Consider the following 144179-nt stretch of genomic DNA (forward strand, 5'->3'; position numbering starts at 1 on the left):
CGCAGACAGGAGGCTATAGAAAAGAAGCATAAGGAAGAGGAGGCATGTTGCTGCGTACAGGGCGGAGAGGGAGAAGAAGCTTGAGCGTGTGCGCCGAGCGAAGGCAGCGATGAAGGAGAATCCCGATGCCCAGAGGAAGGGAAAGTGGCCTCGTTGCACTCAGTAGGTATTTGGTTTATTCATGAGCGATGTCGTGTAGCCCTGGACTTTTTTTACTATGTTGTAATACACTCTGCTTTTATTTCAGATGAACTTATTCCCTAGACTTTTTTTATTATGTTGTAATGCACTATGCTTTTATTTCAGATAGTCTTATGCCCTGTACTTCGTTAACTATCATAGGACTGTAGTGCTACTGTTCGTATCACTGAAAAGGCTACTTGTGCTGTTGCAGTCACTGAAAGGGCTACAAGTACTGTTGCAGTCAATGAAAAGTCTATTTGAAAACTCATTGAAAAGCCTAGATTCATTTACTGTTGTATCCGTACACGCAATGAATTAATATCAGAGTGATGTACTGCATTTAGATGAAGTGACAAAATACAGATGTAGCCTTTTTAGATGAAATGACTAGTCATGGTTGTAGGCTTTTCAAATGAAGCATCTAGCCTTTGCAGATTCAATAAATGAGTACGCACACAAGTTTTTTGTCAAGTAGCATTCATGGTGAACCTGTCTTCATCTCTATATATAGTGCTCTATGTCTTGCTCCACATCCACACAACTTGTTTTCTGGTTTAGTTCTAGCAAATATCACACAAACATCATGTCCCAGACCAATTACCACTTGTCTTACTAGCCTGAGAAACCAACACCAACTATCCGTGTCCTCCTTCCGAACAATCGCAAAGGCCAATGGCACAAGCTGATCTTCTGCATCTGTCCCAATACAAACAAGCATTGTGCCTTCAAATTTCCCTGTAAGAAAGGTCCCGTCAATTGAGACGACGGGCCTGCAATGCTTGAATGCTTCGATGCTCTACCCGAACGCCCAATAGGCCCTTCCAAATACCTGGCTACCATTCTTTATTTCACCCTCCTTAGGTAAATACTCGAAGTGCATCTCATGATTTACAGCCCTCATTGCGTTCAACATTACAGGGAGGCACTCATAAGCTTCTTCCCAATTTCCAAATATTATTTTCAATGCACGCTGCTTTGTCCTCCATGCTTTTCCATACTTGACATAGTAATTGTACCGTTGAAAGATGATCTCAACCAACACGGACACCGTAATGGTTGGCATATGCTTCACCATGGGGCATAACTGCCTTGCAATGAACCTAGAATTGAGCTACAGATGGTTCTCTTCTGCCTCAGCAGTGGCACAAACATGTGGTTGCTTCATTGAGGTAATCTTCCATTTGTCTGCCTTCGTCTTCCTAGCACATACTCTCCAACCACACTGTTGTTCTTCACAAGCAACAGTGTATCTCTTCTCCTTGAATGAATTGATGACCCTAAAAGGTCGGTTGTGTACAATGGAGTACTCTTGCAACCATGTTTTCAACTCATCCATGGTAGCAAACAATATGCCCTTCCGTATGATGAGGCAACCGCTAACATCAGGCACTGTTGTATCACTTGGCCCACCATCAGCTACTACCCTGTGACCATGGCTAAGGTCCTCGAAATCACCAACTAGTGGATCTCTCCAAGGCAAGACCCTAGACAATATCTCTATTTCCCTAAAATTGAGACGACCAACAGGGCGATCGTCATCAGAGTCTTCGGCTATCTCCTCTATGAAGGATTCATCATCTCCAGCTATCTCCATGTCAAAACGGTTCGTAGCCCTAGCATCACCAAAGTCTTCTTCACTACTAAGATCATCTTCGTCGCTAAGCTCATCCTCAATAGAAAAGTCTTCGCTAGCGTCGTCCAAACCTTCTTCTGCATCACCAATTACATAATCATCATCCTCTTCATCACTATCATGATTGCCCTCACCATCGGCAACCGCATTCTCCTCCTCATCTCCACCGCCCTCAAACCAACCTCCATCACGCTCGAGCCATCCGAACACTTCACCACCACCGTAGCCTAGTTGTGTGACAAGTATTTCTTCTTCAGACAAAGGACCATAACCTATGTGAGCGGGGGAAGATGGGCATGCTTCAAAGTTATCGTTTCCTAAGCCGGACTCCTTACTTACTACTAAATCCAAAGATCGCACTTCTGAGGCCAATACAACTGCCTTGTAATCATTCCATTCAGACTCGCTTGTAATTTTGAGCAACCGCTTGATCCGAGGACCCTTCGACGACCCAACATCTATGACACCTTCAAACTGAACATGCACGTCTCCTTCATTCTAGCCTAACTTAACCTTCACTCGCTCCACTAACTAGGTCAAAGATGGTGTTTCAGAAAAAATCAACAACTCCTCACACATGTCCAGAAATTCCAAACTATCATCTCTTGTCCTAACAATACGGCCTCCATGATGCAACCTCACTAATTTATCCATCTACAGCCATCACACAACAAGTAGTGTCACATATCAATATATCATGCGAGTTTCAATCCAATAAGTAGAAACTAAAATATATCATTTCATCTTTTTCAACCCCAACAACATAATCATTTCTAGTCATAAAAAATTGAAATCTAATGACCAACAAATAACTAAAATACATACTAACCCTAATGACCAACAAATAACTAACCCTAATGACACCTACAATAAACAAAGAACCCTAATGACCAAAATAACTAGAAACCAAACTAACCTAACATGTTCAGCACATAAAACAGTTAAACAACAATGCACTCAATCAATCTAAGCCATATATTTTGCAAATATAAATACACATATACCAAAACACCATACACCCATGATTCCACATGATTAGAGACAATGCAAGCACATCTACGCGGATAGATTGGAGTAGGGGAGGGACCCATTACCTCGAGGAAGCTTCGGGAGACGAGATCCGGGTATCTAGGGTCGCATTTGGGGGTTAGGGTTTCGTGGGGGCCGTGGGGGAGACGAACAGAGAGAGAGAGAGCCGGCGCTTTCAAAATGGAGGGAGGAAGAAGAAGGGGGCCGCGGCGCGGCTTCAAGAGTCCAGACCTCGGCGTTGAGTCGGGCCGCGCCGAGTCTGGTGGCTCGACGTTAAGTGACCCCGCGCCGAGCTATTGGGTCACGAAGCGTTGTTGAGCCGCCTGGGCCGCGCGCCGGATGGTGCCAATAGCTCGGTGTGTAGTCCCACCACGCCGAGGTCGGGCCTGTGGCGTTGGCTAACACAACGCCGACGTGTCGGACCCCACGCGCCACCGTGTCGCCGTCGACCGGGGTCGTCCGTGACGTGGCAAGACCTCGGCGTCGTGTCAGTCGACGCCGACCCTCATACATTGGCGTCATGTTCTAAGACGCCTAAAAATGGTCTATTTTCAGCAAATGTTTTGACATAGGTCTTTTTGTAAAAAATATTTTCAAAAAGGACCAAAATGTGTTTTTAAAAGGGACCCAAATGCAAAAATTTCACTGGCTAGGGAGGCGAGCCGCGGAAGGAGGCGTGGAGAAGCGGACCGTGTCCTGCTGGCTGCTGCCGCCTGCTCGCTGCGCGCACCCAACTCCGTACGGTCCCGAGGACGGACCGGACCGCAACGCGACAAGTCCCGCTACTCACATCACATCGACATCGATCGCCCACCTCCACCTCCCGGCGCTAATCAGCTAGTACTACTACTCGTACTACTCATCATAATCTAATCTAATCCCAGCCGATCCTGTTGGTTTGTTTAATGCGAGTGATGAATCTACCTAGGGCTTTGTCCGCATGCTCACATGCTCCTCCTCGTTCTTTGGTCGCATTACTGCCGCCCACTGGCCACACATACACTGATACACAGTGTCAGTGGCAGCCAAGGCTGGCATGGCAAATCTGCAATGCATGGCAGCACCAGGAGTCCCGTGCGAAATTCCTACTCCACGTTGCAACGCCAACGACTCTTTTCCGCTGCTGGGGTGCCGGGTGCCTGGCACGGCGGCACGCACCCGCCCGCTGTTGCCGGCCGGTGTTGCCATGCCGAACCGACGCATGGTCCTCAATTGTCCGCGTCGGAGGCCACCACGCTGACCCGTCTTGTCTCGCCACGTCGTCTAGCTCAGCTCGCTCCTCCGTCCTCCCACCGCCGCCCACCAGGCAGAGGCAGGCCACCATGCACGTCCACTAGTACCTTGCATGGTGCGGTGCCGGTCCAACTGACGCGCACGGAGCGAGGGAGATCGAGGTGGTCGTGCCATGCCCTGATCCTGATGCCCGTGCGTCCCCTCTCTTCCGTCCTTCTTTTGGCGACCAAACGATGGTGTCCCCGTTTGGCCTTTTTTCTCGATCCACTGCCGGGCCGCGCGTTTTGTTTCGCACGCACGCGGCGTGCGGCGTGCATCATGCGTGCCCGTTTTTGGGCGTACGTGCACGGCGTTTCCTTTTGCTTGGACGACGGTTGGACCTCCCCTCCCCGGCTCCCCGTCCTCGGGCCGTCTCCTGCTCCTGTCGCCTCCGGTTTCAGCAAAAAAAAGGGCAGGTGGCTACCACAGTGCAGTACAGTACACGGGGCGGGGGAGCAAAAGGACGGCGCAACAGCAAAACCTTTTCACTGTTTGGCGATACTCTCTCGGGCTGTCCATTACGTTTTTTTCTCGACGGAGGGAGTACGTGGCTGCGTGCTACCGTTCCCTGTCCCGTTCTTGCTAACCTTTATCCATTCAAAATAAAAGTTTTTCTTCTTCTTTTGGCCCTACAAATACCTTTTTGCTTCTTTTCAATTTATTCCTTCACCTTTGTTGTTGACAGAGAAAAAAATATACGAGTTCCTTGTACTAGTACTACATACCGTTTTATGAAAAATTACTCAATGGTTCTTTATAATCCATTTGACAATTAGGTGAGGGGATGGTACAATGAATATTAGAACGTACTAATTAGTACATGCTGGTTCATATAATATGCTAGAGACGCCCTACCCCTAGAGACGCCCTTGCACGTGCTTACTTGTAATGTCGATGCCATGCTGGTTCAAAGTATAGGTCGTGTCATATGTTGCCCAACGTGTTGAGATCCAAGACAAGACACAGCACGCCCCCCGTGTTGGGCTCCGGAGCAGGTGTGTGAGCGTACGTTGTCGTGTTGGGCTAGCTGCCAATACACTGACGGTCGCTGTTGCCGCGACCTAACAAAAAAGACGGATCGGAGGGGAAGGGAATAGCTCGCACGGAGCTCTCCCTCAGCTACCAACTCTAAGGAGCGACCAAACACACACACTCTCTCTCTATTGTGTTCAAATATATAGTCGTTCCCGTTTTACCTTTTTTTTCCCAAAAAAAAAACTCATCATGTGGATCACCTAATTTCACTAGTGGAGAAACGGGCTGTACTCCCGGTTCTCAACCGCCTTCAGTCACGGTTTTGGAACTGGGAGTACCAAATCAGGACTAAAGGTCCCCTCCTTTAGTCCCGGTTTCGTGCCCGGGACTAAAGGTGCAATTAGGTGACTAAAGGGCAATTAGGTGACTAAAGACCAACCGGGACTAAAGGGCCTCCCGGCCTGGCCATGTGGGGCGGCCCTTTAGTCCCGGTTGGTATTACCAACCGGGACTAAAGGTTTTCTTTTTTTTGTTTCTATTTTCAATTGATGATTCGTTTTGGTTTTCGAATACGCATTCTACGCTGCTAATAATATACGTATTCCACACGTTTATAATGTTCGAACATTTTGTACAAACTAAAGTATGAAACTAACGTATATATTACATGCATATACATATATTGTACGTTATTTTATGTACATATAATATGTATGTGTGTGTGTGTGTATATATATATATATATATATATATATATATATATATAAGGTTGCATTGTATATTCTATCATATCCTTGGGATAACAAAATCACTCCATCTAGTTTGGCTTCCATGTTTCGTTGACGTCATTGTAGAACTCGTCGGCGGGGTTGAGGACCTGGTCATTAAGAAATCCTGCTATGGTCTCTTGAATTGCTTTCAGTTGGTCACGTCGTATGACTTTTTCCTTCAACCATAGAGTCTTCAATAAAAGTTAAAGGAAAAGTATTAATATATATATATATATATATATATATATATATATATATATATGTGTGTGTGTGTGTGTTGGTCACTTGATTACTTATATATATGAGCAACAAAAGAAATTGTGAATATATGAATATATTTATATAACATACTTTAAGGATCTCTTCAGGAGTTCTTTTTGTGTACGCCCCGATAAACTCGCAAACATAGTATCCGCAGTAGTTGTTCCCCTGTTCTTGCCTCAGAACCCACTTTTACGAGAAAAAAGATCCGGTGAATTGAAAGCATGCATGGTGTTAATTGAATTATATATATAAATATAGATAGTACTTACTTTGTGTGCGATTACATCCAGTGGCGCTTTGCAATGTTTCATGTGGTGATTCTCAATGAAACTTTTCCAAACACTGCGCCCAATAAAATAAAACATTAATTTGGTCTTTAATAATTGTTGCAGTTAAGAGATCGGGGTATATATAGTTGCTAGAGAGACCATATTACCCTTGGATAATATCTATCATGTCTTGGTACTCTGTTTGCTCTTTTCTTAATGAGTCTAAGATTCTCAACCGACTATTGGCCATATCGATGACCATCAATATCCAGTGATTGCTGCATATATTTTTATACACAAATATGATCGACATTAACTAGAGTCAACATATATGTATATATATAGGAGATAGCTTAGCTAGTAAGCAAATAATTGAACAAATGTCCATATGATCGACATTAATTATTTAACACTCACTTGAAGTTGTAGGGGAAGAGTATGTCCTTGTTTTGTTGGTTCACTAAGAACCTCATGAGATTTTTCTCGAGTTCAGCTTTCCATTGAGGCGGGGATTAGGGTGTTTGAATATGATATTTGGATCAATGAAACCAACATCATTATCCTTTCTCTTTCTGAGTTCTGTCATCTCATATCTGCATATATAAAAATATAGTGTGAGGATATATAATGTATATATACATGTAGCTTTATATATACACACTTTAATAGTAGAAAATAATCACACTTACAGACAATAGCAGCTAATGAGACTTTTGTCGAGAGAGTCCAGGTGGCATAGTTGGTGTAATTCTTCAAACTCGACATATATAACGTCATCGCCACGGAAGTCATGTTGGTTTCTAACTCTGATAGTAACAAAGGCCTCTCCCCGTTCACACGCCGCCATGTACCACTTGTTTAGCAGGTACATTTGCGTACCCAGTTCACCTAAGGCCTCAGGGTTGTATAGACTCTTTCCACGTTCAAATTTCTTCCAAGGATCCACTTTCGGAGTAGATGGTCCTTCAGCGAGCACTTGGGCAAGGTCCAAACCAGTTTCCTCGTAAAACCGAGCCAGCTCCTCAAAATCGACGTCTAAGTCTAAGTTCGAACCATATTGATTACGAACGACAAGAGGGGGAACTGATTGTTGCGATTGTTGTCCGAGTTGTGCAACACCTTTCCCTGGTCTAGTCTTTTTCTACGCCGCCTTAAATGACTTGGTGAGAGAGCGGTCGTAGTCCGATTTTGGCCGGGTCTTTTGAGATTCCCGCTTTTTCTGGTCCACCTTCTTTCTTAGAAGATCTGGAGGTAGGTAGAAGTATGATTTCTCCGGGTTCTCCCTCTCTTCTCATTGCTCTTTTACTTTTTCAAAGAAACTGTCCACATCTTTTTTTACTGCAGCTTTTAATTCCTTTTCACTTTTCTCGAAAGACAGTTTTTGGGGAATAACTGGATTAGATGAGGCTTTCTTCTTTGCCGGCTGGTGGGACAACGACTTTGTTTGCGGGGCGGACCTCTTAGGAGCTGGCTTCCTCTTAGTCATCAAGGGAGGCGGGGCAGCCGTTGGAGGCATTGGAGACCTTCTTGGAGGCGTTGGAGACCTCCTTGGAGGTGGCGGCGGTGGCGGCGTTGCCACCTGATTGTCCGGAGCACTATGATGATCTAGAGATTGAATAATTGGACTTAGGTTGGCGGAGGCCCTGCTGTGTGATTGCAAAAAAGAATAATTAGGTATAAGAAATTGTTATTATTAATCATGCATGTCAATAGAAAGTTTGTAAAAAAATTGTTTCGTTCACTTTTGTCCGCACCTATTGTCTGGCAGTTGAGGAAGCGGCGGTGGACTAGAGACCCCGGGAATAATGATGTAGCGCTTGTGCCATAGTATGAATGTTTTCTCTGCTTCTCCTGGAGTCTTCTCCCCATCACCTCCTGGAATGTCAAGAGGCAGGTCACTAAAACCTTTGTTAACTATCAACTGAGACGCTAACATATCCAGGTGGTTTTATTGCCCCATGGATTCTTGGTGTCTTGGTAGGATCTAGAGTAGAAAAAACACCGAGAGCCACCATGATTGTGGCATTCTCTTTTGGAATATGTAGCTCACATGATGTAAACGGTACAGTGATGTCATCCACGGGGAAACGTAGCATTGCGTCATCTTGATTTGGCAACTCCGTGGAAGCGCAACTGCTTTTCAACTGATCAGGGGGGCTAATATTAATGTTCATTCCTGGATCTGATGCCTGCCTCTGGGCACTCATTGCTATTTGCACTTGCTTTATGATTTCATCCTGCATTCTAGCTTGCATGTCTTTTTTGCGCTCCTGTGCTTGAAGCAACGCCTCCCGTGACTCACGAACCAATTCCTCCAACCTGCTGATCCACGCTGCATCCTCATCCTTCCTTCTCTGCCGGCTTCTGTAGGTATCTCTGTCGTCAGGGAAACCATGCTCCCAAGAAAAATTCCATCCTAAACCTCTCATTCGACCATTGTGTTCAGCGGTCCCGAGGGCATATGTCAGTTCATCCTTCTCTCTATTGGGCCTGAACGCACCAATAGTTTTAGCTTGTAGAGCATAAGATAATCTTTGTGTTGCTCTTTCGAGTTTTGAGCCATGAGCTAGCTTCCCGGTCTCTAGGTCCAGTCTTCCCCCATGAGCGAAAAACCAATTCTTCGCGCGTTTAGGCCAATTGAGTGATTCTGGTGTGATACCCTTGGCAAGAATGTCCACTTCCATTTTTTCCCACTTGGGAATGGCAGTCGCGTAGCCACCAGATCCCATGCCATGGTGGTATACCTTCTGTCGGGCATTCTCTTGGTTCCTTCTCACCCGTTCCTCACACTCTTCCGATGTCTTGTACTATACAAAATCATTCCAGTAGGGCCTCCACTTCGCGAGCGGGCCACTAGTATTGAAATTGGGCGTTACGTTCTTCTTGACGTATTTCGTGTATAGGGATTTCTTCTAAGTCTGAAATTATGTGGCCATCTTCTTCATAGCCCAATTTCGAACTAGTTCCTTCAATTCATCATAATTGATAGCATCATAATCATCCGCTTGCAACGTGAAATGTTGAAGAATATCATCTCAAATTAAATTCTTATCAAGATCAGAGACAAAACTAACATGAGGCTCGTTGATCTTTTGCTTCCATTCACGGGCACTGATCGGAAGTTTGTCCCTTACAAGGCACCCACAGTGTTGCACGAATTTCCTTGCGTGTGGACCAAGTGGTTCGCCTGTCTCGATATTGAATTCCGATATTATGTAGCGCCCCTCCAATGGCTTTTTCGGGCCTCAAATTTTTTTGCTTTTTGCCGTTGTTGTCGTCGATCCAGAGGGCTACGTATAATAGATGATAGATATTCAAATATATATATATAATATTCATATATATATATAAATATAAATATATATACCTCGCCTGTATTTTATTGCACAATATTTTCTTGGTTATCTTCAAGAGCCAGGTATTGACTCCCGTCATCTACATCCTGCTGGTCACCATCGGCAAATTGAGTGCCGGTGTTGATAATATTCATCATTTCTTCATCCATGTTGTCTCTCAGGGCAGCCATCTAGCTTTTACACCACCAGATATATCTATAAAAAATAAAAACTATATCTATAAAATGAACTCCTGCAAGACATGCCACCTCAAGGATAGTAACATTTGTAAAAATCATTTCTGTATCTGTACTAGTGATAGAATCTAGCATAAGCCTTATTTAAGTGCCAAGCTTGTTTGAAGGGGAAATCTTAACTGACAAAGTTTAAAGGTTTCCAGAGCGTTTAACACTACTCTGCTTGCCGAGAAAGTTGCTAGTGTTATGTCGTTGGCATTTTTCATGGCCGTGGCCATGGTCAATGTGTTCTCGTCTTTTACTGTGGCAGGTAAGTAATTCACATAATATTTCCGCAAATTAACAGAAGAATAGGAGTGTACACACATAACAATCGATTATCATTTATATTTATATATATACTACATTTGGGTACGGTGATTGATAGACTACTGCGACGATATCGGGACGTGTGAATAAATAACCATCCGTACTAGTTGACCTTGCTTACGTGATCATCTCGGCGAGCATTTCTCCACCGGACGGCACCGTACTTGGCCACGAAAGAGCTCTGATTCTACGAGAAAGGGAACACGGTCTTCCACGACCGTTGCCGCTCTCCCTCATAGAATCAAAGCTCCTCCTTGACGTCTGTTACCGCTCGGTAGAGAACATGCTCGCCGAGCTGAACACGGTCCGCAAGTTCAACTAGTACGGAGTTTCTACAATTTTCTAACTAGTCGTCATAAGCTACCGCGCAAAAAGGAGGAAACGACGAGACACCGGGCGCGCCCGTGCTCCACTGAGCTCGATGGCTCAGCGCAAAATCGCATTACAAGATTGCCGGCACGAGGGCTCGGCACACGCATCCATCCGATTACAAAAGGTTGGAGCAATTAATCCATCATAAACGGATTATATATGGTGGCGGCGGTGGCTCACATCCAAGGTGTCAAACGCGAGGTTCAGCTCCTGCAGCCAAAAAAACATGTATAAAATCATAATTCTAATAAACATGATCATCTAGTAGAGCTTTTAATTAAAGGATTTGTCATGCCGAAGCTCCATGGCCACAGCGGCGGCCTCCTTCTTCCCCTCCCGCTCCCGCCGCCGCCAAGGCCAGTATACACATATATCGTGAGAAAGACTTCAAGCCAGCAAAGCAGGTTCACAAACACACTGCTAACCGTCGTCCTCCCTCTTGTGATGACATAACAAGCCCCTTGGCCCTTGCCCCTTCTACACTTGAGCATGCTACCTCCTAGCAATAGCAACACACACAACTGTCATGCACAGCACTGATCATCTCGCCGCTGATCACTAATACCGATTCTATTGATCTACACACATCATGAGAAAGACAGTCAGACAATAGACCGGGGCCACAGCTACGGCACATCACGCCACAGCTACGGCACATCACGCCAACCTAGCCCGGCAATCTCCATCGTCGTCGGAACACCAACTACGGCATCATCAAGGGAAGTGCAGAGGAAGAGGGAGACCGGGGCCAAACCTGCAGGAGACGTGCCGTAGCTGTGGCCTGCTGCGGATCTTGGAGAAGACTGCTTGGGGGCGAGGTGGGCCAGGGACGAGGACGACGCGAGGCGTGCGCTGGCCGGTCGGTGACAGCGTGCGCGCGTGAGGCGAGGCTAGGGTGGCCTAGGGGCGGCGGCGCTGCTGGATCGATCTGGTGGAGAAGATAAGGCTTGTGGAGACAGAGAGGTTTTTATAAAGGGAGACCTTTAGTCCCGGTTGCCTCTACGAACCGGGACTAAAGACCCTTTAGTCCCGGGTGTAGCCATGGCCCGGGAGTAAAGGTCATTTTGGCGGACTGCGAAAACGCAGCCCACCTTTAGTCCCGGGTGATGATTAGAACCGGGACTAAAGGTCTGATCTTTAGTCCCGGGTGTAGCCACGGCCCGGGAGTAAAGGTCATTTTGGCGGGCTGCGAAAACGCAGCCCACCTTTAGTCTCGGGTGTAGCCACGGCCCGGGAGTAAAGGGCATTTTAGGCCTGGAAGTAAAGGTGGTCTCAGTTGACTTTCTCCGGTTTCCATAAGTTTTTTCCTTTTTATATATTTCTTTTATATAAAAATGCATAGAGTTATTAATTGCCTAATAAATAAAATATTACCAAAAAAATTATAAAAAAATCCTAGACTTGGTTTTGCATTATTATACACAATAAAAAATTGTAACCTAAACTCTTTTGTTTTACTGTATGAATATTTGACATAGTGTAAATAATAATTACAATTTGCACCATGCAAAAATATACTACTTAATTAAAATCATTAAAACTATTGCTTTTCGACAGGAAATTAGTTTTCACATCTTATTAACGTTGATCATTTGGTTTTTCATCACACATTCTCCACGGGAAATCCACCGTCTAGCAAAAAATTCATTTAAACCGTAGAAAATATGAAAACACGACAAAAAATCTGAAGTCACAATTATTACATAATAGGTCTAATACATCACTAAATATATCAAGCGGGCACAGTAGTGAACTTCTTCTTAACGTATATCCCTTGGTTATGATCGTGTCGTAACCATGGAGTGTCCTCATCATTTAGCTGGATGCTTGGGTCTTTGTTCACTGTGAAGGGTGGAATTCGGTCATCCTTTTCATAATCTTCTGATATGTCTGACTTGTCTTCAATTCCGACGATGTTTCTTTTTCCTGAAAGAACTATGTAGCGCTTTGGCTCATAGATTGGGTCGTTGTTGTTTTTCCCTCTCTTCGGTTTTGTAGACACGTCCTTGACATAAAACACCTGATTCACATCCTTGGCACGGACGAATGGTTCGTCTTTGTACCCAATATTGTTGAGGTCCACGGTAGTCATTCCATACTGGTTGTCGACTGCTACCCGCCTCCAGTCGCCTTTACCCATTGGCACTTGAACAAAGGTACCTTAAAAGTAGGTGCATAGTTTAGTTCCCATATCTCCTCTATGCGACCATAATATGTTTGCTTATTTCCATTAGGGTCGGTGGCATCTATGCGGACACCACTGTTTTGGCTGGTGCTCCTTTTATCTTGGGCTACTGTATAAAATATATTCCCATTTATCTCATACCCTTTGTATGTGAGGATATGCCACGATGGCTGCCTAGCCAACAAATACAGTTGCTCATCAATACTCTCATCACCCTGACATTTTTTTTGCAACCAGTCGCTGAAAGTTTCCATGTGCTGACGCGTAATCCAAGCTTCAGACTTCTCTGGAAACTCGGATCGGAGCAACTCTTTATGTGTCTCGATATACGGATCCACCAAGGAGGAGTTTTGCAGAACTGTGTAGTGTGCTTTATTAAAATAATTGTCCTGTGTACCAATATATGTTTTCTTCCCTAGTGTCCCCTTTCCACTTAGTCTCCCCTCGTGTCGCGATTCAGGAACACCAACCGGGTCAAGGTCGGGAATAAAGTCAACACAAAACTCAATGACCTCCTCTGTTCCATAGCCCTTGGCGATGCTTCCTTCTGGCCAAGCATGGTTGTGAGCATATTTCTTTAGGACTCCCATAAACCTCTCAAAGGGGAACATGTTGTGTGGGAACATAGGACCGAGAATGCTAATCTCCTTGACCAGGTGAACTAGGAGGTGTGTCATGATATTAAAGAAGGAAGGAGGGAACACCAACTCAAAGCTGACAAGACATTGAACCACATCATTCTGTAGTTTAGCTAGATCCATTGGATCGATTGCCTTCTGAGAAATTGCATTGAGGAATGCACATAGCTTCACGGTGGCTAGACGTACATTTGGAGGTAGAATTCCTCTTAATGCAACTGGAAGTAATTGTGTCATGAGCACATGGCAGTCATGGGACTTTAAGTTTAGGAATTTCTTCTCTGGCATATTTATTATACCCTTTATATTCGAGGAGAATCCAGATGGTACCTTGATGCTTGCTAGGCATTCAAACATGCTTTCCTTCTCTTCTTTGCTAAGAGTGTAGCTGGCAGGACTTAAGTAATGGCGTCCATCATCTGTCTTCTCTGGATATAGGTTGTCTCATTCTTTCAAACATCGCAGGTCCTATCGTGCTTCAAGTGTGTCCTTAGGCTTCCCATACACACCCATGAAGCCTAGCAGGTTCACACAAAGATTCTTCGTCAGGTGCATCACGTTGATCGCGCTACGGACCTCTAGGACTTGCCAATAGGGTAGCTCCCAAAATATGGACTTCTTCCATATGGGTGCGTGACTGTCGGCGTCGTTCGGAACAGGTTCGCTGCCATGTGCCTTTCCAAATACTACTTTCACATCCTTGACCATATTGAGTACATCCTCACCAGTTCGGTTGCCCGACTTGGACTGGTGGTCTGCCTTACCTTTAAAATGCTTGCCTTTCTTTCTTAGGGGGTGATTCGCAGGAAGAAATCGACGATGGCCAAGGTACATGACCTTTCGACATTTTTTCAAGAATATACCTTTAATGTCATCGAAACAGTGCGTGCATGCATTATATACCTTGTTTGATTGTCCTAAAAGATTACTTAGAGCAGGCCAATCATTGATTGTTACGAACAACAATGCTCGCAGGTCAAAGTGCTCCTATTTGTGCTCATCCCACACACATACACCTGGTCTGTTCCACAAAAGTAGAAGTTCTTCAACTAGTGGCCTCAGGTACACATCGATGTCGTTGCCAGGTTGCCTTAGACCTTGGATGAGCACTGGTATCATAATAAACTTACGCTTCATGCATAACCAGGGAGGTAGGTTGTAGATACATAGAGTAACAGGCCAAGTGCTATGACTACTGCTCTGCTCCCCGAAAGGATTCATACCATCCGTACTTAAAGCAAACCTTAAGTTTCTTACGTTATTTGCAAACTCTGGGAATTCTCTATCGATTGCTCTCCACTGGGACCCATCAGCAGGGTGTCTCAACATATTGTCTACCTTACGGTCTTCTTTGTGCCATCGCAATAACTTTGCATGGTCTTTGTTTCTGAATAGACGTTTTAAGCGTGGTATTATAGGAGCATACCACATAATCTTGGCAGGGATTTTCTTCGTGGGACGTTCGCCCTCAACATCACCAAGGTCATCTCGCCTGATCTTATACCGCGATGCATGACATACCGGGCATGCATCTAACTTCTCGTACTCCTCGCCACGGTAGAGGATGCAGTCATTAGGACATGCATGTATCTTCTGGATTTCTAATCCTAAAGGGCAGACTACCTGTTTTGCTTCGTACGTAGTGACGGGCAATTCATTATCCTTTGGAAACATCTTCTTTTGGATTTTCAGTAACTCCCTAAATCCCTTGTTAGATACACCATTCTTTGCCTTCCATTGCAGCAATTACAATGTGGTACCCAACTTTTTCTGTTCCGCATCACAAGTTGGGTATAACAATTTCTTGTGATCCTCTAGCATGCGCTCGAACTTGATCTTCTCCTTTTCACTTTCGCATTCTCTTTGTACGTCACGAATGGCCTGACCAAGATCATCAGCGGGCTCATCTTCTGCCACTACCTCTTCTTCAGCTTCCCCCATTGCAGTATCATTGAAGGCACCATATTCAGCAATAATGTCATCATCGTCCCATTGTTCTTCTTCACCTTCTTCCATTACAACCCCGGTTTCTCCGTGCTTCGTCCAACAAATATAGTTTGGCATGAAACCAGACTTCAACAAGTGTGAATGAAGACTCCTTGAGTTAGCATATTCCTTCAAATTCTTACATATGACACATGGGCAGCACATGAAACCATCGCGTTTGTTTGCCTCGGCCACACGTAAGAAAGAATACACGCCCTCAATTAACTCTTGGGAGCGGCGATCAGCATTGTACATCCAATGCCGGCTCATCTGCATTACATGACATACATACCATATTAAAACCTAGAACATAATTAGTTAATTATACGACATGCATGCCACCACACAAGGTATTAATTTATGAAAGTCTCGCTACAATGTAGACAATCCCAACTACCACTAAAAAACTAAGCTAAAATGCACTTCAGCAGCATAAGGATTTCGCGACCAATCCCAACTAAAACAGACAGATCATGCGTTTGTTCAACATCTATGGGCTTTTTCCGTAGGATCACTGCCTCATCAGCCGCCGTAGCCGCCTGTGCAAGAGAGTTTTGCACCTATTCAACATACTCTTCCTCCCAGTACCAGCCTGAACATCCAGTGCCATCCCACTGAAATTAAAATAAAAATTAGAACTTTAATTACAATCATCATGAAAATAAGTATAAATTAACCATAATCATCAAATGCGACAAAATAACTCACATTGCGATCCAGACACTTGTAGAAGATACGGCCCTTATTGGGACACTGCTTCCTCACCCGGTACTCCATCACAATCTTCTCCTCACACTTGCCGCATGCAATGAGAGGAATGTCCGGTCTCAGTCGCTTTGTAACCCGATGAGAGGCCGAGGACCTAAAAGCAGTTGTCATCTACTCTCTATACTCATTTTTAATATAATATAAATTTCTCATTTTATAAACAAATAAAATTAAAAAAACTCTAAAATTCTCTATATCTCTAAAGCATGAAGTGTGCTATGCATGCTAGAAATGAAAGCTCAATACTAGTTTTGAATAACTACTTTAACCTTCCTTCATCCAAATACGCAAACTTTAAAGTGATTTTGAGCTTAAATGGCTTACATAAATAAAAAAAATCTACCATAAAAAACCACATATATCTAGTCCATAAAATGAAATAAGCTACAGATGAAACACGAGAGTATAAAGTTGGTAACCTTTAGAACCGATGGAGGAATGGAAGAAATCTTGTGACCGGTGATGAGGAAGAAGAGAGGCCAGCGATAGCAAAAGAACACTGAGCTCGAAGTGGCTCGGACTCGAGGAGGAACAGGGGCTATATAGAAGGGTACCTTTAGTCCCGGTTGGAGACAGAAACCGGGACTAAAGGTCCCTTCCTAGTCCCGGACGGAGCCTCCAGCCGGGAGTAGACTTTTACTCCCGATTAGAGACACCAACCGGGAGTAAAAGTTAACCTTTAGTCCCGGTTGGTAACTCCAACCGGGACTAAAGGTCCCCTGCAGCAAAAGTCTGGCGCAGTAGCCGTTGGGCAGGGACCTTTAGTCCCGGTTAGAGCTACAAACCGGGACTAAAGGTATCTCTAGTTTCGGGCGCGAAAAATACCGGGACTAAAGCCAAATTTTGAGGTAGGATCAAAGGTCGTTTCTCTACTAGTGTTTGTTAAAAACGTTTTTTCATAATTACTAGTCTATCTAAATTGTAATAAGTCTGGCTTTATAAGTATATACTTTTTTGCTACGCATCTAAATATATACATTGTGTCTGGACATACAATATGAAAACTATATATCTAAACCATTTTTTTTTGGCGAACATGCCTTAACGACTAGTTTTTTATTAAGAGGAGATCAGAGCTTGTTACACAACGCATACGGTTCGAACTTCCTTGAGGACAGCGATTGTTGTCCCACAGTGAAGCTGAAGGTATGCACTTCCACATTTTTACGTATATACAATTATATATATGCACAAGCTTTTTGCGACAAAAGACATAAAAAAGAGCTAAAACTAATTTAGCCCAACTGCAAGCGCGTCCAGAATTTTTTGTTTTTTAGCCTTTTTTTTGAAAGTTTTCACAAATATGTCCTTGGAGATATGATTTCAAAATCTAGACCCTTAGCTCAGCGCCATCGTTGGTGGCGCCGAGCTTACACGTCTCGGCGCCATAGATTTTGACGCCTAGGTCTTGGGCTCGACATAGACGTAGCGGTGACTTTACAGGCAGCTTGGCGTCGTAGATCTTGGCGCCAAGCTTGGCGCCGTAGATCTTGGCGCTGAGCTTGGTGCCGTGGTTATTGATGCCAAGCCCTGTCTTACGTATGGGCTCTTACTTCCTTTCTCTCTTCCTCTCTCTCTATACCGCTCCCGAGCTAGCGCTGCCGCCGCCGCGCGTTGCCCCGGCCGCCCGCGCCCGTGGCGGCCACCGCGCCAGCGCCCGCGCCGGCCACCGCCGTGCCGGCCACCCATGGCCCCAGCCCGCTCGTGCCGCCTCGCCGCGTGGAGCACCGGCCGTCCCGCGCCGCCTCGTCCGTCGCGGCTCACCGCGTCCGCCGCGCGCATAGGCGCTCCCTCCGGCGACCCCGGCCACAACACGGCCCTGCTCCCTGCGTACCGCGTCCGCGTCACATCGTTGCATTGACTTGGACAGGTAAAATTTTTGAATATGCAATGTAGGTACTTAGTTAGCTTGAATTGTAGTGTTACTTTGATTATTTGGTAGTTTCTAGTAAATTTGATGATGTAGGTAGTTGATTTAGTTAGTGAGATAGATACAGTTAGATAAATATAGTTAGATAGCTAGTGACATAGGTACATAGATATAGTTATTAGATAGCTAGTTGATTTAGTTAGTGAGATAAATATAGTTAGATAAATATAGTTAGATAGCTAGTGACATAGTTATTTAGGGTGTAGTTGGTTAGTATATATTAGAGAGGTACTATATAGCAGCTACTTTGGACTAAACGAACTGTATTTTAATTTTTGTTTGAACTACTAAATGGACAATCTAGTGAGCATATATCATGGAGGCACCGTGGAAAGAGATCGCTATGGATATGTTGAGTTTGTTGAGATGAAAAGCGTGCCTGTGTTATTCAATGAGAAGCCATCGTTTAGTGAGTTGGTTGCAAGGGCTAGGGAGGAGCTACATTGCCATGGAGTTGATGATGATGATGGCATCGCAGTGGAGGGTGTACTTCACCTAGGTCCCCCTCCCAACATCCTTAGAAAGATTATCCCAATTGGGTGTGCAGACCAGTGGGAGAACTATGTGAAATCGGCTATAAAGTGCCAGTTCCAAAGTTTGGACGTTGTTGTGCGTCAGGTGTTAGTTGATCCCATTCCTCATGGGTTTTCCCCACCAATGGGTCAGCAGGCACACTTCGACCCTCCCGTCCTGGAACCTGATATGGATATGGAGATTGCACCTACGGTTCCCGATGCCCAATCTACCCTCAATATGCTAGTTGGAGATGCTTGTCAGACTCATGATGTTGTGACAGATCCTCCTCATGAGATCCCTTTGACACAAAATCATCCGAGTAAGTGTCTTATTCGCATGGTTATTGGGAGCTTACCACATTCCTTACATCCAATTTTTTATTCTTTCCTCATTTTTCTACTTATGTTGCAGTAGACATTCCTGACAATGTGGATGTGCCCACTGTTGCTGCGCAAGTGCTCCGTGGAGATGGATTCCGTGGCTTCAATAGTGTTGAAATTATGAATGATTCGGAGCCATATGAGATGGCAAGGGCTCTTGATTCTGATGTTGATCGTCCTGTTGGAGAGCTGACAGAGAGTGATGTTGAGATGCTAACGCGTATCTTTCCCGACCGCCGTGATCCAAGAGTTCACGAGTTCAGTGATCTTGCTCATTTCGATCAGGCATGTGCAGAAGGACGTGATGATGAGCTTATAGAAGCTCCTGAGACCGGCCCTAACATGGTAATTGAGAATGGGATGGTATTCAAGGTCCTCTCTGCATTGAAGAGGTGGTTGTAGACGTTTGCAGTGATACGAAAGAGACCTTACAAGGTCTTGCATTCATATGCAGAGCGCCGTTACACAGTTGTGTGTGACAAGGAACACTGCCCATGGAGGGTTTGTGCAAGGAAGCAAAAGGTCACCGAAAAGTGGAAGATCACAAAAGTTGTCGGGCCACACAATTGTGCTGACCATGTGCTTACACTGAAGCATCGGCAGTTAACATCTACCCTCATTGCCAAGTGGTTGATGGGAATATTACAGGGAGAACCCAACATGAAGGTTAGGACAATTATTAGGATCGTTGAGGCATTGTATGGAGGTTATGTGATAACTTATGGTAAAGCTTGGAGGGCTAAGTAGCAAGCGTGGAAGATGATATATGGGGACTGGGAGGATGGATATGAGCAGCTGCCAGTACTTTTCAATGCAATCAAAGCGGTGAATCTAGGCATGCATTATGAGTACATTCCAAAACCAAATGCATGGAAGGATGGGAGGCAGATATTCTTCTATACTTTCTAGTGCTTCACTCAGTGTGTCGAGGCCTTTAGGCACTGTCGTCCCGTCTTCTCCATTGATGTCACATTATTGATTGGCAAATACCAGAGCACACTTCTTATAGTCATATCCTGTGACACGAACAACAAGTTGGTTCCTTTGGCATTTGCTTTGGTTGAGAAGGAGAACAATGATAGTTGGGGATGGTTCTTGAGGCTAGTCCGAATACATGTGGTTGGGCCTGGTAGGGAGGTTGGCGTCATATCTGATAGGCACTAGGGCATACTTAATGCCATGCGAGAGCAGATAGAGGGGTATGCACCTTTGCACCATCGTTGGTGTACTCGGCACCTTATCGAGAATCTACTCTGGAAGGATAGTGTGAAGGATAACTTTGATCTGTTTCAGGAGGTTGCTCGACAGCTTGAGGACAAGTACTTTTAGAAAAAGTTGGAGCAGGTCAGAAATGCATCAAATATAGAAGGTAGACAATGGCTCACAGGTTTGATGAGGGATTTGGAGAAATAAACAAGAGCTCATGACGCCGGTGGATGGAGGTACGAGTTTTAGTGCAGCAACATGACGGAGTCATTCAACAAGTCGCTATTGGGGATACGTGGTATGCCCATGAATGCAATCGTTCAATTCACTTTCTACAAGCTTGTTGCCTGGTTCAACGATAGACACGCCCATGCATTGAAGTTGCGGAGTGATGGAGAGATATGGGCTCTGAAACCAAAGGCACACCTAGAGAAGGCAAATGAAAGGGCTGGCACACATGAGGTTACATGTTTTGACCATGCCACATGGACTTATCAGGTCGAGCATAGGGGCGGTACAACGTCCGACGGCAAGGTCTGAGAGTCGAGGATGCATGTGGTAATCCTCCAAGATTTCACATGCACTTGTGGTTAACCAAAGTAGTACCACTTTCTATGTTCTTATTTGGTGGCAGCAGCTATACATCGTAACTATAATATCGAGAGCAGGATACCTCACGAGTTTAGTGTCGACACGCTTGTGCACACATGGAGCCCCCGCTTCGTGCCTTTCTAGGACCCTAGAGAGTGGCCTCCATATGATGGGCCAAAGTACATTGCGGATCCAGCTTATCATTGGAACAAGCGTGGATCAAGGAAGAGGACGAGGCACATGATGGTTATAGATCAGATACCCGAAAGAACGAGGCGTGGGAGAGGAACCCCATTTCTTACTAACCCCGAGCAGTATGAGTGCGGCAAAGTGTGGTAGACTGGGCCACGATTCACGCACTTGCCATTGGCAGATTAGTGAGGTGCGACTATTGGTTGTTTTCATTATTTCATATTTGTCGTATTCATTCAATTAATTATGCACGTCTCAATTTATGCTTGTAATTATGTCAATTACTTGTACATTTCTAAGTTTATGTTATATTGTATATTGAATTTCTATTTCATTGACTTTTTTGTAGGATGGCGCAATTTGACCTGCTCAACCCAACGTACGAAGAGACCCACCGAGGACGTCTCATAGCGGAGGGGCATGTAATAATATATATGTTTTGTTCAAATTTTTGTGAGCGTACATGTGTTTGTGAAGTAATGGGAGACTATGTTTTATTCCATGCAGGACCTTCCGCTCTTTCATCCTAGAACCCACAATGGGTTCTTGGACATGCAGTACGACAACAGGTACACTCCTTTCCTGCAAAGAGCTGGCCTGGATGCCATCTCTTTTTAGGTTCATCGTGGGTTGCCCAAGTTCAACTCAGCGGCCATAACTGCGTTGGTTGACAGGTATTATCTTCAATCATTGCCTCCATTCATGGCCATTTGTTCATGTGCTTGCCTTTTTCATATATAATCTTGCTTTGTCTAAAATGTAGGTGGTGGTCGGAGACTCATAGCTTTCACTTGCCTTTCAAAGAGATGACAGTCACGCTCCAGGACTGTCAGAAGATGCTAGATCTGAGGATTCACGGCAACGCAGTGACTGGGCTTTTTAGTCATGGAATCTAGGCTCTCCAGTGTCCTTACGATGTAGGCTTTTCTGTGATTCTGAGTAGACTTTCTAGGAGCATTTATAGCACAATTCAACGGCTAGCAAACCTGCCTCCGCTTATATATATGTGTTCTAGGATGTATTGCTAACTAAAAGGAAAACCAAACTAGTATTCGGTTTCGTTGGGGTAGGAATGTCTGGAGGGTCATCTAGAGAAAAGGGTTTTGGGAGTGAGAGAGGAAAGGGGGGGAGGACGAAGGAAACTCCCATTGTGTGGGAGGGGTCTCTTGGGCCTGATTTCTTTGAGGAACCAGTGTATCAATTTCCCCCCGAGAGCAAGAGTGATTTCACTAAAGAGTGCCCTCTCAGAGGATACGATAATAGGAAGGAAGATTGGCCAAAATGCATGCATGGTGAGGACTGCTTAGTGCAGATGTTCACTGAGAGGATCAACGTAGGTCATCGCTTCTTCAAATGCCCACGAGCATGGGTAATTGCTATTATATTTTATTTGTTGAATATGTTTCTCGAATACCCTTACAACTCACAGGACATACTTATTGTAGTCTTTCGAGTCCAAAAAAACTATGGGTTCACTAGGTGGATCGATCCTCGACCAATTTATCCGCATCAGCAGTACATCTACTACCTGCAGGACCAAATCTTCGATCTACAAAGGGAAGTTAGCAGCAGGTACAAGGAAGACAAAGATAACGACAACAACAATGGTGCAAGTTTACAGGAGGCACTCTACAATGATCCATATTGCACCTGCCCTAACCACAAGAACAAGGGGCCTCCGTTGTCACCCCGCCACCACCACCACCAACAATGGGAGGCTACTATGGAGAAGGTGCAACACAATTTGCTATGTGGCCACACTACTAGGACGACCCTATCTTATTCACATGGCACATCTATATGTTTGTTGTTTGGTTTAATTACCTAAGGCATGTTAGGTTTAGTCGAAGGAACTCTGTACCCTAGTTCCGTACATGTTCTCGCATGCCATTTCATGTATTTTATGTGTTGAATTATATAATGCCCTACTTCGTTAGGTTTCGTTTGCAGCACGTGATCATATTTCACTACGTCCACAATATTATACTGAATAATATGACCAAAAATAATGAAAACAATTATATAATGAAAAGTCCAATACTATGCCCCATTAAACAACACAATAATACTAGAAGTACGTGCCGACAAACTAAATAACGCAGTACATGGCCTAAGCATGCCCATACTTAAAGTGCATTACATGACAACATAATGAAAAGTCCAACAGTAGACAATATTGTTCATGAATAAACCATAGAACTAGCAAGTCATGGAGACTACTGAGTGCAACGAGGCCACTTTCCCTTCCTCAGGTCATCGGGATTCTCCTCCATCGCTACTTTCGCTCGGTGTGCACGCTCAAGCATCTTCTCCCTCTCCTCCCTGTACGTAGCAACACGCCTCCTTTCCTCCTCTTCCTTGTGCTCCTTTTTTGCAGCCTCCTCTCCGCGTCTCTTCTCCATAATCTCCTTGTCCTCTGCCTCCTACTGCAATAGTTTATGCATCCATTCCTTGTCTTCAGGCTTGATCTTAGTGTCAATCCACTGCTCAAAATCACAGAGCGGTGGAGGGGTCTATAAAAAATGCAATTGTTATAAAACAAAAAAATCATGCAAGATGTCATATGACACAAACATCAATTCCTCACCATCTTGTTAATGCGGCGCTGACGAAGTGTAGGCTCAAACACAAAATTGGAATACATCCAATACCTCTGCCTATACGTGTCTTCTTCATCGGACTTGGCTACCTTGCAAGGATCGCCGCAAAAGCACATGGGCACTGGAACACCACTAGGCAGAGGCAATGGGTCAAAGATATTTCCGGTCATCCGGCCATAACTATAATTTAGCCATTTTCGTTCTAAGAACCGAAATCAATTGACATTAAACCCTACACCTAGGGTTTCCCATTTGATCAGACAACAATGAATCCATAACATAACAACATGCGATGAGGTTACCTTGGTTTGCTAGCTTTTCCATGCCTTGGCATCCTATATTTGTATAATATAAATATTAAAATTGCATGAAATCCTAAGTAATGACAATTCTTAAGTTGAAAAATCCGACTAATATATACCGAATTGATGTGAAAAAAACTAGGAGGGAGCGATGATACCTTGCTCTCAAAGATTTATGAATCAAATCAAAGTTTTCAAGGTCCAATATGCTGATTCATGAGGTAGGGCGAAGTGGGGAGAGAAAAAACCTGAGAGGGAGGAGAAAGAAGAGGAAAAAGGCCCGGACAGGAAGGTTGGGGCCCGGGTTAAAACACTACCTCGACGCCATAGATCTTGGCGCTGTTCTCGACGCCAATAACCACGACGCCAAGCTCGGCGTCAAGATCTACGGCGCCAAGCTCGGCGCCAGGATCTACGGCGCCAAGCTACCTGCCAAGTTATCGCCACGTTTACATCGAGCCCAAGACTTAGACGCCAAAATCTATGGCGCCGAGACGTGTAAGCTCGGCGCCACCAACTATGGCGCCAAGCTAAGGGTCTAGATTTTGAAATCATACCTTCAGAAACATATTTTGTGAATTTTTTTTTTCAAAAAAAGGACTAAAAACAAAAAAAAATCGGCAAGCGCGTCTCCTCGTGGCGCCGTCGATGACACCCTGCAAAGCCTCCGCTTGGCCAGCAAAAGTGGCAATGCAAAGGCTTGCTCGTATTCAGTGAATGTCGTGGTGTCAAGCTCATAACTTTCGATTGGCGTGTCCCACATCTTCAGCAGTAAATCGTTACACGTTACAAGTTTGGATTTCCGGCTTCACAACCCTCTTCTTGTTTTAGCCGCCAGCCAACTACTCCTAGGAGGGACCAGGGATGCATCATCTTTTATGGAGACATGGAGTCTGGGCGGCGAGGCAAGCAACGGGAGCTGGAGTGGCAACACAATGGAGCTAAGGAAGTTGTACAATCATGCTTCATTAGGCACGCAAGGGTCCACCTGAGGCTGCGGCAACGACTGAGTTGTGGTCCGAGATACGTCCAGCGGAGCGACCAATGCTCCTTCCATGCTTAAAGTATCAACATCGCAAGGAGCTTTAGAGTCAGGCACCCGAGGAGATTGGCACAACAGCTCTCCATGCTGGGGGTAGCACCACCGTAGTCCCCCTCCCGCTTCCCACGCGCATCGCATGTACAACACACGATCTATTTTTGAAACATCCAGATGCAACACTTGCAACATACGTCTAAAGAGATGAGACACTTGAAACATCCTTCTGAAACACTTATAAAAAACGTCCGAAAAACACTTGAAAACCATTGCAAACATACACACGTTCGAATAAAACACTTGCAACATGTATGTGAAAACATATGCAACATCCAGATAAACACAATTGCAATATACGTCTAAAAACACAGATGAAACATTGAGAACGAACGCTTGCAACATACGTGTACAACCATTACAACATATGAAATATCCTGATCTACTTTGCAACATCCATCTGAGACACTTGCAATATACCTCTAAAACATCCGAAACACTTGAAACATACGCTTGCAACATACATGTTTCAATCGTCTTCTTCCGTACGATGCAGAGCAGAGCGGCGAACGGCCGGTTCCGGCCAGCGGGGCGACTGAGGATGGTGGTACGGCCAGACCAACAACGACCCCTTCTCCTGGTTGCATGGCCACACGCGGCGTCTGGGTGCCTGCACGGTCGCTGCTGGGTTGGCCTGGCCAGCCAGCGGCACCGCGCACGCGGCCAGACTCCCGCGTCGGCGAGGAGGCTCGCCGGCTCGTTGGAGGCGGCTGTGACGAGCGGGTAGCGCGGGTGCGGTGGTGGAGAACACGGCGAGAAGAAATGGGGAAGTCGTCGAAGCGTCCAGGTTTTTAGAAAACCATAGAAGTCGTCCAGCAGGTTTATTGGTCCGGTCTTCATGCCCAGGAAGCAAGCCCCCGACGGATGGACGCCCATATAACTTCTATTCATTCAAGATAATTTACTCTGTCTTAAGGTACAAAAACGCTGGATGATCGGAGAGGTCCGTGCATGCATGCTGCATGCACATGGCGCGTACGCATCGGCTATCATCCTATCATGTCACTGTTGTCTACCCGTTAAGTCTGTGCCTTTGTACGTGGGACGGTGATTATATTAGCACGGCCCGGCTGCCACAACTGATCGAGCTGTAGCACCATAATAATCATAGTGTGTCTGCATCAACTTTGCGGCACGGCGCATCAAAGTGGCACCGCCGCCGATGGCTACGTCTAACGCGGTAATGTTCACCTAAATCTTCATGTGCTCAGCAGCTTAAAGAACCTTCTGGATACATATTATATATATATATATATATTATATATAATATCTCTCGATATAAAGCGCTAAAGTTCCTAGCTACATTTTTCCTTTCCTTCTTTGATTGGCCTTCTCTCTTAAGGAAGAGTTTTGGATGCACTTCTTTGTAATTTATTACATAACAAAGCATATTTCATTTGGATCCATTCATGGCACGATGGCTTGAGTACTGCATGCCAATATGATAAACACATTGACGTACCAATGAACCATGCAAGACCTTGGCTTCTCCAAGGCTCCCATCTATTTTCTTTGACTGATGGTTTTGTAGTATAACAAAAACATCATCGTAACAATGCGATGAGCAGAGTCCAACCCCCCCCCCCCCCCCCCCCCCCCCCCACACACACACACCCACAAACTTACCTTAGTACGAGTTTCATTAAGAGAAAGATAGAGCCTCCGATAGTACAGGGTTTCAATTTTTGAGATAGTTTAAACTAAAATGGCAAGTGTTTAAATATGACACAGTACATTGCTTATGCTCTTCTACATTGTTGTTCATTTTATTGTTTTAAAAACAAACTAGATAGCAAAGTTGCCGATTATACTCCCTCCATTCTATAAAGAATGGTAGCCTCACTTATGGAGGGCCAAACAATTTCAACCATGATTAACCTAGTGATACTTATTAAATATAAAAAATTGTAGCATTTTCTAAAAATAGATATTTAATAAATTTAGGATTGTTTGACTCATCTGTAAACAGTTATACATTATTTTTGGAACAAAGGGAGTATTAAAAAAGTTAAACCCATATAGGATCTTAAAATTATGTGACCTCCTAATCCTATCTCCTACCTATCTAAAACGGACTAGGAGAAGTAAAGATTTTGCGTACCTTTGGCAACCATAACTAGCATAAAGCACTCTTGGAACGCGCTGGACAATAAAAGCCCGATTTACTGCCAATTTAAACCCAATAGGAGGTTATCAGTTTCCGGCATAAACTCCCCACAGGAATTCCAGGAACCATTCAAATGCTTTAATTGCAGGCTTCAGCTGAGTACGCACAAGATTTTCGCATGAATTTCGATGGAATTAAACACTCACAGGTAGAGAAATGGGCTGTAGTTCCGGTTGGGAACTGGCTTTAGTCCCGGTTTTCCAACTGAGACTACGAATCCAGGACTAAAGGTCCTGGCCTTTAGTCCCGGTCACATAACCGGGACTAAAGGTCCATCCTCAGAAGAAAAATAAACGAAATTATAGGGAGACCTCTCTTGCGATATGTGATATTCGAACCCAGGACCTCTTTCCTCGTGCATAAACTTCTTACCAATTCAGCTGGATACGACATATGACAGGGTCCTGGACACTCTCCTTTTCAATTCACCTGTGGGGTACCTTTAGTCCCGGGTGGGAGATCTTTAATCCGGTTGATGACATCAACCGGGACTAAAAGGTCATCCTTTAGTCCCGGTTGGTGTTACCAACCGGGACTAAAGGTTGAAGGACCTTTAATCCGGGTTGGTAACACCAATCGGGACTAAAGGTTGTCCTTTTAGTCTCGGTTGGTGTCACCAACCCGGATTAAAGGTGGCCTGCTGCGAAAACGTGCCAGGACAGGGGCTTTTAGTCCCTGTTGGTAGCTTCAACCGGGACTAATTCTTCCTTTACTCTTGGACGTAAAAAATACCGAGACTGAAGTCCAAAATCGAAGCGGATGAAAGATCAATTCTCTACTGGTGACGCCGAAACGGGGATCTATCCATCCATCCTCCCCCGATCCCAAAAGGGCGGGGAGAGAGATCTCTGAGGAAGAAACAACGAACAAATACAGGTCCACCTCATCCGCCAGAAAGCGAACTCGCCACATTTTCAGGCGACTGAAAAAAAAATCATTCCTTTGGCTGGCCCATCGTCCATCACGGAGTCTCATCTTTCTGCAACAAAAGCACAGCGTACTGTACGCGTATACTCCTCGTCTACGGGTATCTACATACAGTGAACTGTGCAGTGTGTCTCCGGATAAAATACGGTTATAAAGCAGCCGAGGCAGTGCCCACCTCCCCTCCAGTTACCATCGCCAGAAGGAGCAAACTGAGAGGAGACAGGGGGCACAGTTGGAGAGAGAGAGAGGCAGAAGGAGCACGGGAGCAGGGAAGGGAGAGAGAGAAAGCTCCAAGCCTCCAATCTCTCCTCTCGCCTCCGCCCTAGCTGCCAAGGTTCTTGATTGATTCCAATCCACCCAAAACAAAAATGTGAGTTCTCATCCTCTCCTCTCCTGTCCCGCGAGAGATTTTTACTGGTTTTTGTTTCGTTGATGGGATCTGTTTTGCGCGATGATCTGTTTCGCTGTTCGCGTGTTTTTGTTTGCGGGGGTGCGCGGCGACGGATTGGAGCTGTCATGTCAGGCTTCATCTTTCGTTTTTATTCTGCCCAGAAGAAGTTCCTCCTGGGTTGGGAGGAGTAAATGACCGGCGCCTTCCCTCCCCTGTGGATACGTACATGCTGTTCCTCTGGGTGGAATTTATGGCGACTCGGACGCCACGCTGCTTTTAGTAGTAACCAATACAGGTTCCTCCTCAGGTCCTGGAAGCTGCAATCCTTTTTTTGGCAACGAGATTTGGTCCTCGCCTCCCCTCCGTTCCTTCCTGCTCAGATCTGTCCGCGGCGCATGGCTCGCACTCATGCCCGCCCGCCCGCGCTACCAAATGCGCTTCTTTTTTTTTTAATGGTTGATGCAGCGAACTGATCGTTGGTGGTATTTCTTTTTCTCTCCCGCAGACAGTGTCGATTCAAGATTGGGTGCGAGAGCGCGACGTCTCAGCTGGGATATCGAGGAATCCAGAATTGACGGCGGCGAAGATGTCTGGTAAGGGGACAAGCGATTCCTGTTCTTTGTCTTGGAAAAAAATAATTTTTTTTGTTGTAATGATTAGCGCGGTGCCGTGCCCAATCTCTGTCTGCAGTGAGCCATGCGGAGGACATTGAGATATCGCTGTGCGACGGCAACTCGGAGGACGAGCGGCGGCGGCGCAAGATCGGCTCGCTGCGGCGGAAGGCCATCCACGCGCTCAAGAAGCGAGGGAGGCGTCGCGTCGACTTCCGCTTCCCGCCGGCGGCCATCTCCATCGAGGACGTCCGCGACGCCGAGGAGGAGCGCGCCGTCGCCTCGTTCCGGGACCGCCTCGCCGCGCACGGCCTCCTCCCCGAGAAGCATGATGACTACCACATGATGCTAAGGTCACATTTTAAATCCCGTCCCTTTATTTCGTTGCCTGCGTTTGGACGTGGTTTGTTGAATTCCAGTATCCAGTATTTGAAACTCGCGTCGCCTTGTTAATGTTTGGTTCAGGTTCCTGAAGGCCAGGAAGTTCGAAGCCGAGAAGGCATGCAGATGTGGTCAGAGATGCTGAAATGGAGGAAGGAGTTCGGAACTGACACGATCCTCGAGGTGATCACTGTGAAGTCTGGACTGCAAGCAGTACTTGGGAAATACTAGTCTTTGTTTGATATACTAATACTCTGCTGTGACTTCATGCGTTCAGGATTTTGTTTTTGAGGAACTGGATGATGTGCTGCGCTAGTACCCTCAGGGCTACCATGGTGTTGACCGCGAGGGCCGGCCGGTGTACATCGAGAGGCTAGGGAAGGTGGATCCGAACAAGCTCATGCAGATCACGTCGGTGGATCGCTACATCAAGTACCATGTCCAGGAGTTTGAGAGGGCCTTCAGGGAGAGGTTCCCTGCCTGCACATTGGCTGCTAAGAGGCACATTGACTCCACCACTACCATCTTGGACGTCCAGGGTGTGGTATGTGAATGGTTCAGTTTGAACTGTGCTTACAGAATGCAGATCTGTTTGTAGTTTATTCAATTTGATTGTTTTCTGCAGGGGTTTAAGAATTTCTCCAAGACTGCAAGAGAACTAGTACACCGGATGCAGAAGATTGATAGTGACTATTATCCTGAGGTAATTATACTTTTGACTGGGTAATATGTTGTTAGGATTTTTGCCTGGTGACTCAATCAAGTAAAATGTGATAAATGCAGACACTCCACCAAATGTTTGTCGTGAACGCTGGCAGTGGATTCAAGTGGATCTGGAATAGTGTGAAGGGCTTCCTTGACCCAAAAACTTCATCCAAGATTCATGTAAGTTCCATAAACTATATATCATCCTTAGTGGACACTTGTATTGTAGCACAATCATTAGTTTTTGTTTCGTCTGTGTAGGTGCTCGGTTCGAACTACCAGAGTAGGCTTCTTGAAGTAATAGATTCGAGGTAGGTGTGTACTCATGGGCAGCTTAGCTGTGTTCGTCTGAACTTGTTCTCTTTAGCTGTTTCCTAGCTTTAGCCCTCAGCATTTAATAATGCCTGAATTTTCTCAGTGAGTTGCCAGAATTCCTTGGTGGTTCATGCACATGTAGTGACAAGGGTGGTTGCCTTGGATCGAGCAAAGGGCCGTGGAATGATCCTTATATATTGAAGGTGCCATTTTCTGTGCTGTGTTTACATGAAAATAGTTCATCTAGATGCTGTCCTTGTTTTTCTATATACTGATAGACATTATTTGTAGCTGATCCACAATTTGGAAGCTGGATGCGTGAGGGAAATCAAACCTGTTTCTGAGGGGGACGAAAGAAGCAGCTCTTCCTTTTGGCTGGAACAGATGAAAGTAAGATTCTAAAATTACAGCCTTCATTAGTAGTATTGCAGGAAGCTGATTGCTTTTCTGGATTCTTTTTCTAAAACTACTACTATATTTTGCTCTTTCAGTGGCAGGGCATGTTAAGTGATACATCAAATGCTGAATCAGGATCTGATGTTGATGATTTTGGTCCGTCATTTGTTCATAAAGTTTCTGACTATGGTTGCTTGACTCCAGTTCATGAGGAAGTAAGTTTATCCATTTTCCTTTGTTCTCACAGTTGAATCTGATTTTCCCTGTGCTATTAGTCTTATGAACTGCATTTGTCATGCTGTCCTACTTGTGTCCATGGTACCTTGCAGTATATTGATTTTTTGGTATTTATTTCTGCCAAAGGTAAAGGGCACAGATTGTGCAACATACTTAAGCTGTGATGATCAAAGTCACCCGGATATGGCTCCTGAATCTTACCATGGAGTGCGACGAATTACTGAAGAAACCAATGGCTGATTTCAGGCAATATTCCACCAACAGAAGGCCTCGTGATTTAGGTATCTTCTTTTCCTATCGTTTTGGTTAATGGAGTTTTGCTTGTTAACATTTTAGTAAGGACATTGAAGATTGTGTATGATTTTCTCGTGTCATGTCACAGTAACCATACATTCCTGGTACCACAGACATAAAACTCTAGTAAACGATAGTGGAATTTCTACTGCGAAGATGGCTGTCATTCTCATAATATAACTTGGGAACAGAGGTGTGGTACCTGCCCGGTGTGCTGTATGGTACATGGGGTCCTCATGTAGGACTGATTCATTTACTATGATGTATACTTCATATGTTGAATTATCATGGTGGATGTACATCGTTAACATATTGCAGTTTATAATTTCCATGTGTTGTTAACCTTATTTGATATGTTGATATGCAATTAATAGCTCTGATAATATGCTTAATTTTCTTTCCGTGGTTTACTTTGTCTGGGTTCTTTCTTTTGTTGCGCACTACATCTTAGTAGGAACCTTTGTTGGAAGAAGCAAACGTGTCTTTTTTACTGCCTCTATTATTTGCAGCCATTGTTAAAATGTTCTGTTTTTTGCAGGGAACAATGCTCTTAATGTCAACAGCACTGTTCAAAGGGGCTGGGAAAATGTGGTGAAGCTAGTAGTTACAGCTTTGATCAAGCTCTTTTCCTTCATCCGGCTTTTCATCTCTAGAGCTGAGAGGAGGCTTGAGAACGTCAATCGCCCTGCTCCACCAGCAACCCCAGCAGCAGAGAAGCCAAAGCCTCGAGTCGTCAGTGATGAAGAGGTGTGTGCCTGCCTACAGCGTCTCGACAATCTCGAATCGCTGTACAATCACCTTGCCACCAAACCGCCGCAGATCCCAGAGGACAAGGAACTCATTCTGTTGAGCTCATTCGAGCGGATCAGATCTGTTGAGGCTGACCTTGAGAAGACCAAAAGAGTAAGCTCTTACGCTCTGTTATGAAAATCTAGGCTCCACATGTCTCAAATATCATAACATAGCGATCGATCATCTGAATACATGTTGATTTATTTTGCGCCATTTGAAAATCTAGCGTTTTGCAAGTCCTGATCCTTATCATTACTTGTTTGATTCCAGACGTTGAATGCGACCGTGGCGAAGCAGAAAGCATTGGTGGAGACTCTGGAATCTGTACAGGAGTCGTCTAGAGTCAAGGTACAGTATACCGAACATTCCTTCATTCTCTTCCAATGTTCTGAACTGAATTACTCGTCAGTTTCAGTTGTTTGCTAATCTGAACACCCTTGTATGTCGCAGAAGCGGATGTTCTGTTCATAGGACATGGAGCTGAGCACCACCAGACCCCAAACCATGTCGTCGACATTAACCAACCAACCATCCGTGAAGCTGACGCCTGAAGCTGACACCAGCCAGAGCCATTTTGGACCTCGCCACCACCACCGCCCTGCCGCTGACTTCTGAGGAGAGACAAACCAACCTTCAACAAAATGGAAGAGAAGACCGCCCTGCCTCAGTTGCTTCCTTCCAGTCCCCCCCCCCCCCCCCCCCCTCCTTTTTTTTTTTAGCTTCCATTTGGTTGTACTCTGCTGGTTGGCGCCCCGTCTGGTGCCTTTTCGATTGCCCCTTTTTTTGTAGCTTCCATTTGGTTGTACTCTGCTGGTTGGCCCCCCGTCTGGTGCCTTTTTGATTGGTGAATGCTGCGCCGGCGTGCTGGCCGGCCGCCGAGCGCCATGCCAAGTGTTGTGTTTTTTCTTTCTTTCTTGGCAAGACATCCATCTGATCTAGGGCAGAAATGCCAGATAGAGATGGTGCTAGTTGCTGTCCGAATGGTTGGAGTCATTCTGTACTGAAGTAGTGAGTACTGACCCCGTGGCTAGAGCTGGGAGGAACACAGTGGCGACCTTGGTATTCTGTACATGCCACCAACTGTGACTCTGGTGGTCTGCTAATACAGATTGTTATGACAGTGGTTGGTGTTCTGTGCTGGGATTTGTTGGTGGATTGGTTTGGGTCACCATGGTGGATGGTGGCCTGGTTGCTGGTGTAGACGTATAGACTTACGGTTGCATTTCAAGTACTATGTACGACTACTGTACGTGTGGACAGCATGGGCAGCACGGCAGGCCGCAGGCACAGCTGTGCTCGTCGGCAATGGCCAACGGCGCAGCAAAGGCAAGAAGGGCCCGGCCGTCGGCCATCGCGTCCCGCCGACGATGCCGCGGCGCCCACCAGCGACCGCGAGGCGAGATGCCGCACGGTGGCAGGGCGAGGTCCGCCTGCCGTGGCGTTGCCGTCGGTCGGTCGGCCTGCTGGCCCGTCGGTGGTGTTGGTGTAAGTAGGGCCGCGCTGCCCGTGCGTGAAAACACGGACTTTGTGGGCCAGAATGGTACAGTGGTCTGATGCTGAGATTGTTTGCGGATATGTGGGTCGCAAGGCTTGTGGCCCAAAAGGCCGAGAGACCTGTAGTTGCTAGCACTTCTCGCTCTTTTTAATTTATATACGGTGTGTTTGGTCTGTGGAGTCATCACGTGCTTCGTGAGGAGATATGTTGACGTCGTATTAGATCACACACCAGTTAGGGGTAGATCGTTCGGGTCGCCACGGAACGCAGCGAGGATCACACTTACGTGGTGAAGAACGGAGAGGTTTACAAGCAAACCAGCAAAGAATAGATATCGCACTTACGTGGCGAAGAACATTTCCGAGCAAACTAGCAAAGGCTATCGCGTTTACGTGGCAAGAACGGCTAGTTTCTGAGCAAACTAGTAAAGGATAACCAAGCACGAGCAAACTAGCAAAGGGTAACCATTCGTGCTTGCGTGACGAAGAATGACTAGTTTACGAGCAAACTAGCGAAGGAACCATCGAAGCTCTCGTGCAGGCAGGACCCCGTCAGGGCAATGACATCGATGGGTTGACCTAGGTCGGCTAAAAAACCTAGAACGCCATCCTTGGTCGTCGGATCAAGAGATGAACAACAACATCGGGTTGGAAAGAGGATATAAAAAAAAGTGGTAGGTGTAAAATGACGATTGGATTGTTGGATATCTTAATCGGCCATGCCCCTCTATTTTATAGGGAGTAGCGATGCTCTTATCCCGTTGGAAAACCGATGTGATATTATTATTATATCGTTTTAGAGTTTTTCTTAGATTGGACCAACGCTAATCATTGGCCCTCTTAAAATTGGTATTGGCCCAATTTGAGTGTCATGATGCATCGTGAGTTCATTCCATAAATTTTGGTAGAATAACTCATTTCTCATGCATATACTAATTATTAGCTCGTGAGGAATAAGTAGACGATGGATTAACTCATTTCATTCCATAAACTAAATAAAAAAAGTAAGGAGCGAGGAAAAGATGGACTAACTCATTTCATTCTTCAAACCAAATTAAGTTATCCGGTCACAAGATGCGTCATGTACTCACGTCACCGCGGCGCCCGCCCCGTGAAAACACAATTTGGCATCACCGACGGCGAAAGCAACGCATCCAGCTGATCGATGGCCGCGTTAAGAAACCGACTTTGTCAACCAAGCTGCGGGCTATGCCGTGCATCTTGTGATGGCACGGAGTCAATCATTCAACGTTTGTAACCATATTGGGTGCTATATGGCATGGCAGCAATCACTTTTTGTTCTTGAGAGATTAAGGGCGCGTTTGGCCGGGCTCCCGACGGCTCTGGCTCCCATACTGTAACGCAACTGTAGCGCGCAGGAGCTGGAGCTGGAGCTGGAGGAGCCAAAAAAACGAGCTTCTCCGGCTCCGGCGCTGTCAGTGGGAGAAGAAAGGAGGGTATGAGAAAAACGGCTCTGATGAACAGTGTCGCTACAGGAAATGAACAGGGGAGGAGTCCGAGGAGCCGGAGCCGCTCGGGGCCTAGCCAAACGGGCTCTAAAGAAGGATCTAGTGATTCAATCTTTTGGCAGCGAACCAATTGATATTCAAAACTTTTAGGCATGTCTTAATTTTGCTTGGTAAGTTTTGGAACCAAACTAGCAAGCTCTTGCATACAATACGAACCAAACTAGCAAGCTCTTGCATACAATACGAACTCAGGACATGCTTGGGATTCCTGCACAGCTATATGCCGAACAACAACAGAGCAGAGCTGATAAAAACGCCCAATGTAAACAAACCAACACAAAAGACAAAGAAAGCTACGTACTAAATATATGAACAGCGCGCCTGCAGAAGAAAAATGAGAAACATTAGAAGAAAAAGTTGAGCAGGAAAACCCTTCTTCTTCCTATTCAAAAAATACCCTTCTTCCCCAGTACAGCTGCCATTCGCTTTCAGGTTTTCAACACCTCATCCCCATCCACGTCTCGCTCACGCGGACGTCTCCAAGGAAAGTGAACGAAGCCTTCTCCGTCTGTGTCTGGCAGTCTGCTGCCTGCCGAGTCTTGTTCCAAGCGTGGGCGTGGTCCATGATGCATGGTATTGTATCCGTCCTGTCAGAGACGAAGCTAGGAAAAAAATTAGGAGGGGCTAAACAACGTCAATTAGCAAGAAAAGAGGTTCAGCAAATCTCAACCCCTCCTACCAGTACATCTACAGCTGAAATTTCAGACGACGGCTCTACGGGGCTTCACTTGCTCGCGAGCGGTAGGGGAGACTGGAGCCCCCCTAGCCCCACCGCTGGCTCCGTGCCTGCGTCCTGTGCCGCCGACGAGGACGCTCCGACTGTTCTAAACTCTTCTAGGTTAAGCAACCTTATTACCAATCAATCTACTCCTTCCTTCAGTCATGGCTCGCTTTTGTGGATTGGTGTGACTGTTCGTTCATTATCGAAAAATAAATAAAAAGGATGTCACTGTTACAGTACATTAATATTGTCTATGTTCATAAAAGAATACAATTTTAACACAACATCAAGTCAAATTATCTTGATTTTAACCAACTATATACAAAAAAAAGGATCAACATACATGATGTTATATAAAGCACTATTAGATTTATCATGATATATATTTTTATCTAATGTTTATTGGGCTTTATAAATGTTAATACTTTAATTTATCTATAAGTTTGATAAACTCTAGACATTTTGACTAAAAATGAAGCTAGAACTATATTCTTTTGTGGACGGAGGTGTTATTATTACCTTCCTCTTACAAAGGATATAATCATGAGTTTAGTACGAGTCAAAATAATTTAAATTTAATTGAGTTTATAAATAATAGTATCAATATTTAATACTTAAGTATATTCCATAAAAGATCTAATGATACATATTAAGTATGACTATATTAAAAAAAAAGAGAATTCCTTATTTGACACTGGAAAAATGAGTCGTTCCTTTCTTGGCCCTGAAATTTTCTTCGTTCCCTATTTGACACTCACTTCAACTTTCATCCCTAATTTGACACTACCGTCAAATCCGTTAGCTAACGGTGTTAACTGGCCGTTAAAAAGACGTTTTTGCCCCTAGAAAAAAAAGCGGCGAAGCAAATTTGAGAGGAAAAAAAACATGCACCTTTTTTTTTGCAGCTGGGCGCATGCATCAGAGGCGGGCGTAGGTTTTTTTTCCTCTCAAATTTGCTTCGCCGTTTTTTTTCTAGGGGCAAAAACGTCTTTTTAACAGCCAGTTAACACCGTTAGCTGACGGATTTGACGGTAGTGTCAAATTAGGGATGAAAGTTGAAGTGAGTGTCAAATAGGGAACGAAGAAAATTTCAGGGCCAAAAAAGGAACGACTCATTTTCCCAGTGTCAAATAAGGAATTCTCTCTTAAAAAAATTCTTATTTAAATTTATTTAAAACTTAGGATGATCGATGGAGCACTGTTATAGAATCAGACCCTTTTTAACAGTGGCTAGAGGAAAAGTAGCTCTCATGTGAGTAGACCGGCTGATGAGGGCAGTTGGGCAGCCACAATGTTGGTTAGTGATCTTAGCCTCATAATAAAATGAGAGGCCACATAGGTATATGAGTCTTTGAGGGCCAACGTCGGCAGTCATCAATGTTAGCGTCACCTAAAAGTACGAATCCATGAAGACTGAGGTAATCTAAGGTTACTATTCTCTCAAGGCAGGCTATAATTTTTAGTCCCACGAGTTATGTCAATTGAGGTACTGTGTTCGCCAGTAACCCTCATCTTGTGGTCCGTCCGTCAAGCTGAGCCTTTCGGAACTGTCGCTTGCTCTCTCTCCTTCATTCCCGTAGAAAATTGAGGTACTGTGACCTGTGTGTGATAGTTCAGGATCAGGACGCGGGGGAGAGAGAAAAAAAAAGACAGGAGGTTGCCTCGCCAACCTTCAAGTTGAGGATCTTTCGAGGCCACGGGGAACAAGGAGCACAAGTCGTAGATCATTTTTTACAATGCAGGTTTGTAAGAATCCTCTAAATAATCAATAATGTGAGCATGTTTCTAGCAATCCTCCGAATAATCAAACAATGTGAGGCCAACTGCACTGACGCAACGTCTTCTGATTAGGGAAAAAAAAGAAGGAAAGAAAAAAATCTAATAAAAAACGGAACTGACTAGCGCCCGTACGTCTGGATGGACGGGGCGTCCAGACGCCCACGCCTGCAAGTCGTTTTCGTGTCGTTTTGCGCGCGACGCAGGACCCGCGTCGGCCTGAGCGTCACCACCATCGAGAAAGAGGAGGGAGGGGGCGACAGATGCCTAGTCGGATTTGGAGGAGGAAGACACACCGATGCGAGGCAGAAAAGCGAGGAGGGAGATGCAACATTCGATCTACTTTTAAAACATCCAGATGCAACACTTGCAACATACGTCTGAAGGCAGATGAAACACTTTAAAATAGGCATATGAAACACTTGTTGCAACACCAGATCTACTTTTGAAACATTCAAATGAAACACTTGCAACATACGTACGGAAACAACTGAAACACATGTTTGAAACAATTGCAAAAACATATGCAACATCCAAGATGAAACACTTGCAAACATACGTCTGCAAAAATAGATGAAACATTTAGACACATACACTTGAAACATACATGTATAGCCATTGCAACATGTGCAACATCTCGATCTACTTTCGCAACATCAAGACAAAACACTTACACCATCCAGATGAACATATGAAACACTTAAAACATACCTTTGCAACATGGGCTTTTAACGCAATGTCATCTTGTTGCTTGGACGAATGGAGGCTTGTCGTTGTGGAGCTCGACGGAGGCGCATGGAGCTCGTCGTGCGCTAGCGGCGTGGGCAACTCGCCGACGGGACGACTTCACACGAAGCTCACCCCCCTCGCCTGCTTGCTGGAGCATCCGTCGTGGAGGCTCGCTGGCTCGGTGGAGGCGCGGAGGCGGCCACGGCGAGCGGGCCAGCAGTGGTGAGAAGGCAGAGCGGTGGAGCGCGGCGAGCACAGCCGCACACGAGCAGGCAACACGGTGGAGGCGGGCACGCGCGACGGGGCAACGCGGTGGAGGCGGGTAGCGCTGTGGAGGCAGACAGGAGCAAGCGAGAGAGGGTGCTGTGGAGAATTTTATTTTCTCGGCAGGGTGCGGACGAGAAGGAGTGAAGACGCGACAGCGAGAGGGAGCGAAGACGCGATGGCGAGTCGGGAGACGCATCCGTCCACATGGATGTCCAGGTGGAATCATTACCAGAACGAAAGAAAAACAGTGTGCAGAGGTTACGACTACAACCACAACCCTCATTTTGTTAGTTGCAACGTGTGTTCGACAGTAATCAGACGTCCTCTGTCTGCTGTCAAGTCTGCCTCCACAAATTGCCATCTCGTGGTCCGTCCGTCAAAGCTGAACCTTCCGAAACTGTCGCTTGCTCTCTCCATCATTCCCGCAGAAAATTGAGGTCTTGTGGCCTGTGATAGTTCAGGATCAGGCTCGCCTAGTTTGAAAAAAAAGATCAGGCTCGCCTCCAAGTTGAGGATCTTTCGTAATTATTAGGCCACTTCGAACAAGGAGTGTCGGTGTTTTTGTCCCGCGGATCCTCAACCGATTAGTGAAAATGTACTGCGTGCCCCTAATCCCGGATGATGATGCAAAGAGACACAAGGTTTATACTGGTTCAGGCAATAGGTGCCCTACGTCCAGTTTGAGAGAGCGATCTTGCATTCCTTGCACCGAGGTGCTTGTAGTAGAGGCTTACAAGCTGAGCGAGAGAGGGAGCTAGTCCCAGGTCTCTGCGTAGAGTGGCGTGGGTTGCTTGAGATGTTGATCTCTTGCAGTGAGGAAGCGTACGTGTTACAGAGCGTTGTGCGTTGCTTGCATGTGTCTCTCCTCTCTAGAAGCGGCCCTGGTTACTCTCTTTTATAGTCGAAGGGAGACATAGGGGCGGTACATGTATTTGCTACGTGACGTTTTGTGAGCAGAGGCGGTATGTCCGAGCCCTGTAGCTCGTCACTGTGGTGACATGGTCGGTGGAGCGGCCTTGTCCTCGATGCACTGGAGCGACGCGCCGGTCACGCCTGATCCTGTGCGACGTGGGAGCTCCTGTGGTGGCATGCGCACCTTCTTCTGTTGGAGGCGTGCTGGTCACTGTATGTTTGATCGGCGCGGAGTGCCGAGGCTGGGTTGATGCGATGGCGTGGGTACGCTGATTCCGAGGCTACAGGAGCTAGGCCCTGTGCACGACGTGGGAGCTCCTGTAGCCCGATGTAGGGCATGGCACGTACTGCGGGCGACGTGCCGGTCCCAGAGCGCTGACAATGTAGAGAGCCAAGGCCCAGTCAATGCAGAGGCTGGACCGTCGTGGGGGGCTCGGCGGGCGTGAGTCCCGAGGCTATAGGAGCCCAAAAGCGGATAGCCGAGGCTCGGAGGGAGCAGTTGGTCTTGTACGTCGATTCCGAGGCTACAGGGACCTGGACTTGACTTTCCCCACCGCGCTATCCTTGGAGCAGGGGTTAGGCAGCATAGTGCAGCATGGGTGTCAGTCATGAGCACAGCGCTGAGCACAGCAGCCGGTAATCTCTGCCCCGTCCTGTCCCGGATGGCATGGCGTCGATGTGACCCCTGTCTCGTTGGCCACTCCGCTGTATCGTGCCATCGTTTGGCTGACATCGCAGGAGTGGCTGGACGCGTTGGTTGGATGTGACGTCCTGTCAGAGAAGTCGGTCAAGGCAGTGGGGACGGGGTCGTTGCCGAGCCGGCCTCGAGCGAGTCAGTAACTGAGTGCTCGTCCGAGGCCTCGTGGTGCGGGGCCTCGGGCGAATCGAAGAATCGGTACCTCGTCCGAGGCCTTGTGGCGTGGGGCCTCGGGTGAGGCAGAGAATCGATACCTCATCCGAGGCCTTGCGGCACGGGGCCTCGGGCGAGTCGGAGAATCGGTACCTCGTCCGAGGCCTTGCGGTGCAGGGCCTCGGGTGAATCGGAGAATCGGTACCTCGTCCAAGGCCTTGTGGCGCGGGGCATCGGGCGAGGCGGAGAATCGGTACCTTGTCCGAGGCCTTGCGGCGCGGGGCCTCGGGCGAGTCGGAGAATCGGTAGCTCGTCCGAGGCCTTGTAGCGTGGGGCCTCGGGCGAATCGGAGAATCGGTACCTCGTCCGAGGCCTTGTAGCGCGGGGCCTCGGGCGAGTCGGAGAATCGGTACCTCGTCCGAGGCCTTGTGGCGCGGGGCCTCGGGCGAGGCAGAGAATCGGTACCTCGTTCGAGGCCTCGTGGTTTCATCCTGGGTCGAGCCCGCTTTGGGTGAGCCCGGATACTATTTGAGGTGGGCCGGGCAGTCCAGCCGGGCCTCGGATAAGGTGGGGGTTTGCCGGTGGTTGTCTCTTGGCTTCAATATTTACAAGGTCTAAGCGATTTTTTCGGTTCTTGCTTAGGGGACCCCCTTTTTATGGTACCCGACAGTAGCTCCCGGGCCTCAGGGAGAGTGTGAGTGCTCTCCCTGAGGTTTTGACGAGACTTGGCTCGCGGCATGGTGTTTCGTAGTTGAGGCTTCGGTGGGTGCGCGCGAGTGCACCCGCCGGGTGTTGCCCCCGAGGCGCTGGAGGAGTGGATTTATTCCTCCAGGGGCTTTTCTCATGTTGAGTGAGGGGTTTTATCACGTTTGCTGAGCCCCTGAGTGCGAGTTCGGATCGCTGGGTCTCGGCTTGGTTGCAGAAAGAGCCCCGAGCCTCTGCTCGGAGCAAGAGGGCGATCAGGAGTTTCCCTGTCTTTTTTGTGCGGCCCTTGCGCATCCTTTTCGTTCGGAAGGAGGGGTGTTTATCGCGTTTGCCGAGGCCTCGAGTGCGAGTTCAGGTCGCTGGGTCTCGGCTTGGTTGTAGGAAGAGCCCCCGAGCCTCTGCTCGGAGCAAGAGGGCGATCAGGAGTTTCCCTGTCTTTTTTGTGCGGCCCTCGCGCATCCTTTTCGTTTGGAAGGAGGGGTGTTTATCGCGTTTGCTGAGCCCCCGAGTGTGAGTTCGGGACGCTGGGTCTCGGCTTGGTTGCAGGAAGAGCCCCCGAGCCTCTGCTCGGAGCAAGAGGGCGATTAGGAGTTTCCCTGTCTTTTTTGTGCGGCCCTCGCACATCCTTTTCATTCGAAAGGAGGGGTGGAGTATGCCAGGCTATCCTCGGTGGGCGAGCAGTGACACCTCCGGTGAGCTGTTACCGAGTAAGTCCGAGTGGAGGCCCGTGCCCCATTCAATAGGGGTTGGCTAGCGGTCCAGAGACACACTCCAAAAGTACCAGAGGGCTTCTCTAGTGGGTCCCAGGGCCGTTCGATTGGCCCCGGGGGCTCGATGCCTCCCTACGGTCGGATCCCATTCAGAGACCTCCCTGCCGGTCTCAGACACGACTTAGGGCATCCCAAGAAATTGCTGGCTTGGGCCTCGGCCATGTACGGGCTCGCCCATAGTCATCCCTAACTCTGTTTGTCCTGGGGCGACTGTCGAGACCCTCAAGGGTCTAGCCTTCGAACCCCTGGACCGTAACGGGCTCGGTGCCCAGTTCCTTAGTCTGAAAGGAATCGGGTGGGGGATATTCCCTTCCCATCGGCTGACGACGGCAGGTGCGCCTTTTGAGGCGGTTCCTCGGGGAGATGGAGCGGCGCCTGTCGTTGCTGTGGTCAAATGCGACGCGATGTCTGCGGATGGGACGTTACTGTGTGCGCGCGGTTAATAAGAAGAAGGTGGACGCATGGGTGGTTTGGTCAGATCTGGATTAACTGCGCTAGATCTAAGGGAAACTTCCCCGGTTTCATCACTCATCCATTTCGCCCTCTTCCCTCCCTCATAAATACATGACGAGTCGCGCCCCGCCCCTCCTTACCTTTTCCGCCTGCGTTCGCCCTTTCTGCCTTTGAGCAGTTGCTAAGAACAGAGAAAGAGAGCGCCGAGGAGAAGAAGGGAGAAGGGGGAGGAAAGGAGAGAGAGAGAGAGAGGGATAGCGAGAGCATGCCTTACCATCGTAGCCACATTCTCCACCGCACCCATGGCTGGCAACGCTGTTGTCGTCCAGGCGGATCCTTGGGGTCTGTCCGATGTGTCTACGGCGATGCTACAGTCGCTCGTCGACGATGGTCTCCTCCGCCCGGTTACTGACCCCAACAGACCGGAGTGGATTGCTCCGGGGGCGAGCTGGAGCCGAGGCCACACGATGGCTACATCATGAGCTTCGTGGCCTTCCATGAGCGCGGTCTCGGCTTGTTGGCGAACCGGTTCATGCGGGTGCTCCCGCATTACTACGGCGTGGAGCTCCACAACTTCAACCCCAACTCCATCGCGCAGGCGGCCATCTTCATCGCCGTCTGCGAGGGGTACTTGGGCATCGCCCCCCACTAGGAGCTGTGGCTCCACTTCTTTCGAGCGGGGCTCAACACCAAGCCGGCGGGCACGACGGGCACGCGGAAGGCGTTGAGGGCCGGTGGCTACACTCTCCAAGTGCGCCAAGATAGGCAGCCCTTCTACATCACGGCCCAGCTCGCGTCGTCCAACCGCCGCTGGTACAATAGCTGGTTCTACCTCCACAATGATGACGGCGGCTTCCCCCCTATACTGGGCGGGTTGTGGAGAGCCAGCCGGAGAGGTGGAGGTACGGCGTCCCGTTGGCTGATCAGCCCAAGCTGCAGCCGCTCCTGAAGGCGCTGGAGAGGCTACGCAGCCATGGCCTTATGGCGGCCGTGGTCATGGCGGCCTTCCACCATCGGAGGGTGCTGCCGTTGATGGCTCGGTGGTAGCGCCTATTCGAGATGACACCGAGTAAGCCGATCGACGGCATCCGGTTGTTCGTCGTCGCCCTTTCCGACGAGGATATTCTGTGTCGGGTGAGAGAGACGGTGGAGGGGCAGTAGAGGGGCAGTGATCTGACCCCGTTTCCGATGCGCCCATTGCGGGGGTACATCTCTCTGGTGAGTCACGTGTCGCTGTGGCCCCTAAGGCCTCCTTGCTCCTTACATTTTCAATCTGTTCCCTTATTTGCGTTTGCCGTTCCTATAGGGGATAAGGGATGTGCGAGCCTCCCCGCCGCCCATTCCCGAGGACGTAGAGCAGCGGGCGGAGAACAGGGTGCACGCCGAGGCGCACAAGGAGCGAAAGGACGCCGAGGAGGCAAGGCGCAAGAGGAAGAGCCTCGAGCGCGACGAGCTAGAGAAACGTCGCTGGCAACAGAGGCACGACGGTCTCCCGGAGGAGCCGTCTCTGTCATCGTCGTCGATGGATTCTTCGAGCGATGACGATGAAAGCGAGGCGGGGCAGGGTCCTCTAGACCATCTCCCTAACGTCAGGGATACAGTGTCCAGGGTGTCAGCGAGCGGCCCGGCGTCTCCAGGAGGAGGAGGAGAGGGCACCTTGGGGCTGGTGATCGCCCGCCCTAGGGCCGAGGACGACATGCCCGAGACACGGGCGTCGGGGAAGCGCGCCGTCAGCCCGATGGGCTCGACGACGGAGGTGGAGTGGGCGATGGCGGGGGCGACCCAACCGCCATCGTAGAGGGCCGAGGAGGCATTGGAGTCCGGCGAGGGCCGGCCGGTACCGGCGGACACGGGGGCCGTGCCACAGCCGCCGCCACCGCCGTCGTCGACGATGAGGGACGCGGTGCGGAAGCTATTGTGTCCCCGTTCGAGGTAAGTCTTTTGTCAGTAGAGTTTGCAGCATCTCCCACTCATTCTTTGGTCGTATGTTGACCTCGTGAGTGTTTTATCCTCAGCCAGAAGCGTCAGGTGGAAGCGCCCACCCTGGCGCCACTTAAGGCGCTCAAGGTGAGCACCAGCTCCACCGCCTAATGGGTGGTGGACACACGGGCCGCCATACAGCGTGGCGCAGCGTCGGCCAGGGCCGACCCGAAGGAGCCAGTCGCCCAAGGAGAGGCTACCGAGGCGGCCACGAAGCAGGCGGGGGAGGAGGCGCCTACGTCCCGCGAGGCCAGGGCCCTCGGGTCAGGTGAAGCCGAGGCGCCTTCAATCGCTGAGGCCACCGAGGGCGAGGGCGAGGCCCCTAGGACCTCCGAGGCCAAGGTGGTAGAGGCCGGGGCTTCCAGGGCTTCCGAAGCCGAGGTGGCGGATGCCAGGGCTCCTAGGACCATCGAGGCCGAGGTGGCGGAGGCTGGCTTGGGCGCGGTGGAGCCAGTGGCCTAGGATGTGGAGACGGAGGCGAGGCAAGCTTCGGTACCGCCCTCGGTCCAAGACTCGCCACCGTCGCAGGAGAGCGCCCGGGAGGTGGAGGTTCATTCAATCTCCTCCGACGATTCTTCCCAGGGGAAGGAGGTGGCAGACACCGAGGCGGCCAGCACCACGGAGCAGCCAGCTCTAGCTTCTGGCGAGGGAAGCTCGGCCCTCATCCGGGTATGACCCGAGCCCCGCGGGTGGGATAGCCCGCGTGTCTTGTGACAGAGCCGGGATGACCCTAAGGGGGAGCCTCTATTCGCCCTCGAGGATGCGGATGAGGGGGGGCATTGGGGCTCCCTCGAGCAATTCTGCCAGCTAGCGGAGCAGTCGCTGCGGACAGCGCTATCCATCGTGGCTAACAACCTACCCGACGTTGCCTAGGTACGCGCTTTCCTTTCTCGTGTTGTGCCGTCTTTTTCCCAAGTTTTCCTCGCAGTGCTTGATGTTTGTTCTACCTATCCAGGAGCTCGAGGCCCGGTCCCTCAAGAAGTCGATGTTCCTCCGACGGGAGAGGGACATCTGGGACCAGCTCCGGCAGTAGAAGGACCTGCTTGCCAACGCTAATGAGCTTCTGTTGGCGCGGAACACGGAGGTGGAGGACCTCCGCCTTCGCTGTGCTGACATGAAGGCTGAGGCGGCCACGGCTCGGGAGCAGGCCGCCCCTTTGGCGGCGTGGATCTAGGAGCTAGAGGAGGAGCTGACCCGGGTGGCCGGCGAGCGGGACACCTTCAGGTCCCGGGCTGAACAAGAGGCGGCCTCTGCCAAGGCCATCGCCGAATAGCTGGAGGCGGAGCAGGGCGCGCACCGGCTGACGAAAGGTGCCCTAGCGGAGGCTGTCAAGGTGGCCAAGGCCTCCTGGGTCGAGGCCTTAGCCTAGAAGGAAAAGGCCGAGGGTGAGTCCTGTTGAGCCACGCCCCTTGTTCTATTTGTTTTTCTTGCGTTCGACCCCTAACTCCCTGATGTGACGCAGAGCTGGAGAGGGGGCTTCTAGGGCGGCCGAGGCCTCTCGGGTTGAGGTCAAACTGGAGGGAGAAGGCTGATGGTGAGTCTCATAGGCTTGCACCCCTATTTGGCTTGTTTTCTTTCGTGCTTAGCCCCATCCCACCTGCCTTGGCATAGGGTTGGAGAAGGAGGCCTCCCGGGCAGCTGAGGCCTCCATCGCAGTGCAGGCGGTGCTCGAGGCCGAGATCCGGGAGCACAACGCGCTGCAGAGCACCGCCCGTACCACCTGCGAGGCCCTAGAGGTCAGGGGGTTGAGTCGGGCAGCTCCCTCGGGAGCTGCTTGATTGTGTTGAGCGGCCGAGTTCATGAGCGGCTCCGGGGGGCGCTGCATACGGGCGTCAAGCGCGCCCTGGCCGTCGTCTCCACGCACTACACCGGCATCGACCTCGAGGCCGTCAGCAATGGTTACGTCGTGGCTGATGATGACGAGAAGGCTGAGGAGGAGGTCATGAAGCTGGTGGAGGCAACTGAGGCCCCTGGCACGGCACTGGCCAGGTTGTTCGAAGAGGAGGTAGTTCCTCCTATGCCGACCGCCGACGCTGGCGACCCTGAGTTTTGACCTGGGCCAAAGGGGCCATGTAAATAGATTAGGACTTACATCATTGTACCATAACGCTCGTGGCCGTCGAGGCCTTTTAAAGTACTTGTGTGTATATGCTTTTTAATCATTTTTTATTGTATTTCCGATCCTCTGCCCTCTGTCTCATCTTTGAACATATCTCTTGGAAAAAACTTCCTCGGAGCCTAAGCTGCCCTTTGGGCAAAAGGTGGTGAGGGAGTTGCCATAGCCTAGAGGCATGGCCATCTCACGGCTCGGCCAGCCTTTTGGCCTTGAGACAGACTTTTGGTCCTTAGGTTTTTTACAATCGATTTGTCAGAGTACGCGAGAGAGTTTGGCATAGAAATTTCTTCGAAAAACGACTAAAAACGGCGTCTAGGACTTAGGGGGGGGTCCCCCTTCTAGCCCCCAAGGGAGGCTCGGTTCTGCAAAGGCAGAGCCGAGTCTTGTTCGAGCCCTGCGGTGGGCACCTCCGCTGGGCTGCTCCGCCATCACCGTGACCCCGCTGCTCTTGCTCGAGAGTGTCTCGGAGCTGCTGCAGAAGGAGTCGGTCTTGTTCGATCTTGGCCTAAAGCTCACGGAGCTACTCCAGGTCTAGGCGTCGAAGTTCCTCGAGGGCGGGGTTCTCGTTCCACGCTGCCGGGGGCTCGATGCGTGGAGGTGCGGCGTTGCCTGCCCCCTCGTAGGGCAGGGAGCGATTGCCTGTCCCTCCATCCTCATCGCCCACGCTCGACATCCCGAGCTCGACGTTGAAGCACTCACGAGTGGGATCGTAAGTGTCTTCGTCATCGGAGTTGGAGTAGTCAAAGTAGTAGTCGCTCGTGGCCATGAAGCGGCACATGGCTTTAGGGTCATGAAGCCTGGAGAAGTCCGCTCTGGCCCACGCCTCATCCTCCTCTGAGGAGTCAGCGTGGGTGTGGGTCGAGGTTGTGGCGATGAGGTCGAGGGCAAAACATTGGTGGCATCCTAGGGGCTCTGCGTGAGCGGAAGCGTAGGCAGAAGCGTAGGCGGCGGCATTGCCCAACCCAAAGGGGTACGGGAATGGTGTCGTCGCCGGGTTCCGCTCCGCCGAAGTCGACTTCTCAGGAGGTGGCGGGGCAGAGCTTGATGACGGGGCGTTGCTGCGCGCCACCGACATCTTTTCCTTGCCTAGGCTTAAGCTAGATAGGTCCCCAGCCAGGGACTCTGTACCAATAGCCAGGCATGGGATACTGGCGGAGCGCGGTGCGTCGCCCTGAGCTCGCACGGTGTCGGGGTGATCCTGCCCGCGTCATGCCTGGCGAGCGCGACGAGAGCGGTGGCCCGGGCGCCCCCTGCGCCTGGGCTGCTGGTGCATGATGTCGTTGTCGGTCGATGGGGCTCTGGGTGGGAGGAGTACCATATCGTACTCATATCCTAGAGACATGAACTCTAGGCTCTCGAACCAGATCACCGTGCCAAGACGCAGTGGTCGCACGGGGTCTGCCATCCGGAACTTGTTGGGATGACTAAGCTGACACGCAGTATGGCCCTTACCTGGCGCGCCAACTGTCGGTGTTTTGGTCCGGCGGGTCCTCAACCGACTAGTGAAAGTGTACTGCATGCCCCTAATCCCGGATGGTGATGCAAAGAGACACAAGGTTTATACTAGTTCAGGCAATAGGTGCCCTACGTCCAGTTTGAGAGAGCGATCTTGCATTCCTTGCACCGAGGTGCTTGTAGTAGGGGCTTACAAGCTGAGCGAGAGAGGGAGCTAGTCCCAGGTCTCTGCGTAGAGTGGCATGGGTTGCTTGAGATGTTGATCTCTTGCAGTGAGGAAGCGTGCATGTTACAGAGCGTTGTGCGTTGCTTGCATGTGTCTCTCCTCTCTAGAAGCGGCCCTGGTTACTCCCTTTTATAGTCGAAGGGAGGCACAGGGGCGGTACATGTATTTGCTACGTGGCGTTTTGTGAGCAGAGGCGGTATGTCCGAGCCCTGTAGCTCGTCACTGTGGCGGCATGGTCGGTGGAGCGGCCTTGTCCTCGGTGCACTAGAGCGACGCGCCGATCACGCCTGATCCTATGCGACGTGGGAGCTCCTATGGTGGCATGCGTGCCTTCTTCTGTTGGAGGCATGTTGGTCACTGTATGTTTGACCGGCGTGGAGTGCCGAGGCCGGGTTGATGCGATGGCGTGGGTACGCTGATTCCGAGGCTACAGGAGCTAGGCCCTGTGCACGACGTGGGAGCTCCTGCAGCCCGACGCAGGGCATGGCGCGTACTGCGGGCGATGTGCCGGTCCTAGAGTGCTGACAACGTAGAGAGCCGAGACCCAGTCGATGCAATAGGCTAGACCATCGTGGGGGGCTCGGCGGGCACGAGTCCCGAGTCTACAGGAGCCCGGAAGCGGATAGCCGAGGCTCGGAGGGAGCAGTTGGTCTTGTACGTCGATTCCGAGGCTACAGGGACCTGGACTTGACTTTCCCTGCCGCGCTGTCCTTGGAGCAGGGGTTACGCAGCACAGTGCAGCACGGGTGTTAGTCGTGAGCACAGCACCGAGCACAGCGGCCGGTAATCTCTGCCCCGTCCTGTCCCGGACAGCATGGCGTCGATGTGACCCCCGTCTTGTCGGCCACTCCGCTGTATCGTGTCGTCGTTCAGCTGACATTGCGGGAGTGGTTGGACGCGTTGGTTGGATGTGACGTCCTGTCAGAGAAGTCGGTCAAGGCGGCGGGGACGGGGTCGTTGCCGAGCCGGCCTCGAGCGAGTCGATAACTGAGTGCTCGTCCAAGGCCTCGTGGTGCGGGGCCTCGGGCGAATCGGAGAATCGGTACCTCGTCCGAGGCCTTGTGGCGCGGGGCCTTGGGCGAGGCAGAGAATCGGTACCTCGTCCGAGGCCTTGCAGCGTGGGGCCTCGGGCGAGTCGGAGAATCGGTACCTCGTCCGAGGCCTTGCGGCGCGGGGCCTCGGGCGAATCAGAGAATCGGTACCTCATTCGAGGCCTTGTGGCGCGAGGCCTCGGGCGAGGCGGAGAATCGGTACCTCGTCCGAGGCCTTGCGGCGCCGGGCCTCGGGCGAGTCGGAGAATCGATACCTCATCCGAGGCCTTGTAGCGTGGGGCCTCGAGCGAATCGGAGAATCAGTACCTCGTCCGAGGCCTTGTAGCGCGGGGCCTCGAGCGAGTCGGAGAATCGGTACCTCGTCCGAGGCCTTGTGGCGCGGGGCCTCGGGCGAGGCGGAGAATCGGTACCTCGTCCGAGGCCTCGTGGTTTCGTCCTAGGTCGAGCCCGCTTCGGGTGAGCCCGGATACTGTTCAAGGTGGGCCGGGCGATCCAGCCGGGCCTCGAATAAGGTGGGGGTTTGCCGGTGGTTGTCTCTTGGCTTCGATATTTACAAGGTCTAAGTGATTTTTTCGGTTCTTGCTTATGGGATCCCCTTTTTATGATACCCGACAAGGAGCACAAGTCGTCGATCAATGCTTACAATGCATATTTGTAACAATCCTCTAAATAATCAATAATGTGAGTATTGTTGTAGCAGTCCTCTGAATAATCAATAATGTGAGGCCAACTGCACATAACACGTCTTCTCATAAAGAAAAAAATGAATAGGATGGCATCTTCACACTATACTCGAACTTTCCAAAGGGTCTGTTTGGATGTAGATATTGGGGGAGCTGGAATTGAATTGGGTTCAATACCAAAGCAGCCATGGAGAAGAGGAAGAGGAGCTCCCTGGGCATGGGGAAGAGGAAGAGAAGCTCGCCGGCCACGGTGAAGAGGGGCGCTGGCCGCGGCGACGGGGAAGAGGGCGCTCGTGCCGCCGCTCGCCCACCGCCGAAGGGAAGAGGGCGCTCGCCGGCCACGGAGAAGAGGGGCGCTGGCCGCCGGCGACGGGGAAGAAGCCACTCACGCCGCGGCTCGCCCGTTGCCGACGGGGAAGAGGGCACTGGCCCGCTGCCGAGGGGAAGAGGGCGCTCGCCGGCCACGAAGAAGAGGGGGCTCGCGCACGGTGAAGAGGCAGTCGGGTCCGATTCCACTCAATACGGAGGGGTCAGGCTCTGTATTGGGATATTCCCCTTTCAGTTATAGTTCAATACCAAGGAACTGGGTCTTCAATGCCAAATCTCAATCCCACATGCATCCAAACAACAGTATTGAGGAAACCTGATTCCAATTCCAATGTCTGAGCTCCAATATCTACATCCAAACACTACCTAAAATTATTGTAGGTTATAGTGGCAACGTCTTTTCAGTGGTACATAAATATAGTGTAAGTATATAGTGAGGTGTCCGCGATGACTTGTTAAATTTAAAATCTGTTGGCTCAATTTGAATCTCAAACGTGCTAAGAAAAAGAAAAGAAAAAATATAGTTGAAAAAAATCTAATAAAAAAAAGAAAGGAAAGAAACAAAACAGTGCGCGGCGAATTCTGGGGGTGGCAGCAGCAGCACCATCCATGTGGCGGCGCGCGAGCGCCGAACCAGACCTGACGGGCCCATTTCCATGGGCCATGGCCCCTTGTTAACTGACGCAACGCAACCTGTACTGGATAAGATAAGCATGACGGTCAAATGTTTGTATGTTTCGCGTATTTTCTGGGAACCCACTTCTACATCCATCTATCTGCAACGACGTCCCTGCTTGATGATGTCTAGGTCCACCTCGAGTTTAGAATTTTGATTAAAGGACGCCGTTCCACAGATACAAATTTATTTTGGGGGGAGGCCTAGAGTCCATCCCACTCCGATGCTAGAGCTGTCCTTGCTTTGTACACAAACAAACAACATAATAACCCTTCCTTCACTTTGTTTGTTCTAAATAGAACAATTTATTGCTATAACTAAATTTAATTTATGGAGATAAACTTAGAATTCATTGTTTTGGAGATCTAACTCAAGAAACCGTTGAAGGGCATTTTGTTTTCACCAAAATCTCTAGTCATATCCTATAAATAAGGAAAGATATAAATAGACTCTTAGAGTTACTTAATAAAAACCGCTTCTGTATTTTTCTCTACACACCTTTTCTATATCTTATTCCCACTATATAGAATCACCCTGCTCTCAATCAATAATAGAGGATAGAGATAGAATTTAAAAAGTGTTGGAAGGGATTTTGTCAGTAAAAATCTTTATTCCTATCAATACGAAAATATAAAGAGGCACTTGGAGTTGCTCCAGGTGAGTGACGTTCCTTTTATGTGTACTTTCATCTCTCGACCATTTCCTCTCTCTCTCTGGCTTTTTTAATGAACACTATATACCCAAAAGCAATATATTTTCCAAAGTTTAACTAAGTTTATAAGAAGAGTATTAGTACTTACTTATAACACAAAATAGATATACTATAAAAATACATCTTCTTATGAATCTAATAATAATTAGAATGATACCTTTTTGTATAGATTTAATCAAGCTTAAAATAGTTTGACCAAGTACTATACTACAATTACATTCTTTTCATGATGACATTTTACATTTGACTTTGCATTATCTTCTATGCATGTCTTTTGATTATTTATATCTTCTATAATATACTCTTAAATCATTCAATTTATAAGATCTGCAAGTATTTTGACTGCAAATATACTACAATTACATTCTTTTCATGATGGCATGTTACATTTGACTTTGCATGACCTTCTATGCATATCTTTTGATTACTGATATGTTCTATAATATACTCTTAAATCATTCAATTTATAAGTTTTGCAAGTATTTTGACTGAAAATATACCAATATATCTTGTACGTGTCCAAATTAGAATATTAAAAGCTATTGATGCTTGTTGTTTTAAGATTTGTTGACCAGATATACTATCCTAAGACTGTTTTCAACAAGAGACCTATATGGACACCCAAACCCAAAATAGGTAGCAAGAAACCCCAAAACAGCATCCAGTAGAGTATCTATACGAGAGACCCATTTTAGATTGTCTGAGAGCCACAACCCAAATATGAGCCTCCTTTCTCCTGGAAACCTATTTGCAGAAATGATTCTGTTTTGGGTCCTGTTATTGGAGAAGATGCTGAATGAGTATTGAACCATTTGCCTATAGCGCTACCCATAGGTCGAATGAGTCTTATATTTTAGGTGGTGTTGTTGGAGATAGTCTATAAGACATGTTTCTATGAGCGGAGGTGCATCACATAAATAAATAATTTCAGCTGGGTCAAAGTGTAAAGGGCTATCTTCCATTTTCTTTTTAGGGAAAATTGGCTGGCGGACACCCACAGTGGCGGTCGTTTGCTGGCGGACACCCAAAGTAGAGTTGTATGCTAGAGGACACTCTGGTTTATTGTAATTATGCCAGAGGACACCGCGGGGCAGTTTCCACCGGTTGAGGAGAGAGAAAAATTCAGTTTGAACATCCGGTGCCCCTGAGCCACATTTAGGTCTTGCACCAGCTAGTAACCGACCCGAGCCTGGTCAACCGGCTCGACCCCGCTCCCCCGCGCACCGGTACGCCTGCGCCGCCGACGCGCGCTCCAGGCAGTCGAACAGCGACGCGTAGTAGTTGAGCGCCTCCTCGAACCGCTCCAGGAACGTCGCCGCGTTGTGGTTCGCCTCTGGCTCCGCCACCACCATGATCTTCGGCGACAGCGCCCGCACCGCGCGCAGGAAGCTGCCCTGCTTTGCCTTTTCCCTCTGCTGCTGCTGAGCCGGCGACAGTGATGACGACTGCGGCGACATGGAGAGCACTGCCGATGAGTCCGGGCTCAGCTGCAGCCGCGTGTTGATCTCCCGCTCCAGCAGCTCGCTGAAGTTGCTTGGGCTGGACCGCGCGATGATCTGCACAGGGTCAGGCAGCTGCTGCCCGGGACATGCCTGCTCCTGCCACCGGCGTCATCGACCGCCAGGAGGTGGTGCAGCTGCCCGACCACGCTGACGGCCAGCGCCTCGTCGGACCGCACGCGGAGGACGTGCCGGAGCGCGTCGATGTCCAGCTCCTCCAGCCTCGCCTCCACGCCGCTGAACTGGAACGGGATGTCGAACGCCTCTGCCTCCTTGACGAGCACGGCGGCCATGTTGGCCAAGAACTCCCTGCCGTCGTGCACGGCCGTGACGCGGAGGTGCGGTGGCCCCCCACGGCGGCCGCGGAAGGCGTGGAAGAGCGCGATCCACTGCACCGGGTTGGCGGCGAGGCCGGAGAGGTCGACGACGTGCACGAACCTCTCGCCCTTCATCGCCTCCAGGATGGCGTGGTTGGTGGTCAGGTACGCCAGCTTCATGAACGGCAGCACGTCGAAGAGGTGCCGCCGCGCGGCGGGCACCAGGTGCGCCTCCGCGGAGTTGCCCCCCGTGGACAGCAGCGCCCGTGACAGGCCGGGGACCAGGTTCAGCAGCTTTCGCGCCAGTGCGTCGGCGAAGACGGCGGCGAGCCGCTGCAGCGTGTGCGGCGCGTCCCAACTGCGTGATCTGGTCCAGGTAGAAGTTGGCGCGGTCGAAGGCGCCCGCCGCCACCTCCGCTGCGCACTCGTACAGCAGGTTGATGAGGCGCAGGCCCTGTTGGTCGTGGCTCAGCTCCTGCACCCATGACGACCTGAGCCCGCCATGCCCGTGCGGCGACGGCGTGTACAGCGACGACGCCGGCGACGACATCGCCAACGACAGCGTGTCCTCCTGGAACATCTCCATGTCCAGACCGCTGAGCGATCGAAATCCTCACCAAGCTTTCAGCTTTGGACGGACGGACGGGGCTTCTGGTCAATGGATCGCTGTGCTGGATATGAAGGCGATCGAGCACGCCATTGTTGGGCTTGGATCTTGGTATAGCGACAAATGTTGCAATGCAAGCCTGCTGCAGGGTCTCCATTTCATACGTTCCTAGGTGGTGACCTTGTCATGGGTTGCAGAAGCCGACGAGGCAGAAATTGGATGCATGTGCGGCAAGGACTGAGACAGATGGAGACGAGCCGGTTAACCGACCAGGTTCGGGTCGGTTATTAGCTGGTTCAACCAGACCTCAACGTGGTTCAGAGCTGAATTTTTCTCTCTCCTCAACAGATGAAAACCGGCCCGTGGTGTCCTATAGCATAATTACAACAAATCATAGTGTCTTCTAGCATACAGCTTCATTTTAGATGTCCACCGGCGAATGACCATCACTGTGTCCGTCAGCCAATTTCCCCTTATTTTTATTAGAATGCAAGCAGCACCGTACTAGAAGCGACGCCGTGTTCAGTTCCGGTTGCTCCCAAAAAAATTTCCAGAACCAGATCTCAACAATAAATCCAGGCTTGCTCCTTCGCTGGACACTGAATCATCAAGGCGCAGCGTACTTGCAGCAAAATTTTCAGTGATTTCGAGCAAAATCTGGTCTGGTTTGCCTCAAATTCGTCTTTCTTTTGGGGGGCTTTCTTATGGGCCATGTCGCAGCACGACGACTACCTCGCCGGAGTTCATCCGGAAGAAGGAGACCGCCACGGCGTTCGAATGGATGACTCCGACTACGAGGACGATGAGTTGGACCAATCTGTAAGTGTACCCGCCCGCTGCTCTGTTCTTTGTTCTTGAGAGTCGAGACACGAGATTTTGCTCTGAAATGCTCCTGCTTTGGTTTTTTTGAGCCCTGTTTTTTTATTTCTTTGTTCATCGTCAATCTCCTAAGTGATGAAGTTCCCATGCCTTAATTTTGCATAAATTATACTGTATATGTGGAGCTGGCTCTGAACTGATGATAAATGCTTATCTAGTTCAATGCAGAGTTTTGCTTAATTTAGTCTCTATCGTTGCTGTCACTAGCTTTTGAGGATGCAGTTAGAAAAAATTGGTATGGTCTAACAGAAAAGGCAATTTTGTGTTTGTAGACTAGTAAAGCGACTGAACATATCACGGCTATAGATGTGAAGAAGGGGAAGGATATACAAGGGATCCCCTGGGACATGATGGCGACTATAAGAGACAAGTACAGGCAGTCCAGGTTGCAGCGGTATGCCAACTTTGAGAACGTACCTAATTCAGGAAGGATTTCAGAGAAGGCATGGCATTTTCAGACTAATTACCTGGTTGAGTTGAGTATCTCGTTAGGCCAAGTAAAATTTTATGTGGCGATATTGGTGCAGGAATGCATGCCTGCAGAGAAAGGCCAGCTCTACTATGCGTTTCAGCACAACACAAGGTCGGTGAAATCGACCATCCTTCATTTCCAGGTGAGCCATGGTTTCGAGCGTTTCTCGTTCCAAATGTTAGTTTTAGAAGATTGTTAGACGTCATAATTGAGACAGTTTATCTGCTCTCTCTTTTTCTTTCTTTCTTGAAGGTTTGTCAATCACGTGTTGAAGTTGAATTATTCTAGAAGATTGTTAATTGCTTGGCATGTTTCTCATGTCTGACTAGAAAGAGGAGGCTACTTATCTTGAGTAACTAGTAAACTGAAACGCTCTTTAAGTAATACCACCAAGAGTTTAGCCTTTTCTGATTCCCCTCGACATTTGCGTAGCTGGACAGCGGCAACTCAGTTAAATTGCAATTGTGGTATCCTAACACAGGAACAGACATTCAGAATGAACTATTCTCAAAAATGAATTAACATTTCTATTTCATAATTTTGGGAGCCAGCTGCTCTATTTTTAAGCAAGTACAATGTAGGGCCTTGTAGCTCTGTACGTATGTTATACCAAACAGTCAGATGCTCTGATGGTATTAGTTGCCTTCTCAGGTCCTGCAAATTTGTTAAGCTCGTTCCATCCCTGTTTTGCAGTTGAGAAATTTAGTATGGGCAACGACAAGGCACCATGTGTATCTTATGTCAAACTTTTCTGTGCTTCATTAGTCAGCACTGACTTGTAAAAAGCAAGAAGTCATTGATCTTCAAGGACATGTCACACCATGTGAGGTACATATCACTTTCCAAATGTTCATTTCAACTTTTCATTTTTCTTCCAGAGCCTTGTCTATTTGATTTATGGTAACACAGCCTTATGTTCTTTGTGCTTTGACTTCAGAAGCACCATGGGAATTACTACGAGGGATTTTATCAGACTCCAGTTAGTACTTTGGCAGTGAAGCATAACTTGCTTGGTATTGGTGGGTTTCATGGGGAAATAATATGCAAGGTGATATTTTTCATCCTCAATGTCTTTTCCTATTTTTGCCTTCTAGAAGATTTTGCAATCAGGGTTTGATGCTTATTTGTTTGCCTGGGGAATGAAGTTTCTGGATCGTCAAGGAGTAAGCTACTGCTGCAAGTCAACACATGATGACAATGGTATTACTAATTCTTTGGAGATATTTGGGAAACCTAGGTACTTTATTTTTCGCAGGCAATCAAATCGATTATTTTGCTTATGAGGAATTGAAATGCATGAATCTCAATATAACGATGTTTCTTGTCCATTTCTTTGCAGTGGTTCTCTGCACTTCCTGGCGTCAAATAATGATTGTGGACTTAGAGACTTTGACATGGAAAGATTTCAAATATGCAATAACTTCCGTTTTGCTTGGCCCGTGAATGTAAGTCTGCAGTATATTCTTTAACTGTCTATTTTTAATGCTGGATATGTTGCATAGCTTGTTGAATTTTCCATTTTTCTATTTAATTCTAGCTGCTGAAGTCAATGCTCAATGATTTGTCAAAAGTGTCTTAAATGAGGACAGAAACACAGTACTGAATCCTGTTTTGGCCCCTGATTAATTTTCTGCAGCATACATCATTGAGCCCTGATGGTAAACTTGCTGCTATTGTGGGGGACAATCCTGATGGACTTCTGATTGATGCTAATTCAGGAAAGGTAAGTGGTACGCAGTGTACAGTCACTGATTTTATTAATAAATGCATAATTCATATATACAAGCTTGCATCTGTTTGTTTCTCGTAGACGGTTCACGAACTCCATGGCCATTTGGATTACTCCTTTGCATCTGCATGGAATCCAGATGGCCGAACATTCGCCGCTGGCACCAAGACAAGACATGCAGGGTCTGGGACATCCGCAATCTCTCCAAATCAGTTGCTGTATTGGGTGGCAACATTGGAGCCATCAGGTCGATTCTGATGGGATAAGTCTCTGTTGGCAGTCCTTGTGGGGCTGGCTGCAGCAGCATCTTGACTGAGAGGACAACATCCTTGCAGCTGGTCTTTAGCGAGGACAGCATCTTAGAGGACAGCATATAAGGACAACATATTAGCATCTTAGACTAGCATCTTAACATATGCTTGGCTGGCTAGCAGCCTATAAATATGTATCCCTAACCGCTCAGGTGGGTATGACATTTGGAAATAAACCAGAAAATTGCCCCAACTCCTAGTGTCATCCTCTCTCGATGAGAGTAAGAATTCTGCTACTACAAAGAGTAAGAATTCAGCGACTAACAACTGGTATCAAAGCCGTATTATCCTGTAGCCTGAGCATCTCTTGCTCATCTTCTCTCCCAGCCCCACAATAGCCCCAGCTGTTGGTAGCAGCAGCTCCTCCGGCCGCTCCTGTTCACTCCTCTCCCTCTGCGCAGCTCATCCGAATCAGCCCTCTCCCCACGCAGCAGCCCCCCGGTAGCGCGTCATGTCCGCAGGGCAGTCTCAGCGCTCGGTCGCTCGAGCACGCGGCGTTGGCAGGAGGCCGAACTTGCCGCGGCAGAGGAACGCGAGCGAGTGGCGGCAGAGACCGCTGCGGTGGCGGCAAGGGCGTCGAGGCTGGCAGCGGCGGAGCTGGCAGCAGCCAGAGCGGAGGCGGAAGCGGCGGCGGCGGTGGATGCAGCGCGTGCGGCGGCAGCGGAGGTCGAGGCTCTGCGCGGCAGCATCGGCAGCTCCATTTCCGCTGACGACACCGCCGACGCGGACCTCGAGCTGCTAGAGAGGGAGGCAGCGCGAGCGCGGGCGGCGCAGTGGGCAGCCGCGCACGCCCACGAGCGTGGCGGCAGCCCAGACAGGCGCGGACGCGCTGGCGGCGCTCCTGGAGGAGGCGCGCACGGCGGTGGCGCTCCTAGGGCAGCCGCGCACGCCCACGAGCGTGGCGACAGCCCAGACAGGCGCAGACGCGCTGGCGGCGCTCCTAGAGGAGGCGCACACGGCGGTGGCGCTCCTGGAGGAGCCGCGCACGCCCACGAGCGCGGCAGCCCAGACAGGCGCGGACACGTCGGCGGCGCTCCTAGAGGAGGCGCGCACGGCGGTGGCGTTCCTGGAGGAGGTGCGCACGGCAACGGTGGCGGACGGGTCGATGGAGAGCGCGACCTTCACAGGCAGCGTGGCTCTCTCTCCCCGGATCGGTACCATGGTTACCATGGTTTCCAGGCTGTTGTCAGGGACGTCGGCCCCGGCGGTGGGTGGCCTACCCTCACCAAGACCAACTATGTCGAGTGGGCTACGATGATGAGGGTAAAGCTCTAGGTGCGGCACATGTGGGAGGCAGTCCGGTACGGCGACGTCGACTACGACCAGGATCGACGGGTGCTGGATGCCCTCATCGCTGTAGTCCCGCCCGAGATGCAGTTCTCGCTTACCAACAAGGGGACTGCCAAGGAGGCTTGGGACGCCATCGCTGCGGCACGCATCGGCAGCTACCGCGCCCGTAAGTCCACACTACAGGCACTTCGCAAGGAGTGGGAGAACCTGGGCTTCAAGCCAGGTGAGGACGTTGATGACTTCGCTCTCCGTCTCAACACTCTGTTGCAGAAGATTGTGCAGTTCGGCGATGACACCTACGACGAGGAGAGAGCTGTCGAAAAGCTCTTCCGCTACGTCCCCGAGAAGTACAAGCAGATGGCTCGCTCAATCGAGTCTCTGCTGGATCTCTCCATGATGTCGATCAAGGAGGCGATAGGTCGCCTCAAGATCGTCGACAGCGATGAGCCACAATCCCTCTCGGGGCCCATCACCACTGGCGGGAAGCTCCTTCTCACTCGGGAGCAGTAGCTTGCCAGCCAAGATGACTGGAAGAAGGGGGGCCTTCTTCCGCGACAGGCGGCCGCAAGCGTGGCAAGCCACGCAGAGACGCCTAGGCCGGGGTGCGAGGACGTGCCGAGGGCGATGCCCGCGGAGGCGCCTAGGGCGGCGCCACCGGCAGGCACAAGCCGACACGAGACGACGCCTGCCGCAACTGCGGCCAGCTTGGCCATTGAGCCAAGGACTGTCGACAGCCACGACGCGGCCAGGCCCACGTCGCACAGGTAGAGGAGGAGGAGCCGGCTCTGTTCATGGCACATGCAACAATCGAGCTACCTCCAGCGGCACCGACCACAGCGGCTCTCCTCCACCTTGACGAGCCAAAAGCACACGCCCTCCTCGGTGACAGCTCTAGCAACGACAAGACTGACGGGTGGTGCCTCGACACCGGCGCCACCCATCACATGACCGGTCGACGGGAGTTCTTCACCGAGCTTGACTCTAGCGTCCGAGGCTCCGTCAAGTTTGGGGATGCCTCCGGCGTGGAGATCAAGGGCGTCGGCTTCGTCATCTTCACCACCGTGTCTGGTGAGCACAGGCTGCTCACCGGAGTCTACTACATCTCCGCGTTGAGGAACTCCATCATCAGCTTGGGACAGCTGGATGAGAACGGTTCGCGCATGGTGGTTGAGGATGGAGTCATGAGGATTTGGGATCGCCGTCGCCGCCTTCTCGCCAAGGTATCCAGAAGCGCAAATCGACTCTGCGTCCTTAACGTGCAGGTGGCACAACCCCTCTGTCTCGCTGCTCGTCGGGACGACGAGGCGTGGCAGTGGCACGAGCGTTTCGGGCACCTTCACTTCGAGGCCCTGAAGCGGCTCAGTGCCACGGAGATGGTGCGAGGCCTACCGTGTCTCGACCATGTGGAGCAGCTCTGCGACGTCTGCGTGTTGACGAAGCAGAGGCAACTCCCCTTTCCCCAGCGGGCGAGCTTTCGAGCCAAGGAGAGGCTCGAGCTTATGCACGGGGACTTGTGTGGCCCGGTGACACCGGCCACATCGGGAGGACGACGCTACTTCCTGCTGCTCATCGACGACTTCTCCTGCTACATGTGGGTGATGGTCCTCGGCAGCAAGAGAGAGGCTGCGAACGCCATCAGGCGCTCACAGGCTGCTGCGGAGGCGGAGTGCGGCCGCAAGCTGCGCGCGCTGCGCACCGACAACGGTGGCTGAATTCGCGTCGTACTGCGCTGATGAGGGCATTTAGCGCCACTACTCCACGCCGTACAGCCCACAGCAGAACGACGTCGTCGAGCGGCGCAACCAGGCGGTTGTGGGGATGGCTCGGGCCCTTCTCAAGCAGAGGGAGATGCCGGTTGTCTTCTAGGGAGAGGCGGTGGTGTCGGCCGTCTACATCCTCAACCGCTCACCTACCAAGGCGCTTGACGGCAGGACGCCGTACGAGGCTTGGCATGGGCGCAAGCCAGTGGTCTCCCACTTGCAGGTCTTCGGCTGCCTCGCGTTTGCCAAGGAGCTTGGCCACATCAGCAAGCTCGATGACAGGAGCACTCTGGGAGTGTTCATCGGCTACGCAGAGGGCTCGAAGGCCTACCGCATCCTCGACCCGAAGACACAGCGTGTGCGCACAGCACGCGACGTTGTGTTCAACGAAGGGCGAGGATGGGCATGGGACAAGGCAGTGGACGACGGCTCGGCTCCGACGTACGACGACTTCACTGTCGAGTACGTCCACTTCGAGGGAGCTGGGGGAGTAGGCAGCTCTTCTTCGGTGAGCGCGTCTACCCCAGTCCCCGAGCCTCCACCGACCCGGCGCCTGCTAGTCCGACAGCACCACGCTCTCCAGCCAGGACCTCGGCTGCGATGAGTCCTTCGCCGGCTCCACCATAGCCGGCATCGCCACGCACTCCAGCACCGACAGGCACCTCTCCGGGCACGTCTACTACAACACCAGCTCGTGTCGAGCACAACCCGGTTGAGCTCGCTACTCCGCTCTCTCACCACGAGGAGCGCATCGACGCGTACCACCATGGCGAGTCATTGCAGTACCGTACGATGGAGAACCTTCTTGATGACCAGCCGGTGCCGGGACCGGTGCCTCACGACCTGGAGGCGCAGTTGCACCTTGCGTGTGACGACGGCGAGCCTCGGTCATTTGCAGAGGCCGAGAGACACGCGGCATGGCGCGCCGCGATGCAGTTGGAGATGGATGCGGTCGAGAAGAACCGCACCTGGGAGCTTGCTGACCTTCCTCGTGGTCACCGCGCAATCACCCTTAAGTGGGTGTACAAGCTAAAGAGGGATGAAGCCGGCGCCATCATCAAGCACAAGGCTCGCTTGGTGGCACGAGGTTTCGTGCAGCAGGAGGGGGTCAACTTCGACGACACCTTTGCTCCCGTGGCACAGATGGAGTCCGTGCGACTCCTCCTTGCGCTAGCTGCCTAGGAGGGCTGGCGTGTTCATCACATGGACGTCAAGTTGACGTTCCTTAACGGCGACTTGAAGGAAGAGGTCTACGTGCACTAGTCGCCGGGATTTGCGATCCCCGGCAAGGAGGGCAAGGTGCTCCGCCTGCGCAAGGCCCTCTATGGCTCGCGGCAGGCACCGAGGGCGTGTAATGCCAAGTTGGATTCCACGCTAATGGGGATGGGCTTCGAGCAAAGCCCGCACGAGGCGGCCATCTACCGACGGGGGTAGTGGAGGAAATGCTCTGCTAGTGGGTGTCTACGTCGACGACTTGGTGATCACCGGCACCAAGGATGCGGAGGTGGCGGCATTCAAGGAAGAGATGAAGGCCACCTTCCAGATGAGTGACCTGGGGCCTCTCTCCTTCTACCTGGGAATCGAGGTGCACCAGGATGACTCCGGGATCACGCTTCGACAGAACGCCTACGCCAAGCGCGTCGTTGAGCTAGCTGGGCTCACCGACTGCAACCCAGCTCTCACTCCGATGGAGGAGAGGCTGAAGCTGAGCCGCGACAGCACGACGGAGGAGGTGGACGCTACGCAGTACCGGCGTCTTGTGGGGAGCCTTCGCTACCTCGCCCACACACGGCCGGACTTGGCATTCTCCGTCGGTTATGTTAGTCGGTTCATGCAGCGACCGACGACGGAGCACCAGCAGGCTGTGAAGAGGATCATCCGTTACGTTGTGGGGACTCTCGATCATGGCCTCTACTACCCTAGGTGCCCTGGGGCGGCACACTTCGTCGGGTACAGCGACAGCGACCACGCCGGCGACATCGACACCAGCAAGAGCACGAGTGAGATCCTCTTCTTCCTCGGCAAGTGCCTCGTTAGCTGGCAGTCGGTCAAGCAGCAGGTGGTGGCCCTGTCCAGCTGCGAGGCCGAGTACATAGCGGCCTCCACCTCTTCGACTCAGGCGTTCTGGCTCGCTCGACTGCTCGGTGATCTCCTCGGCAGAGACACTAGAGCGGTGGAGCTCAGGGTGGACAGCAAGTCCGCTCTGGCCCTGGCAAAGAACCCCGTGTTCCATGAACGCAGCAAGCACATCCGAGTGAGGTACCACTTCATCCGAGGCTGTTTGGAGGAAGGGAGCATCAAGGCGAGCTACATCAACACCAAGGACCAGCTTGCGGACCTACTCACCAAGCCCCTTGGGAGGATCAAGTTCCTTGAGCTCTGCTCCAGGACCGGGATGGTTCAACTTTCCCACAAGACGACGCACAAGACTTAGGGGGAGAATGATGGGATAAGTCTCTGTTGGCAGTATTTGTGGGGCTGGCTGCAGCTGGTCTTTGTGGGGTTGGCTGCAGCAGCATCTTGACTGAGAGGACAACATTCTTGCAGCTGGTCTTTAGCTAGGACAGCATCTTAGGACAACATCTTAGAGGACAGCATATTAGGACATCATATTAGCATCTTAGACTAGCATCTTGACATATGCTTGGCTGGCTAGCAGTCTATAAATATGTATTGCCAACTCCTCAGGTGGGTATGACATTTGGAAATAAACCAGAAAATTGCCCCAAGTCCTAGTGTCATCCTCTCTCGATGAGAGTAAGAATTCTGCTAATACCAAGAGTAAGAATTCAGCGACTAACAGATTCGCTACACATCCGATGGGAAGTTCATGGCGATGACTGAACCCGCGGATTTCATCCACATCTTTGATGTCGAGAGTGGGTATAGCAGGAAGCAGGAACTGGATTTCTTTGGTGAGATTGCAGGCATATCGTTCAGTCCTGACACTGAAGCTCTCTTTGTTGGTGTGCATGATCGCGTATTCAGCTGCCTCCTCCAGTTCAATCGGCGACGGTTCTACTCGTACCTTGATTCGCCACTGTGACATAGTGCTGGTAGAGACCTGTGAGGTCGACATCACAGGTTGTAGAAACAAGAAAATTGTGTATATTTTCATAGGTGTTGCTGTGAAGAAACTGGAGAATGGTGCGTTTACTTTTGCTGAACAAGCTGTAGGTATTCAGCAAGCCATCTTTTCAGAGATTTGTGCTGCTGCTTGTAACGTTGTTGTATATAAAGTGTTACTTGATCAGTGGTTTCACACAAGTTTTAGCTTTAGATCCAGTTCGTCATCTCTTACAAGACCATTGCTCAGGTTCGTCAAAACCAGCAGATATGCTCAGGTTCAGTGACAATACCAGGCACCAGCGCACTTGACATGTCACATGTGCAAGAATTTTGACCTGCTTAAATATAGGCATATGAAGAACCAAGATGTAGCAGCATATTGATCTTACAGACTGAGATATTATGAGTACGAGGCTAACTCATGAACACAAGTTACAAGGGAACTTTCACAGGCGTGTTTACACAAAGGTTTCCCAGTATACTCTCGTATAAGGGTTTCCAGATACACTCTCATACAATCTCAAGTAGGTACAACCTTGGTAGACGAGGGTGAGAGCCGCATAAGATAGGTTGCCATAGCAATACACAGCAGTAAAAACTGAACAAAACAAAAGAGTGAAACCCTACTCGCCTTATATCGAAGCTGCAACACTTCTGAACTATTTGACAGCTCTTTGCACTGCAGTTGTAGCTTCTCTGCCTTGTCCTCTATCGCCATTGCTCTGCTTTTAGTGTGTCGGAGTTTAAGTCCAAGCAGCTTGTAATCTTCAGATAGAGACTTTTGCGTTTGGTATAGAGCCATTTGATCCTCAGCCAGAGTTGCTGAGGCTTGATAAGCTCTAGTCAGGATGATGCACTTGAATCTCTGACTCCATCCTCTCCTGGTAGAGTTGATCAAGTTGACACTGCGACAACATAGTGGTTTTCCCTGGTTGCACTTGACTGCGAATTGCCTCAAGTTCATATATTCTTGAAGCCTTCTGCTTGATCAAGGCTAATGCTTCTTCCAACCTGGACTCAAGATGTTTTATCTTTACCATTAAGTCTTCATTAGGTTCCTCGACATGGACTGACCCACTCCATTCATTGTCATGGACATCTAACTCATCACTTGGCTCTTTCCCGATCGCCGTGATTTTTTCTATCTCTGCAATATGCATAGGAGAAATGCAAATGACTATTTTGATAGAGTAATATGTAGAGGATAATACTATTTCAACCCACTACATATGAAATGTAAACACGCTGCTGGTGTTAGCAAATGAAATGAAATGGAATTTAAGGGGAAAAACATATAAGTGCAGTATGTAGTGCAGCATTTTATTGAAATATCCCTCCAACAGATGACCACTACACAGTGCAGCGTTCCAGGAAACTGAGCAAACTAAGCTAAGTAGCTGGTAAATCCTGATTTGCCACTCTGAAGCATAGAGAAATATGTGGCAATGTGGACTTACGGATCCTCACAGATACAGACAGACAAACTACATCTTAAAATAACTTCGATTAGACAGACACTTCACACATACTAGAGAGTGGAGTTTGAATAGCAGGGTTTGGTTTGCGAAAGAATCATAAGGTTCTGAAATTGCATATATCTCATCTCATGGAAATAAGCATAGACAATTTGAGCATATACCATTCTCCAGCGCTTCCTGTGCTCTGTGAAGTACCAAAATCGACTCATTGCAAGGATCAGCACCCCAATACATCCTTCCATTGCCACCGTTCCCAACACTCTCCTCACCAGCACTTGACCGGACCGATCTGCCCACCACACTACTGCCATTCCCTCTGCAGCGACCCGTAGATCGGACCTCCTGGCTCAGCTGCTCCTCGTCACCGTGGCCACAGCAACCAGAGAAGATCCTGCGAACGCCATTGAGGCCGGCGGCACCCAGCTGCTGCCGGGCCTTCACGGCGTTGGAGCTGCGGCGGTCAGACTCGACGCTGGACCGCGAGCAGTCAGCCGCGGTGGAAATGGAAGCGGCGGCGCGGCCTGTCCCGCTCCCGCTCACGCGGGAAGAGCACCACCGAGGCGTGGTCGCAGCGCGGGAGCGGCACGCGCGGCGCGCTCGCGGCCGTGGAGGATCTGCTGCTCCCGTACTCGCTGTTGCCTGCGCCGACGGAGAAGCCGAGGCCCGGACCCGGGCCCGACGGCGGAGGGACTCGACGGAGGCGGTGGAGCTCTCGGAGGCGGCGGACGCGTCGTGCTTCCCCTTGGGCGCGCCGGCGGCGGCGAGGGGCAGCCAGCGCTTGTGGAGCTGCTCGTCGCCCTCGCCCCCGGCCCCGCCCCAGCCGCCAGTGCGGTCCCTCGGTCGTTCCTGGTCCCGCCGGATACGCCGCCAGCGACGGAGGCCGCGGCCCTTGGTGGCGGCCGCCGCGGGGGACGGGGAGGGGAAAGTCTTGATCTTGGGAGCAGCCACCGCCCCCGGGGACTCGGCGGGGCCGTTTGCCACGGCGTTCACGCTGGGCATCGGAGGAGAGGAGCAGGCCAACCGCGACGGCGGGTAGGGGGGACAGGAGCTATTGGGGGCGTGTGGGACCGGGGGCGCCAGCGGAACAGCAACGTCGAGACGACGAGAAGAGAGGGGAAACGAGGAAATTATTTGATAGTTTGTCTACGGGCACTCGAGTATTAGACCGAAAACATTTATTTTTTTCTCAGCTTCTTCTTCCTCAAGGACGATGTGTCACCGCCGTCTACCGTCCACCGTGTCGCCGCTGTACGGTAAGGTCTCCCACTCCCTTGCCACCGTCATGGTCATGGGTGCCCCTGCCCCGACTTGGTACGGCCGCCTCCTAGCCATCGAAACCGTGACAGCCGCCCTCTCGTAGTCCCGCCGTCTCTACTACCTAGTCAGCCTGCCTTCCCTCCCGAGCCTCTTTTAAGCCCGTCAGAGTTGGAGAAGAAGAGGGGGAGAGGTTGGAGATAGAGAAGAATGAGAGGGAGAGAAATCAAGTGTTAGAGAGGGAGAGGAACACCGAGTGTCATTTAGCATTTCTCTTTTTTTTTTGCTATTTTGGATTTGCCAATAGAATTGCAAGTGCGCAGGATAGACTGACGAGATGTGAGGACAAATCTGGGCTCTTCTTCTGGACGAAGCCCATTTGTTTGGTCACACGTAGAATACTAGAGTGAAAATGCATTGTCGGCTATCAAACTTGGCAACGAGTGTTAAATAGGTCCACAAACTTCTAAAATATCCACTTTTCTAAAAAAACTTCTAAAATATCCATCTAGATACATGAACTTGGCTCTGGCTACGACACGCGTCCAAAAGGACTCAGCCTAGACCCGCTTGCTGACGGCCTTCCACGGTGGCGCGAGCTAGGTCCGGCACCTTTTTTATTTGGGAAAAACGCTCTCCCGTTTCTCTTCCCTTTTTTCTCCCCACACATGTGCTCAGCTTCATGGTGGCGACGGATGGAACCCTAATTCCCATTCATTTCCCCTTTTCTTGGCCGCGACTGAGGGCTGTTGGCGGCGGTGACTCCAACCTCCTATCCAAGGTCATTAATGGATGGGGGCAACAGTGTGTTAGGTCCAAGCCGAAGGAGTAAAAGGATTGAACTTCCTCTTGTTCTCTGCAGCAAGCGCAAGTGCTGGACGGTAAATGCATTGAAGGCAAAGACGAAGGAGAACTATGACCGCAACTTCTACATCTGTCCTAGTCGCACTGTGATTACATTGAGAGCTCGGTTGTTTCATTTTCTTTCTCGGTTATCTCGATCCCCGTTGCAATTGGATGTAGAGAGATGGCGGTGGTTGTCCCTTTTGCCACTGAGAAGAAGATTACGAGAAATATTTGATTGACTTCAAGTTAGATCCTCCCTTTATATTCTAGTGTTCAACACAACAGTTGGTCAGGAGAAGAAGGCTGACGTTGAACAACCAATTTCGCTGAGAAGTTCATTTTTTCAGAACAAGCTAAAGAAGATAGAGTTAAAAAGCTGGAAATGTTGGTAGGAATTGCTAGGGAGATTGTAGTGTTGATGAAATGCTTGGTTGTAGTTTTTTTTTACTAGTTTTAGTGTCTAACATATATGCAATTGTTAAGAGTGGCTAAACCATCTGCACCATTAAGTAAGGAATTATGTAACATATGTTGTAGGGTGAACCATCTGCCCTTCTATGTATATATGGAAGTATGTAACGAATCTTTTGAACTTAATCGATGGAATGCATTTGTCCAAATGCAGAATTGACCATACATTTAGTGCCAGTAAGGCTATCCGTTATCATTCATCAACTGTTGCGTCCATAGCATTGATCCAGATTGTGGCCAAAGCATCCATAACAGGTTTTGGTGGTAGCCTATTACATCCATGACAAAGTTTTGGTCCATAGTAAGGGGCCCAATGCATCCAACATTGTTTTGGTGCTACGTGTTCATATCATTACATGTGTTGCTGCCTATGATATATATTCACAAAAGTGAGCAAAAGCTACGTGTTTTCCCTATCATTCACAAAACGGAAACGCTCCTTACAGTGTGTCCATCCGGACAGACCCCGCACTCATCCCCACTGCCCCGCCCGCGTCACCCGCTCACTCTACTTGCGGGAAGGACCCGTCCTTGCCCGCGCCGCCCCCGCTCATGCCCTCGCCGCCCGCCCACACCACGCACGGCACGCCCGACGTGCTAGGCGCTCGCTAGCTCGCTCCTAGACTCGCGCCTCCTGTTGCGGTCATGCTCCATCCGCCTGCTATTGCCCCTGCCGAGGTCCGTGGCACTGACGAGCTCCACACCGGTGACCTCCGCGTCACTCCACGGCTTCGAGCTCTATGCCGACATCGAGCTCCGTGTCAATGAGCCTCCATTCGTCCAAGCAGCAAGCAGATGCAGACGAATGTTGCAAGTGTTCTGTCTCTATGTTGCAAAAGTAGACCTAGATGTTGCATATACATTCGAGACGAATCTTTTAAGCCTAATTAGTCCATGATTTGACAATAAAGTGCTACAGTAACATATGTGCTAATGATGAATTAATTAAACTTAATAAATTCGGTTTACTGGCGGATTCTGTAATTTATTTTTTATTAGTATCCAAACACCTCATTCAACATTCTATATAATATTCGACGTGACACCCTAAAGTTTTACATACTTGATCTAAACAAGGCCTAAATTATCCTCACCTCAAGTGAGTGGCACGCTATGTTTAGTGTTATGTTATGTTATCCTGTGTGTGAGTATGCATGTCTCTATCCGATCGACGACGACGAAAGACGCGCTCATTCTTTTCCCCCGGTGGACGAAGCACGTCCAACGCGCCTGCCTGTCGTCGCTCCATCGCAGCTTCGCTTCAACGCAAGTCCCACCTCCTCCCTCCTTTCCACGTCTGCCTGACGCACCCCCGCGTGCCGGGCTGCCGGCGGGCGCGGCCGCGGAGAAGCACGGCCGAGATGACACGCACGCACGCATGGCCTGCCGCCCGGAGCCATGCATACCATGCTCACCGCGCCCGTCCATGCCTTTGCCTGACTGCTTCTGTTCCCGAGGCTTATCTCCTCGCAAGCCGTGCCGCCCATCTCTGGTTGGGATTCCCAGCACGCACGCACGCTCGCCGTCGCGGCCGCCTCGCAACCGGCTGCCTGCCTGCCAATCATGGCCTCGCCGCCGCACTCACGGGGTACGTAGTAGCGTGTGCGTGTAGTACGTACTACCGGATTTGCTGCGTTGCGGTTGCGTCCCGTTCCGTCCCGTCCCTCCTAACAGCTTGCAGTGCCGGTCGGTCTGCGACGGCGACTTGCCGTGCTACTGGCTTGTTGCCTGTCGCTCTGCTTGGTCGTACTCCTGTACTAGCTAGTCCAGTGCGACGCCGAGCCTACCTGATGCCGCATCGCAATCTATTGCTCGTAAGATTATCTTCAACAACCACGATCAAAATACAAGATCTATTTATCTTTAAGGTAGCGTTACAGATAAAAGATTCAATATCTATTTTTAACTTCTCCAACAAGAAGACTTAAAAGACAATCTTTTCAGCAAATGGATCTCCAGGAGAGAGGATACTTAGATTTGGGTTATGCCTCCCCTAACACCTAAAATGGGTCTTCCATATAAGTACTCTATTGAAGGCTATAGATATTATGTTGGAGACCTATTTTGAATGTGGATTTTGCAATGGGTATCCCATTGAAGACAGCCTAAGTCCTACCCGGTGACGGATTCTGAATCGAGCCTGTCGGTGCAGAAAATGACCAACTAATAAATATTTGTAGTTTTATTGTACGTTGTGATCGGAGGTGGCCTAGCACTCAATGACACATGATCTATACTGGTTTGGGCAACGTGCCTTACGTCCAGTCGGGGTCGGTCGACGACTTTATTCCTGAGCCCAGGTGCTCGAAATTTGCTGTGGGGTTACAAACGAGATGAAGAGAGATGTGGTTTACAAGAGATTCGGTTGGCTCCGACCAGAAGGGTTGCGGTCGGAACTTAGTGGTTCTGTGGTTGTGGGGTGTTGATGTCGATCTGAGGAACTATGGTCTTCTTGAATCCGTCCCCTTGTTGGAGAGAGCGCATCCCCTTTTATAGATAAAGGGGATGGCTTTACAGATGAGAGAGAGTACGGATGTTTCTAAGCCTTGTTGCCCACGCTGATGAAGACTGGATCGCCGTAGAATGTCGGATGCGGACGCCGATACCTGTAAATATTATTTGATGCCTAGTGGCATGTGAGGAGCCGCGCTATGTTCATCCGGTACGGTAAATCCTGGTGCCCATACTGCGATCGATGTCCAGAGACACGCAGGGGGCTTACCGTATGGGAGTTTTTAGCGGCCCCTATAATACCGTAGGGGGAGATGTCGGCGCCTACATTACTGTTTGTGTCAGGGTGGCTGCAGAGTACTATTTCGTGCAGGGTATGGTCCCTGGTATAGTGGTTTTGACTTGTGAGCCTGCCTTGCCTTTCTCCGCACGTCTTCCGGTGCCCTCTGAACGGGGTGCCCCCAGTCGAATGGCTCCAGTCGGCTCTGAGTGCGCCGATCGGAGAAGAGCGGTGAGCAGGGTTCCCACGAGCCCCGGTCGTGGGGTCGGAGTCACGGGGTCGGAGTAGGAAGCAGCGTTTTGGGCCATGCCTTCCGATTGGAGAGACCGCTTGGAGGCGGCTGGTGCCTGAAGCGAGTGCTCCAGTCGAAGAGGTGGGCCAAAGAAGTTGATGAGCGGGCGCTTGTTCTTTTGGGTAGACCTTGCGGTCGGCGACAAGACTGCCCTTCCGGCCCGTTGTGTTTTAGGCTCTTGGGCCGGCCCATGAACTACATGTTGTTTTTCCTGGGCCGAGTCTGGGCGTGGAAGCCGGTCCCTGAGGGACCCCGGGTTTATGAACCCGGCAGGAGCCCCTGAGCCCCCGGGCGATTTGAGCCGAATCGTCCGGGGGATTTTTTGTCTTGCCGGCGGGTGCGCACGAGCGCACCCGTGGGTGTATCCCCCGAGCCCCTGGGTGGTTCGGGCAGAACCGGCTGGGGGGTGTTTGGAGCGTGTGTGCGTGTTTTTTAGTCTGAGATGGATTTTTGTTAATCCACGGCGTCGATCTGCAGCCGAGGCGTTTTTAGGCGCGGAGATTGGTTAGTTCCAGAGATGGATGAGACGGAGCCTGTGGGTCCTGATGTTGGTGCGGCCTGGGCAGCCGAGACAGTTAGTTCAGTTAGTTTTTATGCGAGTTCGGAGTTGTGATCCCTGGCCAGGGTTTTTTGGAGTGCAGTCAGTAGTGAAGCCGTTATGCGAGTTTGGAGTCGCGGTCCCAGGCCGCAGCCGGATGTCATAGATCCTATCGATGCGAGTTTGGGGTCGTGGTCCCAGGGTCTTTGTCGGAAGTGAAGTTTGTTACGCGAGTTCAGAGTCGCGGTCCCAAGCCGTAGCCGGATGTCATAGATCGTGTCGACGCGAGTTCGGAGTCGCGGTCCCAAGGTTTTTGGCATTTGAGCCCCCGAGCCTTGTCGGACCTTCGTGGGGGTCGATGTGAGTTGTTTTGCGCTACCCCATCTGGTTCCTCACAACTGGAGGGGCTGAGTTTCGTCGTCTATCCCGATCGCTCGGGCTCAAAGACTAGCTCGGTGAGCTCGCTAACGGGTGTGATCGAGTGGAATCTGGGTCCGTCGTTTGTGACGGGGTCGGCATAGCCCTCTTGTGACATTCCACTACTCCTTTACCTGCAACCCGACAGATGCCTAGGTCGTTCCGAAGACCGACCCGGGTGGCCTAACGGCCTCCCCTTCAATGGAGATTCTGTGAGCCTGGTGAGAGGTTCAGGATCGAACGAGAAGGTTGAGATGACCCAGTTTGCCAGACCGTGCGAAGGCCGCACGGTGCTCATCTACGGTTTTCTTCCTAGCTCTATTGTTTGCTCATGTCGAATGAGGCAACCGCCGCTTCGTGGTGCAACACGGAGCGTTCTGGTGCATTTTGCTGCACGTGCGATGCTTAGTTCCCGAGCCCCTGGGCGGTTCATGCCCTAACCGTCCGGAGGGTTCAGGCGTATGAGATGAATGCGCGTATGGATGTATGAATGATTTGTAATGAAATAGAGGGGTTTTGATAGTATTTACCTTGATGACTGGAGTGACGAGGCTCGGACAGCCTCAGTCGGAAAAGTCCGACTAGGACCCTAACGACCTGAGTGACGGGGTTTGGAGAGCTTCAGTCGGAAATGTCCGACTAGGACCCGTGCTCGTCGTCCGCGACGGAGTCGGCATGGCCTATATGGGACGCCCCTTCGCTTCCTTACCTGTCAGTCGATGTCTATCCTTACCTGTCATTCGGGTTCCTTTAGGTCTGGCCTAGGGAAGTGGGGGCCGCCCGCGTGCGGTGGTGCTTTGGTTCCTGTGCCCGTCGTGTGGTAGTGGTTGATCGTGCGGTTGTGGTGGGTGAAAGGTCCTTGTTTGGTTTTGGTAATTGAGTGACAACTTAGGTGGACTAATTGTGTTTATGTGAGATACACAGGTGATTAGTCCACAGGTACATGTGTGTGAGCAACATATGCCATGGAGGTGAAAATGGCTTGGAGATGTTGCAAAGCTCACACATGTGATGATGAAGGAGCTTAAATGCACATGAGACATGACATTGAGTCATGTGATCAAGGTGGAGAAGATCAAGACAAGACTTGGCTTGATGGACCGGTTGCAAGCGTGAAGGGCAAGTCGAAGGCTTTGGAGTGATGGACCGCGTGGCGGTGAAGCTTGAGCAAGACTTGGCGCCGATGGACGATGGCAACGGTGAAGAGCAAGTAGAGTCAAGATCGATGAACCAATATGATCATGTGATGATATGAAGTGGATCATATCATTGTTGATCGTGTTGGTGCATGTGTTGCATCGACATTGAAGGAGATGGAATGGGATGCACAAGGCAAAGGTATAACCTAGGGCATTTCATTTCACCGGTCTTAGGTGTGTAGAGAAGTTTATGACCGGGTTTAGGATAGATGGCCGTACTATCAAGAGGGGCAAACTTGTTTGCATATCGGTCATCTAGTGCCACTCGAGTGATCTAACTTTGCATCGTCGCTAGGTTCGAGTGGCGTGGCAAGTTGAGTGGCTAACATCCTTTGGGAAATAATTGTGAAAAGCTAACACACATACACATGATGGTGTACACTTGGTGGTGTTGGCACATTTACAAAGGAGGTGGTGTTTGCAGGGTTGAGATGGGTTTGGGTCGCCGAGCTTGAGAGGCGGGATTCGGCGCTTTCGGGAAAATGGAATGCCTATTTTCTATTGCGCCGGATGCAAATTCTTGGTGGTTAGCACATTGGAGCAAGGGTGAAGAAGTTAGTAGTGAAAACGAGTTGGTCGCGAAGACGCTGGCGTCGGTCAACTGACCGGACGCTGGGTCTGAAAGCACCGGACGCTGGCTGGCTGCGTCCGGTCAGGTTGACGTACGGTGACGCAGAAGCTGGAGTGTGACCGGACGCTGGCTGTGTCCGATCAAGTGTGACCGGACGCGTCCGGTCGAGGTCGGTACCTTACTGGAAACGACCGGACGCTGCGGGTTCAGCGCCCGGTCAGTTGAAAGCTGCTGCGTCCAGTCAAGTCAAGTGACCGTTGGAACCGGGACACGTGGCCGTCTGTGGGTGACCGGACGCTGAGGTCCAGCGTCCGGTCAACACGACCGGAGCGTCCGGTCGGCCCGACCGTTGCCCAGTGAAGGGGTAACGGCTAGTTTAGCCCTTGGGGCTATAAATAGAAGTGGCCTTCGACCATGGCTGGTGCTGAGCACCTCAAGGGACTTAGTGTCCATGCTTGTGAGTGCTTGGGAGCCCTCCATCACACACATACTTGATAGCGATCATCCGATTGTGTGAGTGAGCGATTCTAGTGCGATTGCATCGTGAGGTTGCATCGAGTGGCACTAGGTGATCGAGTTGCAAGCCGGTGGTGCTTGTTACTCTTGGAGGTTGCCACCTCCTAGACGGCTTGGTGGTGGTCTCCGTCGAAGCGCGCAAGAAGCTTGTGCGGCGCTCCGGAGAAGTGCTTGTGAGGGGCACTTGTGCTCGCCCCGCGGGAGTCGCGAAGAGCAACATTAGTAAAGCGTGTCATTGAGCTACCCTCACTCAAGGGGTAGGTTCTTGCGGCGCCCGACGTGCGGGCTTGGCGGGTGATGCCAATTAGCCGCCGAACCACCAAGTGAGCGGTCGACACAACGGGAACTAGCGTGTTGGCAAACATGTGAACCTCGGGAGAAAAATCATCATGTCAACCTTGTTCTTCCCGTTGGTTTGGATCTCCGTTACACAAGCTTGCGTTTACTTTCATATACATTAAGCTTGTGTTGTTGCTTTTGTAATTAGTTAGCTTGTGTAGCTTGCTAGTTACCTTCATGCTTGTGTAGCATAGAAGTAGCTCCCTTGCGTGGCTAATTTAGTTTTAGTAACCTTGTTAGTCACATTGCTTAGTTTGTGTAGCTAAGTATTTGTGCTCTCTAATTAGGCATTGGTTGCCTTGTTATTGAGCATTGCTAGTGAGCTTTGTTAGCTTTGTGCTTTTGCTTACTAGCATGTGTAGGAGCTCCCTTGTTGCTTAAAGTACTAGTGGCATAGGTTTGTGTAACCTTGCTCCTAGAATTGTTTAGGAGAGCTCTAACTAGCTCGGCACCTTTGTTGCATAATTGTCATCTTTGCAAGGTGCTAGTGAACATATATAGTGGGGTATAGTCTTGGCTAGACCGATAGTTTTAATTCCGCATTTGTATCGGTTAGCCGACGTGATTAAGTTTAGAAAAGACTATTCACCCCCCCTCTAGTCGCCATCTCGACCCTTCAGTGGGCCACGGCCAGGCCACGTCCCATCCGATCAGGAGTCATTCCATCGAGTGGGGCGCGTCTCATCGGTTCAGGGCACGTCTTATCTGCATTAAATGAAAGAAAGAGAAAAACTCGCCCCATCGTTCCGACTTCCCCGATCGGCACGTCCCTCCATAACCGCTGCTCCCTTTCCCTTAAGTAGGAGAGGGGAGAGGGTTTTCATTCTGCTCTTTTGCCTGTTCTTCGTCTGCCGCCGCCTTCTCTCTTCCTCTTTGCCGTGAGCGTTCCTGAGAGCCGTGGAGGTTTCTAGGAAAGAAGGGGAGAAGGCGAGGGAGAAGAGAAGAACTCACGGACATGTCAGACTAGAGGTCATCCACTGTGAGGGCGTCGGTGCTGGAGGCATTCGTCGCGAAGGGGTTTCTACCGCCGTAGGAGGTGGTGCACTAGAGGGTCCCCGGGAAGGAGGAGGAGTTCCCGCAACCTCGTCCCAATGAGGTGGTTTCTTTCCTTACCTTCCATGAGCATGGGTTAGGATACCCCGCACACTGGTTCCTCTGAGGGCTCCTCAATGAGTGGGGTCTAGAACTGCAGCACCTCAATCCGACGGGGGTGCTGCACATCGCCGGCTTCATCACCGTCTGCGAGGCTTTCCTCGGGATGGAGCCGCACGTGGATCTCTTTCGGCTCTTCTTCTCTGGGAGAGCTATGGTGGACTGGAGTTCGGCCGAGATCGCACCGGTCGTAGGCTTCGCCCTGCAGAGGAAGCCACATGCGGGAGGTTCGTATCCCGCGTACTCCCCATGTGACTCCAACAGGGGATGGCATGGGGAGTGGTTCTATATTAGGAATCTGGCAGGAGCGTCGTTTCCAGCATTTACCGGCGGGAGGCCTGTGAAACAAAAGAGTTGGTTGTGGGGCTGTGCCCACACGAAGAAGCACAAGGTGGAGGTCATCGAGGAGGAGCTCCGGAAGCTCGTAAGGGGCGGCCTCGATGGGGTGCGGGTGTTCCACACCCTTTACCGCCACTGGGTCACGCCGTTGGCGGAGAGGATGCACCCGATGTGGATGTACGGTGGCCGGTTGGACCCAGACCGCGCATCGCTGGAGGAGCTGTCGGACGACGAGATCTGGAGTCACGTCGGCCGAGTGCTGCAGCTGAGGCCTAGAGAGACGTGGTAGGAAAACCCATACCGTTTAATGCCTCGATCGTGTCCACGCTGGTATGCTCTCTTATTTTGTTCGTGCTTTTTTCTCTGCCCCCCTTCTTTTTTGATTCTGGTTCATTTGTTCCGTAGGGGCTTGGGAGGTACAAGTCCCGGCCGCTCCTTCCCAAGGGGCTGGCGGGCTAGGCTCGGTAGGCCGCCCAGAAAGAGGCGGCCAACGCCCAGAAGAAGAAGAAAACCAAGGAGGTTTATCGGAAAGAAGAGAAGAAGAAGGAGGTCACCCAGCGCGTGAGGGCCGGGGAACATGAGAGCGACGTCGAGTCAGAACTCGCATCGGATGATCCTATGGATCTGGATGACATGATCTTCTCCTGTGAGGAGGAGAGTCGGGAGGTCGCCGTGACCTCAGCAGAGCGTCGCGACCCTGCGGCGGCGTCCACTGGCGAGGAGCAGGAAGCCGCGCGGCATGCGGAGGTTCCTACGTCGAGGAAGTGTGCTGCAAGTGCGGATGTCGTCGGTGAACGGGCGGCAAAGCGAACGCGGTCACCGTGCCCCTTGGCGGCGTTGCTAGCTCCGTCGTCGCCTACGGCGGATGCGGCCGGATGAGCCGGGCGGTCCGAGGAGCGGACCAGAGCCTATGCGGCGACGGAGCCGGTGCCAACGCTGGACTTGCGGCCGGAGGAGGCCCCGCCTGCCGTGGGTGCGGTTGAGTAGTCCGGGTGGTCTGAGGGGCAGACTAGCGCCTAGTTGACGCGCAACTCACAGTCGGGGGACGTCCTGCCCACTGCTCCGATCGGGGAGCCCCTACCCAGAGGTCGTAGCGACCCGTAGGCCGGGCAGGAGCCGATTGGAACGACTTCGACCTCGTCTGAAGTAAAGGGGAGCGGGTCGCAGTCCAGGAGCGGTCCTCATCCTATGGGTCCATCGTCGTCGGAGCCTGCGTTCAGAGTAGTGCCGCTCGCCACCCGGTATGTTTCCTTTTGTTGCCTCTTTGACTTTTGATGGTTGAGTCTTTTTAGAGTGTGGCTTAACCGCGATTTTTGTCAGCGGACGAGTGATGTCGGGGTTGAGCATCACCTCGACCCCTGTGCGAGAGGTTTGGAGGCCCACTCTGCAGCGTGTTGTGGCGAGCGAAGGGGGCAGTAGGGTGGCGGCGGTGAAGCCTTCCCTCCCAGGGGTGGTGGCCCCCGGGCGGCTGCTGACAATGTGACTGCGGCGGCGACGCTGTTGGCGGCGATCCCGGTGCCGATGACGGAGGTGGCATCGGAGGTAACTCTTGCGGCCCCTCCTCCGCCGGTCGCGGTGGAGGAGACGAGGGGGGACGAGCTCCCTACCTTGCCTAGTGGAGGGCTGCACGACCTATCCTTGCTATCGGAGCCAAAGGCGTTGGAGGAAAGCGTGGCCGGGACAAAGTTGGGACGCCCGGCGGCGTCCCATGCGAACGTGGTGGTGGAGATCCCGTCTGACGATGAGGCGGATACCGTGGCGGAACCGGCGGTGTCGCCGCGGGAGCTGGTGGTGGTCCGGTCGGAGGCTGGGCCCTCCGGCGGTTCATCGGAGGGCGACCTAGAGTGGCCCTACCCCGAGGACCCATCGAAGGCGAGGTTCGTCCTCCGAGATTCCCGGGAGCACCAGCTCTAGGATATTTTTGGGGGGCAAGGGCATGCCGCGGTGTTCGAGCTCACCAAGCTGTCCGCGAAGCTCGAGAGCGCCTAGAAGCAGGCTCAGTTTGCTCAGCAGCTAGTTGAGGTCGACCTGCAGCTCGCCGCGGAGGTGGGTTTCTAGTACTTCTCCTTGCCCTTTGAATCTTTTCGTCGGTTGTTTTTAGCATGCCTGTTTTTCACAGGAAATAAGGAAGGTGTCGTCCCGCAAGTCTTACTTCCTCTGGGCGAAACACGCCCGGATGGCCAAGCCTGAGCGCTAGGTGGAGTTCGCTTGCCATGAGTCCAAGGTCCGGGCGGCCGAGGCGGCCACGGCGTGGGCGGAGGGGCAGCGTGCGGCAGAGCGGGCGACTGCTGTCGAGCAAGGGCTCGAGGCGGCAAAGGTCTGTCAGGAGGAGACCAAGGCAGGGCTGCGGACGTCCCTGGCGAACACCAAGGCAGCGCTTCAAGAGGCCTTGGCAGCCCTTGAGTCGGAGAAGGCCGCCCTGGAGTCGGCACAGAAGGCCCTGGAGGCGGAGCAGAGGGCCCGATCGGAAGCAGATCGGGAGGTGCTTGCGCTCTGGGACCAGGTGATAGGGATGGAAGACGCGAGTGCCCAGCTGCACGAGCAGGTGGCTCGGCAGGCAGAGGATTTCTCCACCCTTGAGGCCTCTTGCATCGGTGCGTACCTTTTTGTTTTCTCGTGGTGTTGATTTTTTCCCCAGCCTGTTTTTGAGCTTGTTGCCCCTCTTGCAGAGCTGGGCGAAAAGGTGAAGGCGCTGGAGCGAGACCTGGAGATGACCAAGGCAAACTTCAGCCGGAACGTTGAGGAGCTGGCCAAGTCTCATGAAGAGCGACGTGCTCTCGAAGGAGAGCTCAGCCAGATCCGCAACACTGCCCAGCTCGTCGTCTCAGAAGTCTTCGGGTCAGTGCCAAGTACCAGCGCGCCCGCGGTTCAGCTGGCGGAGGTCCCGTACGTGGCCAAGGACCTTGTCAGGACCGGGCTGTTTTATGGAGCATCGGGGGTGCTGACCTCGGTGGCGACATACCACCCGAATCTAGACTTCGCCACTATCTGCGGCGGGTATGCTGAAGGCATGAGCATGGAGGACATCCAGTCAATCGGGGAGAGCCTGCTACCACACGCGCGGTCGATGTCAGAGCAAGTCTCCGTCAAGTGGGTGATGGATGTTCGCTATCAAGACATGGCCCGAAGCATGCGTGGAGAGGATGCCTCCGAGCATGCAGATAGCACAGAGCCTGGTTCGGGGGGGGGGGGGGAACGTCGCCTCGGCCCTGATCGAGCCGAACGTCGTGCTGCCAGGGAGCGAGCAGCCGGTGCCTTCGTCAGTCGCGCGGTCAGCAGATGCCGCCGGGCTGGTTTAATACCTTGACGAATATAAGTAGTTAGTAAATGTAAGAAATTTAAGTTCGTGGGGGGAGGAACCCCTGTGTAAAACGTTCGTGTGTGTTTAAATGACTGTAATCGGTTTTTGTTTTTGTGATGGAGTTGCTCCGTTCGGGGAAGCTTGCTCCCTTTCGTTCCTTAGTTTTCTCTTATCATAATTTTGATTTAAATTTCTTTCTTTCTCGTACCTGCCTGTTTGTTCTGTAGGCTGCAACTTTGCGAGCCTAGGGCGTGGCCCGCGAGGCTCGGCCGATCGTAACCGTAGGAAAAGGCGGGGTGCAATCAGTCGGAATGTTTCAAAGCAAAGCTACGTAAGGTAAAACAAAGGAACGAACTGCCCTTTCGTTCGGGTAGGAAGGAGTTTCTCCATACGAAAGTAAAAGAGTACTTAAGGTAAAAACAAAAACAGAGGGGTAGTAGACCCCCCTAGTGGTGCCCCTGAGCTCCCCGAGCTGAAAAGTGTTCTGGTCGGGGTGCTCTTATAAGAGCGTTCGCTAAGTAAAGGTAAGACTGAAACTTAGAAAAAGAACAAAAGACATAGCTATTCCAAGGTCCACGGAGAGAGCGTCGTCGTCATCGTCCTTCAGTCGGTAGGCTTCCGATCAGATCACTTTAGTCGTCTAGATCCTTGCCCATTCCGCCCCCTTCTTCGGTTGCTGCTTCCCCGTCTTCTTCCTCCTTTGGCCTGCCAGCCTACCTCTACAGGCGCTTGAGGAGCTGGCAGTCCTTGTAGAGATGGTTGACGGGATATTTGTGGTTGGTGCACGGGCTCTCCATGAGCTCGTGAAAGTGGCCCAGAGGGTCTTGCTAGGGCTGAGTGCCCGCGTAATCTACCGTGGCGGCCAACGCGGAGTTGGCCGGTCGGCGGTGATCCTTTCTGTTCTATTTTCCCCTCGGCGTGGAGGGGCCGTCGTCTTGATCCTGGCGCTTGGCCTTACCTTTGTCGCGGCCTCCGTTGAAGCGCGGTAGGAACGGCGCTTGCTGGAGCGGTTGGACAAAGGTCCGTGGTCCCAGGCGGTCAGGGCTGGGACTTCGGTTGACGCTGCGCACGTCTTGGTTCGGCCCAAGCCGCGCGTAGATAGGCGGTCGACACGGTGCGGTCGTCAAGTCAAGGCGAGGTGTGGCTGCGGCTTCTTGTGCTGCACTCGACGGTTATGGCGGTGACGGGGTGTAGTGCCCCATCTGTTGCGTCCCTGTTCCCTGGACGAGGAGCGAGGTCGTGAGTCGGTGTCGCGATACGGAGGACTCCGCTTGTTGAACGGCGGCGGTTTCTAGCAGTGCCTGGAGGTTCTGGTGGATCGCCCGTTCGCGAGGGTCGTTCGGCTCGGACAGGTCGTGCAGGAGCATTGCCGCGGCGGCAATGTTCTGACTGGCCCGAGCGAACTACAGGGGATTGGTCCCCCAAACCGGGGCGTTGCGCTGGGGCTGACGGGCGTGACCCCGAGCGCCGTTCGCTGGTCTATGCGCACGGGGCGCAGTGTGGTGCGCCGAGCGCGCTAGTACAGTTGGTGGCTGATGCGCCCGCTGTCGTCGTAGATCCTCCCCGTGCTCACATGTGAGCTCGGGGGTCTTCGCGTGAGGGCCCGGCGGGGCGTGTGTCTGGAAGGACTCCGTTACGCCTAGCGGCTGTTCTGGTGCGTCCGCCACAGCGTACTCCCGGGACCGACAGTGGCTAGGCGCCACGTCGTCGATGCTGGAGTCGTCACTACCAACGTCGTCATCCATGATGTCGAGGAAACAGGTGGGAGCATAGCTCGCCATTCCCATGAATTCAGACGTGAGAGGGTGCGGCGCTAGCACCTTTTGGAGCCCCCAGACGTATGCGTCCGCGGAAGACGCGAGGCCGTAGGGTAACCGGCCGTATGGCGGCTGCGACGGGGCAACGGTAACCCACCGGGTATTTGGCGGAAGATAGAGCGTAGTACGTAAATAACAGCATGTATATTACTCACAGTGGGGTTTGAGCAGAGAGTTTGCTTGAAATGAAGCGTAGATGCCGCGTCGTCGATGTAGCGCGTCCCAGAGTCGATGGAGGACGTCCCTCCGACAGGTGCCGGGTCGCGAGCCTGCTCGCGGAGGTGGAGTACGCCGAGTCGGTCGGCGATGAAGTCTAGGCTTCCGAAGAGGAAGGCCTGGGATGACTCGAAGACGGGTGGTGCCCACACTCCGGCGGGCGAGAGTGCGGGAAATTCCAACGAGCCGAAGCGAATCGTATCACCTGAGCCAGCCACGGCGGGGGTGGCGGAAAAATAGGTCATCCGATGACCGAAAAGTGTTGAACATACAACGTCTTCCCCACGGACGGCGCCAAATGTCGGTGCAGAAAATGACAAACTAATAAAATATTTATAGTTTTGCTGTACGTTGTGATCGGGGGTGGCCTAACACTCAATGTCACATGATCATATTTTGATAATATAGTGCTACAGTAACACATGTGCTAATAACAGATAAATTAGGCTTAATAAATTCGTCTCATGTTTTTCTGATAACTGTAATTTATTTTTTTATTAGTATCCGAACACCCTATGCGACAATATCTGATCCGACAATTTCTATAATTTATTTTTTTGTTGGTATTGAACCTCCTATGTAACATCAGTGTCCGAACCCTACGTAACATTCGAGGCGACCCCTAAAACTTTAGGGTCCGGATCTTGACCAGGCCTGAATCAATGGCAATTGGGACATCGGAGCACACTCACTATCAATTAATTCACACAAGTACAAACACAGTACAGTTACAGGATCTGTCGAACTCGACCGCGCTCGCTCTCAGCAGGTCGGTCGCAAAAGGGGAAAGAAAACGAAAGAGAGAGAAAAAAAACCAAATTTTATTGAAAGCGCCGGGACGACGACGCTGGAATGATCGAACACAGCAGGTAAGGTATGCAGCAGCAGCAACCAAAAAAAAAAAGAGATGGGATCGGAGGTGCCGGAGAACTGCTGGCAGCTGGATCGACCAACCGATCGACGTCGGTCGGTCACAACTCAGACGAGGCGGCGGCAGATGGTGATGCCGTCGGCGATGGCGAGCTGGCAGACCTCGACGCGCTCATCCTTAGACAGCCTGACATTCAGGTCCCGAATCGACGCCGAGAACCTCCGATCCAGGTCATTCATCGGCGTCTCTGGCGGCAACGCCACCGTCCCCGCCCACAGCGTGTTATCATACACGATGCTCCCGCCCACCCGCACCAGGCGGAGCAGCTGCTCGTGGTACTTGACGTAGTTCGGCTTGTCGGCGTCGACGAACGCGAAGTCGAACGCCCCGACGTTGGCCTCGTCGGCGAGCAGCGCGTCCAGGCCCTCCAGCGCCGGGCCCTCCCGGAAGTCCACCTTGTGGGCGACGCCGGCCTTCTCGATGAAGGGGCGCCCGATGTCGTAGTACTCCCGGCTCACGTCGAACGCGATCACCTTCCCGTCGTCGGGGAGCGCCAGCGCCGTGGCGAGCAGGGAGTAGCCCGTGAACACGCCGACCTCGAGCGTGTTGCGTGCGCCGGTGAGCTTGAGCAGCATACGGAGCAGCTGGGCCTCGTCGGGGGAGGACTGCATGAAGCCCCACTCGTGCTTGTCGGTGACGAGGCGGAGCTCCCGCATGCAGTCGGGCTCGTGCGGCAGCACCGACGTGTCCAGGACGTACTGCGCGAGAACGCGCGAGAGATCGTTGTTGCTAGTAGATGACTAATAATGACATGCAGCGCGTAGCGTGTGGAGAGATTGTACACGTACCTTGTAGAGGGCCTCGCTCTTGAGGAGCGTCTTGTTGCTGCTGTCGAGGCCGGTGTGGACCTGCGCGATGGTGTCGCCGCTGGGCGCCATGGATGATGGATGGATGGGACGACGGGATCTCGTCGCCTGCCGGCTGGTGCAGGTGGTCCTACTGAAGCTCTGGTTTGTAGCTGCGTTCGACCTGGCAATGGCCACGATCATATTTATGAGCTGGGCGGAGCGGAGTCGGTGACAGCACGACTGTTTCCTGATGGCTCCCGCCACCATTCTTAGTCCTGGTTTAAATTCTAAGCGTAAAGTTTGGTAATGTCACGTCGGGTATTACGTTGACCCGGATCGGATACTAATAAAAAATAAATTATAGAATCCGTCGGTGAGACGAGTCTATTAAACCTAATTAATCCGTTATTAGTAGCACCGCATTGTCAAATCATGAATTAATTAGGTTTAAAAGATTTGTCTCACAAATTAATCGTAAACTATGCAATTAATTATTTTTTTAATCTATATTTAATACTTCATACATGTGTCAATCATTCGATAGGATATGGAGTAAACTTGAGAGAAGGGACTAAACAAGACCTTAAATCTTTTTCTACTTAAAGCAAAGCAAAGCAAAGTGCCGTAGACTTTACACTCGAGCAGGACGGAGTCCTCACCAACCACCGGACGGCTGTTTATCCACTGACGGAAAGGGGGGAAATTCGCTGAATTCTGTTGACCCGGCGAGACCACCCACCAAACACGATGAAATTAATTATCTTTTCGATTTTTTTTTCGCGCATTGCGTTGGATTCGATGGAGGGAGACTGAACCTGCCGTGATGATGATGCCTGCTCGCCCGCCGTTGACGGAACGGAACGGAGCGGAGCGGCGCACCATCCCCATCGATTCCTACCTCCGCCACCTGCCACGACCCACCCACGCCATCGTCGTGACAGCAGCGGGCATCGATGATCCGGCGCGATTTCATTTGCTGTCTGCCACCCGGTAATCGATGGCCGACGACACGTCTGGAGCGTTTGTTTTTGTTTAATAATAGTAGTATAAAGTATATACGTGCATGACGACCGTCGGTGGGTGTGCAAAGTCCGTAGACAGATCTGTCACAGGGCTGGATGGATCAAAGTAATGAAAGTAAGCATATGTGCCGCGGCGTGGACTGTCATGAATAAACATACTTTACTGTTGAGGCAGAGAGATTGATTAAAAAGGGTATGTTTAGATAGCATAAGAGCCAATATACAGTTACCTGTAAATAAGACAGATCTACTAGCTTTCTAGCCAATTGTTAGCTAATTAAATACTTAATTGTTAGCTCTAAACCAGCTAATAGTTAGCTAGCTAATTAATACGTACTACTGGCTAATCTTGCCTGTTAGATCAAACTAGCTAATCATTGGCTAGTTAATTGTAGCTATGAGTTATTAGCTAGCTACTCCGTAACTATTAGCGGCTAATATAGCTAATAGTTAAGTAAGCATATGTGCCGCGGGTGTAAAGTCTGTAGACGGTGATCGATCTGTTACAGGGCTGGATGGATCCAAAGTAATGAAAGTTTAAGTAAGCATATGTGCCGCGTGCATGGACACATAAGCCCTGCTTGTATTTATATAGCCAATAGTTAGTGTTAACAATGAGCTCTTTGGATACAAACAGATTCAACCAATTGTTTAGCTAATTGTTAGTTGAATACCCAACTAATAACTATTTCACTAATTGAACCAAACTACCTAATAGTTGGTAATATTAACTGTGAACTATTAGCTACCTAACTATTAGCAGCTAATGTATCCAAACAAGTAACACTTGTTATTTGTGCAGGTGCATTGTGGACAATCTGGAAAACAAGGAACAATGTGGCGATCAACAAGAAGGTGCTATCGTCCCCCGTGGCAATCATCTACAAGACTATATCACTGATTAAGACTAAGCGCCCACTTTTGAAAATGAAGCTGAAGCCTAGGTGGAAGAGATGTTGGATCTGATTTCGGCCAGTGTCCACTAGTTTTAGCCTTCTTGCCAAATCCTTGTTAGCTTAATGCCTTTTAAGTCGGGATGAAGTTTACTCTGCTGTGACGTTTTCTGTGGTGGCTACTTAGTCGAGTTACTGTACGTGTTTACCTTAAGCCGAGTTCGGTTTAGTTGTTTCCAAGCAGGTTTGCAGTAAACTACTATGTAAAAACTGGTAACCCCAGTTTTGGATCTTTGTGTTCGTTATGCTTTCTAATAAAGCTAGGTGAACGCTTTTGATCTCATTTGGATCCAAACACAGCCATACTTTACTGATGATGAGGCAGAGAGATTGATTAAAAGGGTATGCTTACATTGATAGAGCTAACAGTTAGTTGTCAATAATTATCTCATTTGAATCCAAACAGGTCCAACTTATAATCTAGCTAATTGTTAGCTTAAAAGTGCATTTATCCATGTTATGGGGGGTTTTGGTGTATTAATGACATCCAATTTTGGTCCTAATGTGTTTATCGAGTTTCGCTGAAATTTGGCTTATGCTGATGCTTATGCTAATTTGTTGTGAGAGGAAAACAATGTTCGTTCGTTGAAAAGTACTGAAGAACATGGTATTGTAGCTATTGGTCCCTTGAAAGACTTAAAGACTTATTTCAATGTTGTGGTACCCCTCAATTCGATGATTGAAAGGTTTTCGAACTCGAAGTGGATTAAATTCATTTTATATTTTGAAATTAAGTTTAGGAAACATTGTACTAAAAAGAGAGACACAAACCACATTGGTCTGAGGAAGATAGAGTATTTAAGTACCTAATTAAAATATATTATTAAGAGACACTTGAACACAACCCGGGCACATTGGGTAAGTTCTGAAAGTTAGTCACATTGGAAGTTCTGACATACATAGGAAGTTCCGATGTGTCCTTGCACAGCCCAGCACAGGTGCCATCGGAAGTAAGCTTCCGACCATAGGAAGTTTCGATGTTGCTTGCGCGCACACAAGCCTGCCTAAGTAAGTGCATTGGAAGCTGTCTGCTTCCAACCATCAGAAGTTCCGATTTGCGTTGAAAGTTTCAATGTCTCTTCTACATACATAGCCTGGTGACCGTGTCCATACTATTCCTAATATGACAGCCTAACATCGAAAGTTCCAACCTGTTGTACGTCAGAAGTTCTGATGTCGACCATAATGACTAGAAGCTGCTTGGAGTATAAAAATCTCACTCCACTCACTTCTAACCGTTAGGGATCTCATTTATTTCAATCAAACTATAACCAAAGCCTCCATCCACCATTAAAAACTCTCCCCACTTCTCTTTGCGTTCTAATCCAAATCTTACAAGAGTTCGAGTTGAGAGAGGGGATTTGTTGATAGAAACTAAGATTCAAAGCTTAAGCACTTTACTTCTTCGTCAAGCCAGTTGGATTCACGTTCATTACTCTTGGGGCTTGGCCCATAGACGGCAAGGCATCCCTTGGGAGCTCCAGATCTGTGGGAGAGTCCCAAAAGGTTTGTATTATCCTTGAGTGAATAACTTAAGCTGACCTTTGTGGTTGCATGAGAGAGGTAAGGTGGTCGAAGAGCGAAAAGGATCAGGCAAGCCTAGAGGGGGGGGGGGGTTGAAATCCCTAGTTTGGTTTTGGCTAATTGGTGAAATCTATTTGGACTAACCCTTTATCTAAGTGATGGATGAGTTAGGGTGGTCCAAGTCCAAGTGGTGGAGCAAGAAGAAGTCCATGGTAATGAAGGTGGACAAGTGATGATGATCAAAGCTCCAACTTGGAAAAGAAGAAAGAGAAAAACAAAAATCCTATGGAGATCAAGACAAAGGTATAAATAGGATTTTGTTTTGCCAATCAAGACACCATAGAGGGTGTGATTGGATTTAGGATAGATAGTCGTACTATGAAGATGGGATAATCATGGTTAAAACGGTTATCAAGTGTAGGTGAATTCATACTTGCATATGCATTAGGACCTAGTGTGCTAACTTAACACCCTTGAAAACACTTTGAAAATGTTGCTAACTCACTGTTGGTATTTATTAACGCAAAAAGAATATGAAGGATTTCGCAAGCGCACAGAATACCATTGTAACATTTTACCGGGAGTATTCCAGGTATCGTTATTTATATTTTACCATAGGGAAACAATGGAGTAAGACTTATTGAGTAATAGAGGAATATCTATCAACATACCAGCATAGCTTAAGTAGAGGGTAAATATATAGATAGGAATTGAGCATAATGACACTTAGGGGATAGATCTATAAAGATAATGTAAACTAGTCAACTCAGGAGAACAACAAGTGAGGTAGATTCCTATGATATTATTATTACATGATCAAAGTATATATAAACCCAACTATAGTTAAGACTAACTCTACTCTTGTGCACTTTGGGACGCTGGTTAGACGGTAGAGCACCCATAATAGATACCTCTACTGACATGACTACGGTCCTACAATTTAAGAACCTGCTCAATTCGGAGTGGACTACAAAGGATAGACAGGGCTGTCGCCTCCCGCTGCTACCACCCAACCAGAGAACAGGGTGTACTCACAGGCAGAACATTGTGTGCTTAATGTAATTTTTGTAGCCCTAGAATAGACCAAGCTTTAGGGTAGTTAAATGCTCTTTGTGTCAATATACATTAAATCATTAGTAGAAATAAAGATATATCCTTAATTTGTAAAGCTAGGTGTTTGTTAGTTGAACCCAACACTTTGCTTGATGAAGATGATAGTTAGCTTAGTATCTTAGTCATTAGAGCTAGCTTAGTAGCTTAGTATGGGTATCCTTATTTTAAGAGTTGTTGTTGCCTAAATGCTAAGTGTTGCATCATCATCGCATGCATGTAGGGAACGAGTTGGCAGAGATCGTGACCACCGATGATCACAAGTTTGAGGAGATCATTGAGGAGTACGAGGAGGAGATTCTCGTGCAGGAGGAGGTCCCAGAGCCGCCACTGACTGACTCAGCTGACACCGCGCCTACCCAAGGCAAGCCCCGGTGCAGAACCCTTTATTTTTTATAATATCTGTATATATATATATATATGTTATGTGCATTTACATTATATGAATTTTATGAAAACCACATGCATAGATATATCTACCTATGAGTCCTAGTACAGGTTCGAGTAGCTGCTATGCTTAGGTTTTCGGCAGCGTGGGGGCTTGGAGTCTAAGTTTGGACAGGGATCTAAGCACCATATTGAGACCGGGTCTCAAGTGTGGGGGCTTGGAGTCCAAGTTTGGACGGGGATCTGGACCCCGTGATAGGAGTGGAATGGGTTGGTCTTGTTTGCGCCTAGGGTACAAACAGGGCGTTTGTTTCAAGGTACCCAGCTAGGATACATTGGTTCACAAATCGCTGTTTCCGTGAGACGGCACAACTTGGCTATGGTCTAGCACCGTAGTAAGAACTAGAAGATGAAAGATGGTGAAATGGTTCTGATTGCTCAACCCTTGCTTTAAAGTAGAACAGGTGCTTACTTAGAATGGTTAGCTAATAAAGTAATCATGACTACTAATAAAATATGATCTTAACGACATATTATTAGTAATGCTTTTCGCAAACAAAGAAAACAACAAACCATATTGCCTATCATACCCTTGGAGTTGGGAAACTATTCCCAATCGTTGGGTAAGTCTTGCGAATATATTGTGTACTCAGGGTTTAATTTACCCCTGTTGCAGGTGCAGTTTGAGGAGTAGCTCTCATGTGGAGGATTCTTCTGGTAGGCATAGATGGATCCTTGTATCATTTCTGCTAGTTGTTTATTTGATTCAACTGTTTATTTATCACAGTTTGAACTCCGGTATTGTAATAAATAATTTTCAAGACCTCTGGTTGTATGAAATAGACTAAGTATTGTAAACTCGTACTCATAATTGGATTCTAGATGTAAATTGTGGATTGTTTCGAGTTCTCCCTTATGGTGTGCTCGACGGAACTGTCCGAATTAGCTCTCTCTTGGGGCGCTTAGTGTCTAGTGGAAGACAAACGCCTTTGAAAGTATGTTATTTCAGGCGGTTCTGCCATAGGGGGTATCAGAGCCAATAGTGAGTCTATGAGTTTAAAAACTCTTTTCAAAACCTAAAATTTAACCAACAAATGCTTTGCGAAAAGTAGGATGCGATAAATTACGTAAATTAGTATAAGCCCTAGTAATATGGTCTATCTAAGATAGTGGCACTAGTTTTATCTAATCAATCTTCTGCAGGTACACTAACTTATGCTACATAAGAATTGTTTAGCGTATGGAAGTGAGTATGCACTGTGCCAAAAATTATATTTGAATGCCGCTATATTCTGGCTTGAGTGAATGAATAGGTCGATCCATGCATCATGAAAAGAGAATCTTGTTTAAGCTAAACTCCCCTTCGTGTATAATTTTTGGGTAGTAAATTGATAGGATAATAAATAAAAATAAATGCTTCCCCTCTTAATGAAAAGTCTTATCATTCCACAACTTATCAAGCCCTATCATTCCTCTAATCTTTTGTTCCTAATCTAGGGCCTTGTCCCTAATGGTGGGTTCCTATCTGTTTATAGATGAACCTGAGGTCTGGTCACAGGAGCACCAATGCTGGGACGGGCCGTGGTCTTGGTGAAGACCAGGGCAAAAATGGTCGTGGCGATGATCATGGCAATGCCAACAGGGAGAGCCATGAGGCCCCACTCCTTGGTCCTCTTCCTCCGCCACCACCACCACCTCCGATGACCCATGCGGAGATGATGGCTGAGATGCTGGCTGCTCATCGTGAGTCAGCCCATGCCTTGGAGATGCTAGCACAGGCTATTGGTGGCTTCGCCCGTGGAGGCCCCGGTGGTAATGGCAAGAACGGGGGTGGTGCCCATGGTCGCGAGAGGCCATGTTCCTATTAGGACTTCTTGGGGACACACCCGCCCATGTTCATGACGATTGCTGAGCCTCTAGACGCGGAGCATTGGCTTCATATTCTAGAGCAGAAGTTTTAGTTGCTCACTGTGACTGATGAGCAGAAGGTGCGCTTTGCCGCACAATAGCTTCTAGGATCTGCAAGTGCTTGGTGGGACACTTTCAACGCCATGCAGCCTATGGATCACCATGTGACTTGGCAGGAGTTTACCACTGCTTTCCATCAGTACTATATTCCTGCTAGTTTGCTGAACAAGAAGCTGTCCGAGTTTCTAGAGCTGAAGCAAGAAAACATGACTATGATGGAATATGTGAACAAGTTCAACCACCTTGCACAGTATGCTAGGACTCATGTGGATACTAATTAGAAGAAGATGAACCATTTCAATCGTGATCTCTCTTGCATCTTGCAAGAGAAGCTATATACAGGGGGCTATCAGACTTTTGGTGCTTTGATAAATATTGCCGTTGCTATGGAGGGACTTCAACGTGACTCTCAGGCTGAGTAGAAGCGCAAGAGGGTGATCACTGGGTCTTCTAGTCACCCAGTCTCAGAAGGTATAGGTTGTGAGGAGGGTGTCCTATTACTCTCTGGGTGGATAGTTGTCTCATCGGACTCAGTAGACTCACCAGGCACCTCCCACTCGGTACCATGCATCTTCTCAGCAAGTGCAGTAGCCTCAGGGACAACAGGTTTTGCCTCGTCAAGGATAGAGGAACAAGCTGGTTGCTTGTTTCAAGAGTGGAAAGGAAGGACACTATGCCCAGGAGTGCCCCCAGAACCAGCTTACTCAGTCTTCTCAGACTTTAGCCAACTCTCGTTTGGTTAAGAGGACTATCATCAGGAAGAAGGTGCCCGTGAGCCGCTCGGGACAGGTTAAGTTCAACGAGGCTGTGGAGATTCCACAGGGTGAGCCTGTGATGGCTGGTATGTTTACCATTGATTCCCACCCAGCATATGTGTTATTTGATTCTAGTGCATCACATTCATTCATCAGTATGTGGTTTGCACAAAGGCACAATATATCTACTATGGCTATTCCTATTGCCTATAGAATCAGAACCCCGGGTGCGTAGTTATGCGTTAACACTCGAACGGAGATAGTGAGACTAGTGCTAGCCACTCATTCTTATTGTCCCCAGTTCATGGTGCTGCCTGGGCAAGGCATAGATGCAATTCTGGGAATAAACTGGTTGAGAAACTATAGGGTAGTCTTGAACCTTAGACAAAGAATTGTCGAGTTGAAGCTTCCTTATTCTAAGGATAGAATGTCTCTCCTTATGCCTTCAGTCCCCAGCTTGCTAGTTGTTGCCCATACTGAAGCTTCTCCTGACCTTGCTTCTATTCCTATGGTCTATGAGTTTCTAGATGTCTTTCTCGAGGATCTACCTGGGTTACCACTGGATCGGGATGTGGAGTTTTCCATTGAGTTAGAACCTGGTATTGCTCCTATTTCACGGCGTCCTTATTGCATGGCTCCAAAGGAATTGGCTAAGATTAAGAAATAGTTAAAAGAATTGTTGGAGAAGGGATTCATCCATCCAAGTTCTTCACCATGGGGTTGTCTAGCTATTTTTGTGAAGAAGAAGGATGACACTCTTCGGATATGTGTGGATTATCGCCCTCTCAATGCGGTAACCATTAAGAACAAATATCCTTTACCTCGTATTGATACTTTGTTCGATCAGTTGATTGGTGCTAAGGTGTTTTCAAAGATTGATCTTCGTTCTTGGTATCACCAAATTAAGATCCAGCCACAAGATATACCAAAGACAACTTTCTCTACTAGGTATGGCCTTTATGAATACCTAGTCATGTCTGTTGGTCTCACCAATGGTCCTACGTTCTTCATCAATCTCATGAATTCAGCCTTCATGCCGGAGTTGGACAAGTTTGTAGTGGTGTTCATTGATGACATCCTAATATATTCTAAGAACAATGAAGAACAATGAAGAGCATGCACAACATCTTCAGATAGTCCTGACTCGATTGCGGGAACACAAGCTATATGCCAAATTCAGCAAGTGTGAGTTTTGGTTGGATCGAGTGCAGTTCTTGGGACATGTCCTAACACTTGAAGGCATCTCTGTGGATGCTAGCAAGGTGCATGATATGTTAAATTGGAAATCTTCAAAGTCAGTGCATCAGATTCATCAGTTCCTTGGTCTTACTGATTATCGGCGCTTCATCCCTGAGTTTTGTAAAGTAGCTCAGCCAATGACCAAGTTGCTCTAGAAGGATGTCAAGTTTGTATGGAGTTCGGCTTGTGAAGAAGCTTTCCAAGCCCTGAAGAAGTTTCTTACCTCTGCTCTTGTTCTTGCTCAACCATATATTGATAGGCTATTTGATGTGTATTGTGATGCCTCTAGGACTTGACTAAGATGTGTGCTTATGCAAGACGGATGTGTGATAGCTTATGCTTCACGTCAGGTGAAAAAACACGAGCTGAATTATCCCACCCATGATTTAGAGCTGGCTGCAGTTGTGCACGCTCTAAAAATTTGAAGGCATTATCTATTGGGAAATAAAGTGCATATTTATACGGATCACAAGAGTCTCAAATATATTTTCACTCAATCTGAGTTGAATATGAGGCAACGAAGGTGGCTCGAGTTAATCAAGGATTACAATTTAGAAGTTCATTATCATCCGGGAAAACTAATGTGGTAGCTGATGCCTTAAGTCGGAAGTCGCATCAGGTTGAGGAAGAATCTTTGCCCCTCACCCATTCTGACATGTTAGCCCATATTACTCTAGTGTTGGATTTACTTGAGTAAATTATTATAGAGAAAAGGCAAGATGCTTCAGGAATTCCGCATATCAAGAAGCTAATCGCCGAAGGGCGTGGTCCTCATTTCAATATTGATGATCAAGGTGTGGTGAAGTTCAAGAACCGATTGGTGGTTCCCTCAAGTGATGAGCTTAGGAATTTTTTTTGGATGAAGCCCACAACTCCAAATTATCCATTCATCCAGAAAGCAACAAGATATATCATGATTTGCGTCACTTGTATTGGTGGCCAAATATGAAACAAGATATTACCAAATACATCTTAGAATGTGACATTTGTGGAAGGGTTAAGGCAGACCATATGCGTACGCCTAGATTTCTATAGCCCTTGCCTATCCCTGTTTGGAAATGGGAGGATATTTCCATGGACTTTGTTATGGGTTTTCCCCGCATGGCAAAGAGGTATGATTCTATTTGGGTCATTGTGGATCGCCTTTCCAAGTCTGCTCATTTCCTCTCGGTGGATACAAGGTATTCAACAAAGAAGTATGCCAAGTTGTATTTTGATCGGGTTATGACCCTACATGGAGTTCCTCTTACCATTATTTCTGATAGAGGGTCAATCTTTGTCTCTCGCTTCTAGGAGCAACTCCAGAAATATCTTGGTACTCATCTCCTTAGAAGTTTAGCTTATCACCCACAAACTGATGGTCAGACAGAAAGGGTCAATCAAGTACTTGAAGACATGTTGAGAGCTTGTGCCATTTCTTATCCAGAAAAGTGGGACGAATGCTTGTCTTTAGCTGAGTTTTCTTATAACAATAGCTACCAAGAAAGCATTTGAATGGCACCTTTCGCGGCCCTGTATGGCAAGAAGTGTAGAACACCTCTTAACTGGGTTGAAGTGGGTGACCATGGTTACTTTGGACCTAATTTCATAAAGGAAGCAAGAGAGCAAGTCAGTGTTATTCAGAGTCATTTGAAAGTAGCTTAGAACCGCCAGAAAGCTTATGCAGACAAGAAGAGAAGGCCCTTGCAGTTTGAAGTTGGTGACCATGTGTACCTAAAGGTATCCTAGATGAGAGGTGTGCATCGGTTTGGAGCCCGTGGGAAATTAGCTCCTCGTTATGTCAGACCTTATAAAATTTTAGAGCAGTGTGGTTTGGTTGCTTACCGTCTCCAACTCTTAGATATTCTGTCAGCAGTCCATAATGTCTTCCATGTTTCCCAGTTGAAAAAATGTTTGCGAGTTCCTGATGAAGTGCTAGAAATTGAAGGACTCCCTCTCCAACCTGATCTTTCTTATATTGAGCATCCCATCAAAATCTTGGATGAAATAGAGAGAGTCACTAGGAACAAAGTGGTGAAATTCTATAAGGTCCAATGGCAAGACCATTCGAAGGACGAAGCAACTTGGGAATAGGAGAGTTATATTCTAGAACATTATCCCCATCTCCTTTCTAGTTGACCAAGGTAATTATGTAAATCGAAATTTATTTCTTATCTCTTTCCCACACTAGGCACACACATGAAATCTCAGGACAAGATTTTATTTAAGGGGGTAGAGCTATAACACCCTCGGTGTTACACCCTAACAAACTACTGAACCATGTCATTAGCATCATGTTTATATGATAATGCATGTGATAAAGTGTGTAGATAAATTTCTTGTCAACTAAAATGACTAATAAAAATGCTAAATGAAAGTTGATTCAATAGTTCATGTATATCAAGTAGGGTTGAAAATCAATTTTTATTGAGCAAAAATACTATAGAACATATATGTGGCACCTAAATAAAGCTTGAAGTACAAACTTTGTAGATGGCAATGCAACCCTTGCCGTAGAAAAATAACATTGCTAGCTAGTGTTTCCAATAGCTTAGAAATGGAACTTGAAATCAAAACTAGCTTAAAGATAGAAAATTCTTAAGTTTAAAAACAGTTTGACAGCACCGAGTTTGTGAATTTATTCCGAGAAATCTAGTTAAAGATTAGTACTATGTTTTAGTTCTTAGGGGTAGCCTAATATGCCCTCTTGAGCATGGTGAAGGTGGCTTGGTTCCTAGATCATTCGTTTAGTTTTTATGGGTGCTTTAAAATTTGTGCACGCACTCAGGCTCGGGCCGTCAGGCCTAGGCGCGTAGTCACCGCGCGTGGCCGCACGCTGGCTGGCCAAGGCCATGCTCGGTCTGGCCATGGCTTGGCCACCCTTGGCCACAGCGCCTGCTGCCAGCCGCTGGCCACCGAGCCCGGCGAGCACCTTGCCCCACCCGCTGCTACATTGCTGTCGTTGCAGCCCTGTGTCCTCACGGTGCTGCTGCCCTCCCTGCTTCGCACCGTGGCACAGCTGCTATCGATGCCATCGCCTCCCCATCACGTCTGCACCCCCTCCCCTGCACTTCTATGCCGCTACTGGCCCGGTCCGATGCCCACCACTGCTGCGCGCATATGGCTGTGCTCATCGTCATCTTGCCATTGATGGCACTACGGCCGCGTGGGCCGTGCCCGGTCATGAACGCACGTGTTCTATTCATAGCGTTTGCGCATGTGTCTCCCCGATCATGTCGACCACGTCCCACCAAGATGAGGCTGAGCTGAGCCCACCTACCTCTCTCTCCCCCCTCTCTGCTACCATGGCCGAGCCACGCTATTAAATTCGTTAATGAGAGATCACCTCATGTCGATTCGTTGCGTCGCTGGCTCCATCATCAAGCTGCCTAGCAACACATCCCCACCCTGCCTTGAATGGTGCCCGGTCGAGCTCCACTTTTGAAGTTTCCCCACCACCGAGCTGTTAAGGCCATGTTCGGCCGCTGTGGGTGGCAACCTGCTCTAGTTGTCATTCGGGCTCAACCAGCTGCACCAATAGCCTCACCTTGACTCGCTCTCCACCCTACATGCGCCAGTGGAACCTCTACCACCACCCCGACACCACTAACGCAGCTGTGTCCACTGTGGTGCGCCACCGCATCGCTCGGTTGCATGTGGCTAGCCCGGCTCAAGTAGTCTCCGGTCGATCCATTACCTCAGCCAGGTTCATGGTGAGTCTCGGATGCTTACTCGCTACCCTACTGCTTCTTTAGCGCTGTGGCTCACTGAAACGCTACCGTCGTCGCCATAGGTTGGCTGCCGCCGTGGGAGAGCCGCCTTACTTCATCTTCGGTCTCTAAATCGCTGCCCATTATTGTGAGTTGGACCGTAGGTGAGCATCGGTCCTCTAGATGGGTTGAGGGGGTCCCCAGTTGGCCGGCGTAGCGGCCCAATGCCGGTCAATGCCACGTCGGCGAGCACGGAGGCGTCGAGGACCTCTCCGATGCGAAGACGGGTTAATACGAGGGCCTTCTTGCATAAACGTTATCTATAGAAATAGTGCACATAGTTGTCATGTTAATAGAGGATAGCATGGGGGTGTTTCTGCAAAAGCGCCAGCACGCGCGGGCTTCCCGCCGTGGGCTGCCTCGCGTGCGTGGGCCGTGTCGTGCATATGTGGGCCGCACAGTGAAATCATCTTTCTTTTTTCTAAATGAATTAGTTATTGCTTTTCTAATTAGTTTCTGAGCTCAGCTTGTATATTTAATATAAATTCGTGTAGATGTTAAAAAATTGTCAAACTAATTTTGTTAGGTTTCTAAAATCATTGTCTACCTGATAGTGTAGTTAGTTCATACATATCTATGTTGATGCTAAGGCCTATCAAATCATTTGAAAGTACTTAATATTAGTAGGGTAAATATTGTAGGAATTGTTTTGGTAAATTGGTGATAGCTTTAATCCTGAAATTTTTACAGTAGCTTCATTGTATTATTATGTGCTTACTGTAATTTTTGTAGCCCTAGAATAGACCAAGCATTAGGGTAGTTAAATGCTTTTTGTTTTAATATACATTAAATCATTAGTAGAAATAAAGATATATCCTTAATTTGTAAAGCTAGGTGTTTGTTAGTTGAACCCAACACTTTGCTTAATGAAGATGATAGTAAGCTTAGTATCTTAGTAATTAGAGCTAGCTTAGTAGCTTAGTATGTGTATCCTTATTTTAAGAGTTGTTGCCTAAATGCTAAGTGTTGCATCATCATCGCATGCATGTAGTGAACGAGTTGATGGAGATCATGACCACCGGCGATCACGAGTTCGAGGAGATCATCGAGGAGTATGAGGAGGAGATTCTCGTGCAGGAGGAGGTCCCGGAGCCGCCACTAACTGACTCAGCTGACACCGCGCCTTCCCAAGGCAAGCCTAGTGCATAACCCCTTATTTTTTATAATCACTGTATATATATGTTATGTGCATTTATGTTACATGAATTTTATGAAAATCACATGCATAGATATATATACTTAAGAGTCCTGCTAGTACATGTTCGAGTAGTTGCTATGCTTAGGTTTTTTGGTAGTGTGAGTAACCTGCTGTTACTCATAATAGGTGATTATTATAATTACTCTCATGATAAAAATGATGAAATGAAAATGGAGACTGGGCAGGGATATAATATGGGTATTGGTGGGTGTGACGAGTTGTGTCCTGCGTCCATAGGGCTTAGCTTGGTTACACTGTTTTCCCAATTCGTGTTGATTGAGGACCGTCCGTTGCTATGGACGGTAGTCAGGTCACAGAATTATTATCCTAAGCACATACTTGCTTATGGGAGTGGGAAGGCTCGTTACACTCTTGTTGTGGGTTCCGGCTCTTTCCGGACTGAATGATTGGAGGTGGGGAAAGGTGGAGGTCTAAGCACCATATTGAGATCGGGTCTCAAGTGTGGGGGCTTGGAGTCCAAGTTTGGAGGGGACCTATACTCCGTGACAGGAGTGAAATGGGTTGGTCTTGTTTGTGCCTAGGGTACAAACGGGGCGTGTGTTTTAGGGTACCCAGCTGGATTATATTGGTTCACGAATCATTGTTTCTGTGAGACGGTACGACTTGGCTATGGTCTAGCATCGTAGTAAGAACTAGAAGATGAAAGATGGTGAAATGGTTCTGATTGCTCTACCCTTGCTTTAAAGTAGAACATGTGCTTACTTAGAATGGTTAGCTGATGAAGTAATCATGACTACTAATAAAACATGATCTTAAGGACGTATTATTAATAATGCTTTTCGCAAACAAAGAAAACAGCAAACCATATTGCCTATCATACCCTTGGAGTCGGGAAACTATTCCCACTAGTCGGGTAAGTCTTGCGAGTACATTGTGTACTCATGGTTTATTTTATCCCTATTACAGGTGTAGTTTGAGGAGTAGCTCTTGTGTGGTGGATTCTTCTGGTGGGCATAGACGGATCCTTGTATCATTTCCGCTAGCTGTTTCTTTGATTCCGCTGTTTATTTATCGCACTCCGAACTCCGGTATTGTAATAAATAATTTTCAAGACCTCTAGTGGTATGAAATGGACTAAGTATTGTAAACTTGTACTCATTATTGGATTCTAGATGTAAAATGTGGATTATTTTGAGTTCTCTCTTGGGGTGTGCTCGATGGAACTGTCCGAATGAGCTCTCTCATGGGGCGCTTAGTGTGTAGTGGAAGACAAGCGCCTTTAAAAGCGTGTTATTTCGGGCGGTTCTGCCATAGGTTAGTCCAACAAAATAACCAGTATCTACTACAACAAGTTTTAGTTCAATAACCAAACTAAACTCTATGTAATTTTGATTAAAGAAGGCATTTTAACCTAAGCACCACGCTTAATTTAAAAAGCCTTTGCAAGTGAGATCAGCACTCCCAAACTAAAGCATACTATAGCAGACAAAGATAACATAAAAGCATTATAGAGATTTATTCAAATAGAGATGAAAGAGCATAATCATAGTGAGTGATTTCTTTTTTAAGACAAAGGATACAAGGGGATATATGCAGGTAACTAAATATGCTGTGAATTTGATATGAGAGAATTCAAACTAAACATAGTGGATGCATGAATTATTTAAAGTAAACATGCAGTGGTATGCAAAAATTAAAAGATGACTACTCATAAAGTTTAAAGTCTATGAGCAAGACTATCTCATCTTTCTTGATCATACTTACCATGACTCACATGATGGAATTTGTGAGTAGTGTAGCGTTTGTATTCGTCACTTGAGATGTGATTTGAATCCTTGTGTCGTCGACCTTTTCTCCATTCTACACATGGTTATATATATATGTTTATGCAAACCTATGAGATGCAGGGTTCTAATGTTGATGGATCTTGAATGTTCAGGCACCCTAGGGTTTTTTAATTTTTTTTCTTTTCTTGTGGAAGCTTGCCGGAAGCTCAAAACAGCGTCTACTGTCCTGTCTTATTCCACAATTCAACAGAACAGGGGTAATCCTACTAAAGCTAGCGGTATGCTAATGATCTAAATCTTTACGCCAATTGTTTCCCCGGCAACGGCACCAAAAATGCAAGTTGGTATTTATTAACGCAAAAAGAATATGAAGGATTTCGCAAGCGCACAGAATACCATTGTAGCATTTTACTGGGAGTATTCTAGGTATCGTTATTTATATTTTATCATAGGGAAACAGTGAAGTAAGACTTATTGAGTAATAGAGGAATATCTATCAACATACTAGCATAGCTTAAGTAGAGGGTAAATATATAGATAGGAATTAAGCATAATGACACTCAGAAGATAGATCTATAAAGATAATGTAATCTAGTCAACTCGATAGAACAATAGGTGAGGTACATTCCTATGATATTCTTATTATAGGATCAAAGTATATATATACCCGACTATAGCTAAGACTAACTCTACTCTTGTGCACTTCGAGACGCCGCTTAGACGGTAGAGCACCCACAATAGTGTAACACCTCTGGTGTTACGGGCTTGCTAAGCACCAAGATTATGGCCTGAGAGATAGATCTAATAATATAGTGAGTTCGTTTACTTAGCGTAAAGAGGTGGTGATGAAAACTCCTAACAAAAAAATAGAATGAGTTGTGTTAATTGTTGGCATGAAAACAATTTCTATGAACTGCGACCCATTTATAACTGGAGTATAGTGTGGAAATAAAGATTTGGGGGTGAGTTATGTAGCTGTGCATTCAAATTTAAATCTTGGAGAATAATAATGTCAGCTAGTATTTTTGTGAAGCTCGAAAATCAAATTGAAATTAAATCGACTCTTTACGGTTAAGTTGGCAAACAAACAATTTAAGTTTAAAGTGCTATCTTTGGTGAAATATATAGTGGAACATACTTAAATAGTGCTTTAATATTTTGTTCCTATGAGTTAGTATGAAGTATGGACTAGGTCATGACATGTTGTCTAGTTGAAATTGACGAAGTTCTGACCTTTTAAAAATTCAATCATAAGTGTTAATGGCTATTTAGTTCAAGAGGGACTCTCATCCTTTCTAAGTCTGTAACGATAATCGACAATGCCATTTTGACATTTAAATTCCAACAAAAATGATTAAGCAATTTTTATATGTTGGAGCACTATTGGTTGCCCCAAGGTGAGCACTCGAGAATGGTGTAGGTTATAGTCGTGTTGAGTGTCACGTGGATCTCATAAAAATTTGCCAAGTTCATTAGAACGCGCTGCGAGCACCGTGTCAACGCTCTGTTGCAGACCAGAACTTCGAGGACAAACTCATCTTGGCATGCATGTATCTTCCTCTTGGGTGGCCCTTTTGTTGTGCGGATTGCTCCGTTAGATAGCTGATAATATGAACTTTAGAGTCATGGAATTAGTTGAACCTCAATCGTGATCGTTAGCAATTTTTGTGTCACTTTAAAAAGCGTGCTCATCACCGTTCGGCCACTGGCTCCTTTGGCGCAGACACCACGTGCACGCTGCCATGGTCGGCCATCCCTGGTTGGGGTCGTGCCATGGTTAGCCTTAGGGGCTAGCGACCGCTCGTTGGTCTGGGGTGGCCTGGGTTGCCTCCGCGAGCCGTTGTGCTGATGGGTTGTCACGGCGTGGCCGTTGCGAGCAGAACGGTGGTCCATAATGTTGTGGCGCAGTCGCCAGAGCGACGTGGTGCTTGTCTGACTGCTCGAGACGTCTGGATATCATGACGCCAAGAACCTAGATATCACGGGCGTCTGCCGCATCGTGATGCCACGCCGCTGCGTGCGCATGGCCGCACGTGGGCACGCCTTAATGGCTCTGTCTGGTCGCGAACCACTGTGCCAATGTCCATAGTATTAACGCATGGCCATGGCACCTCGGCTCAATTCGGCGTCCTTGTAGCAAGGCCTTGTAAGCAATTAGCGGTTCCAACCTTGCAACTCCCCTTAGATGTCCTCCCTCGCATCAATTTGGAGTCCGGCTCGCCGCGGCCATGCCGCCGCCGTGATCGGAAGCGGGGAAGTAAGGTAGGGGTGAAGAGGTAGCAATTCATTTGATTATGCCCATGAGCTCGCCCTGACTTCCTTGTGTCGGTGCTCGCCCTTGGGTAGTCGAGGGATCCGCCGAAGGGGGGAAGCTGACGCGGCCATGCCACCGCGAAGCCGTGCCGTCTCCACTGTGTGCACGTGGCTAGACCTGATCGGGCTGCCCCTGCTCCCACCATCACTGCTTACCGGCTCGGGGTAATCTACTGTTGCTCTCACCTCTTTCGGTTGTCTTCATCACCGCTCTTGCTCGTCGAAGTAGCCCCCCGCCACCGTGCATTGTACTGTTTCAACCGCCACCATGGTCGGCTAACTGCAGCGTTCCTTTGGGTTTCCAACTGCCACCCAGCACAACCATTTTTGTCTAGAAGCATGATTGACCCCCTGGGTGGGTCTGCGTGAGCCCTAGAGGGCCGGTGTGACCGGGGCATGCTGGCCGGAACCGTGCCATCACGTGCGGGCACGTCGAGGGCTTCCCCATTACAAAGATAGGATGTTCCAAAGACCCCCGTGCAAAAGCTGAGTCCCTAGGAATAGTGCCAAGTAGTGTAACCCAATTATATAGTAGTGCGGGTCCATTTCTGCAAAATTGCCGTGCTCGTGGGCTCCCCTGACTAGACCATTCTAGGCGAGCCGCAGCGCGCGCACCGAATTCGCACTGGGCTATTGGGCCGAATAGGTGGTTGTCGGCCCTTCTTCTTTTCCAAAGCATTTTCTGATTTAATTGCTAGAGGCAAACATGTAAATTCAAAATAAAACCTTACAGGAATCCAAAAATTGTGAAACTTGTTTGGTTAGTTCCTAAAATCATGATCTATCTTCTAGTGTAGTTTATTCACATAGTTTCATAGAATTTTCAAGAGTAGACTAATTAATTTGAAGCACTTAAAATTGGTAAAACATGAACTTGTAGGAATTATTGTGATGAATTGGTAGTAGTACTGGCCCTAAAATTTTTACAATAGATTCCTAACAATATTAGGTGCTCACTGTAATTTTTGTAGCTCCATAGGAATTAGTTCGTTAAGGTAACTAAATGAGCCCTAGTATGAAAATATATATTTAATCAGTCAAATGTCAAAAATAATTGGGGGTTTGTAGAACGTAAATATTTTTCGGAACAAGCCTTACTTGGCGATGTGGATACTTAGACTAGTACGTTAGTCATTAAACTAGCTTGTTAGCTCGTGGAGCGTAATCATATTATAGAGTTGCAGTTACCGTTGATTAATTACGTCTCTGTGTTGCATCCACGAATATCATAACAGGAACAACGATGGATCGTGAAGATGATCGAAGAAGCGGAAGCAGATGGTGACTTGCTAATCGTGCCACCATGATGAAAAGCTAACTTTTGGTTATACCTTACCCAGGCAAGCCCCGGTGCATAACCCCTATTATTCTGCACTTTATTTTATGCTTGTGCATTAAGTTTAAGGAGTTGAATGAAACCCACTTGCATATATATATATATATATATATATATATATATATATATATATATATATATATATCCTTATCCTATGAGTCTTACTAGTATGACAGGATCGTGTAGATTGCTATGCTACAGGACTTTGGTAGAAGTCGAGTGATTGCCTGCCACTCGCGAGAGATAGGAAAGATATTATTATTGCTATTATATTATTATCACCTGGAAAATATATATGAATGATAATTAGAGATCGGGCGGAATGGTACTTTGGATCTAGACTTGGTTGGCATTCGAGCGAGGCTCGGGTTGTACTTGTTCTGTCTGTGTCGGTTAAGGACCGGCCGTTGCATTGGGACTTATTATCCTGAGCACATACTTGTTTATGGGAGAAGGGAAGACTCGTTGCTCTCTTGACGTGGGTTCTGGCTCTTTCCGGACTGACTGATTGGAGGCGGGGATGGTGGAGGTCTAAGCACCACACTGAGTCTAGGACTCTGGTGTGGGGGCTTGGAGTCCAAGTTTGGATGGGGCCCTGGACCCCTTGACAGGAGAGTGGTGGGTTGGTCCTGCTTGTGCCTGGGGTACAAGCGGGGCGTGTGTTTTGGGGTACCCAGCTGGGCACATTGATTCGAGAATCGCCGGGTAATCTGGTACTACTTGTCTATGATCTAGCACCGTAGTAAGAACTGGAATATGAAAGATTATAAAATTGTCTGATTGCTTACCACCTGCTTGAAAGTAGCACAGGTGCTTATATAGAATGGTTAGTTAATGAACTAATGGTGACTGCTAATGAAATTAAATATAAGGACGCACTTTTAGTAATGCTTCCTGTAGATGCAATAACCCAGGAGCCAGATAGGCTTGCATATCCTTGGAGTCTTTTCTTTTCTCCTGACGGGTAAGCCTTGCGGAGTACAATTGAGTACTCAGGGTTTGTTCTACCCTGTTGCAGGTGATAGGAACATATGTGGAGCTGTCACTTGTGTGTGGAAACCTCCTGGTGGGCTCAGTGAGGATTTTCTTAACGTTGTGGACATAGAGTTTATTTGAAACTTCCACCCAAAATATTTTACAATGGAAAAACTTATAACCTGTTATGATGTATATAACAGATCATCATGTTAATGTTTAACTTTTCAATAAATGATTTTGTTTCCGCTGAAACTCTGATAACATGGTTATTTTCTGCTGTTATAAACAATGAATATTATACTCTGATATTGCATGGAAAGTGATGTAAGAAATGACGTAAGAATGTTGTAAGCTTTATTCTCTCATTTGTGATCCTGATGGAAAAATGTGGATTTTTGCGTTTTCTCTTGGGGTGTGCTCGATGGAACTACGTAATTTAGTGTCCTCCCTTGAGTACTTAGTGTCTAATGGAGGACAAGTACTCCTGGGAGGCATTAGATTAGGCGATTCTGCCAACTCAGGAGAACAACAGGCGAGTTAGATTCCTATGATATTCTTATTATAGGATCAAAGTGTATATATACCCGACTATAGCTAAGACGAACTCTACTCTTTTGCACTTAGGGACACCGCTTAGATGGTAGAGCACCCACAATAGATAACTCTACTGACACGACTATGGTCCTACAATTTAAGAACCTGCTCAATTCGGAGTGGACTATAAAGGATAGACGGGTGTCGACACAAAATTTTTGCCTCCGTGCCAAGGACACACGCAGCAAGCCGGAAGGGTCCGCTCGATGGAGCAGATCCGCCTGGCTTCAGTGCAAGGGTGGTCGATCCTGCGCAATCCTCCCGAGACGTGCTAGTCAATTTGACCCTGCAATTGACAAGGAGAGAAAGCTTATCAGTAATTAAGGGCGGAACGTGCCGGTATTGCCAGACAGTCCCGAGTGTGCGGCTCTGAGAGCCAATATGAGAGGAAATCGACTAAATAGCCGATCCCAGCATGTTCACAAGAATGAATCGATTAAAGCTCATGAGGTTGTATAAGAAGAATCGGTTATCATTCAGGATAAATGTTATTTAAGCAAATATTAATCAATGGCAATAAGATATCAATGATGATTGGTTTATACTGAGCCAATGATTACAAGTAACCGAACTCCTTTTATTTAAAGAAACAACTCAACACCTCTTAACCATTTAATAAAGATAAATCTAATGAACATGTTAGATCTCATCTATCGCCATGACCAATGGGGCATGAGGCAGAATCATGTAGACCATAGAAACAACAATAGACTCGATGACCCTAACTCATTACTAATATCAGTGGGGCATGAGGCAGAATCATGCAGGTCGTAATACAATAACAAGATCATGGGGCTAACACATCTTTCAACTTATCTCTACTTCAATAATCTCGTAATGTGAACTATTCGTGAAAGCATTCGATATCGGCTAAACAACCAATTCAGGCATAGCGCACAGTTAAGGTCATGCCTTCTCAGGAACGGGTCTACTAACTAATGATCCCCACTCCACAGTGCCAATAGTGGGGTGAGAGGAGAATCCCACAGGCTGTGATGACGGGCCATGGAACGGTTTTCATTAACTAATAGATCTACTCAAAATCGGGCATGCCTTAACCGCACGCTATGCATGATTGAGATTGACGCAAAACAGCCGATAAAAAACATAACTCATTGCTTAAGATGTAGATTAGATCAGTTTTAGATTAGCAAACAATGAGTTAAACAAGATATAAGGCCGATCTAGATCAATCTCAATCAGGCAGAGTGATATTGCTATAATTAGATAAATAATGAAAGCGATAAGCAATATCGGTAACTTAATGAATCTACCAAAGACTGCCATACTAAGGTAGAGCCGATAACTTGACCTTGATCTAATTCAAGCAGTGGGGTGTGAGGCAGAATCACATAGGCCATACTTGAATTAGACAAGAATCGATAACTAGCCTATACCAGAGTTGCAGTGGGGGTCGATCGGATCGATGCAGCCATACGAACAGAGGTATAAACCATGACGGTACTTACAGACAAGCAGTGGAGGTCGACCGGATCGATGCAGCCATACTCGCTGAAGAACTCACCGAGATCTACTCTACTCCTACTCCTACTCCTAAGGGGTGGCCGGAGCCAAAAAAAGTAATTGACTTTGTATTTGATTGATTGTTGTTCTTACAATAGCCGGGGTTTGGTATTTATACCCGAAGCCTAAAAACGAATATCCTACTCGAGTACGACTTAATACAATTCTTTGGTATGAAGGAAATATTCCTATCTTAAGATAACTTGGACTCTAATCTTTCCCCTTTTGTAGAGTCCGATATGTATCTTCTTGGCACCAATCATATCCTGTCATCGTTATCTGTTGACATCATTCGAAGAGAATGGATCCAGTGTTGCATTTGATCCAACAGATATCAATCTTTACTCTATCGACTCCTTGATTGGCATAATTCTAGAAGCCTACGAGTTCCCGCGCTCTTCTCCCAAATTTTGGTGTAAACACATGCCCCCAATTTTGGGATAAAATGATTTTATCCCGAAATTCTGGTTCACTGGTTTACCACGCTGCAACTGCACCATCCGAAATATATGCACGACTCCTGACTCCCTGGCCCGAGTTCTATATAACATCCCAACAGTATATTTTGTAACATACTCGGCCTGTTCGCCTTCACCCTTCTTCTTAAGCCAACTTCAACAGCCGACGCCATCATCGCCGAGGCCTCAAACCCTAGCAGATCATCTATTCCAACGAGCCACCGTCCAAGCGATCTTCGCCAGATCCAAACTAGTTTTCGACCGTGATGGCGACCATCGACCACGTCCCTAAGGTATGTACCCTAGTTCTCCATTTTCTGAGTATCGGCCGCCACCCCATATCTTCTTTCTTCTTGAATTTATTTTATCCAATTTCTAGGAAATGAGGAACAAGATCTTGATTCCATTAGCTGTCGTCCCTAATACTTACTTTCTCGGGCCTATGGGTGATTCTGATCCATCTGATTTTATCCGCCAACAAACCAACCAGATCCCTTTTAAACAGTCTATAGTGGATTCATCCTCTTGGAACAAAACTTCCTTCAGAAACTGGCCTAACGCACCTAAGGGATGGAGAGATTGGTTCTATAGGGTATCTACGAAAAAAGGCGGAGACTAGGAGCTTTATGATCTGAACCAATGCTTAACACTTTCGTTGTCCGAAAAAAGAGAGGAATGATTCACTTTTGATCTCTGCTTCTTATTTCTGGTCTTGTAACAACCAAAAAATCCACACACCAAAAATCACAACCACAAAATTTTTGTTGTGACCCTATGCAATGTTGAGTGACATCTGTAGGAGCCAACCCTAGGTGTTGCATTAGAAGTAACCCAACTAGACAATTTCATGAGCATGGCATGTCATTTGTTAATTATGTTTATTCAAATACTAACAAATAAAATATAGCATACATTGTTAACTGAAATGGTGATTTGGTTTTCCATTTGCTTTAGGTAATGCTTAACAACTTCTTTAAAGTAATAAACCATAAAGTAATTATTAATAAAACCAAAGAATAAATGCTTAAAGAGAAAACTAATTCTATTTTTGTATAACAAAACTACACCTATTTTTGTTATACAAAATAGCTAAATAGAGTTCCTAAAACTCCAATGAATAAGGTACACCAATTTTGAATTCAAATTCCAACCAAATTTGAATTCAAACAAAGGGAAGAAAAGAAAAACAAAAAAGAGAAAAGGGAGGAGCCAGCCTTGCAGCCCAACCAACCGGTCGGCCCAGCCTGCTTTTTGCCCCAGCCGACCCAGCTCACTCACACGGCTTCGCTGGCCCACGCGCAGCCACAAGCAGGCCTGGCCTGACCGCGCCGGCCCAATGCGCCAGCACGCCATCACCCGACGGAAGCCGCTGCCAAGCGGGGCCCAGGTGTCATCACCCACCTCGGTCCCCCCTGCTTTTTCCTGACCGCAGAGCAGAGACGGGAGCGGGAGCTCCACGCAACCCACCTCGGCCGCATGATCGCACCATCAACCAATCGGACGCGCTCAAGGACGCCAGCCAGACCGACCGAGTCTGACAGAAGTCACGCCCGCGGCGTGACCCTGCCCCTCCCTCACGCACGTCTGCCATGGCCATGGCCGAGCCGTGACCTTGTCGCCTCCCTGTCCCCCGCCTTGCTGACCAAGGAACACGAAAATGGTTTCGCCATCATGCCCGCGGCCACGTCGCGACCCCGAAGCCCTGGCCTCGACGCGATCATAGCCCTCCGCGCGCCCCTTGGCCATCCCCAGCCGCTCGCTCCATGCCTGGCCGAGCTTCGGCTATAAAAGCCCCGGCCCTAGTTGCCCAAATGTGTCCCCGTGCCCTGCTGCCACCTTGTGGCCATCCACCGCACACCCGAGCCAAGAGAGAGAGGGGATAGAGGAAGAAGAAGGAGCGCTGAAGCCGCTCGACGTCACCGGTGTTGCCGTAGCGGAGGACGACACCTCGATCCACCACGTCGACGCTGCTAGGCACTGCATGGCTTCATCTCGACATGGCCACGACCCGCCACTACGTCACCATCCTATCTCCCACGACACCAACGGTGAGCCCCGGTCTTTCCCTGCTCGCCGCCAGACCTCACTGTTTCAGCCATGGCGCTCCACACCGGGAGCGCGTAGGCCAAGGCCGTCTCCGGCCTTTGGGTACACACGCGCACACACTGGCCAGGGAACGAACATGCCACGTGCTCATTCGTGAGAAAAGGGGACCGCTGCTATGCCACCTAGCTTGCGTCGCTCACCACCAGACCGCCGCCATGGCTGAATCAAGCCGCCACCGTGGCCAAAGCCACCGGAGGCTCTAGAAGTCCCCTCGACTTGCCCGACGAGCCTGCTAGAGCACCGTGATGCTCACGCGCACCACATGTCTGGCTTCTGCCGCTGCCACCGTGCCATCCCCGTATGCCGTCGTGCCCGAGCAGCCGACGCCGTGGCTAGACCCCTGGGAAACCTTAGCCACCACAATAGCGCCACCGTTGGAGTCACCGCACCTTGGAGAAGCCATAGCACCACACTACCACACCCCTACGCCTCTGGCGAGGCTCGTCGGCGAGGTACGCCACCGGCGGGAACCCACCGCTTGGAGGAAGGGGGGAAATTTCTTCCCTGGACCGCCCACTCGTGCACCCGGTGCACGTAGACCATAGAGAGACGAGAAGGGTGGACATGGTTCACCGGAAGGAGAAGCGGTCCACCGTAGACCAGTGCATGCATCCACCGTGGACCGCGAGCCGTGGACTCAAGCCTGACCCGAAACCCGGAAGGCGACGTGGCACTCTGTGACGAGGCCACGTGGCGGGCTGAGCCCGGCCCAAATCCAGCCCCGTCCAGGCCCACGAAAGCCCAGTCGAGGCCCAACCTGGTTGACCATTGACCTGGCTCCACATGTCAGCAACATAGAGACTCCGGACCCACTTGTCAGTAAGTGACGTCATGACGACGTCACGTAGGTCCCACCTGTCAGTAACAACACAGTTGAGGTGACGTCATGATGATGTCACAGTGATGTCAGTTGCTGACGTCAGCAACTCTGGCCCCACCTGTCAGTGACCACGACCCATTGACCGTTGACTCACCTGTTGACTTGACGTTGACTTTGACCGGACCCACAAGTCAGTGACCCAAGAGACCCTGGCCCCACCTATCGGAACGGATGACGTTGATGATGTCATGCTGACATCAGCAGGACCCCACCTGTCAGCTCGGAATCAAGATGATGAGGTCATGCTGATGTCATGCTGACATCAGCATGCCACATGGACCAGTCACAGTGTGACACGTGTCAGCCCAGGATTAATCCAGCCTTTTCCATTTTCAGAGATGAATTAGACTTTGGAAATTCAAAACTAATTCATACGACCTCAGAAAAATACGAAACCAGGACCAAAATTCATCTAAAATTGAACTCTACGCAATGAACCCTTGTTTGAGTGCATTTGGCTCCTTTGAATTTTCATTGCTTCTTTGTGCTATTCTATAGACGTCGCTAACGCGACTATAATTCGAACGTATGCAGACTCGGAGGAGAACCAGACGGACAAGGATCGTGAGTACCGTGAGGAGTACGGAGACAATTACACTGAAGGTGCCACATCCCACCCAATCTCATAGCACCTATTATGCATGGCTAATATAGAACTGCTATTGCTTTACTTACTGTTATAATACAATGATAGGACTTGTATGGTAGTATGCTTACTTGATGGCCTTTACCTTGACGCAACCTTACCCCTGCATACCCTGCTATTAGGCTAGACACACGCTTACTGCTATATATCATTGCTTACACTTCTACTACGCTTATACTACATTAATGCGTGGTGGAAACTGGTGTTATCTGAACTGTGGGGAGAGTGCTGCATGTGTGACTTGGGTGTGTGGAGGGTGAGGGTTGTGTTGACCAAGTTGGAGTATACGACAAGCCTAGGGGAAGTCTTGCCATGGGGTGCTACCTGGGCACCCCTGGAATGGATACCTGTGGTGGGTAAATGGTATATAAGGTGGTCCTGGGTGTGAACCTGTGATGGGAGGAGCCCGGGATGGAGGTGCTGTGGTGGCACGGTAAATGGAAACCCTGATGAAGACATTCTGGCTTGGTCATCCCTAAGGACTTACTAGTACTCAGATTCACTGGGAAGCCTTACGTACCACTCGCCCTATATGGTGCGGGATGGCCGGACTACTTGGTAGGATATTGCCACTACTGCTAGGTTGATAGCGGACAGTGTAAGGAGGTACGGGGCGCGGAGGATTCCCCTAGACCCTTCTGAGACTTCATGGAGACCTTGTGGACCCGGCTCATGACTCACAGTTTCAGCCACCCCAGACTGGACTTGGGGTGTACCAGGGCTGAATGGTAGAGTGGCATTATCCTAGGCTAGCAAGCGGCCGGAATCAGCCCAGTTGACGACGGTCAGCGAAGAAGGCAGATCTTGTGGTTATATAGAACCTCTGCAGAGTGTATGGTTGATCGATCGATACATGTGCCAACTTGTTGGCTTTGGACCTTTCCTGGGTTTCGCTTAAACTAGATAGTGAGATGAGTCCTTCTCTTCTTCCCCCGTGAGAGAGTGTTGGTCGTAGCCAGGGGCTACGGGGCCTTGAGATAGTGCCGAGAGGGAGTTGGCATGTCGACTGAGCGATGGTATGGTGAAGGTGTGGAGATGGTGGTATTTTGATCCCTAGATCGAAACCTGGCTCTGGAAAGGGAATAGGGTGGAATGTGTGTGGGAATGGTGTTAAAATTTGACCAACTATTATTATATACTTGACATGATAAAACATAGGAAACCCCAGCCTTATAGGTTCCTTTTGATTACATCCAACTTGCATCCAATTTCCACAAAGCAATGCTCATAGGGTGGGAGTGGCCAGTACAAATCGTACTGATAAATTTTGGCACACAGGTTCTGCTGAGGAGTATAGCTCCGAGGAGGTTGACGGTTGAGGGGTTCGTTCCTATGCTCGAGTTTGGCGATCTTATCTTCAAGCTGTTCTGAATGAATGCTACTTTTGATTCCGCCAATGCGGCGATGTAATAAATTATGTAATTCCGCACAATTTGTACTCTAATATTATCGTCGTATGGATGTGGTATTCGACTGGAAATTTGGGTAATATGATCTACAACGGTCTTATTACACTTCGACTCTGCGGAATTCCCTTCGTGGAAATCAGGTCGCTTCAGTTGGTATCAGGGCCATACTTGACCATAGGACGAAACCCTCAAAAATGGAAGATAGAATAGGACATGAACATCCCTTCTATCGGTTATATACCGACCTTGCATTTACTTTCATGCAAGGCTTATCTATTATAGACCTGCTAACACATGTTTCCTTAAAACATACAGATGGCAATGAACGTCGATTGGCCGCCTCTAGGACCGCTACCTCTAGACCACGCCAAGCTTACCTTCGACCTATGTGAGCTCGGGGGTTTTGCACAGACCCTCTGCCAAGTTCTTGTCACGTTAGGAGTCCCCAATGAGCTTGTCAAGGTCACCTACACTGGGAAGCCAGCTCAGGAAGGAGGAATCGAAGGACCGATTGTCACATCAGTCGAGTTCCCAGCTAGCACTACCTTACCTTCTATCCTAGCTTTCACCGAGATGACTATAGAGGACACAGTCGAGGCGGGACTGCAAGCTATCTCACACAAGGCACTTCGCAGAGTGATGAGGGACCACTACGAGCACCTGAAGATGACAGAGTTCCGTCTACTACCCTAGGCCCTCGACCTCAGCCTTACCCCTAGTGAGCAGAGTTTCGTAGCCGGCAGAGTTATCCTTGCCGAGGAGGATGGATGCCTTCGCGTCTCGGCTATCCACCTACTAGAGCAGGACAGGTACGTGACCTAGTTGGAGCAGAGGAGACGTCAGGACCAGGCCCTTCTATGGGAGTACTAGGAGCGAGACTCACAGGGAGCACATGAGCGAGCTAGTCTACTTGAGACAGTTGCCAAGCTACAGGATGAGCTCAACCGTCATGAAGGAGTCCATAGAGCCGAGGTCGCAGACTTACAGGACAAAGCCGCCGACCTAGACAATAGGAACTGCTACCTCGACAGCAAGGTCTTGGAGTTGCAGAGAGAGTTGGATGACAAGAAGGCCGAGTTCAACCGCAGAGGAGACAGAGAGAGGTCCAAGGGGATTGATATGCTAAAAATCCAATCTTGGAACAAGACCATGACTCAAGATTTAGAGGAGTTCAGGAAGAAGGCCGTTCGCAACTAGGGTCACCTGATCGAAGCACTCAGGCAGAACAAGTACCTATAGGACAAGTGTGAGAGGACATGGTAGGCTTGGCAGAAGTTTGACAGGAAGCACCTCAGGGAGATGAAGGGTATGTGGGATCAGCTACCCAAGGAGATTCATAGCAAGATGAAGCCTAGGATAGAGGAGTTTGAGTTAGCCCCGACTCACCTCAACCTAGATGCCTGCCCTACCCTACCTGGAGCCAAGCCTACTGAGGAGCTCGCCGAGGCCTTGAAGTACGTGTCCTGACTTCACAAGTTTGACGAGGAGATCGAGATTGAGAATAGTCGTATCCCAGCTGCGGTGTATGAGCTAGAGTAGATGACCCTGCGTGGTCATGAGTCATGTCAGTGGCTTCCATAAGTTGTACCCCATGATGTACCCCTTATGAGATGTAATATGAGACACTATGCGTAGTACGATTCTCACAAGTCTTCAAGTATAGCTACTGGAGAAGATGCTATGTAATAAAACCCATGTAATGAATGTTTTGGATCTTATTGCATCTTATGGATCTTATTGCTTCTTTGTAATGAGTGTTGGATAGTATAAATGTTTTTCTTTAAATCGTCAAAATCATGTAATCGTACCAAATTATAAGCACTTATGGCACAAACACTAAGATTCCTATGATCCGTGTTGCAGATGCCGAACCGTCGATCTAATCGTCTAATGAACCGTGGACGTGCGCCCACCCCCAAACCAGTCGAACCAAATGGGGGGCGTGGTGGCAACAATCGTGGCCATGGCCGTGGCCGTGGACATGGAGGGATACCCTTCAACCTGGAGAATACCCCGCCGCTCGATGAGGAGAACATTCCACCACCACCACCGACCCTGGTAGAGGTGATGGCGCAACAGACCCAGCTTCTCGCAGCTCTAGTTAACGGAGCAAACCGTCACTAGGGAGGTCAGCAGAATGACTTCCAAAGGAAGCTAGAAGGATTTCTGAAGCTAAGGCCACCTACCTATGATGGCACCGACCCTGACCCGCTTGTAGCCGATGACTGGCTCAAGGAGATGGAGAAGAAGCTTGACCTCACTACTTTCACCGACGATGAGTGTGTTGGAGCTGCCACACACCAGCTCACAGGTGCAGCACGCGCCTGGTGGGACAGTTTCAGTGATTCCCATGAGGACCCTGCCAACATCTTGTGGGAAGAGTTCACCGAAGCATTCACTGAGTATCACATTCCCAAGGGTATCATGGAGGCCAAAGCCGAGGAGTTCCGCAACATCAAGATGGGAAAGGACAGGGTGACGGAGTACACTACTCGTTTCACCAATCTTCTACTTTATGCACCTTCCTATGTTGTGAACTCTAAGAAGGATAAGCTGTACTATTACCGCAAGGGACTTAACCCACACATCAAGCTGAAGTTTGGCGGTATTGAGAGTAACATGCTACGTGCACTGGTGGATCGCTGCATCCAGATTGAGAAAGACCGTGCTGAAGCTGGAGAGGAGTACATGGAGAGAAAGCGTAAGCCTGAGGAGTCCTTCTGTGGCCGTGATCGCAAGAGGTTCCGCAGAGATGCACCATCCAAGGAACGCTCTCGCCACAACAGGGATGACAACCCTAGATCGAGTAGGGGTAGTGGAGGCTACATCACCAAATACTCCTGCCCTGCTCAGGATCGTTACACCTAGGGCCGTTATGCTCAAGACCGCAACGCTCAGGACCGTTTCAACCGTTCCCGCTCTATGAATGAACGCCCAGCACAGAACTACTTCGCACCAAGCACTAGAAACTGGAAGGCACCCACGCCAACCCCTACTAGTGGTACGCCTTTCACCTGCTTCGCTTGTGGCCAACTGGGTCACAAAGCCACTGAGTGCCCACAGAACTCAGCTGCTCAGAAGTCTCAGTCCAAGGGATCTGCTACTCGTGGACGTCTCAACCATCTGGATGCCGAGGAAGCACAGGCTGCCCCTGACGTGGTGTACGGTATGTTTTTAGTTAATGGCAATACTGCATCAGTTCTATTTGACTCTAGAGCAACTTGTTCTTACATATCATCCAAGTTTGCACGAGAGCATGACCTGCCTGTAACCCCACGTGAAAAGCCTATCATCACTAGTTCACCTTTAGGAGACCTAAAGTGCACCCACATCTATAAGGGAGTGAGTCTTACCATTGAGGGTCTTACCTTTAAAGCCAACCTAACCCTGTTACCTTCCACAAACCTAGATGTCATCTTAGGTATGGATTGGCTAACTATTCACCGAGGTATCATATCATGTTCACCTAGATACGTCCAAGTGACCCACCCATCAGGCCAAGTTATTAGATGTGAACCCCAGTCGAGAAAGTCCACCTCTATCCTATGTGCCCTTAAAGCGAGCTCAGAATCACAAAAAGAGGAGAAGACAGTTCATGATGTACCTGTGGTCAGCGACTATCCCGATGTATTCCCTGAAGAATTACCGGGTATGCCACCAGACCGTGATGTAGAGTTCATCATTGATCTTTTGTCGGGAACATGACCCATTGCCAAGAGACCCTATCGCATGTCAGTTGATGAACTGGCTAAGCTCAAGAAATAGCTTGATGAGCTCATCTTGAAGGGATATATCAAACCCAGTGCTTCACCCTGGGGATCCCCTGTTCTATTTGTTAAGAAGAACGATGGCTCAATGAGAATGTGCATTGACTACCGGAACTTGAACGCAGTCACCATCAAGAACAAGTACCCGCTGCCAAGAATTGATGATCTGCTTGACCAGCTCAGAGGTGTAAAGTATTTCTCCAAGATTGATCTCAGATCTAGCTATCATTAGATGAAGATTCGAGAGAGTGACATCCCGAAGACAGCTTTCGTAACTAGGTATGGGCAGTATGAGTTCACTATGGTGTCCTTTGGACTCATGAATGCTCCCGCATACTTCATGAACATGATGAATAAGGTTTTCATGGATGACCTAGATAAGTTCGTGGTAGTATTCATTGATGACATTCTTGTTTATTCACCCACCGCCGAAGAACATGAACATCATCTGAGAACCGTGCTTGAGAAATTAGCACAACATCAGCTCTACGCAAAGTTCAGCAAATGCAAATTTTGGCTATAGGAAGTCGCCTTCTTAGGCCATGTACTATCAGCTGAAGGTGTCGTAGTTGACCCAAACAAGATTGAAGCTATGAAAGAGTGGGATCAACCCCGTAACGTGACAGAAGTCAGAAGTTTCTTGGGATTGGCCGGATATTATCGTTGATTCATTGAGAACTTCTCCAAGATAGCCCATCCAATGACCAACTATCGACGAAATATGGTCGGCAGTGAACCAAGGGGGGTGCCCGTGATGGTAGATTGTCGGTAGACGGTGCGTGTAATCAGGAACTAGATGGTTACAGAGGCACAAGACACAAGATTTATACAGGTTCGGCCATCGTGTTGGCGTAATACCTACGTCCTGTGTCTCATTATTCTATATTGATTGAGGTGTAGATGGATTGTCCTACCTGAGGGGGACCCCTGCCTCTCCTTATATAGTCTGGAGGAGGAGGGTTATAAGTAAAGTATCCTATTTGGTACTATTACAATATCCAGTACAACTTGTAATCTTGCTGTGCACGCCTTGATCTTACGGGCCAGGCCACCTCGTATGGTGCAGCCCATGTACCATCTTGTGGTACCTGGGGGTATATCCCCCACAGCTAGTCCCCGAGCGCCATGTATTCTGATGCAACACGCCATTTTAACCTTCTCCAAACAGTGAGGCTTGAGTTGTTGACATCTCCGACCACCGTTGTCGCCAGAGAAATAGGTTGTCCGAAGAATGTATGGTGCTCTTAAGAAGAAAGAAAAAGATTTCCGTCCTGGGAAGTGTGCCCACTTGTATTTCTGAAAAGAAATGTAAGTGCGTCTTGAAGCGTAGCATCTTTGATCATCAGAGGCGTAGGGGTCGAAAAACAAACACGTTCACCACAAGGTGAAGTGTGCCCACTTAGTCAATGAGCCTGGTAGTAGGTGACGTAGGCACGTGGTGCCAGGGTCTAAAAAGAATTCCTAGTTAAGTTGAGAATCCAATCGTCGTACAGGCGATACGAGATGCACCGGCAGGTGCATCGTACCGATGTAGTCCCCAAGCTTGCTGGAAGGCGAGGTATGAGCCTTGTAGCAAGGTCTAAACGAGAAAGAATATCCCAACTGTATGCGAGTTGCCAGTCGCATGTAGTTGAGACGCAAAGTCCCCGAGCCGTGGTCGGAGAGTGGTCGAGGCAGTCCCCGAGCACAGGTCGAGGAGCGAGCGACGAAGTCCCCAAGCTGTGATCGAAGAGTGATCGAGGCAGTCCCCGTGCGTAGGTCGAGAAGTGAGCGATGAAGTCCCCGAGCTATGGTCGGAGAGTGATCGAGGCAGTCCCTGAGAGTAGGTCAAGAAGCGAGCGACGAAGTCCCTGAGCATAGCTCGAAATTCCTACAATATAAATATGTAGAATGGTAGTACATGATGTATAAAATAAGAAATTATGGAGAAAAAATCAGCGGTGAAGAAAGAGCGTATGACGCTTAGCAGTCATTTGCAAATGAGCATGATGAGATAAAGCAGTTGGTGCTTTGTGAACATCAGTGTTAATGTGTAGTTTGTGTTTATACTTAATATAAACTGCCCGACCAGTTAGTATGTAGCTAGCCTGTTAACCATAATGTAGGGCACGGAGCCCATGCACGTGTAGGAAGAACAAAGCGTCGCCAAGGAGCCGCTACCGACCACCCATAACGCAGAGGGCAGATGCTCATGCACGTGTAGGAAGGAGCCGGAGACAGGGCCATTTCTAGAGACATCGAGCGTCAACATGACTGGTCGAGTATTTGCATTAAGTATAGCTGTATGTTATATTTAAGATTGTATACATGGACAAACGTTATTTGAAGAATAATCATGACAAGGACGTTGTGGAGAAACGTCGTAATGAAAATTATATTAAATATAAATATTAGAAGTGTACCTATCTTTGGATAGAAATCTGATCGGCAGTGATGAATCTGTTCGGTCCCTAGCTTTCTGACCTGTCATCATGACGGTGGTCGCGGTTGTCGTAGCGCCGTTCTTTGCGGTGATCATCATTGCGACGTGGTCTGGTGGTCGAGGTGGTCGGAGCTCGGCAGAGCCGCTCAGGACGTGGTCAACGTGGTCCGTGGTCGATGTGGTCGGAGCTCGGCGGAGCCGCTCGAGACGTGGTCGACGTGGTCCGTGGTCGACGTGGCCGGAGCTCGGTGTAGCCATTTGGGACGTGGTCGACGTGAGCTCGGTGGAGCCACTCGGGACGTGGTCGACGTGGTCCGTGGTTGATGTGAGATCGGACGGCTTGCTCAATTGGCCCGCTTGGCTCAACGTGGCTCGCTAGATGGCTTGGACGTGTATGCGGAGTCATAGGCGAACAGGGCGTAGTCGGAACGCGTTGGCCATGCAAAGGTCGTAGCTCGCAACGTGCGGAGTCATGGCGTAGCTTGACGAAGTCCAGAGCACGGGTTGAAGTTGTCGGCGTCGATCCCGTTGATGTCAAAGTCAAAAAGCGTCGAAGTAGAACTGTGTTCCTGGGGCGAAGCGCATGGCCTCGACGTCCGCTGGTGGAGACTTGGATAAAGACGGCTTGCTTGTATGATCCATGGTCTTCGTATGCATGGTGCTGTAGATGCACGTACATGCAAGCGTTCATGTATGAATACATACAACTCCTGATTGCTTGCATGCCGAATTGGGTCATGTCGTGAAGATGTCAGACTCTTGTCGTAGCAGAGACAATCAGCGCGGAAGCCGAAGCCCCCATCGTGTTTGAGTTGGAGTCGGACGTGGTTCAGATGACCTGTTCATGCGTGTATATACCCGTATATGCCTTGGCGTTGCTTGCTTGCGGCGGCTTCATGGTGATGTTGTCGTACATCCTTGCCTGCTTTGCTTCATGTTGATCTGATGCCATAGTCCACGGGCGTGAGAGGTTGCCGAGCATCGCCACGAGTGAGCAAGAGGCGTGGCCGAATATGCAACGTATATGCATAAACATGAATACGTGTAGCTCCTGATAGCTTGCATGGCCATGACGTTTGCATGCATATACCCATATACGATGCATGCATATATCCATATATGCCTTGTCCCTGCTTGCTTCCTATTTGCTCGTAATAATAGGAAAGTCTTGATCGACGCAACCTTGACTGCCGTGTTGGAGATGGAGACGGCGTTGTAGTCCGACTTGTGCTCTGATTACGATACTTGGGCTTTAGATCGGATCTCGCCGTCTCGTGGAGACAGGGCGCCGTCGACGTGGTGATCTACATGACAAACTGTTGCTTTTGCTAAAAATCCATCATGCGACACATGGTAGACCTCCTGGCTTTGTTATAGAATCAGATCTGGCCCAGCAGATCGATCAGGTGTCGGCGTAGAACTGTCCCGCTGGACGCTGGTGACCGTGGATTGACCCCACGTCTTCTCATACGATAGAGTACCACCACGAATTACTTCGAGATGCCGTGTTGATGACAGGAACAGTGAACGAGTTGTGGACGAGGATCGCCGCGGGAGCGACAACAGTGACGATGTTATCGCGCATGACGTTAAACGCCACCACCGAATCGTTGTAGATGTTACCGATGTTGAGGTCCATCTGGCTCGCCAAGGATCAGCGTGCACACCCCCTACCTGGCGCGCCACTGTCGATGAAATATGGTCGGCAGTCCACCGAGGGCGGTGCCCGTGGTGGTAGATTGTCGGTAGACGGTGCGTGTAATCAGGAACCAGATGGTTACAGAGGCACAAGACATAAGATTTATACAGGTTTGGCCGCCGTGTTGGCGTAATACCTATGTCCTATGTCTCATTATTCTGTATTGATTAAGGTGTAGATGGATTGTCCTACTTGAGGGGGACCCCTGCCTCTCCTTATATAGTCTGGAGGAGGAGGGTTATAAGTAAAGTATCCTATTTGGTACTATTACAATATCTAGTACAACTTGTAATCTTGCTGTGCACGCCTTGATCTTATGGGCCAGGCCACCTCGGATGGTGCGGCCCATGTACCATCTTGTGGTACCCGAGGGTATATCCCCCACACCAACCTTCCGAAGAAGACGAAGGAATTTGAATGGACACCCGAGTGCGAACAAAGCTTCCAAGAATTGAAACAGAAGCTTACCACAGCTCCTATGCTAGCATTGCCTAATATCAGCAAAGATTTTGTGGTCTATTATGATGCATCCCATCAAGGATTGGGTTGTGTACTAATGCAAGATGGAAGAGTGATAGCATATGCGTCTTGACAGTTGAAAGAACACGAGAACCATTACCCAACCCATGATCTTGAGTTAGCAGCAGTTGTGCATGCTTTGAAGATCTGGAGGCACTTCTTGATAGGCAACAAGTGTGATATCTATACGGATCACAAGAGCTTAAAGTACTTTTTCACTTAGGAAGATCTAAATATGAGGCAACGCCGATGGCTAGAGTTGATCAAGGACTATGACCTGGAAATTCACTATCATCCGGGAAAAGCTAATGTAGTCGCAGATGCTCTTAGCCGCAAGAGTTACTGTCACACTTTAATCACTGAATCCGTACCACCTGAGCTCAAGGAAGAGATTGATGATTTCCAACTTGAGATACTACCGCATGACTTGTTGAATGAGCTCCGCATACAGTATGATCTCACTGATCGCATCCGTCAAGCTCAGAAAAGTTGCGAAGAGATCGAATATCTCCATGGTCTGATGAAACTAGGCTACAAGACCAACCACCAGAAAGATGAATAAGGAACCATCTGGTTCAAGAATAGAATATGTGTTCCATCTGACCTAGTACTACGAGAGGAAATTCTGTCAGAAGTTCATGATTCCAAGTACTGTATTCACCCTGGAGGTTCAAAGATGTATCAAGACTTGAAGAAACACTTTTGGTGGAAAGGCATGAAGACTGACATTGCGGGACATGTGGCACGGTGTGACACCTGTAATAGAGTCAAGGCTGAACATCAAAGGCCTGCAGGTTTGCTAAAGCCTCTTGATGTTCCCGAGTGGAAATGGGAGAGCATATCCATGGATTTCATAATTGGATTGCCCCAATCATAGAAAGGCAATGATTCCATCTGGGTGATTGTTGATCGTTTGACCAAGATTGCTCACTTTGTACCAGTTAAGACCAAGACCAATGCCGAAAAATTAGCAGATCTATATGTTGAGCATATTCTCAGACTGCATGGAGCTCCCTCTAGTATTGTATCTGATCGTGGTCCTCAGTTTGTGTCCTGATTCTGGGAAGCTCTGCACAAGTCCATTGGAACCAAACTTGATTTCAGTACCGCTTATCACCCACAGACAGATGGACAGATAGAACGAGTAAATCAGATCTTAGAAGACATGCTTCGCGCTAGTGTACTGAATTATGGCTCTGATTAGGAGAAATGCCTACCCTATGCAGAGTTCTCTTACAACAACAGCTACCAAGCTAGTATCAAGATGTCGCCATTTGAAGCTCTGTATGGTAGACCTTGTAAGACACCTTTGATGTGGTCCCAACCAGGTGAAAGATCATTCTTTGATTCCACAAAGATCCAAGATGCAGAAGGAGTTGCTCAAGTGAAGGAGAATTTGTGGATTACTCAAAGTTGATACAAGAGCTATGCTGACAAAAGAAGAAGAGCACTTGAGTTCAATGTGGGAGACTTCGTCTATCTCAAGGTATCCCCGCTACGTGGAACTGTCAGATTCCATGTGAAAGGAAAGCTGGCCCCTAGATTTGTTGGGCCATACAAGATCCGCAAAAGGATTGGAAAGCTCGCTTACAAACTTGAGCTACCTGAGGAATTGGTGGGTGTACATCCCGTATTCCATGTCTCACAACTACGCCAAGTGTTTGAGAGTGCCCAATGAAGTAGTTCCAACTGATACACTTGACATTCAAGATACACTTGAGTATAAAGAACATCCTATCAGAATTCTGGGTAAAGATACCAAAGAGACCCGAAGCAAAACTATTCCTATGTGCAAGATCCAATGGAGCAATCACACTGAGAGAGAAGCAACATGGGAGAAAGAGTCTGACCTCCGGCTACGATACCCTTACCTCTTCGAAGAGTACGTTACGCTTTAATCTCGGGGATGAGATTCTGTTAAGGGGGTAGGACTGTAACAACCCAAAAATCCACACATCAAAAATCACAACCACAAAATTTTTGTTGTGACCCTATGAAATGTTGAGTGACATTTGTAGGAGCCAACCCTAGGTGTTGCATTAGAAGTAACCCAACTAGACAATTTCATGAGCATGGCATGTCATTTGTTAATTATGTTTATTCAAATACTAACAAATAAAATATAGCATACATTGTTAACTCAAATGGTGATTTGGATTTCCATTTGCTTTAGGTAATGCTTAACAACTTCTTTAAAGTAATAAACCATAAAGTAATTATTAATAAAACCAAAGAATAAATGCTTAAAGAGAAAACTAATTCTATTTTTGTATAACAAAACTACACCCATTTTTGTTATACAAAATAGCTAAATAGAGTTCCTAAAACTCCAATGAATAAGGCACACCAATTTTGAATTCAAATTCCAACCAAATTTGAATTCAAACAAAGAGAAGAAAAGAAAAACAAAAAAAAGAGAAAAGGGAGGAGCCAGCCTCGTATCCCAAGCAACCGGTCGGCCTAGCCAGCTTTTCCCCCCAGCCGGCCCAGCTCACTCACCTTGCTTCGCTGGCCCACGCGCAGCTGCAAGTAGGCCTAGCCTGATCGCGCCGGCCCAACGCGCCAGCACGCCAGCACGCCATCACCCGACGAAAGCCGCTGCCAAGCGGGGCCCAGGTGTCATCACCCACCTCGACCCCCCCTGCTTTTTCCCGACCGCAGAGCAGAGACGGGAGCGAGAGCTCCACGCAACCCACCTCGGCCGCATGATCGCGCCATCAACCGATCGGACATGCTCAAGGACGCCAGCCGGACCGACCGAGTCTGACAGAAGTCACGCTCGTGGCGTGACCCTGCCCCCCTCGCGCGTGCCTGCCATGGCCATGGCCGAGCCGTGACCTTGTCGCCTCCCTGTCTCCTGCCTTACTGACCAAGGAACACGAAAACGGTTTCGCCATCACGCCCGCGGCCGCGTCGTGACCCCGAAGCCCTGGCCTCGACGCGATCATATCCCTCCGCGCGCCCCTTGGCCATCCCCAGCCGCTCGCTCCATGCCTGGCCGAGCTTCGGCTATAAAAGCCTCGGCCTCGGTTGCCCAAATGTATCCCCGTGCCCCGCTGCCACCTTGTGGCCATCCACCGCACACCCGAGCCAAGAGAGAGAGGGGATATAGGAAGAAGAAGGAGCGCCGAAGCCGCCCGATGTCACCGGTGTCGCCGCAGCGGAGGACGACGCCTCGATCCACCACGTCGACGCTGCTCGTCACTGCACGGCTTCATCTCGACACGGCCATGACCCACCACTGTGTCACCATCCTATCTCCCATGACACCAATGGTGAGCCCCGGTCTTTCCCTGCTCGCCACCAGACCTCGCTGTTTTGGCCATGGCGCTCCACACCGGGAGCGCGTAGGCCAAGGCCGCCTCCAGCCTCTGGGTACACACGCACACACACTGGCCAAGGAACAAACATGCCACACGCTCATTCATGAGAAAAGGGGACCGCTGCTACGCCACCTAGCTTGCGCCGCTCACAACCGGACCACCGCCATGGCCGAATCAAGCCGCCACCGTGGCCAAAGCCACCGGAGGCTCTAGAAGTCCCCTCGACTTGCCCGACGAGCCCGCTAGAGCACCGTGATGCTCACGCGCACCACATGTCCGGCTTCTACCACTGCCACCCGCCATCCCCATACGCCATCGTGCCCGAGTAGCCGATGCCGTGGCTAGACCCCTGGGAAACCTTAGCCGCCGCAATAGCGCCACCGTTGGAGTCACCGCGCCTTAGAGAAGCCGTAGCACCACACTACCGCACCCCTATGCCTCCGGCGAGGCTCGCCGGCGAGGTATGCCACCGGCGGGAACCCACTCATGCACCCGGTGCACGTAGACCACAGAGAGACGAGGAGAAGGGTGGACATGGTTCACCAGAAGGAGAAGCGGTCCACCGTAGACCGGCGCATGCGTCCACCATGGACCGTGAGCCATGGACTCGAGCCCGACCCGAAACTCGGAAGGTGACATGGCACTCTGTGATGAGGCCACGTGGCGGGCTGAGCCCAGCCCAAATCCAGCCCTGTCCAGGCCCACAAAAGCCCAGTCGAGGCCCAACCTGGTTGACCGTTGACCGGTCAACGTTGACGGTTGACCTGGCCCCACATGTTAGCGACACAGAGACTCCGGACCCACTTGTCAGTAAGTGACATCATACTGACGTCATGACGACGTCACGTGGGTCCCACCTGTCAGTAACAGCAGCTGAGGTGATGTCATGATGACATCACGGTGATGTCAGTTGATGATGTTAGCAACTCTGGCCCCACCTGTCAGTGACCACGACCCATTGACCGTTGACTCGCCTGTTGACTTGATGTTGACTTTGACCGGACCCACAAGTCAGTGACCCAAGAGGCCCTAGCCCCACCTGTCGGAATGGATGACGTTGATGACGTCATGCTAACGTCAAGCTGACGTCAGCAGGACCCCACCTGTCAGCTCGGAATCAAGATGATGACATCATGCTGATGTCATGCTGTCGTCAACATGCCACGTGGACTAGCCACAGTGTGACACGTGTCAGCCTAGGATTAATCCAGCCTTTTCCATTTTAGAGATAAATTAAACTTCGGAAATTCATAACTAATTCATACGACCTTAGAAAAATACAAAACCCGGACCAAAATTCATTTAAAATCGAACTCTACGCAATGAACCCATGTTTGAGTGCATTTGGCTCCTTTGAATTTTCATTGCTTCTTTGTGCTATTCTATAGACGTCGCTAACGCGACTATAATTCGAACGTATGCAGACTCGGAGGAGAACCAGACGGACGATGATCGTGAGTACCGTGAGGAGTACAGAGACGACTACACTGAAGGTGCCACATCCCACCCAATCTCATAGCACCTATTACGCATGGCTAATATAGAACTGCTATTGCTTTACTTACTGTTATAATACAATGATAGGACTTGCATGGTAGTATGCTTACTTGATGGCCTTTACCTTGACGCAACCTTACCCCTGCATACCCTGCTATTAGGCTAGACACATGCTTACTGCTATATATCATTGCTTACACTTCTACTACGCTTATACTACATTAATGCATGGTGGAAACTGGTGTTATCTGAACTATGGGGAGAGTGCTGCGTGTGTGACTTGGGTGTGTGGAGGGTGAGGGTTGTGTCGACCAAGTTGGAGTATACGATGAGCCTGGGGCAAGTCTTGCCATGGGGTGCTACCTGGGCACCCCTGGAATGGATACCTGTGGTGGGTAAATGGTATATAAGGTGGTCCTGGGTGTGAACCTGTGATGGGAGGAGCCTAGGATGGAGGTGCTGTGGTGGCACGGTAAATGGAAACCCTGATGAAGACATTCTGGCTTGGTCATCCCTAAGGACTTACTAGTACTTAGATTCACCGGGACGCCTTACGTACCACTCGCCCTATATGGTGCGGGACGGCAGGACTACTTGGTAGGATATTGCCACTACTGCTTGATTGATAGCGGACATTGTAAGGAGGTACGGGGTGCGGAGGATCCCCCCACACCCTTCCGAGACTTCATGGAGACCTTATGGACCCGGCTCATGACTGACAGTTTTAGCCACCCCAGACTGGACTTGGGGTGTACCAGGGCTGAATGGTAGAGTGGCATTATCCTAGGCTAGCAAGTGGCTGGAATCAGCCCAGTTGACGACGGTCAGCGAAGAAGGCAGATCTTGTGGTTATGTAGAACCTCTGCAGAGTGTATGGTTGATCGATCGATACATGTGCCGACTTGTCGGCTATGGACCTTTCCTGGGTTTCGCTTAAACTAGATAGTGAGATGAGTCCTTCTCTTCTTCCCCCGTGAGAGAGTGTCGGTCGTAGCCAGGGGCTACGGGGCCTTGAGATAGTGCCGAGAGGGAGTTGGCCTATCGACTGAGCGATGGTATGGTGAAGGTGTGGAGATGGTGGTATTTCGATCCCTGGATCGAAACCTGGCTCTGGAAAGAGAATAGGGTGGAATGTGTGTGGGAATGGTGTTAAAACTTGACCAACTATTATTATATACTTGACATGCTAAAACATAGGAAACCCCAGCCTTATAGGTTCCTTTTGATTACATCCAACTTGCATCCAATTTCCACAAAGCAATGCTCATAGGGTGGGAGTGGCCAGTACAAATTGTACTGATAAATTTTGGCACACATGTTCTGCTGAGGAGTATAGCTCCGAGGAGGTTGACGGTTGAGGGGTTCGTTCCTACACTCGAGTTTGGCGATCTTATCTTCAAGCTATTCTGAATGAATGCTACTTTTGATTCCGCCAATGCGGCAATGTAATAAATTATGTAATTCCGCACAATTTGTACTCTGATATTATCGTCGTATGGATGTGGTATTCGAATGGAAATTTGGGTAATATGATCTACAACGGTCTTATTACACTTCGACTCTGTGGAATTCCCTTCGTGGAAATCAGGTCGCTTCAGGTCTAATGCTCTGAATGCTTTCATTTTTTGTCACGACTCAATGACCATTACTTTGGCCGACGTATACATGCTGACCAGTCTTAGGATTACTGGCCGGTACAACCTTATGAGTATTTGAGTGCCGGTCCCAAGAGATTGGCCAAAATTGTAGACTGTACTGGATGGGCAAGTTACATTCTGAATCATATTGAAGATGGACCAGCCGTCAGTGAAAGGGAATACGTGGCCTTTTTGAACATGTGGTTGGAAATATTTATTTTCTGTGGGTCATCTTGTGGTCCAACCTATAATCACAAACTCATGGCAGAGCACCTAGCATTAGGCAAGAATATCCCTCTCAGAAAATATCTGCTAGGAGCTACTTATCATCTAATGTACCAGGTGGCTGCCCAATTACTGAAGAATGAGTCGATACAGACTATCAGCGGTCCTTGGTGGCTGATACAATTGTGGCTTAATTTGTACATGCACAAGACTGTAAAGCCTAACCTCAGAGACTTGAGCTTTCCCTCCTCTAATTTTGGTGAGGAATATAGAGGCAAAGAAGGAAGAACTTGACGGTGTATGAACTATGGCGAGGCTGCATCAGCCATAATAATCAACTTTGATGCTGGCCACCTCTTCAAAAAATTTTACAGAGGGTTTGATGCGGCTGTCCTGACCTGGCTACCTTATAATGAGGAGGATGAACTGATTTTTCCTTTCAGATTCTGATTTAAATCCGGCTGTTCGAACGAAACAGCGGCTGCGATCTTTAATTCTTTTATTAAGCCCTATGTCCTTCCAGCTGAATTTCGTCATGGTCGTGGTAAAATGATTAAAGGCTCCTCTGTCTCAGGCAATCCTCCAGCCTATGAGTTTTACAATCCTTCATTTGTGGCCCATCAGTTTGGCTTCAGTCAACTCCCCCCTTGTCTGTTCTTCAAGAACACCCTGAAGCCGAGGGAAGATATCAGTGACATGCTAGAAACTTCCAAAGTCTTCCAATTGGGATCAGACCTTCCTTATTTTTCCTTGCACGACTGGGTCAGGGCTAGCTTTTCTTCCAATCTCTTTGACTCCTGGTGGCAAGAATGGCATTCCCATCTCTTCTGTGGGCCGGTCTATCCTCTATGCATAGCTCTAGACAGGGAATTTGCTTCTGATAGTGAGGTAATCCCTTCATTCTCTTTTTGGAGAAATTACTTGGTGAATCTTCTTGCCAACTGTCCTAACCAATCCTTTCAGGATATTGAATTCGATCCTCCAAGCCAGGATAGGAGAGAACGTCCGATAGATTACCAGCCGTCATGCCTAGTTTCAAGGATGGGATCAACCGCACCTTCTTTGAAGAAGTTGATGAGAATGCTGCTCCCATGATCATGACATGTCCATCTCCTAAGCGCAAAGTGGTTCTAAGGGCAACTTAGAAAGCCACTACTGGAAAAAGACTCCGTAGGACAAGACCATCAGCTGCTCAGGTGAACGATTCACACTTTCCTCAAACTGATGTTCAATTTTTGATCCCATTTTTCCACATAGTTATCGAGCATCGCGTCTCAGTCTACTTTGGGCGCGGGACTGCTATCTCAGGTACTTGATCCATCACCAACCGAACCTTCATCTCAGAAGAAGCCGATTTCAGTAGAGGCAACCGATGCTTTCACGATGGTAGAAAATTTGAGTTTTATCCTTGATATTCGTTGGAGTACTTTCCTTTTAATTTCTTGATTTGCCCAGCTTTCCAACCTTTATTTAATCATTTGTCACGCTAGACATCTTCTGAGGAAATACCCGTGCAAGAGCAGGGGCCTGGTAGTTCACCTATTGACAACGATCCCGTTGACGCTGGGAACAGTCCCATTGTTGATACTCATACTGCCGATTCCCCAACTCGGCACACACCTAATAGTAAGGAAATCGTATGCTTGGCCTATTCCTCTACAATAAACATGAATAAAAATCTCCTCTTACCATTGCAGATATTAGCGCGGGAATCTAGAGCCGATTCAACCAGATGCTATTGGTGCATCACCAGCTATTCTCCCTCTTCTGATAGAGGCTACTATAGAGAAGGTACTGTATCTTTTCACCATCCATTTTTGTGACAAACTGATTCAAACCTCTTAATCAAGATTTCCCCTATATATAGGCACTCAATCCTCCAGCATAGAGTTGTTCTTTCAATCTTGAGGAGTATTTTGATAAAGATGAAATCAGATCGTCAGCCGCCTCTTCTACTGAATCCTTGCTAGAGGAGACCAAAAATTGGCTAAAAGATATACTGCATGTATTTGAGAAGAACATAGTCGATTTGGTCCAGGATACTGAATCAATGCAGCAAGTCTTCTTGGCTATTCAGGGTGATCCATCCCCAGCTCTCTCTAAGGTCCTATCATATTGCCTATTTTCGAAGATCAGGCCTTGAAGGTGAAAACAATCCAGAGGAACTTGTCCAACCGTGAAGCCTTGCTGGCCAAAAGGGACTCCAACAGGCAAGAGGTCAAAGAACTAACATAGTTGATTGATGCTCTGAAGAACTCTTCCCTCAGGACTGATCTAGAGTTGTCTCAATTGGAAGCCAAATGTGTAGAGCTTGAGAGGGAGCTAGAAAACGTGAAGGCCGCCATTGATCATCGCAAGTCTACTCTGGCTCAAATACCGGATGCCATCAAATAGAAAAACAGGAACTGTTGGCCAAAGTGAATGAAAGTAGAACTATCTGTAGGAGCCTTGAGAACGCCCCTGGAACAGCTGAAGAACACGAGCGCAAGATCACAGAGGCTAATGCTGTATGGCTTGCAATACTGAAAATCATTTAGGATGTTTCTGAACGTGTAATCCGTAGGTCGACATATATATCTTGTGTACGATAACTATATCTGTCTTGTTGTATTTCTTTCTTCGGCCGCAGAGCCGATTTGAAAACAGACGATTCTAGATTTACGATCTTGATCTTAAATGAATATGAAAATGTGGCTTTTATTGAGAGAACCTCTTGACTTTCTGTCTTCAGTCGCCTGACGCTGCATCTTTCTCAGTATTTAGCGAGGCGGTGCTTCGCTTTCTATTAATTGTGGTTGCCTTTTGTGCTTCCTCGAGGCGTCCGTCTCTTCGCTCCATGGCTTCAAATACCAGCCGAGGGCTCCGGCCTTGAACACATCTATACTTGCAACCGCTCCTATTACTTTGCACTTCTCCGCCTTCGCAACCCTATAGCGGTTTTCTCCCTTTCCAATAGACCCAAGCAACTTCATGGCCGGTGAGGATAACCGTGGCAAGCGCGCAGCGGAGGAGACTCTAGAGGAGAACATGCCGGTGATCCAGCGCCTCGGACGCATGAGGTGAGATTGGTGCCTTCTGCTTATGGCGACGATTTGCAACTTTTTGTTCATAGGGGTGAACTCTTGTTCCTAGGTTTGTTGTGAACGACAGGCTTTGTCCTCTTCCTAGGGCTGGTGAACCTTCCGATGCCGTGTCCTCCTCGCCATCCTCATCGTCAGATTCCTCCGATTCGTACAACGGCGACGATGCTCGATGTTTCCTCTGGGAGTGGAGGGTGGCTCAGAATCGCTACTCCGAGGAGACTCGAGAAAATGGCCAACTTGAGATCCGTCTCGGGCTTCTCAGGACGCTCTTCATGTGGCTGAGGAGGAGGCCAACGCCGTCCAAGCGCGGCTGGTCGAGTCTGACACTGTGGTAATAGGCAAGATGATCTTTAGGGATGTTTCCATTCCAATTTCTTACTGCCTTCATCTTGATTGTTTCCTCCTTTTCTGTGATCATCAGCCCTGACGATGTAATTGGAATCTCTCCAACTGGCAGCGAACACGTCTGTTGACGCCGTCAATGCCCGTGGCTCCCTTATCAATGCTCATCTCCATGACGTTCCGGCCCATGTTCGGGAGATCGCCCTCCACGGTGTTCGTCATGGTGCGGCGGTGGAGCTGACCGTGGCACAAGTTCAGACCGGGTACGAACTCCATGCCATGGAGGCTGGTTTCCCATCGGGCGACGGCCCTGAAGAACATGAGGACCTGCTGGAAGAGTTCATCATGGCAGCGGAGCCCATAGTGGACATCACATCCGCTCAAGATGTAGTGAACAAGGTCTTCGATTAGTTTGTACTTAGGGTAATCTGATGAACAAAGACTCCTGTTCTTTCATGAATGTATCTTAGTACAACGCTCCTATGTACGACTGTTCTTATCTTTTTTTGTTTTTGCTCTATAGGCGATACATATCGTATCGGCTTTTACTATCTTCGAAGATCTTTCATTTTTGAACTAGAGGCGATACCTTCCTAGTACCGGCTATTGGAGCCGAGAATGAATCGGCTATCAAATTCAGATGTTAGGATAACATCTCTTCATGCATTTTTCATTCCAAAGATCAAACGATCGATCAATCCAAGTCAAGCATCCTATTAAGCGAAGCAAAACTTCTCTTAAGAAATCCATTAACTCTAAATCGCATTTATACTTTAACTCAGCATTCATATATGTCGGTCTAAACCCATCTCCAAGACTCAATGCTTATTTTTCCTTAACTCAATGGCCGACGCGATGCCATGATTATTGATCAAAATAAACTTTCAGAGCCAATTGCTTGAACCGGCTGTTGGCCTTCATTATTAATCCTGATGAAGCCTCCTTCCCATGTTTTGCCAGAAAGGCATTCGAAGTCTCCTAACTCCCAAAACACTGGATCGGCTGTCGCAATACTCACAGACTCATCAGCGCGAACCACCTCGACATCATCTTCATGCCATTGAATCAAACACTGATGCATGGTCGATGGCACACAACAGTTCGCATGAATCCAGTCACGACCGAGGAGTAAACTGTATGATCCTTTCCCATCAATGACAAAGAATGTGGTGAGCAGAGTTTTACTCTCGATTGTCAACTCGACGTTTATTGCCCCCTGGGTTTTGGATGTATTTCCTCTGAAGTCTCTAAGCATCATATCGGTCTCAAGCAGATCTCCTGGTCCCTTGCCAAGTTTACGAAAAGTAGTGTAAGGCATAAGATTAACAGAGGCACCTCCGTCCACCAACATCTTGTTCATCGGCTTCCCATCAACAAAACCTTTCATATATAAAGCCTTTAAGTGCCGATGCTTAACTGGCTTATCAAATATTGCTTGCTGCACAACCGTTAACTTGGCAACCATCTCTTCATACTCTGATTCATCGAAGTCTGAATAAACTTCCTGATCTGCTGGAGCTCTGAATTCTGATGGCAACAGAAAAGCCATTTGGATATTAGCCGATGGTTGCTTTCCCTCGGCTATTTGCTTGGCACGCCATACTTGAGTTTTACTGGATGCCTCAGCATGTTCCATCTCTTTATTCCTTAGGCGTTGCACCCTTCTCTTCTGGCTTCTTGTCAATCCTTCGGGGCACCATTGGCCTTCCTGCCAGACATGTTCCTTCTGGTTGCTTCCTTCTTCATGATCAACCCAGTTTTGGTCAACAACTCTTTTTCCCAGCCGATCATGAATACTTTTATTTTTAAGCGCCGATCCATGTTATTATGATGATATGTATCCTAGGCATGGATAGACCGGCGGTTGATTTGAGATTGCCTAAACTCCCAATATTGATTGCTGCATTCTGGACAGTTATGTCTGGCAGGCAATTTCAAACCTTCGTTCCAGCAATATATGAAGAAAGGACAACTCCAATGCGATTCGGCTTGCTTCCTTTCATACCTTTCTTCTTCCAGTTGATGCTGGTATTTTTGATCCTCTAACCATCGCTGATAATCTTTTTCCTTTTGCCGCCGCCACTTATTCAACAGGATCCGAGATGTGACTCGAGTAGGACTTAATACAATTCTTTGGTATGAAGGAAATATTCCTATCTTAAGATAACTTGGACTCTAATCTTTCCCCTTTTTTAGAGTCCGATATGTATCTTCTTGGCGCCAATCATATCCTGTCATCGTTATCTGCTGACATCATTCGAAGAGAATGGATCCACTGTTGCATTCGATCCAGCAGATATCAATCTTTACTCTATCGACTCCTTGATTGGCATAATTCTGGAAGCCTACGAGTTCCCGCGCTCTTCTCCTAAATTTTGGTGTAAACAACGGGGCTGTCACCTCCCGCTGCTACCACCCAACCAGAGAACATGGTGTACTCACAGGCACAACATCGTATAAGCACCATGCTTACACGAGACTCGGCTACTTAGCCTAACCGGTAAACTAGCAAGCTAAGCGCTCTATGAACCTGCACACAAAAGTATTGATAACCTTTAACTATGCAAGATATATATTCAAATTAAACATAGCCATGTAGATAAGAATATGATAAATTGATAATAAGTCTTACAAGATGTAGAAGTAAAGATACAAGGCTTTGCCGAGCCTCTAAGGCTAGATACAAAACTTAAGCATGAGCCCAACTTGACCCTCATTTCCGAGCTACTAATCTTCTACATTGGAGAGCTCTAGATCTAATCCTCATGGTGTGCCTTGATCTGAATGAGAGATCTAAATTAGGATTTTCAAGATGGCTATAGGGAGGGGGTAGGGGCTGCTATATATAGGCCGAGGTAGAGTAGGGGGCAAGGAATCGAGGTGGAGTAGGGGGCAAGGAATCACCACATCATCGATCCGCGTCAACTCCCTCGACCACCATTGGATAAACCGACCTAAAACCGCCTTAAAATCAACGGTGTAGACCATTGGAAGAAGTATGAAGCGGCGGAGGACGAGCGGGCTTTGTGGCAGGCCGGCCAGCGCACTTTCGTGGCCGTTTGGCCCAAGCTTCGGCGTGGTGTCTTTTGAAACCTTCTAGATTTGTGTTTCGCAGTTTTCGTAGGTTGAATCACTTGTTGTCGTTGGTTTGCTTGTTTGGAGTGTATGACAGTGGTCCCGGGAGCTGTTTTATGGACAAATCCTCCTGCATACAAATATTTACCAAAGCTCGTGGAATTCATTAGTTTAAACCCCCTATACCTATGTTTGGTGATGGAATTAAGTATATATGCAGGATATGTTGACGGTTTATAATTGGTGTTAACGGCCGTCAACACTCACGTACACATGTGTTGATATACTTGGAGTTGGCTCACATGCACAAGGGTGAAGAGATTGGAGTTGAATTGGAGAAGAGAGAGCGATCGGACTCAGTGGCATAGGGGGTTCCGGACTCTAGCGGAGTCCTGTCAAGAACCTTACCACAGCCTAAGGGTTGCTTCGTTGGCTCCGGACCCTCCTTAGCGGGGCATCCGGACCATCTTCGCAGAGTCCGGTTGGGCGACCCTAGGCGACGCGGCACGCAGCAGTGTGACCGGACTCTGTGAACAGAGTGACTGGTGCGTTCGGTCAATTGACTGGACCCAGTCTGGCTGAGCGTCCGGACCAAGTCGAAGTCCGAAGAATTATTTTTGAGAAACAGAGAGCGCCGGTTTTGGATCGGACTCTACTATTCATGGGTCTGGTTAGTTGAACTGGACTTGGTCCAAACTCGCTTGTGCTCTTTGGTGGCTTACTGGACTCGACCGGACACTAGCGCTTGTTAGTCCGGACGCTAGGGTGTGCGTCTGGTCCGGTTGATCGCAGTAGCCTTTGGGTGCGCCAACGGTCAAGTTTGAATCGCGGTGTGGCGTGGCAGCTCCTGGTTTGCTGCTGAGGTGGGCCGGACTCGGGGCCGATGGTCTCCGGATGCTGTGTCTGGGTCTGGTCGCGTTTTGCGTGGGATAACGTCTAGTGAGCCCATGGGGGCTCTATAAATAGATTGTGGCCAGCTCTAGCTCACCCTCTTGGACATTTTGATCATCCATACATCCTTGTGAGCTAAGCCAAAGCCTTCCCACTCATTCTCTTGATTGATTCATCTCATCCAAGTGAGTTGGGAGTGATCGAAAGTGCATTTGCTTGAGTGATTGCATCTAGTGGCACTTGGGGATCGTTCTAGCTGCGGTTTTTTTGTTATTCTTGGTCGTTGTCGCCACCTCAACGGCTTGGAGCAGCTTATATGTGTCACGTAGACAGATCTGTCAGAGGGCTGGATGGATCAAAGTAATGAAAGTTTATAAGTAAGCATATGTGCCGCGTGTTTGGACTATCATGAATAAACATACTTTACTGTTGAGGCGGAGAGATTGATTAAGAGAGGGTATGTTTAGAGATTGATAGAGCCAATATATAGTTAGCTATAATTATAAGACAGTCCAGCTTTCTAGCCAATTGTTAGCTGAAACCCAGCTAATATAGTTGTTAATTAGCTAGCTAGTATTAGCTACGAGAGTTATTAGCTACCTAACTATTACTACTAGCTAATAGATCCGAAAGAACCTAACCTTATACAAAGGTTCCTAGTAGTTTTGTCCTCACATGAACATTTTTTATCCATCTTTAAACATCGTTTTTATAAGCCCTTGTAGCTTAACAACACGTAAATTATATTTAAGAATATACTTTGAATTGAATATGAAAAAGTATATTCATAGAGACTTTAAAAGTTGATGATAGCCAAACATACAAATGTTGGACTCTAGACAAAACATTTTCTTTTTTGGACTGGAAGGATCAACAAAAACTATGAAAATTACCGTATTCACTAGGAGATTATTTTATTCATGAGAACTAGCAAAGTGATAATAACACATATGCAGCTAAATTTTTTATTGTAACATTTAGGTATTTTTAGTTTAAAATATTTTAGCAAATAGTTCTATTAATTTATTTGTCTGTAATTGTATTCTTTTATTTATGTGGCCCCACTAAACCCATCCGCACAAGTTTCGTATAACAACCATCTTCTTCTTCTCTTTCTTTTTTTTCCACTCATCCCATGGTTCTGCAATTTATGCCAAAGTCAAATCATCAAGGTAGCAGGCAGCTTTAGTTTTCTCTTGGTGTGCTCCAGCCCTATAAATGGTTCATTCCTCTGGTCTCGTACAAATTTAAATTTTAAATCATTTAGAACCTTCTCTTGTGGATCAGTAGTTGCCTTTTGTCCTCATAATACATTATTGTTAGATTCATCATATCACATCTTGTGTCTGCTAGAGCCATTGCTTCCTCCAAGCAACGGTTGGCTGACCCGTCATTATTCTAACACGACGACTTCCATCACGAGAGAAACCAAGATGCTTGTCCGTTGCAGTGCTATGATGATGAGCTTGACGCGTCTGGTGGTGGCGCTTAGGATCTTCGCTGCGAGGGCTTGGCCACGCTTTAGTTCTGCAGTCAACTAGTGGCGACGGCAGGAGACAACCCTCAAGGGCCCGCTCTGTATTCCTAGCTCGTGTTGATATTTCTTATGACTGTTGGAGATTCCCCAAGCACACATAAACTATCGATGTAGTATTTCGCATGGGAGTATTACGGGGTCGTATTTGTATTTTGCCACTGGGAAAACCTATGGCTAAGATAGTGAAAAATAGAGATTCTTGTGGACTAAGTTCTCAAGCAATCGCACGACCTTAGTCGAGGGTCAGTATGACTGTTTCGCACATTGCCTTAAGGACGATAAGATAAGGATAACTTGATCACTCAAGAAGACAAATAAATCTAGGAGCAGCAGCATAGCTAGTGGGAAAGAGTGAACAAAAGGAGACCTACGTAACTTCTACTTACCACGCACAACTTAGAAATCAACTTAGCAACTCAGCTAAACCAAGACTAGAGAGAGGGTTTCTCAAGCACTTCGGGGCACAACCCGCCCAACCAACCCAAAAGGATTAACTAGATGAAATTGCCACGAGCCATACGATTTAAGAACTAAGCCTATCATGGTGGAATACGGAGGATGGACAGGGCTGTCACCACCTGCCACCTACCATTAACTATCTAGAGACCTAGCCGTATCCACATGCAAGATATAGCCTAAGCACCATGCTTAATCTATAAACTCACTACTTTGATCCGAGCTCCGATGAAGTGAGATCAAAGCACCCTAATCAAACGTTGGAACTTGTACAAGACAAAACCACACTAACCAAGATATAACTTATGCTACTAAGCTTAGAACAAGCTCCAAAACACACTTAACTAAGTAAGTAAGCTTGGGCTAAGTACTTGAGCAAAGTATAAATATATTCCAAATAAAGTAAGTATACAATAGGAAAGGTACAGAAAAGGAAAGTACAAGAGCTATACCAGACCTAGAAGACTTCTGGACTCCTAGCAGAGCTCCACTCTAACTCTATTCCCACTACTAGCCTAGCTACCACACTAGATCTCAAGGATGATCTTGATCCTCACTGGAGAGTATTGCTTCTTGGTAGTGATGTCTTTCTCATAGCTCAACACCACTATTTATAGTGTGTAGGAGCAAGGGGAGGGGGGTACTTGTAGGAGATGGAGGGAGGTCGGTGAAGCCCTGGTGGAGTTAGGCGACGCCTAGGGCGTCGGCTGACCCTTGGTTCCACCACCTCTCCATCCTATGGCTGTGGAGTGGCTCCTGGAGGCAGTCGATGCTGCCCTAAGGTGGTTGTTTGGTCGTTTGAGCTCCTTGGTGGCTAATGGTGGGCCCTCCAATCAAGGTGAGGCCTATCTGACACCTTTGGATGCCACAGACTGAAACCAACAACAGAGGAGGATTCTACGTGTGTTTCTCTCCCCTCCCACTTATCAATGATGTGGAAGGGGGCCATAGGGTGTCGGGCGATGCCTACGTGGGGTAGGCGACCCCACCAGGTTGGCCCAGACCCCCCTGCCACGTCCACTTGCCTTCCTTCTTTGAATTTGATGCATTTTCTCCAACATTTCTTGCATTAAAATATTTCTCCATGTATAAGTGCAACTAGATCATCTGTAAGCAAGATTTGCGCTACTTGAGGTGTGTTTTACCTTCACTTTGGTGGAATGTTGATGGTCAAACAAGCGGTTTTGTGACCATCAACAGCCAGCAGATCAATATGCGGGTTACATGCATAGTATTTGTATCGGGGTGTGGCAGATCGAGCGGGTGGAGATGAAGAGTTTCGAGGGAAACACGTGCACTGCTGCTGTCCAACACTCATAAGTGCCTGTTCAATACAGATTTAGAGAGCGAAGGAAAAGTTGGAGGAAACTGTGAGCAACAAAGTTATGTCATGAGGATGTTGAGATGAGAAATTTTTTTCTTTGTGCAATTTATAATTTTATCCTTAATTACTTTAAAATTATGAATAGATCCCTATTTTCACTAATGCATTCTATTACTGTCCTCTACACTTTTTAGTTTTGTTGCGTCTTGGTACTACCCATCCATTTGGTGGATATTGTATTGTTCACTGGTGGAGAAACGGGCTGTACTCCCCGTTCTCAACCGCCTTCAGTCCCGGTTTTGGAACCGGGAGTACGAAATTGGGACTAAAGGGCCTCCCGGCCTGGCCACGTGGGGCGGCCCTTTAGTCCTGGGTGGTATTACCAACCGGGACTAAAGGTTTTCTTTTTTTTTTCTTTTTTTTGTTTCTATTTTCAACTGATGATTCATTTTAGTTTTCGAATAGGTTTTCGAATATGCATTCTACGCTGCTAATAATATACGTATTCTACACGTTTATAATGTTCGAACATTTTATACAAACTAAACTATGAAACTAACGTATATATTACATGCATATACATATATTGTACGTTATTTTATGTACATATAATATGTATGTACGTGTGTATATATATATATTACAAATAAAGGTTGCATTGTATATTCTATCATATCCTTGGGATAACAAAATCACTCCATCTAGTTTGGCTTCCATGTTTCGTTGACGTCATTGTAGAACTCGCCAGCGGGGTTGAGGACCTGGTCATTAAGAAATCCAGCTATGGTCTCTTGAATTGCTTTCAGTTGGTCACGTCGTATGACTTTTTCCTTCAACCATAGAGTCTTCAATAAAAGTTAAAGGAAAAGTATTAATATATATATATATATATATATATGTGTGTGTGTGTGTGTGTGTTGGTCACTTGATTACTTATATATATGAGCAACAAAAGAAATTGTGAATATATGAATATATTTATATAACATACTTTGAGGATCTCTTCAGGAGTTCTTTTTGTGTACGCCCCGATAAACTCGCAAACATAGTATCCGCAGTAGTTGTTCCCCTGTTCTTGCCCCAGAACCCACTTTTACGAGAAAAAAGATCCGGTGAATTGAAAGCATGCATGGTGTTAATTGAATTATATATATATAAATGTAGATAGTACTTACTTTGTGTGCGATTACATCCAGTGGCGCTTTGCAATGTTTCATGTGGTGATTCTCAATGAAACTTTTCCAAACACTGCGCCCAATAAAATAAAACATTAATTTGGTCTTTAATAATTGTTGCAGTTAAGAGATCGGGGTATATATAGTTGCTAGAGAGACCATATTACCCTTGGATAATATCTATCATGTCTTGGTACTCTGTTTGCTCTTTTCTTAACGAGTCTAAGATTCTCAACTGACTATTGGTCATATCGATGACCATCAATATCCAGTGATTGCTGCATATGTTTTTATACACAAATATGATCGACATTAACTAGAGTCAACATATATGTGTATATAGGGAGATAGCTTAGCTAGTAAGCAAATAATTGAACAAATGTCCATATGATCGACATTAATTATTTAACACTCACTTGAAGTTGTAGGGGAAGAGTATGTCCTTGTTTTGTTGGTTCACTAAGAACCTCATGAGATTTTTCTCGAGTTCAGCTTTCCATTGAGGCGGGGGATTAGGGTGTTTGAATACGACATTTGGATCAACGAAACCAACATCATTATCCTTTCTCTTTCTGAGTTCTGTCATCTCATATCTGCATATATAAAAATATAGTGTGAGGATATATAATGTATATATATACATGTAGCTTTATATATACACACTTTAATTGTAGAAAATAATCACACTTACAGACAATAGCAGCTAATTAGACTTTTGTCGAGAGAGTCCAGGTGGCATAGTTGGTGTAATTCTTCAAACTAGACATATATAACGTCATCGCCACAGAAGTAATGTTGGTTTCTAACTCTGACAGTAACAAAGGCCTCTCCCCGTTCACACGCCGTCATGTAACACTTGTATAGCAGGTACATTTGCGTACCCAGTTCACCTAAGGCCTCAGGTTGTATAGACTCTTTCCACGTTCAAATTTCTTCCAAGGATCCACTTTCGGAGCAGATGGTTCTTCAGCGAGCACTTGGGCAAGGTCCAAACCAGTTTCCTCGTAAAACCGAGCCAGCTCCTCAAAATCGACGTCTAAGTCTAAGTTTGAACCATATTGATTACGAACAACAAGAGGGGGACAGATTGTTGTGATTGTTGTCCGAGTTGTGCAACACCTTTCCCTGGTCTAGTCTTTTTCTGCGCTGCCTCAAATGACTTGGTGAGAGAGCGGTCGTAGTCTGATTTTGGCCGGGTCTTTTGAGATTCCCGCTTTTTCAGGTCCACCTTCTTTCTTAGAAGATCTGGAAGTAGGTAGAAGTATGATTTCTTCGGGTTCTCCCTCTCTTCTCATTGCTTTTTTACTTTTTCAAAGAAACTGTCCACATCTTTTTTTACTGCAGCTTTTAATTCCTTTTCACTTTTCTCGAAAGATAGTTTTTGGGGAATAACTGGATTAGATGAGGCTTTCTTCTTTGCCGGCTGGTGGGACAATGACTTTGTTTGCGGGGCGGACCTCTTAGGAGCTGGCTTCCTCTTAGTCATCAAGGGAGGCGGGGCAGCCGTTGGAGGCGTTGGAGACCTCCTTGGAGGTGGTGGCGGTGGCGGTGTTGCCACCTGATTGCCCGGAGCACTATGATGATCTAGAGATTGAATAATTGGACTTAGGTTGGCGGAGGCCCTGCTGTGTGATTAGAAAAAAGAATAATTAGGTATAAGAAATTGTTATTATTAATCATGCATGTCAATAGAAAGTTTGTGAAAAAATTGTTTCGTTCACTTTTGTCCGCACCTATTGTCTGGTAGTTGAGGAAGCGGCGGTGGACTAGAGACCCCAGGAAGAATGATGTAGCGCTTGCGCCATAGTATAAATGTTTTCTCTGCTTCTCCTAGAGTCTTCTCCCCATCACCTCCTAGAATGTCAAGAGGCAGGTCACTAAAACCTTTGTTAACTCAATCAACTGAGACGCTAACATATCCAGGTGGTATTATTGCCCCATGGATTCTTGGTGTCTTGGTAGGATCTGGAGGAGAAAAAACACCGAGAGCCACCATGATTGTGGCATTATCTTTTGGAATATGTAGCTCACATGATGTAAACGGTGCAGTGATGTCATCCACGGGGAAACGTAGCATTGCGTCATCTTGATTTAACAACTCTGTGGAAGCGCAGCTGCTTTTAACTGATCAGGGGGGCTAATATTAATGTTCATTCTAGGATCTGATGCCTACCTCTGGGCACTCATTGCTATTTACACTTGCTTTATGATTTCGTCCTGCATTCTAGCTTGCATGTCTTTTTCGCGCTCCTGTGCTTGAAGCAACGTCTCCCGTGACTCACGAACCAATTCCTCCAACCTGCTGATCCGCGCTGCATCCTCATCCTTCCTTCTCTGTCGGCTTCCGTAGGTATCTCTGTCATCAGGGAAACCATGCTCCCAAGAAATATTCCGTCCTAAACCTCTCGTTCGGCCACTGTGTTCAGCGGTCTCGAGGGCATACGTCAGTTCATCCTTCTCTCTATTGGGCTTGAATGCACCAATAGTTTTAGCTTGTAGAGCATAAGATAATCTTTGTGTTGCTCTTTCGAGTTTTGAGCCATGAACCAGCTTCCCGGTCTCTAGGTCTAGTCTTCCCCTATGAGCGAAAAACCAATTCTTCGCGCGTTTGGGCCAATTGAGTGATTCTGGTGTGATACCCTTGGCAAGAATGTCCACTTCCATTTTTTCCCACTTGGGAATGGCAGTCGCGTAGCCACCAGATCCCATGCCATGGTGGTATACCTTTTGTCGGGCATTCTCTTGGTTCCTTCTCACCTGTTCCTCACCCTCTTCTGATGTCTTGTACTGTACAAAATCATTCCAGTAGGGCCTCAACTTCATGAGCGGGCCTACTAGTATTCAAATTGGGCGTTATGTTCTTCTTGACGTATTTTGTGTATAGGGATTTCTTCCAAGTCTGAAATTGTGTGGCCATCTTCTTCATAGCCCAATTTCGAACTAGTTCCTTCAATTCATCATCGTTGATTGCATCATAATCATCCGCCTTGCAATGTGAAATGTTGAAGAATATCATCCCAAATTAAATTCGTATCAAGATCAGAGACAAAACTAACATGAGGCTCGTTGATCTTTTGCTTCCATTCACGGGCACTGATCGGAAGTCTGTCCCTTACAAGGCACCCATAGTGTTGCACGAATTTCCTTGTGTGTGGACCAAGTGGTTCGCCTGTCTACAATATTGAATTCCGATATTATGTAGCGCCCCTCCAATGGCTTTTTCGGGCCTCGAATTTTTTTGCTTTTCGCCGTTGTTGTCGTCGATCCAGAGGGCTACGTATAATAGATGATAGATATTCAAATATATATATAATATTCAAATATATATATAAATATATATACCTCGCCTGCATTTTCTTGCACAATATTTTCTTGGTTATCTTCAAGAGCCAGGTATTGACTCCCGTCATCTACATCCTGCTGGTCACCATCGGCAAATTGAGTGCCGGTGTTGATAATATTCATCATTTCTTCATCCATGTTGTCTCTCAGGGCAGCCATCTAGCTTTTACACCACCAGATATATCTATAAAAAATAAAAACTATATCTATAAAATGAACTCCTGCAAGACGTGCCACCTCAAGGATAGTAACATTTGTAAAAATCATTTCTGTATCTGTACTAGTGATAGAATCTAGCATAAGCCTTATTTAAGTGCCTAGCTTGTTTGAAGGGGAAATCTTAACTGACAAAGTTTAAAGGTTTCCAGAGCATTTAACACTACTCTGCTTGCCGAGAAAGTTGCTAGTGTTGTGTCGTTGGCATTTTTCATGGCCGTGGCCATGGTCATTGTGTTCTCGTCTTTTACTACGGCAAGGTAAGTAATTCACATGATATTTCCGCAAATTAACAGAAGAATAGGAGTGTACACACATAACAATCGATTATCGTTTATATTTATATATATACTACAGTTTGGGTACGGTGATTGATAGACTACTGCGACGATATCGGGACGTGTGAATAAATAACCATCCGTACTAGTTGACCTTGCTTACGTGATCATCTCGGCGAGCATTTCTCCTACCGGACGGCACCGTACTTGGCCACGGAAGAGCTCCGATTCTACGAGGAAGGGAACACGGTCTTCCACGACCGTTGCCGCTCTCCCTCGTAGAATCAAAGCTCCTCCTTGACGTCCATTACTGCTCGGTAGAGAACATGCTCGCCGAGCTAAACACGGTCCGCAAGTTCAACTAGTATGGATTTTCTACAATTTTCTAACTATTCGTCATAAGCTACCGCGCAAAAAGGAGGAAACGACGAGACACCGGGCGCGCCCGTGCTCCACTGAGCTCGATGGCTCAGCGCAAAATCGCATTACAAGATTGCCGGCACGAGGGCTCGGCACACGCATCCATCCGATTACAAAAGGTTGGAGCAATTAATCCATCATAAACGGATTATATATGGTGGCGGCGGTGGCTCACATCCAAGGTGTCAAACGCGAGGTCCAGCTCCTGCAGCCAAAAAAAACATGTTAGAGACTTAGACTTTACTAAAAAAACATGTTACATAAGTATGCACCAAATTGATGAGCCAAATTGATACTAATGGAAATCAGCAGACTATTGTTTATAACAGCAAAATGTACAAAACAAATGCAAAAGCAAGCATCTCACTATATCTTCAAAAATGCTTCCATTGTCAATGCTGCTCTCATCAGCATAGAGATTTTGTCGCAAAAAGTTTCTACCACTCAGGTTCCAATCCAAACTTCAAAGATCATGCACAGATTCTAGATTCATACAGAAGCATCTTTTTTTATGACTTGTAGAAATTGCAAAAGCTCATGATATCAGCCATAACTCCTACCAGATCAAAGTTAGCTCCTGCCCAGATTCTAGATTCATACAAAAGCTCATTTGCAACAAGTATGTACAAATGTATAAAATCATAATTCTAATATACATGATCATCTAGTAGAGCATCTATAAGAACTAATTAACAATATCTTGAGCATCTATAATAACACATATATCGTGAGAAAGACTTCAAGCCAGCAAAGCAGGTTCACAAACACACTGCTAACCGTCGTCCTCCCTCTTGTGATGACAGAACAAGCCCCTTGGCCCTTGCCCCTTCTACACTTGAGCATGCTACCTCCTAGCAATAGCAACACACACAACTGTCATGCACAGCACTGATCATCTCGCCGCTGATCACTAATACCGATATGCATCTTCCCAACCTAGCCCGGTGATCTCCATCAGTCGTCGGAACACCAACTACGGCATCATCAAGGGAAGTGCTAGAGGAAGAGGGAGACCGGGGCCAAACCTGGAGACGTGCCGTAGCTGTGGCCTGCTGCGGATCTTGGAGAAGACTGCTTGGGGGCGAGGTGGGCCGGGGACGAGGACGACGTGAGGCGTGCGCTGGCCGGCCGGTGACAGCGTGCGCGCAGTGAGGCGAGGCTAGGGTGGCCTGGGGGCGGCGGCGCTGCTGGATCGATCTGGTGGAGAAGATGAGGCTTGGCGGAGGCTAGAGAGGTTTTATAAAGGGAGACCTTTAGTCCCGGTTGCCGCTACGAACCGGGACTAAAGACCCTTTAGTCCCGGGTGATGATTAGAACCGGGACTAAAGGTCTGATCTTTAGTCCCGGGTGTAGCCACGGCCCTGGAGTAAAGGTCATTTTGGCGGGCTGCGAAAACGCAGCCCACCTTTAGTCCCTGGGTGATGATTAGAACCGGGACTAAAGGTCTGATCTTTAGTCCCGGGTGTAGCCACGGCCCGGGAGTAAAGGTCATTTTGGCGGGCTGCGAATACGCAGCCCACCTTTAGTCCTGGGTGTAGCCACGGCCCGAGAGTAAAGGGCATTTTAGGCCCGGGAGTAAAGGTGGTCTGCAGTTGGCTTTCTCCGGTTTCAATAAGTTTTTTCCTTTTTTATATATTTCTTTTATATAAAAATGCATAGAGTTATTAATTGCCTAATAAATAAAATATTACCAAAAAAATTATAAAAAAAATCCTGGACTTGGTTTTGCATTATTATACACAACAAAAAATTGTAACCTAAACTCTTTTGTTTTACTGTATGAATATTTGACATAGTGTAAATAATAATTACAATTTGCACCATGCAAAAATATACTACTTAATTAAAATCATTAAAACTATTGCTTTTCGATAGGAAATTAGTTTTCACATCTTATTAACGTTGATCATTTGGTTTTTCATCACACATTCTCCACGGGAAATCCACGTCTAGCAGAAAATTCATTTAAACCGTAGAAAATATGAAAACACGACAAAAAAATCTGAAGTCACAATTATTACATAATAGGTCTAATACATCACTAAATATATCAAGCGGGCACAGTAGTGAACTTCTTCTTAACGTATATCCCTTGGTTATGATCGCGTCGTAACCATGGAGTGTCCTCATCATTTAGCTAGATGCTTGGGTCTTTGTTCACTGTGAAGGGTGGAATTCGGTCATCCTTTTCATAATCTTCTGATATGTCTGACTTGTC

The 144179-nt window shown here is 48.4% G+C and overlaps 2 protein-coding genes and 4 pseudogenes across 2 annotated transcripts; 3 read left to right on the forward strand and 3 right to left on the reverse strand.

Moving 5' to 3' along the window:
- Positions 1-28354: 28354 nt before the first annotated feature.
- Positions 28355-33394, forward strand: LOC136482352 (phosphatidylinositol/phosphatidylcholine transfer protein SFH6-like; annotated as a pseudogene).
- Positions 33395-52894: 19500 nt separating this feature from the next.
- On the reverse strand, positions 52895-54161 carry LOC136483930 (scarecrow-like protein 3; annotated as a pseudogene).
- A 426-nt stretch (positions 54162-54587) lies between these two features.
- LOC136483931 (uncharacterized WD repeat-containing protein C2A9.03-like) lies at positions 54588-63860 on the forward strand (annotated as a pseudogene).
- A 108-nt stretch (positions 63861-63968) lies between these two features.
- LOC136483929 (WPP domain-interacting protein 1-like) lies at positions 63969-66529 on the reverse strand (annotated as a pseudogene).
- Positions 66530-77304: 10775 nt separating this feature from the next.
- LOC136480262 (uncharacterized) lies at positions 77305-79332 on the forward strand. The gene is made up of 4 exons (XM_066477855.1): positions 77305-77655; positions 78008-78286; positions 78422-78886; positions 79312-79332. The coding sequence occupies exons 1-4, from the start codon at positions 77305-77307 to the stop codon at positions 79330-79332; spliced, it is 1116 nt and encodes a 371-aa protein (XP_066333952.1).
- Positions 79333-81786: 2454 nt separating this feature from the next.
- LOC136482353 (tricin synthase 1-like) lies at positions 81787-83008 on the reverse strand. Its single transcript, XM_066479558.1, has 2 exons — positions 82837-83008; positions 81787-82746 (listed from the first exon to the last, which is right to left on the reverse strand). Exons 1-2 carry the CDS (start codon positions 82924-82926, stop codon positions 82096-82098), a joined length of 741 nt encoding a protein of 246 aa, XP_066335655.1. The 5' UTR covers positions 82927-83008; the 3' UTR covers positions 81787-82095.
- Between the last annotated feature and the right edge of the window lie 61171 nt (positions 83009-144179).

Source organism: Miscanthus floridulus, chromosome 9 (genome assembly GCF_019320115.1).
Source record: "Miscanthus floridulus cultivar M001 chromosome 9, ASM1932011v1, whole genome shotgun sequence".
In the NCBI taxonomy this organism is placed as follows: Eukaryota; Viridiplantae; Streptophyta; class Magnoliopsida; order Poales; family Poaceae; genus Miscanthus; species Miscanthus floridulus.

What these genes read in the sequence shown, in the direction of transcription:
- LOC136480262 (XM_066477855.1), top strand. Translation starts at nt 77,305, where the DNA reads ATGACGGAGGTGGCATCGGAGGTAACTCTTGCGGCCCCTCCTCCGCCG. An exon ending in ACCCCGAGGACCCATCGAAG is followed by an intron (nt 77,656 to 78,007) that starts GCGAGGTTCGTC and finishes CATGAGTCCAAG; the next exon opens with GTCCGGGCGGCCGAGGCGGC. An exon ending in TGCTTGCGCTCTGGGACCAG is followed by an intron (nt 78,287 to 78,421) that starts GTGATAGGGATG and finishes TTTTTTCCCCAG; the next exon opens with CCTGTTTTTGAGCTTGTTGC.
- LOC136482353 (XM_066479558.1), bottom strand. Translation starts at nt 82,926, where the DNA reads ATGGCGCCCAGCGGCGACACCATCGCGCAGGTCCACACCGGCCTCGAC. An exon ending in AGAGCGAGGCCCTCTACAAG is followed by an intron (nt 82,747 to 82,836) that starts GTACGTGTACAA and finishes GTTCTCGCGCAG; the next exon opens with TACGTCCTGGACACGTCGGT.